The 144,179-nt window shown below is 40.2% G+C and overlaps 2 protein-coding genes across 2 annotated transcripts; one reads left to right on the plus strand and one right to left on the minus strand.

The window, feature by feature from the left end:
* Positions 1 to 1,668: 1,668 nt before the first annotated feature.
* On the plus strand, positions 1,669 to 49,967 carry tipin (timeless interacting protein). Its single transcript, XM_045689662.1, has 8 exons — positions 1,669 to 1,883; positions 7,055 to 7,196; positions 7,478 to 7,571; positions 9,383 to 9,458; positions 9,619 to 9,741; positions 10,891 to 10,954; positions 48,547 to 48,870; positions 49,138 to 49,967. The coding sequence occupies exons 2-8, from the start codon at positions 7,076 to 7,078 to the stop codon at positions 49,722 to 49,724; spliced, it is 1,389 nt and encodes a 462-aa protein (XP_045545618.1). The 5' UTR covers positions 1,669 to 1,883; positions 7,055 to 7,075; the 3' UTR covers positions 49,725 to 49,967.
* Positions 49,968 to 51,028: 1,061 nt separating this feature from the next.
* LOC106599191 (DIS3-like exonuclease 1) lies at positions 51,029 to 110,909 on the minus strand. Its single transcript, XM_045688868.1, has 7 exons — positions 110,728 to 110,909; positions 110,209 to 110,363; positions 107,642 to 107,820; positions 107,234 to 107,379; positions 52,241 to 52,412; positions 51,602 to 51,972; positions 51,029 to 51,525 (listed from the first exon to the last, which is right to left on the minus strand). Exons 1-6 carry the CDS (start codon positions 110,907 to 110,909, stop codon positions 51,607 to 51,609), a joined length of 1,200 nt encoding a protein of 399 aa, XP_045544824.1. The 3' UTR covers positions 51,029 to 51,525; positions 51,602 to 51,606.
* Positions 110,910 to 144,179: the final 33,270 nt, after the last annotated feature.

Consider the following 144,179-nt stretch of genomic DNA (forward strand, 5'->3'; position numbering starts at 1 on the left):
GCTGATGTCACAAAGTGCTGTACAAAAACCCAGCCTAAAACCCCAAACAGCAAGCAATGCAGATGTAGAAGCACGGTGGCTAGGAAAAACTCCCTAGAAAGGCCAAAACCTAGGAAGAAACCTAGAGAGGAACCAGGCTATGAGGGGTGGCCAGTCCTCTTCTGGCTGTGCTGGGTGGAGATTATAACAGCACATGGCCTAGATGTTCAAATGTTCATAAATGACCAGCATTGTCAAATAATAATAATCATAGTAGTTGTCGAGGGTGCAACAAGTCAGTAACACAAGAGTAAGTTGGCTTTTTCATAGCCGATCTTTGAGAGTATCTCTACCGCTCCTGCTGTCTCTAGAGAGTTGAAAACAGCAGGTCTGGGACAGGTAGCACGTCCGGTGAATAGGTCAGGGTTCCAGCAGGTCTGGTACAACAGGTCTGGGACAGGTAGCACGTCCGGTGAACAGGTCAGGGTTCCATAGCTGCAGGCAGAACAGTTGGAACTGGAGCAGCAGCACGGCCAGGTGAACTGGGGACAGCAAGGAGTCATCAAGCCAGGTAGTCCTGAGGCATGGTCCTAGGGCTCAGGTCCTCCGAGAGAGAGAAAGAAAGAAAGAGTGAGAATTAGAGAGAGCATATTTAAATTCACACAGGACACCGGAAAAGACAAGAGAAATACTCCAGATGTGACAGACTGACCCTAGCCCCCCGACACATAAACTACTGCAGCATAAATACTGGAGGCTGAGACAGGAGGGGTCAGGAGAAACTGTGGCCCCATCCAATGAAACCCCCGGACAGGGCCAAACAGGTAGTGCTGTGCTGTGCGTTACAGGGAAGACATCCTCCTCCCTCATGTGGTACCCTTCCTGCAGGCTCATCCTGACATGACCCTCCAGCATGACAATGCCACCAGACATACTGCTCGTTCTGTGTGTGATTTCCTGCAAAACAGTAATGTCAGTGTTCTGCCATGGCCAGCGAAAAGCCCAGATCTCAATCCCATTGAGCACGTCTGGGACCTGTTGGATCGGAGGGTGAGGTCTAGGGCCATTCCCCCCAGAAATGTCTGGGAACTTGCAGGTGCCTTGGTGGGGTAACATCTCACAGCAAGAACTGGCAAATCTGGTGCAGTCCATGAGGAGGAGATGCACTGCAGTACTTAATGCAGCTGGTGGCCACACCAGATACTGACTGTTACTTTTGAATACAACGGAGAGACGTGGTAACCTTTGACCATGTATTATTTGATCTGACTTTATTAAACAACACCATTCGTCAGAGTAGCCTGCAATTCTCTGTAGAGCAGAGTATGTGTGTAATGTAGATAATTCTGTGGCAGAAGCTCAGATTTGTTGCTATTGGGAAGAGGGTTCCAGAGAATTCGGGGAAATGTAGCCTCTCCGTAATTAGTATTCTAAGTAACATACTTCAATATAATAGCATAGTACAACGCTACTCCAAGACAAAAAAAACCACATCATCATTTCTTATGAGATTTCAGGTTGATTGTGCGAATGGTTGCATTTCTCTCAGGTGGCAGGCCACTAGGTAAAATCTGTGCTTTGATTGAAACAAAACAGTTAGAATAGGCCAACAGTTTGTTAAAAGCAGTTACTTTTTGTAGCTATGTCTAATAAGGTGGAAATATATATATTTTTGCCATTACATAGTCACTTACATGACATTCCAGACATATAGAAGAGGGCAGTGTAACCAAACCCCCTTTTCTATTCCCAACGCCAACAGATAGTTTGACGACACATGATTGGCTCTTGGTACGAGGAACCAAACAGTTGATTGGTGCATTTGCAAAAAACCGGCAGAAGACAAAAGTGGACGAACAAAAATAATACAGTAGCCACTGGAATAGCAACTGTTCATTTGCCAGGTAAAGTACCCCAGACATAGTTCTCCTCCACATACTAACAACGACACTGTCTTATGATGTATTTCCCACATCACATTGATGGGATGTCGCTTAATTTGTTGAATCTATCAGTTTCCCGCAACAAACAACAACTAGCTAGCTAACATAGCGCGGTAACGAGCTACTACGCTAACTACAGTACTCATGACAGCTGGAAAAGTTAGTTAGCCGCTAGCCAATCAATCCAGAAGCCTGGCTTTTTATTCGGGTTACGACGTTGTTTATCTGTGTTGTAAACGTTGACTGTGTGTAGCTAATATTGCACCTAGCTAGCTATGTTAGCTAACTTGGCTATGTTAAGCCATAGAATGTGAGCCAACCAGTCGGTAAGTTATTAGCTAACGTTAGCTAGTAAAACTCAGAATGACACTGGCTGTAAATCAGGTGCATAAGCCAGTGTTACAAATGTCTCTTAGTCCTGGATGACTCCAATACATTACACATAACTCATTGGACAAAGGCGTTTTCTACAGGGGGGTTTTAAGATCCCAACGCTCAGTCTACATTAACACGCGTCGCTGTTTTGTAAGAATAAGTACCTTTCATATCAGCGAGAAATATTTGTCAAATTTAAATGGATACGTGCCCTGTTCTGGTTAGTGTTCCCACCCGGCCATTTCTCCATGTTACAGCGCTTGTTTCTGGAAGACGAGGCAACAACCTGTGCTAACTAGCCATATACCATGCTCCAACACCTGTGTACCTCAGGAAGTGTAGTTTAGTCAGATAGAGGCATACATAGCTGTTAAACTGCTACAGTAGGTTTTTAAAACTGTTGCAGGAACCTCTCTTTATACTTCCATTGGTCCATTTTTAAGCTATTACTCCGGTAGGCAGTGGCTGGCGGTAATACACCATAACGTTGGATACCGATAAATCCCACAGAAGAAGGAAGCGGTGTCTAACGATGTGTACTATCTAGCTATAGATAGTACACACCGTTAGACAGTGTCCTTCGTCCCTGCCTGTCGGCCACTGTTTTCCTGCAGTTCTGTTAGACGGCTTTGGCAGGCGGCAGCGAAGGACACAGTGTGCAAGCTTAGCCAGCTTGTCCTAAGGAGGTCTCCTGTCCACAGGAGGCGGGAGCGAAGGACACAGTGTGCTAGCTTAGCCAGCTTGTCCTAAGGAGGTCTCCTGTCCACAGGAGGCGGGAGCGAAGGACACAGTGTGCTAGCGTAGCCAGCTTGTCCTAAGGAGGACTCTTGTACACAGGTACAAGCTAGTAGACAGTGTCGCCCCCGCCTGCCCTGTACTGGAGTAGCTAGCGGTACGTCGACACCTGGAGACAGAGTCCTTCGCCCCAGTCTGTCGGGGCAGGTTTTCTCCGATACACAACAGGCGAGATGCGGGGTCTTGACCCTGTTTAACACGTTTCCAAAGCCATGTCGCAAGTGACGATTATTCACTTTTCTAAACTTTAAAATACAACGTCGGAACTGTAGGGGGGGAGGCAGAATGGCCGACGACTGTAGGGGGGGAGGCAGAATGGCCGACGACTGTAGGGGGGAGGCAGAATGGCCGACGACTGTAGGGGGGAGGCAGAATGGCCGACGACTGTAGGGGGGGAGGCAGAATGGCCGACGACTGTAGGGGGGAGGCAGAATGGCCGACGACTGTAGGGGGGGAGGCAGAATGGCCGACGACTGTAGGGGGGAGGCAGAATGGCCGACGACTGTAGGGGGGGAGGCAGAATGGCCGACGACTGTAGGGGGGAGGCAGAATGGCCGACGACTGTAGGGGGGAGGCAGAATGGCCGACGACTGTAGGGGGGAGGCAGAATGGCCGACGACTGTAGGGGGGAGGCAGCATGGCCGACGACTGTAGGCGGGGGGGCAGAATGGCCGACGACTGTAGGGGGGGGCAGAATGGCCGACGACTGTAGGGGGGGGCAGAATGGCCGACGACTGTAGGGGGGGGGCAGAATGGCCGACGACTGTAGGGGGGGGGCAGAATGGCCCGACGACTGTAGGGGGGGGCAGAATGGCCCGACGACTGTAGGGGGGGGCAGAATGGCCCGACGATTGTAGGGGGGGGGCAGAATGGCCCGACGACTGTAGGGGGGGGCAGAATGGCCGACGACTGTAGGGGGGGGCAGAATGGCCGACGACTGTGGGGGGGGCAGAATGACAGACGACTGTAGGCGGGGGGCAGAATGGCAGACGACTGTAGGCGGGGGGGCAGAATGGCCGACGACTGTAAGGGGGGGGGCAGAATGGCCGACGACTGTAAGGGGGGGGCAGAATGGCCGACGACTGTAAGGGGGGGGCAGAATGGCCGACGACTGTAGGGGGGGGCAGAATGGCAGACGACTGTAGGGGGGGGCAGAATGGCAGACGACTGTAGGGGGGGCAGAATGGCAGACGACTGTAGGGGGGGGCAGAATGGCCGACGACTGTGGGGGGGGCAGAATGGCCGACGACTGTGGGGGGGTGGCAGAATGGCAGACGACTGTGGCGGGGGGGCAGAATGGCCGACGACTGTGGGGGGGGGCAGAATGGCCGACGACTGGGGGGGGGGGGGGGCAGAATGGCCGACGACTGTAGGGGGGAGGCAGAATGGCAGACGACTGTAGGCGGGGAGGCAGAATGGCCGACGACTGTAGGCGGGGAGGCAGAATGGCCGACGACTGTAGGCGGGGGAGGCAGAATGGCCGACGACTGTAGGCGGGGAGGCAGAATGGCCGACGACTGTAAGGGGGGGGCAGAATGGCAGACCGACTGTAGGGGGGGCAGAATGGCAGACGACTGTAGGGGGGGGCAGAATGGCAGACCGACTGTAGGGGGGGGCAGAATGGCAGACGACTGTAGGGGGGGGCAGAATGGCCGACGACTGTGGGGGGGGCAGAATGGCCGACCGACTGTAGGGGGGGGGGCAGAATGGCCGACGACTGTAGGGGGGGCAGAATGGCCGACCGACTGTAGGGGGGGCAGAATGGCCCGACGACTGTAGGCGGGGAGGCAGAATGGCCGACGACTGTAAGGGGGGGGCAGAATGGCCGACGACTGTAGGGGGGGCAGAATGGCAGACGACTGTGGGGGGGGCAGAATGGCAGACGACTGTAGGGGGGGGCAATATGGCAGACGACTGTAGGGGGGGCAGAATGGCCGACGACTGTGGGGGGGGCAGAATGGCCGACGACTGTAGGGGGGGGGCAGAATGGCAGACGACTGTGGGGGGGGGCAGAATGGCAGACGACTGTAGGCGGGGGGGCAGAATGGCCGACGACTGTAAGGGGGGGGCAGAATGGCCGACGACTGTAGGGGGGGGCAGAATGGCCGACGACTGTAGGGGGGGGCAGAATGGCAGACGACTGTAGGGGGGGGCAGAATGGCAGACGACTGTAGGGGGGGGCAGAATGGCCGACCGACTGTGGGGGGGGCAGAATGGCCGACGACTGTGGGGGGGTGGCAGAATGGCAGACGACTGTAGGCGGGGGGGGCAGAATGGCCGACGACTGTGGGGGGGGGCAGAATGGCCGACGACTGTGGGGGGGGCAGAATGGCAGACGACTGTAGGCGGGGGGGGCAGAATGGCAGACGACTGTAGGCGGGGGGGGCAGAATGGCCGACGACTGTAAGGGGGGGGCAGAATGGCCGACGACTGTAAGGGGGGGGCAGAATGGCCGACGACTGTAAGGGGGGGGCAGAATGGCCGACGACTGTAGGGGGGGCAGAATGGCCGACGACTGTAGGGGGGGGCAGAATGGCAGACGACTGTAGGGGGGGGCAGAATGGCAGACGACTGTAGGGGGGGGCAGAATGGCAGACGACTGTAGGGGGGGCAGAATGGCAGACCGACTGTAGGGGGGGGGCAGAATGGCAGACGACTGTAGGGGGGGGCAGAATGGCCGACGACTGTAGGGGGGGGGCAGAATGGCCGACGACTGTAGGGGGGGGCAGAATGGCCCGACGACTGTAGGGGGGGGGGCAGAATGGCCGACGACTGTAGGCGGGGAGGCAGAATGGCCGACGACTGTAAGGGGGGGGCAGAATGGCCGACGACTGTAGGGGGGGCAGAATGGCAGACGACTGTAGGGGGGGCAGTATGGCAGACGACTGTAGGGGGGGGCAGAATGGCCGACGACTGTGGGGGGGGGCAGAATGGCCGACGACTGTAGGGGGGGGCAGAATGGCAGACGACTGTGGGGGGGGCAGAATGGCAGACGACTGTGGGCGGGGGGCAGAATGGCCGACGACTGTAGGGGGGGGACAGAATGGCCGACGACTGTGGGGGGGGAATGGCAGACGACTGTGGGCGGGGGGCAGAATGGCAGACGACTGTAGGGGGGGGCAGAATGGCAGACGACTGTAGGGGGGGGCAGAATGGCCGACGACTGTGGGGGGGGGCAGAATGGCCGACGACTGTGGGGGGGCAGAATGGCCGACGACTGTAGGGGGGGGCAGAATGGCCGACGACTGTAGGGGGGGGCAGAATGGCCGACGACTGTAGGCGGGGAGGCAGAATGGCCGACGACTGTAAGGGGGGGGCAGAATGGCCGACGACTGTAGGGGGGGGCAGAATGGCAGACGACTGTAGGGGGGGGGCAGTATGGCAGACGACTGTAGGGGGGGGCAGAATGGCCGACGACTGTAGGGGGGGGCAGTATGGCAGACGACTGTAGGGGGGGGCAGAATGGCAGACGACTGTGGGGGGGGCAGAATGGCAGACGACTGTGGGCGGGGGGGGCAGAATGGCCGACGACTGTAGGGGGGGGACAGAATGGCCGACGACTGTGGGGGGGGGGGGGAATGGCAGACGACTGTGGGCGGGGGGGCAGAATGGCCGACGACTGTAGGGGGGGGGGGGGCAGAATGGCCGACGACTGTAGGCGGGGAGGCAGAATGGCCGACGACTGTAGGCGGGGAGGCAGAATGGCCGACGACTGTAGGCGGGGAGGCAGAATGGCCGACGACTGTAGGCGGGGAGGCCGAGAGCTAGGTGAAGTTATGGTAGCTGTATATATATATAGCTTACTTACTTTCCCGTCTTCTTATTTCTTGTGTGTTTTTGTATGTAGTGCTATATATTGATTACTGCATTGTTGGGAAAGGAGTTGGCAAGAAAGGCATTTCACTGTACTCGTGAACATGACAATAAAAGGTGAAATGTAATCCCCCTCTTCTTCCTTGCAGGAGCCCAATGATAAATGAACCATGCTAGATCCAATGGAGAATGGCTTGTTTGACATTCCTGACTATGACAACATAGATGAGGAGACCTTTCCTCCTCTCCCCCCTCCCTTCTCACCAGGAGAGGGAGGAGATCCTTTTACAGGTGAGGACAATGACAACTATAGCTCACCAGTACCTAGCCTGGTTCCAGATATGGTTGTGCTATTTTGCCGACTGCCATGGTTACTGTCATGCTTATTATGAGCACAAACAGATCAGGGACCAGACTACACACACAATACCCAACACAAACCTGTGGGCCTACAGGTAGACTGATATGACATTATTATTATATACACCGCTGGGAGACTTCCTGCTTACTGACATCACGGACAATATAATGGGTAGATATACTTTCTATTGATGGCTGTTGATGTTGTTCAGGGGAGGAGGGCGGAGAGATCTCCAAGTTGGCCGAAGTCCCTGCTGCCAAGAGGAGAGGCGTGAAGAGACCACAGCCTAAACTGGACTCTCAGAGGTACTGTGTATTAGCCTGGAGACGGGCATAAATGAGCGTTTGGATCAGGAACTTCTACAAGCCAGAATGTTGTATAAAATGATATTGTTGCGTACTTTACCGGTTGTCCGTGTGGCTGGTCCTTTTGATGGTAGAAATGTGAGACAATATATTTCACAGGAAAGTATAATTACATCAATTTTTCAAAGCGCTGGTAGTGTGTTCAGATTTCTATAACGTAAAGCATGTAGCAGAACCATGTAAACAGGTGCACCAGCTGGGCTAGTGTGCATGCAGCAGAACCATGTAAACAGGCTGGGCTAGTGTGCATGCAGAAGAACCATGTAAACAGGTGCACCAGCTGGGCTAGTGTGCATGCAGCAGAACCATGTAAACAGGCTGGGCTAGTGTGCATGCAGAAGAACCATGTAAACAGGCTGGGCTAGTGTGCATGCAGCAGAACCATGTAAACAGGCTGGGCTAGTGTGCATGCAGCAGAACCATGTAAACAGGCCGGGCTAGTGTGCATGCAGCAGAACCATGTAAACAGGCTGGGCTAGTGTGCATGCAGCAGAACCATGTAAACAGACTGGGCTAGTGTGCATGCAGCAGAACCATGTAAACAGACTGGGCTAGTGTGCATGCAGCAGAACCATGTAAACAGGCTGGGCTAGTGTGCATGCAGCAGAACCATGTAAACAGGCTGGGCTAGTGTGCATGCAGCAGAACCATGTAAACAGGCTGGGCTAGTGTGCATGCAGCAGAACCATGTAAACAGGCTGGGCTAGTGTGCATGCAGCAGAACCATGTAAACAGACTTGGTTAGTGTGCATGCAGCAGAACCATGTAAACAGGCTGGGCTAGTGTGCATGTGTCTCCTGCATCAGGTGATAGAAATATAAACGCACAACCAGCGATTTGAACAGTTGTGTAATTCTACTTTCCTGTGGATATATTGAGTACGGTTACATGCACACAATAATGTGATTTTATTATGGATAGTCAAATATAATGGTTTGATTTAAAAACGTTTACATGCTTTGTAAGAAGAAGGATTTCCCTAATAATAATAATAACTCTGTTTCCATGGAGACATCTGAAAAGGCTACCTGATGTCTCTCTGATAAATGCAGATCATCACCAGTCTAAATTAACATTCTACCACAGCAAACATGTTATAAAGTTTGTATGTGAGAACTATTTCTAAAACCCATATATTCAGTTGTTCTGAACTCACTTCACTAAAGAGGGAGGCTCTCGGCTGGTGCCCAGCACAGGTGCAGATCAAATACACCACTGGAACGCCGATTAAGGTGTTTACACGTCCTAATAATTTGAAAGATTGCTCAGAAAAGCTGTTGTTTTTATCGGCGTATGCTTACTTTGACCGTACGCTGATTTAAGATAAGCAGAGTAAGGTTTTTACATGCCATACTCGACCTTCTGACATAATCAGTTTAATATGGAATTGTTAGTGTGCATGTAAATATACTCACTGTCTCCACATTCCTACCTGCAAAAGGACCAACCACACAGACAACTGGTAAAGTAAGTTCAAATATAATTTTATTCAACATTATAGCTTTTACAGGTCATGAGAGAGAACTTTCCTAATCCAAACGCTCATTTATACCCGACCATGAAAATCAATGTCTGGTTTTGTTGGGTTTTGGCATATTGTCCCTGTTCTGTAACAATCAAAGGACTTTAAAAAACAATGCTTTTGATGATCAAGTCATTGTTGATTCTCTTTGTCTTTGCAGCAACATTGCAGAGCTGTTTGATGTTTGAAGTTCAATAGCTGGTGTTTTTGTTAACATGTTTTACTCCAGGCTGACATCAGAAAGAGGACTTCCGGCTCTTCGCACCCTGTTTGACAACGTTCATTTCAAAGGCAAAGGACATGAGGTAAAGGCTAACAGCAGATTCAAGTATTGTGTCTGTTGGGCAGATGGTCTGTTTTGTCTGTTTTTTTACTCAAAGTGAAAGGCATCGATGATTGCCGAAAGGTTAGCCAGTTGACTCCCACAGCAGCTAAAGGGTGTGTTGTATGTGTGTTTTCCACCAGGCTGAGGACTTGCGGGTGCTGATGCAGAGGATGGAGAACTGGGCTCACAGGCTGTACCCCAAACTACAGTTTGAAGACTTCATAGACAAACTGGAGACGCTAGGCGGCAAGAAAGAAGTCCAGGTCAGACTGACACACCCTTGTTGTTATAACCAACATCCAGGTCAGACTGACAGGCTCTTGTTGTTATAACCAACATCCAGGTCAGACTGACAGGCTCTTGTTGTTATAACCAACATCCAGGTCAGACTGACAGGCTCTTGTTGTTATAACCAACATCCAGGTCAGACTGACAGGCTCTTGTTGTTATAACCAACATCCAGGTCAGACTGACAGGCTCTTGTTGTTATAACCAACATCCAGGTCACACTGACACACCCTTGTTGTTATAACCAACATCCAGGTCAGACTGACAGGCTCTTGTTGTTATAACCAACATCCAGGTCAGACTGACAGGCTCTTGTTGTTATAACCAACATCCAGGTCAGACTGACAGGCTCTTGTTGTTATAACCAACATCCAGGTCAGACTGACAGGCTCTTGTTGTTATAACCAACATCCAGGTCAGACTGACAGGCTCTTGTTGTTATAACCAACATCCAGGTCACACTGACACACCCTTGTTGTTATAACCAACATCCAGGTCAGACTGACAGGCTCTTGTTGTTATAACCAACATCCAGGTCAGACTGACAGGCTCTTGTTGTTATAACCAACATCCAGGTCAGACTGACAGGCTCTTGTTGTTATAACCAACATCCAGGTCAGACTGACAGGCTCTTGTTGTTATAACCAACATCCAGGTCAGACTGACAGGCTCTTGTTGTTATAACCAACATCCAGGTCACACTGACACACCCTTGTTGTTATAACCAACATCCAGGTCAGACTGACAGGCTCTTGTTGTTATAACCAACATCCAGGTCAGACTGACAGGCTCTTGTTGTTATAACCAACATCCAGGTCAGACTGACAGGCTCTTGTTGTTATAACCAACATCCAGGTCAGACTGACAGGCTCTTGTTGTTATAACCAACATCCAGGTCAGACTGACAGGCTCTTGTTGTTATAACCAACATCCAGGTCAGACTGACAGGCTCTTGTTGTTATAACCAACATCCAGGTCAGACTGACAGGCTCTTGTTGTTATAACCAACATCCAGGTCAGACTGACAGGCTCTTGTTGTTATAACCAACATCCAGGTCAGACTGACAGGCTCTTGTTGTTATAACCAGTAGTAAGGATGATGATGTGAATGTTTTATTTCTCAGACCTGTCTCAAGAGAATACGGTTGGACATGCCGTTAATACATGAAGACTTCATAGGAGACGGCGGTGAGAGGACAACGTCACTAACTACATTTAGTGTTAGACAGGATTCAGTATGTATCAAGTGACTCAGAGTGGGAGTGCTGATTTTAGGATCAGTTTTGCCTTGTACACAACAATGAATAAGATTATACGTACAGGGAGGACCTGATCCTAGATCAGAACTCCTACTCTGAGACACTTAACACATACATGCCCAGATCAATAGTAGTAGTAGTGTCTAGAGGTAGATATGACACAGTCCCAGATCAATAGTAGTAGTAGTGTCTAGAGGTAGATATGACACAGTCCCAGATCAATAGTAGTGTCTGGAGGTAGATATGACACAGTCCCAGATCAATAGTAGTGTCTGGAGGTAGATATGACACAGTCCCAGATCAATAGTAGTGTCTAGAGGTAGATATGACACAGTCCCAGATCAATAGTAGTGTCTGGAGGTAGATATGACACAGTCCCAGATCAATAGTAGTGTCTGGAGGTAGATATGACACAGTCCCAGATCAATAGTAGTAGTAGTGTCTAGAGGTAGATATGACACAGTCCCAGATCAATAGTAGTGTCTAGAGGTAGATATGACACAGTCCCAGATCAATAGTAGTGTCTAGAGGTAGATATGACACAGTCCCAGATCAATAGTAGTGTCTGGAGGTAGATATGACACAGTCCCAGATCAATAGTAGTGTCTAGAGGTAGATATGACACAGTCCCAGATCAATAGTAGTAGTAGTGTCTGGAGGTAGATATGACACAGTCCCAGATCAATAGTAGTGTCTAGAGGTAGATATGACACAGTCCCAGATCAATAGTAGTGTCTAGAGGTAGATATGACACAGTCCCAGATCAATAGTAGTGTCTGGAGGTAGATATGACACAGTCCCAGATCAATAGTAGTGTCTAGAGGTAGATATGACACAGTCCCAGATCAATAGTAGTAGTAGTGTCTGGAGGTAGATATGACACAGTCCCAGATCAATAGTAGTAGTGTCTAGAGGTAGATATGACACAGTCCCAGATCAATAGTAGTAGTGTCTAGAGGTAGATATGACACAGTCCCAGATCAATAGTAGTAGTAGTGTCTAGAGGTAGATATGACACAGTCCCAGATCAATAGTAGTAGTAGTGTCTGGAGGTAGATATGACACAGTCCCAGATCAATAGTAGTGTCTGGAGGTAGATATGACACAGTCCCAGATCAATAGTAGTAGTGTCTAGAGGTAGATATGACACAGTCCCAGATCAATAGTAGTAGTGTCTAGAGGTAGATATGACACAGTCCCAGATCAATAGTAGTAGTAGTGTCTAGAGGTAGATATGACACAGTCCCAGATCAATAGTAGTAGTAGTGTCTAGAGGTAGATATGACACAGTCCCAGATCAATAGTAGTGTCTGGAGGTAGATATGACACAGTCCCAGATCAATAGTAGTGTCTGGAGGTAGATATGACACAGTCCCAGATCAATAGTAGTGTCTAGAGGTAGATATGACACAGTCCCAGATCAATAGTAGTGTCTGGAGGTAGATATGACACAGTCCCAGATCAATAGTAGTGTCTGGAGGTAGATATGACACAGTCCCAGATCAATAGTAGTAGTAGTGTCTAGAGGTAGATATGACACAGTCCCAGATCAATAGTAGTGTCTAGAGGTAGATATGACACAGTCCCAGATCAATAGTAGTGTCTAGAGGTAGATATGACACAGTCCCAGATCAATAGTAGTGTCTGGAGGTAGATATGACACAGTCCCAGATCAATAGTAGTGTCTAGAGGTAGATATGACACAGTCCCAGATCAATAGTAGTAGTAGTGTCTGGAGGTAGATATGACACAGTCCCAGATCAATAGTAGTAGTGTCTAGAGGTAGATATGACACAGTCCCAGATCAATAGTAGTAGTGTCTAGAGGTAGATATGACACAGTCCCAGATCAATAGTAGTAGTAGTGTCTAGAGGTAGATATGACACAGTCCCAGATCAATAGTAGTAGTAGTGTCTGGAGGTAGATATGACACAGTCCCAGATCAATAGTAGTGTCTGGAGGTAGATATGACACAGTCCCAGATCAATAGTAGTAGTGTCTAGAGGTAGATATGACACAGTCCCAGATCAATAGTAGTAGTGTCTAGAGGTAGATATGACACAGTCCCAGATCAATAGTAGTAGTAGTGTCTAGAGGTAGATATGACACAGTCCCAGATCAATAGTAGTAGTAGTGTCTAGAGGTAGATATGACACAGTCCCAGATCAATAGTAGTGTCTGGAGGTAGATATGACACAGTCCCAGATCAATAGTAGTGTCTGGAGGTAGATATGACACAGTCCCAGATCAATAGTAGTGTCTAGAGGTAGATATGACACAGTCCCAGATCAATAGTAGTGTCTGGAGGTAGATATGACACAGTCCCAGATCAATAGTAGTGTCTGGAGGTAGATATGACACAGTCCCAGATCAATAGTAGTAGTAGTGTCTAGAGGTAGATATGACACAGTCCCAGATCAATAGTAGTGTCTAGAGGTAGATATGACACAGTCCCAGATCAATAGTAGTGTCTAGAGGTAGATATGACACAGTCCCAGATCAATAGTAGTGTCTAGAGGTAGATATGACACAGTCCCAGATCAATAGTAGTAATGTCTAGAGGTAGATATGACACAGTCCCAGATCAATAGTAGTAGTGTCTAGAGGTAGATATGACACAGTCCCAGATCAATAGTAGTGTCTAGAGGTAGATATGACACAGTCCCAGATCAATAGTAGTGTCTAGAGGTAGATATGACACAGTCCCAGATCAATAGTAGTGTCTAGAGGTAGATATGACACAGTCCCAGATCAATAGTAGTAGTGTCTAGAGGTAGATATGACACAGTCCCAGATCAATAGTAGTCGTGTCTAGAGGTAGATATGACACAGTCCCAGATCAATAGTAGTAGTAGTGTCTGGAGGTAGATATGACACAGTCCCAGATCAATAGTAGTAGTAGTGTCTAGAGGTAGATATGACACAGTCCCAGATCAATAGTAGTAGTAGTGTCTGGAGGTAGATATGACACAGTCCCAGATCAATAGTAGTGTCTGGAGGTAGATATGACAAAGTCCCAGATCAATATGTGTTGGTGTCTAGAGATAAATATGACACAGTCCCAGATCAATAGTAGTGTCTAGAGGTAGATATGACACAGTCCCAGATCAATAGTAGTGTCTAGAGGTAGATATGACACAGTCCCAGATCAATAGTAGTAGTGTCTAGAGGTAGATATGACACAGTCCCAGATCAATAGTAGTAGTAGTGTCTAGAGGTAGATATGACACAGTCCCAGATCAATAGTAGTGTCTAGAGGTAGATATGACACAGTCCCAGATCAATAGTAGTAGTAGTGTCTAGAGGTAGATATGACACAGTCCCAGATCAATAGTAGTGTCTGGAGGTAGATATGACACAGTCCCAGATCAATAGTAGTGTCTGGAGGTAGATATGACACAGTCCCAGATCAATAGTAGTAGTAGTGTCTAGAGGTAGATATGACACAGTCCCAGATCAATAGTAGTGTCTAGAGGTAGATATGACACAGTCCCAGATCAATAGTAGTAGTAGTGTCTGGAGGTAGATATGACACAGTCCCAGATCAATAGTAGTGTCTGGAGGTAGATATGACACAGTCCCAGATCAATAGTAGTGTCTAGAGGTAGATATGACACAGTCCCAGATCAATAGTAGTAATGTCTAGAGGTAGATATGACACAGTCCCAGATCAATAGTAGTGTCTAGAGGTAGATATGACACAGTCCCAGATCAATAGTAGTGTCTAGAGGTAGATATGACACAGTCCCAGATCAATAGTAGTGTCTGGAGGTAGATATGACACAGTCCCAGATCAATAGTAGTAGTAGTGTCTAGAGGTAGATATGACACAGTCCCAGATCAATAGTAGTGTCTGGAGGTAGATATGACACAGTCCCAGATCAATAGTAGTGTCTGGAGGTAGATATGACACAGTCCCAGATCAATAGTAGTAGTAGTGTCTAGAGGTAGATATGACACAGTCCCAGATCAATAGTAGTGTCTAGAGGTAGATATGACACAGTCCCAGATCAATAGTAGTAGTAGTGTCTGGAGGTAGATATGACACAGTCCCAGATCAATAGTAGTGTCTGGAGGTAGATATGACACAGTCCCAGATCAATAGTAGTGTCTAGAGGTAGATATGACACAGTCCCAGATCAATAGTAGTAATGTCTAGAGGTAGATATGACACAGTCCCAGATCAATAGTAGTAGTGTCTAGAGGTAGATATGACACAGTCCCAGATCAATAGTAGTGTCTAGAGGTAGATATGACACAGTCCCAGATCAATAGTAGTGTCTAGAGGTAGATATGACACAGTCCCAGATTAATAGTAGTGTCTGGAGGTAGATATGACACAGTCCCAGATTAATAGTAGTGTCTGGAGGTAGATATGACACAGTCCCAGATCAATAGTAGTGTCTAGAGGTAGATATGACACAGTCCCAGATCAATAGTAGTAGTAGTGTCTGGAGGTAGATATGACACAGTCCCAGATCAATAGTAGTAGTGTCTAGAGGTAGATATGACACAGTCCCAGATCAATAGTAGTAGTAGTGTCTAGAGGTAGATATGACACAGTCCCAGATCAATAGTAGTGTCTAGAGGTAGATATGACACAGTCCCAGATCAATAGTAGTCGTGTCTAGAGGTAGATATGACACAGTCCCAGATCAATAGTAGTAGTAGTGTCTGGAGGTAGATATGACACAGTCCCAGATCAATAGTAGTAGTAGTGTCTAGAGGTAGATATGACACAGTCCCAGATCAATAGTAGTGTCTAGAGGTAGATATGACACAGTCCCAGATCAATAGTAGTAGTAGTGTCTGGAGGTAGATATGACACAGTCCCAGATCAATAGTAGTGTCTGGAGGTAGATATGACACAGTCCCAGATCAATAGTAGTGTCTAGAGGTAGATATGACACAGTCCCAGATCAATAGTAGTAATGTCTAGAGGTAGATATGACACAGTCCCAGATCAATAGTAGTAGTGTCTAGAGGTAGATATGACACAGTCCCAGATCAATAGTAGTGTCTAGAGGTAGATATGACACAGTCCCAGATCAATAGTAGTGTCTAGAGGTAGATATGACACAGTCCCAGATTAATAGTAGTGTCTGGAGGTAGATATGACACAGTCCCAGATTAATAGTAGTGTCTGGAGGTAGATATGACACAGTCCCAGATCAATAGTAGTGTCTAGAGGTAGATATGACACAGTCCCAGATCAATAGTAGTAGTAGTGTCTGGAGGTAGATATGACACAGTCCCAGATCAATAGTAGTAGTGTCTAGAGGTAGATATGACACAGTCCCAGATCAATAGTAGTAGTAGTGTCTAGAGGTAGATATGACACAGTCCCAGATCAATAGTAGTGTCTAGAGGTAGATATGACACAGTCCCAGATCAATAGTAGTCGTGTCTAGAGGTAGATATGACACAGTCCCAGATCAATAGTAGTAGTAGTGTCTGGAGGTAGATATGACACAGTCCCAGATCAATAGTAGTGTCTGGAGGTAGATATGACACAGTCCCAGATCAATAGTAGTGTCTAGAGGTAGATATGACACAGTCCCAGATCAATAGTAGTGTCTGGAGGTAGATATGACACAGTCCCAGATCAATAGTAGTGTCTAGAGGTAGATATGACACAGTCCCAGATCAATAGTAGTAATGTCTAGAGGTAGATATGACACAGTCCCAGATCAATAGTAGTAGTGTCTAGAGGTAGATATGACACAGTCCCAGATCAATAGTAGTCGTGTCTAGAGGTAGATATGACACAGTCCCAGATCAATAGTAGTAGTAGTGTCTGGAGGTAGATATGACACAGTCCCAGATCAATAGTAGTGTCTGGAGGTAGATATGACACAGTCCCAGATCAATAGTAGTAGTAGTGTCTAGAGGTAGATATGACACAGTCCCAGATCAATAGTAGTGTCTAGAGGTAGATATGACACAGTCCCAGATCAATAGTAGTGTCTAGAGGTAGATATGACACAGTCCCAGATCAATAGTAGTGTCTGGAGGTAGATATGACACAGTCCCAGATCAATAGTAGTGTCTAGAGGTAGATATGACACAGTCCCAGATCAATAGTAGTAATGTCTAGAGGTAGATATGACACAGTCCCAGATCAATAGTAGTAGTGTCTAGAGGTAGATATGACACAGTCCCAGATCAATAGTAGTGTCTAGAGGTAGATATGACACAGTCCCAGATCAATAGTAGTGTCTAGAGGTAGATATGACACAGTCCCAGATCAATAGTAGTGTCTAGAGGTAGATATGACACAGTCCCAGATCAATAGTAGTGTCTAGAGGTAGATATGACACAGTCCCAGATCAATAGTAGTGTCTGGAGGTAGATATGACACAGTCCCAGATCAATAGTAGTAGTAGTGTCTAGAGGTAGATATGACACAGTCCCAGATCAATAGTAGTGTCTAGAGGTAGATATGACACAGTCCCAGATCAATAGTAGTAGTGTCTAGAGGTAGATATGACACAGTCCCAGATCAATAGTAGTCGTGTCTAGAGGTAGATATGACACAGTCCCAGATCAATAGTAGTAGTAGTGTCTGGAGGTAGATATGACACAGTCCCAGATCAATAGTAGTGTCTGGAGGTAGATATGACACAGTCCCAGATCAATAGTAGTAGTAGTGTCTAGAGGTAGATATGACACAGTCCCAGATCAATAGTAGTGTCTAGAGGTAGATATGACACAGTCCCAGATCAATAGTAGTGTCTAGAGGTAGATATGACACAGTCCCAGATCAATAGTAGTGTCTGGAGGTAGATATGACACAGTCCCAGATCAATAGTAGTGTCTAGAGGTAGATATGACACAGTCCCAGATCAATAGTAGTAATGTCTAGAGGTAGATATGACACAGTCCCAGATCAATAGTAGTAGTGTCTAGAGGTAGATATGACACAGTCCCAGATCAATAGTAGTGTCTAGAGGTAGATATGACACAGTCCCAGATCAATAGTAGTGTCTAGAGGTAGATATGACACAGTCCCAGATCAATAGTAGTGTCTGGAGGTAGATATGACACAGTCCCAGATCAATAGTAGTAGTAGTGTCTAGAGGTAGATATGACACAGTCCCAGATCAATAGTAGTGTCTAGAGGTAGATATGACACAGTCCCAGATCAATAGTAGTAGTAGTGTCTGGAGGTAGATATGACACAGTCCCAGATCAATAGTAGTGTCTGGAGGTAGATATGACACAGTCCCAGATCAATAGTAGTGTCTAGAGGTAGATATGACACAGTCCCAGATCAATAGTAGTAATGTCTAGAGGTAGATATGACACAGTCCCAGATCAATAGTAGTGTCTAGAGGTAGATATGACACAGTCCCAGATCAATAGTAGTGTCTAGAGGTAGATATGACACAGTCCCAGATCAATAGTAGTGTCTGGAGGTAGATATGACACAGTCCCAGATCAATAGTAGTAGTAGTGTCTAGAGGTAGATATGACACAGTCCCAGATCAATAGTAGTGTCTGGAGGTAGATATGACACAGTCCCAGATCAATAGTAGTGTCTGGAGGTAGATATGACACAGTCCCAGATCAATAGTAGTAGTAGTGTCTAGAGGTAGATATGACACAGTCCCAGATCAATAGTAGTGTCTAGAGGTAGATATGACACAGTCCCAGATCAATAGTAGTAGTAGTGTCTGGAGGTAGATATGACACAGTCCCAGATCAATAGTAGTGTCTGGAGGTAGATATGACACAGTCCCAGATCAATAGTAGTGTCTAGAGGTAGATATGACACAGTCCCAGATCAATAGTAGTAATGTCTAGAGGTAGATATGACACAGTCCCAGATCAATAGTAGTAGTGTCTAGAGGTAGATATGACACAGTCCCAGATCAATAGTAGTGTCTAGAGGTAGATATGACACAGTCCCAGATCAATAGTAGTGTCTAGAGGTAGATATGACACAGTCCCAGATTAATAGTAGTGTCTGGAGGTAGATATGACACAGTCCCAGATTAATAGTAGTGTCTGGAGGTAGATATGACACAGTCCCAGATCAATAGTAGTGTCTAGAGGTAGATATGACACAGTCCCAGATCAATAGTAGTAGTAGTGTCTGGAGGTAGATATGACACAGTCCCAGATCAATAGTAGTAGTGTCTAGAGGTAGATATGACACAGTCCCAGATCAATAGTAGTAGTAGTGTCTAGAGGTAGATATGACACAGTCCCAGATCAATAGTAGTGTCTAGAGGTAGATATGACACAGTCCCAGATCAATAGTAGTCGTGTCTAGAGGTAGATATGACACAGTCCCAGATCAATAGTAGTAGTAGTGTCTGGAGGTAGATATGACACAGTCCCAGATCAATAGTAGTAGTAGTGTCTAGAGGTAGATATGACACAGTCCCAGATCAATAGTAGTGTCTAGAGGTAGATATGACACAGTCCCAGATCAATAGTAGTAGTAGTGTCTGGAGGTAGATATGACACAGTCCCAGATCAATAGTAGTGTCTGGAGGTAGATATGACACAGTCCCAGATCAATAGTAGTGTCTAGAGGTAGATATGACACAGTCCCAGATCAATAGTAGTAATGTCTAGAGGTAGATATGACACAGTCCCAGATCAATAGTAGTAGTGTCTAGAGGTAGATATGACACAGTCCCAGATCAATAGTAGTGTCTAGAGGTAGATATGACACAGTCCCAGATCAATAGTAGTGTCTAGAGGTAGATATGACACAGTCCCAGATTAATAGTAGTGTCTGGAGGTAGATATGACACAGTCCCAGATTAATAGTAGTGTCTGGAGGTAGATATGACACAGTCCCAGATCAATAGTAGTGTCTAGAGGTAGATATGACACAGTCCCAGATCAATAGTAGTAGTAGTGTCTGGAGGTAGATATGACACAGTCCCAGATCAATAGTAGTAGTGTCTAGAGGTAGATATGACACAGTCCCAGATCAATAGTAGTAGTAGTGTCTAGAGGTAGATATGACACAGTCCCAGATCAATAGTAGTGTCTAGAGGTAGATATGACACAGTCCCAGATCAATAGTAGTCGTGTCTAGAGGTAGATATGACACAGTCCCAGATCAATAGTAGTAGTAGTGTCTGGAGGTAGATATGACACAGTCCCAGATCAATAGTAGTGTCTGGAGGTAGATATGACACAGTCCCAGATCAATAGTAGTGTCTAGAGGTAGATATGACACAGTCCCAGATCAATAGTAGTGTCTGGAGGTAGATATGACACAGTCCCAGATCAATAGTAGTGTCTAGAGGTAGATATGACACAGTCCCAGATCAATAGTAGTAATGTCTAGAGGTAGATATGACACAGTCCCAGATCAATAGTAGTAGTGTCTAGAGGTAGATATGACACAGTCCCAGATCAATAGTAGTCGTGTCTAGAGGTAGATATGACACAGTCCCAGATCAATAGTAGTAGTAGTGTCTGGAGGTAGATATGACACAGTCCCAGATCAATAGTAGTGTCTGGAGGTAGATATGACACAGTCCCAGATCAATAGTAGTAGTAGTGTCTAGAGGTAGATATGACACAGTCCCAGATCAATAGTAGTGTCTAGAGGTAGATATGACACAGTCCCAGATCAATAGTAGTGTCTAGAGGTAGATATGACACAGTCCCAGATCAATAGTAGTGTCTGGAGGTAGATATGACACAGTCCCAGATCAATAGTAGTGTCTAGAGGTAGATATGACACAGTCCCAGATCAATAGTAGTAATGTCTAGAGGTAGATATGACACAGTCCCAGATCAATAGTAGTAGTGTCTAGAGGTAGATATGACACAGTCCCAGATCAATAGTAGTGTCTAGAGGTAGATATGACACAGTCCCAGATCAATAGTAGTGTCTAGAGGTAGATATGACACAGTCCCAGATCAATAGTAGTGTCTAGAGGTAGATATGACACAGTCCCAGATCAATAGTAGTGTCTAGAGGTAGATATGACACAGTCCCAGATCAATAGTAGTGTCTGGAGGTAGATATGACACAGTCCCAGATCAATAGTAGTAGTGTCTAGAGGTAGATATGACACAGTCCCAGATCAATAGTAGTGTCTAGAGGTAGATATGACACAGTCCCAGATCAATAGTAGTAGTGTCTAGAGGTAGATATGACACAGTCCCAGATCAATAGTAGTCGTGTCTAGAGGTAGATATGACACAGTCCCAGATCAATAGTAGTAGTAGTGTCTGGAGGTAGATATGACACAGTCCCAGATCAATAGTAGTGTCTGGAGGTAGATATGACACAGTCCCAGATCAATAGTAGTAGTAGTGTCTAGAGGTAGATATGACACAGTCCCAGATCAATAGTAGTGTCTGGAGGTAGATATGACACAGTCCCAGATCAATAGTAGTGTCTAGAGGTAGATATGACACAGTCCCAGATCAATAGTAGTGTCTGGAGGTAGATATGACACAGTCCCAGATCAATAGTAGTGTCTGGAGGTAGATATGACACAGTCCCAGATCAATAGTAGTGTCTGGAGGTAGATATGACACAGTCCCAGATCAATAGTAGTAGTAGTGTCTAGAGGTAGATATGACACAGTCCCAGATCAATAGTAGTGTCTAGAGGTAGATATGACACAGTCCCAGATCAATAGTAGTGTCTAGAGGTAGATATGACACAGTCCCAGATCAATAGTAGTGTCTGGAGGTAGATATGACACAGTCCCAGATCAATAGTAGTGTCTAGAGGTAGATATGACACAGTCCCAGATCAATAGTAGTAGTAGTGTCTGGAGGTAGATATGACACAGTCCCAGATCAATAGTAGTAGTGTCTAGAGGTAGATATGACACAGTCCCAGATCAATAGTAGTAGTGTCTAGAGGTAGATATGACACAGTCCCAGATCAATAGTAGTAGTAGTGTCTAGAGGTAGATATGACACAGTCCCAGATCAATAGTAGTAGTAGTGTCTGGAGGTAGATATGACACAGTCCCAGATCAATAGTAGTAGTAGTGTCTAGAGGTAGATATGACACAGTCCCAGATCAATAGTAGTGTCTGGAGGTAGATATGACACAGTCCCAGATCAATAGTAGTAGTGTCTAGAGGTAGATATGACACAGTCCCAGATCAATAGTAGTAGTAGTGTCTGGAGGTAGATATGACACAGTCCCAGATCAATAGTAGTAGTGTCTAGAGGTAGATATGACACAGTCCCAGATCAATAGTAGTAGTGTCTAGAGGTAGATATGACACAGTCCCAGATCAATAGTAGTAGTAGTGTCTAGAGGTAGATATGACACAGTCCCAGATCAATAGTAGTAGTAGTGTCTGGAGGTAGATATGACACAGTCCCAGATCAATAGTAGTAGTAGTGTCTAGAGGTAGATATGACACAGTCCCAGATCAATAGTAGTGTCTGGAGGTAGATATGACACAGTCCCAGATCAATAGTAGTAGTGTCTAGAGGTAGATATGACACAGTCCCAGATCAATAGTAGTAGTGTCTAGAGGTAGATATGACACAGTCCCAGATCAATAGTAGTAGTAGTGTCTAGAGGTAGATATGACACAGTCCCAGATCAATAGTAGTAGTAGTGTCTAGAGGTAGATATGACACAGTCCCAGATCAATAGTAGTGTCTGGAGGTAGATATGACACAGTCCCAGATCAATAGTAGTGTCTGGAGGTAGATATGACACAGTCCCAGATCAATAGTAGTGTCTAGAGGTAGATATGACACAGTCCCAGATCAATAGTAGTGTCTGGAGGTAGATATGACACAGTCCCAGATCAATAGTAGTGTCTGGAGGTAGATATGACACAGTCCCAGATCAATAGTAGTAGTAGTGTCTAGAGGTAGATATGACACAGTCCCAGATCAATAGTAGTGTCTAGAGGTAGATATGACACAGTCCCAGATCAATAGTAGTGTCTAGAGGTAGATATGACACAGTCCCAGATCAATAGTAGTGTCTAGAGGTAGATATGACACAGTCCCAGATCAATAGTAGTAATGTCTAGAGGTAGATATGACACAGTCCCAGATCAATAGTAGTAGTGTCTAGAGGTAGATATGACACAGTCCCAGATCAATAGTAGTGTCTAGAGGTAGATATGACACAGTCCCAGATCAATAGTAGTGTCTAGAGGTAGATATGACACAGTCCCAGATCAATAGTAGTGTCTAGAGGTAGATATGACACAGTCCCAGATCAATAGTAGTAGTGTCTAGAGGTAGATATGACACAGTCCCAGATCAATAGTAGTCGTGTCTAGAGGTAGATATGACACAGTCCCAGATCAATAGTAGTAGTAGTGTCTGGAGGTAGATATGACACAGTCCCAGATCAATAGTAGTAGTAGTGTCTAGAGGTAGATATGACACAGTCCCAGATCAATAGTAGTAGTAGTGTCTGGAGGTAGATATGACACAGTCCCAGATCAATAGTAGTGTCTGGAGGTAGATATGACAAAGTCCCAGATCAATATGTGTTGGTGTCTAGAGATAAATATGACACAGTCCCAGATCAATAGTAGTGTCTAGAGGTAGATATGACACAGTCCCAGATCAATAGTAGTGTCTAGAGGTAGATATGACACAGTCCCAGATCAATAGTAGTAGTGTCTAGAGGTAGATATGACACAGTCCCAGATCAATAGTAGTAGTAGTGTCTAGAGGTAGATATGACACAGTCCCAGATCAATAGTAGTGTCTAGAGGTAGATATGACACAGTCCCAGATCAATAGTAGTAGTAGTGTCTAGAGGTAGATATGACACAGTCCCAGATCAATAGTAGTGTCTGGAGGTAGATATGACACAGTCCCAGATCAATAGTAGTGTCTGGAGGTAGATATGACACAGTCCCAGATCAATAGTAGTAGTAGTGTCTAGAGGTAGATATGACACAGTCCCAGATCAATAGTAGTGTCTAGAGGTAGATATGACACAGTCCCAGATCAATAGTAGTAGTAGTGTCTGGAGGTAGATATGACACAGTCCCAGATCAATAGTAGTGTCTGGAGGTAGATATGACACAGTCCCAGATCAATAGTAGTGTCTAGAGGTAGATATGACACAGTCCCAGATCAATAGTAGTAATGTCTAGAGGTAGATATGACACAGTCCCAGATCAATAGTAGTGTCTAGAGGTAGATATGACACAGTCCCAGATCAATAGTAGTGTCTAGAGGTAGATATGACACAGTCCCAGATCAATAGTAGTGTCTGGAGGTAGATATGACACAGTCCCAGATCAATAGTAGTAGTAGTGTCTAGAGGTAGATATGACACAGTCCCAGATCAATAGTAGTGTCTGGAGGTAGATATGACACAGTCCCAGATCAATAGTAGTGTCTGGAGGTAGATATGACACAGTCCCAGATCAATAGTAGTAGTAGTGTCTAGAGGTAGATATGACACAGTCCCAGATCAATAGTAGTGTCTAGAGGTAGATATGACACAGTCCCAGATCAATAGTAGTAGTAGTGTCTGGAGGTAGATATGACACAGTCCCAGATCAATAGTAGTGTCTGGAGGTAGATATGACACAGTCCCAGATCAATAGTAGTGTCTAGAGGTAGATATGACACAGTCCCAGATCAATAGTAGTAATGTCTAGAGGTAGATATGACACAGTCCCAGATCAATAGTAGTAGTAGTGTCTGGAGGTAGATATGACACAGTCCCAGATCAATAGTAGTGTCTGGAGGTAGATATGACACAGTCCCAGATCAATAGTAGTGTCTGGAGGTAGATATGACACAGTCCCAGATTAATAGTAGTGTCTGGAGGTAGATATGACACAGTCCCAGATTAATAGTAGTGTCTGGAGGTAGATATGACACAGTCCCAGATCAATAGTAGTGTCTAGAGGTAGATATGACACAGTCCCAGATCAATAGTAGTAGTAGTGTCTGGAGGTAGATATGACACAGTCCCAGATCAATAGTAGTAGTGTCTAGAGGTAGATATGACACAGTCCCAGATCAATAGTAGTAGTAGTGTCTAGAGGTAGATATGACACAGTCCCAGATCAATAGTAGTGTCTAGAGGTAGATATGACACAGTCCCAGATCAATAGTAGTCGTGTCTAGAGGTAGATATGACACAGTCCCAGATCAATAGTAGTAGTAGTGTCTGGAGGTAGATATGACACAGTCCCAGATCAATAGTAGTGTCTGGAGGTAGATATGACACAGTCCCAGATCAATAGTAGTGTCTAGAGGTAGATATGACACAGTCCCAGATCAATAGTAGTGTCTGGAGGTAGATATGACACAGTCCCAGATCAATAGTAGTGTCTAGAGGTAGATATGACACAGTCCCAGATCAATAGTAGTAATGTCTAGAGGTAGATATGACACAGTCCCAGATCAATAGTAGTAGTGTCTAGAGGTAGATATGACACAGTCCCAGATCAATAGTAGTCGTGTCTAGAGGTAGATATGACACAGTCCCAGATCAATAGTAGTAGTAGTGTCTGGAGGTAGATATGACACAGTCCCAGATCAATAGTAGTGTCTGGAGGTAGATATGACACAGTCCCAGATCAATAGTAGTAGTAGTGTCTAGAGGTAGATATGACACAGTCCCAGATCAATAGTAGTGTCTAGAGGTAGATATGACACAGTCCCAGATCAATAGTAGTGTCTAGAGGTAGATATGACACAGTCCCAGATCAATAGTAGTGTCTGGAGGTAGATATGACACAGTCCCAGATCAATAGTAGTGTCTAGAGGTAGATATGACACAGTCCCAGATCAATAGTAGTAATGTCTAGAGGTAGATATGACACAGTCCCAGATCAATAGTAGTAGTGTCTAGAGGTAGATATGACACAGTCCCAGATCAATAGTAGTGTCTAGAGGTAGATATGACACAGTCCCAGATCAATAGTAGTGTCTAGAGGTAGATATGACACAGTCCCAGATCAATAGTAGTGTCTAGAGGTAGATATGACACAGTCCCAGATCAATAGTAGTGTCTAGAGGTAGATATGACACAGTCCCAGATCAATAGTAGTGTCTGGAGGTAGATATGACACAGTCCCAGATCAATAGTAGTAGTAGTGTCTAGAGGTAGATATGACACAGTCCCAGATCAATAGTAGTGTCTAGAGGTAGATATGACACAGTCCCAGATCAATAGTAGTAGTGTCTAGAGGTAGATATGACACAGTCCCAGATCAATAGTAGTCGTGTCTAGAGGTAGATATGACACAGTCCCAGATCAATAGTAGTAGTAGTGTCTGGAGGTAGATATGACACAGTCCCAGATCAATAGTAGTGTCTGGAGGTAGATATGACACAGTCCCAGATCAATAGTAGTAGTAGTGTCTAGAGGTAGATATGACACAGTCCCAGATCAATAGTAGTGTCTAGAGGTAGATATGACACAGTCCCAGATCAATAGTAGTGTCTAGAGGTAGATATGACACAGTCCCAGATCAATAGTAGTGTCTGGAGGTAGATATGACACAGTCCCAGATCAATAGTAGTGTCTAGAGGTAGATATGACACAGTCCCAGATCAATAGTAGTAATGTCTAGAGGTAGATATGACACAGTCCCAGATCAATAGTAGTAGTGTCTAGAGGTAGATATGACACAGTCCCAGATCAATAGTAGTGTCTAGAGGTAGATATGACACAGTCCCAGATCAATAGTAGTGTCTAGAGGTAGATATGACACAGTCCCAGATCAATAGTAGTGTCTAGAGGTAGATATGACACAGTCCCAGATCAATAGTAGTGTCTAGAGGTAGATATGACACAGTCCCAGATTAATAGTAGTGTCTGGAGGTAGATATGACACAGTCCCAGATTAATAGTAGTGTCTGGAGGTAGATATGACACAGTCCCAGATCAATAGTAGTGTCTAGAGGTAGATATGACACAGTCCCAGATCAATAGTAGTAGTAGTGTCTAGAGGTAGATATGACACAGTCCCAGATCAATAGTAGTGTCTAGAGGTAGATATGACACAGTCCCAGATCAATAGTAGTAGTGTCTAGAGGTAGATATGACACAGTCCCAGATCAATAGTAGTCGTGTCTAGAGGTAGATATGACACAGTCCCAGATCAATAGTAGTAGTAGTGTCTGGAGGTAGATATGACACAGTCCCAGATCAATAGTAGTGTCTGGAGGTAGATATGACACAGTCCCAGATCAATAGTAGTAGTAGTGTCTAGAGGTAGATATGACACAGTCCCAGATCAATAGTAGTGTCTAGAGGTAGATATGACACAGTCCCAGATCAATAGTAGTGTCTAGAGGTAGATATGACACAGTCCCAGATCAATAGTAGTGTCTGGAGGTAGATATGACACAGTCCCAGATCAATAGTAGTGTCTAGAGGTAGATATGACACAGTCCCAGATCAATAGTAGTAATGTCTAGAGGTAGATATGACACAGTCCCAGATCAATAGTAGTAGTGTCTAGAGGTAGATATGACACAGTCCCAGATCAATAGTAGTGTCTAGAGGTAGATATGACACAGTCCCAGATCAATAGTAGTGTCTAGAGGTAGATATGACACAGTCCCAGATCAATAGTAGTGTCTAGAGGTAGATATGACACAGTCCCAGATCAATAGTAGTGTCTAGAGGTAGATATGACACAGTCCCAGATCAATAGTAGTGTCTAGAGGTAGATATGACACAGTCCCAGATCAATAGTAGTAGTGTCTAGAGGTAGATATGACACAGTCCCAGATCAATAGTAGTCGTGTCTAGAGGTAGATATGACACAGTCCCAGATCAATAGTAGTAGTAGTGTCTAGAGGTAGATATGACACAGTCCCAGATCAATAGTAGTGTCTAGAGGTAGATATGACACAGTCCCAGATCAATAGTAGTGTCTAGAGGTAGATATGACACAGTCCCAGATCAATAGTAGTAGTAGTGTCTAGAGATAGATATGACACAGTCCCAGATCAATAGTAGTAGTAGTGTCTGGAGGTAGATATGACACAGTCCCAGATCAATAGTAGTGTCTGGAGGTAGATATGACAAAGTCCCAGATCAATATGTGTTGGTGTCTAGAGATAAATATGACACAGTCCCAGATAAATAGTAGTGTCTAGAGGTAGATATGACACAGTCCCAGATCAATAGTAGTGTCTAGAGGTAGATATGACACAGTCCCAGATCAATAGTAGTAGTGTCTAGAGGTAGATATGACACAGTCCCAGATCAATAGTAGTAGTGTCTAGAGGTAGATATGACACAGTCCCAGATCAATAGTAGTAGTAGTGTCTAGAGGTAGATATGACACAGTCCCAGATCAATAGTAGTAGTAGTGTCTAGAGGTAGATATGACACAGTCCCAGATCAATAGTAGTGTCTAGAGGTAGATATGACACAGTCCCAGATCAATAGTAGTAGTAGTGTCTAGAGGTAGATATGACACAGTCCCAGATCAATAGTAGTGTCTGGAGGTAGATATGACACAGTCCCAGATCAATAGTAGTGTCTGGAGGTAGATATGACACAGTCCCAGATCAATAGTAGTAGTAGTGTCTAGAGGTAGATATGACACAGTCCCAGATCAATAGTAGTGTCTAGAGGTAGATATGACACAGTCCCAGATCAATAGTAGTAGTAGTGTCTGGAGGTAGATATGACACAGTCCCAGATCAATAGTAGTGTCTGGAGGTAGATATGACACAGTCCCAGATCAATAGTAGTGTCTAGAGGTAGATATGACACAGTCCCAGATCAATAGTAGTAATGTCTAGAGGTAGATATGACACAGTCCCAGATCAATAGTAGTGTCTAGAGGTAGATATGACACAGTCCCAGATCAATAGTAGTGTCTGGAGGTAGATATGACACAGTCCCAGATCAATAGTAGTGTCTAGAGGTAGATATGACACAGTCCCAGATCAATAGTAGTAATGTCTAGAGGTAGATATGACACAGTCCCAGATCAATAGTAGTAGTGTCTAGAGGTAGATATGACACAGTCCCAGATCAATAGTAGTGTCTAGAGGTAGATATGACACAGTCCCAGATCAATAGTAGTGTCTAGAGGTAGATATGACACAGTCCCAGATCAATAGTAGTGTCTAGAGGTAGATATGACACAGTCCCAGATCAATAGTAGTGTCTAGAGGTAGATATGACACAGTCCCAGATTAATAGTAGTGTCTGGAGGTAGATATGACACAGTCCCAGATTAATAGTAGTGTCTGGAGGTAGATATGACACAGTCCCAGATCAATAGTAGTGTCTAGAGGTAGATATGACACAGTCCCAGATCAATAGTAGTAGTAGTGTCTGGAGGTAGATATGACACAGTCCCAGATCAATAGTAGTAGTGTCTAGAGGTAGATATGACACAGTCCCAGATCAATAGTAGTAGTAGTGTCTAGAGGTAGATATGACACAGTCCCAGATCAATAGTAGTGTCTAGAGGTAGATATGACACAGTCCCAGATCAATAGTAGTAGTGTCTAGAGGTAGATATGACACAGTCCCAGATCAATAGTAGTCGTGTCTAGAGGTAGATATGACACAGTCCCAGATCAATAGTAGTAGTAGTGTCTGGAGGTAGATATGACACAGTCCCAGATCAATAGTAGTGTCTGGAGGTAGATATGACACAGTCCCAGATCAATAGTAGTAGTAGTGTCTAGAGGTAGATATGACACAGTCCCAGATCAATAGTAGTGTCTAGAGGTAGATATGACACAGTCCCAGATCAATAGTAGTGTCTAGAGGTAGATATGACACAGTCCCAGATCAATAGTAGTGTCTAGAGGTAGATATGACACAGTCCCAGATCAATAGTAGTGTCTAGAGGTAGATATGACACAGTCCCAGATCAATAGTAGTAGTGTCTAGAGGTAGATATGACACAGTCCCAGATTAATAGTAGTGTCTGGAGGTAGATATGACACAGTCCCAGATTAATAGTAGTGTCTGGAGGTAGATATGACACAGTCCCAGATCAATAGTAGTGTCTAGAGGTAGATATGACACAGTCCCAGATCAATAGTAGTAGTAGTGTCTGGAGGTAGATATGACACAGTCCCAGATCAATAGTAGTAGTGTCTAGAGGTAGATATGACACAGTCCCAGATCAATAGTAGTAGTAGTGTCTAGAGGTAGATATGACACAGTCCCAGATCAATAGTAGTGTCTAGAGGTAGATATGACACAGTCCCAGATCAATAGTAGTAGTGTCTAGAGGTAGATATGACACAGTCCCAGATCAATAGTAGTCGTGTCTAGAGGTAGATATGACACAGTCCCAGATCAATAGTAGTAGTAGTGTCTGGAGGTAGATATGACACAGTCCCAGATCAATAGTAGTGTCTGGAGGTAGATATGACACAGTCCCAGATCAATAGTAGTAGTAGTGTCTAGAGGTAGATATGACACAGTCCCAGATCAATAGTAGTGTCTAGAGGTAGATATGACACAGTCCCAGATCAATAGTAGTAGTAGTGTCTAGAGGTAGATATGACACAGTCCCAGATCAATAGTAGTGTCTGGAGGTAGATATGACACAGTCCCAGATCAATAGTAGTGTCTAGAGGTAGATATGACACAGTCCCAGATCAATAGTAGTGTCTGGAGGTAGATATGACACAGTCCCAGATCAATAGTAGTGTCTGGAGGTAGATATGACACAGTCCCAGATCAATAGTAGTGTCTGGAGGTAGATATGACACAGTCCCAGATCAATAGTAGTAGTAGTGTCTAGAGGTAGATATGACACAGTCCCAGATCAATAGTAGTGTCTAGAGGTAGATATGACACAGTCCCAGATCAATAGTAGTGTCTAGAGGTAGATATGACACAGTCCCAGATCAATAGTAGTGTCTGGAGGTAGATATGACACAGTCCCAGATCAATAGTAGTGTCTAGAGGTAGATATGACACAGTCCCAGATCAATAGTAGTAGTAGTGTCTGGAGGTAGATATGACACAGTCCCAGATCAATAGTAGTAGTGTCTAGAGGTAGATATGACACAGTCCCAGATCAATAGTAGTAGTGTCTAGAGGTAGATATGACACAGTCCCAGATCAATAGTAGTAGTAGTGTCTAGAGGTAGATATGACACAGTCCCAGATCAATAGTAGTAGTAGTGTCTGGAGGTAGATATGACACAGTCCCAGATCAATAGTAGTAGTAGTGTCTAGAGGTAGATATGACACAGTCCCAGATCAATAGTAGTGTCTGGAGGTAGATATGACACAGTCCCAGATCAATAGTAGTAGTGTCTAGAGGTAGATATGACACAGTCCCAGATCAATAGTAGTAGTAGTGTCTGGAGGTAGATATGACACAGTCCCAGATCAATAGTAGTAGTGTCTAGAGGTAGATATGACACAGTCCCAGATCAATAGTAGTAGTGTCTAGAGGTAGATATGACACAGTCCCAGATCAATAGTAGTAGTAGTGTCTAGAGGTAGATATGACACAGTCCCAGATCAATAGTAGTAGTAGTGTCTGGAGGTAGATATGACACAGTCCCAGATCAATAGTAGTAGTAGTGTCTAGAGGTAGATATGACACAGTCCCAGATCAATAGTAGTGTCTGGAGGTAGATATGACACAGTCCCAGATCAATAGTAGTAGTGTCTAGAGGTAGATATGACACAGTCCCAGATCAATAGTAGTAGTGTCTAGAGGTAGATATGACACAGTCCCAGATCAATAGTAGTAGTAGTGTCTAGAGGTAGATATGACACAGTCCCAGATCAATAGTAGTAGTAGTGTCTAGAGGTAGATATGACACAGTCCCAGATCAATAGTAGTGTCTGGAGGTAGATATGACACAGTCCCAGATCAATAGTAGTGTCTGGAGGTAGATATGACACAGTCCCAGATCAATAGTAGTGTCTAGAGGTAGATATGACACAGTCCCAGATCAATAGTAGTGTCTGGAGGTAGATATGACACAGTCCCAGATCAATAGTAGTGTCTGGAGGTAGATATGACACAGTCCCAGATCAATAGTAGTAGTAGTGTCTAGAGGTAGATATGACACAGTCCCAGATCAATAGTAGTGTCTAGAGGTAGATATGACACAGTCCCAGATCAATAGTAGTGTCTAGAGGTAGATATGACACAGTCCCAGATCAATAGTAGTGTCTAGAGGTAGATATGACACAGTCCCAGATCAATAGTAGTAATGTCTAGAGGTAGATATGACACAGTCCCAGATCAATAGTAGTAGTGTCTAGAGGTAGATATGACACAGTCCCAGATCAATAGTAGTGTCTAGAGGTAGATATGACACAGTCCCAGATCAATAGTAGTGTCTAGAGGTAGATATGACACAGTCCCAGATCAATAGTAGTGTCTAGAGGTAGATATGACACAGTCCCAGATCAATAGTAGTAGTGTCTAGAGGTAGATATGACACAGTCCCAGATCAATAGTAGTCGTGTCTAGAGGTAGATATGACACAGTCCCAGATCAATAGTAGTAGTAGTGTCTGGAGGTAGATATGACACAGTCCCAGATCAATAGTAGTAGTAGTGTCTAGAGGTAGATATGACACAGTCCCAGATCAATAGTAGTAGTAGTGTCTGGAGGTAGATATGACACAGTCCCAGATCAATAGTAGTGTCTGGAGGTAGATATGACAAAGTCCCAGATCAATATGTGTTGGTGTCTAGAGATAAATATGACACAGTCCCAGATCAATAGTAGTGTCTAGAGGTAGATATGACACAGTCCCAGATCAATAGTAGTGTCTAGAGGTAGATATGACACAGTCCCAGATCAATAGTAGTAGTGTCTAGAGGTAGATATGACACAGTCCCAGATCAATAGTAGTAGTAGTGTCTAGAGGTAGATATGACACAGTCCCAGATCAATAGTAGTGTCTAGAGGTAGATATGACACAGTCCCAGATCAATAGTAGTAGTAGTGTCTAGAGGTAGATATGACACAGTCCCAGATCAATAGTAGTGTCTGGAGGTAGATATGACACAGTCCCAGATCAATAGTAGTGTCTGGAGGTAGATATGACACAGTCCCAGATCAATAGTAGTAGTAGTGTCTAGAGGTAGATATGACACAGTCCCAGATCAATAGTAGTGTCTAGAGGTAGATATGACACAGTCCCAGATCAATAGTAGTAGTAGTGTCTGGAGGTAGATATGACACAGTCCCAGATCAATAGTAGTGTCTGGAGGTAGATATGACACAGTCCCAGATCAATAGTAGTGTCTAGAGGTAGATATGACACAGTCCCAGATCAATAGTAGTAATGTCTAGAGGTAGATATGACACAGTCCCAGATCAATAGTAGTGTCTAGAGGTAGATATGACACAGTCCCAGATCAATAGTAGTGTCTAGAGGTAGATATGACACAGTCCCAGATCAATAGTAGTGTCTGGAGGTAGATATGACACAGTCCCAGATCAATAGTAGTAGTAGTGTCTAGAGGTAGATATGACACAGTCCCAGATCAATAGTAGTGTCTGGAGGTAGATATGACACAGTCCCAGATCAATAGTAGTGTCTGGAGGTAGATATGACACAGTCCCAGATCAATAGTAGTAGTAGTGTCTAGAGGTAGATATGACACAGTCCCAGATCAATAGTAGTGTCTAGAGGTAGATATGACACAGTCCCAGATCAATAGTAGTAGTAGTGTCTGGAGGTAGATATGACACAGTCCCAGATCAATAGTAGTGTCTGGAGGTAGATATGACACAGTCCCAGATCAATAGTAGTGTCTAGAGGTAGATATGACACAGTCCCAGATCAATAGTAGTAATGTCTAGAGGTAGATATGACACAGTCCCAGATCAATAGTAGTAGTGTCTAGAGGTAGATATGACACAGTCCCAGATCAATAGTAGTGTCTAGAGGTAGATATGACACAGTCCCAGATCAATAGTAGTGTCTAGAGGTAGATATGACACAGTCCCAGATTAATAGTAGTGTCTGGAGGTAGATATGACACAGTCCCAGATTAATAGTAGTGTCTGGAGGTAGATATGACACAGTCCCAGATCAATAGTAGTGTCTAGAGGTAGATATGACACAGTCCCAGATCAATAGTAGTAGTAGTGTCTGGAGGTAGATATGACACAGTCCCAGATCAATAGTAGTAGTGTCTAGAGGTAGATATGACACAGTCCCAGATCAATAGTAGTAGTAGTGTCTAGAGGTAGATATGACACAGTCCCAGATCAATAGTAGTGTCTAGAGGTAGATATGACACAGTCCCAGATCAATAGTAGTCGTGTCTAGAGGTAGATATGACACAGTCCCAGATCAATAGTAGTAGTAGTGTCTGGAGGTAGATATGACACAGTCCCAGATCAATAGTAGTAGTAGTGTCTAGAGGTAGATATGACACAGTCCCAGATCAATAGTAGTGTCTAGAGGTAGATATGACACAGTCCCAGATCAATAGTAGTAGTAGTGTCTGGAGGTAGATATGACACAGTCCCAGATCAATAGTAGTGTCTGGAGGTAGATATGACACAGTCCCAGATCAATAGTAGTGTCTAGAGGTAGATATGACACAGTCCCAGATCAATAGTAGTAATGTCTAGAGGTAGATATGACACAGTCCCAGATCAATAGTAGTAGTGTCTAGAGGTAGATATGACACAGTCCCAGATCAATAGTAGTGTCTAGAGGTAGATATGACACAGTCCCAGATCAATAGTAGTGTCTAGAGGTAGATATGACACAGTCCCAGATTAATAGTAGTGTCTGGAGGTAGATATGACACAGTCCCAGATTAATAGTAGTGTCTGGAGGTAGATATGACACAGTCCCAGATCAATAGTAGTGTCTAGAGGTAGATATGACACAGTCCCAGATCAATAGTAGTAGTAGTGTCTGGAGGTAGATATGACACAGTCCCAGATCAATAGTAGTAGTGTCTAGAGGTAGATATGACACAGTCCCAGATCAATAGTAGTAGTAGTGTCTAGAGGTAGATATGACACAGTCCCAGATCAATAGTAGTGTCTAGAGGTAGATATGACACAGTCCCAGATCAATAGTAGTCGTGTCTAGAGGTAGATATGACACAGTCCCAGATCAATAGTAGTAGTAGTGTCTGGAGGTAGATATGACACAGTCCCAGATCAATAGTAGTGTCTGGAGGTAGATATGACACAGTCCCAGATCAATAGTAGTGTCTAGAGGTAGATATGACACAGTCCCAGATCAATAGTAGTGTCTGGAGGTAGATATGACACAGTCCCAGATCAATAGTAGTGTCTAGAGGTAGATATGACACAGTCCCAGATCAATAGTAGTAATGTCTAGAGGTAGATATGACACAGTCCCAGATCAATAGTAGTAGTGTCTAGAGGTAGATATGACACAGTCCCAGATCAATAGTAGTCGTGTCTAGAGGTAGATATGACACAGTCCCAGATCAATAGTAGTAGTAGTGTCTGGAGGTAGATATGACACAGTCCCAGATCAATAGTAGTGTCTGGAGGTAGATATGACACAGTCCCAGATCAATAGTAGTAGTAGTGTCTAGAGGTAGATATGACACAGTCCCAGATCAATAGTAGTGTCTAGAGGTAGATATGACACAGTCCCAGATCAATAGTAGTGTCTAGAGGTAGATATGACACAGTCCCAGATCAATAGTAGTGTCTGGAGGTAGATATGACACAGTCCCAGATCAATAGTAGTGTCTAGAGGTAGATATGACACAGTCCCAGATCAATAGTAGTAATGTCTAGAGGTAGATATGACACAGTCCCAGATCAATAGTAGTAGTGTCTAGAGGTAGATATGACACAGTCCCAGATCAATAGTAGTGTCTAGAGGTAGATATGACACAGTCCCAGATCAATAGTAGTGTCTAGAGGTAGATATGACACAGTCCCAGATCAATAGTAGTGTCTAGAGGTAGATATGACACAGTCCCAGATCAATAGTAGTGTCTAGAGGTAGATATGACACAGTCCCAGATCAATAGTAGTGTCTGGAGGTAGATATGACACAGTCCCAGATCAATAGTAGTAGTAGTGTCTAGAGGTAGATATGACACAGTCCCAGATCAATAGTAGTGTCTAGAGGTAGATATGACACAGTCCCAGATCAATAGTAGTAGTGTCTAGAGGTAGATATGACACAGTCCCAGATCAATAGTAGTCGTGTCTAGAGGTAGATATGACACAGTCCCAGATCAATAGTAGTAGTAGTGTCTGGAGGTAGATATGACACAGTCCCAGATCAATAGTAGTGTCTGGAGGTAGATATGACACAGTCCCAGATCAATAGTAGTAGTAGTGTCTAGAGGTAGATATGACACAGTCCCAGATCAATAGTAGTGTCTAGAGGTAGATATGACACAGTCCCAGATCAATAGTAGTGTCTAGAGGTAGATATGACACAGTCCCAGATCAATAGTAGTGTCTGGAGGTAGATATGACACAGTCCCAGATCAATAGTAGTGTCTAGAGGTAGATATGACACAGTCCCAGATCAATAGTAGTAATGTCTAGAGGTAGATATGACACAGTCCCAGATCAATAGTAGTAGTGTCTAGAGGTAGATATGACACAGTCCCAGATCAATAGTAGTGTCTAGAGGTAGATATGACACAGTCCCAGATCAATAGTAGTGTCTAGAGGTAGATATGACACAGTCCCAGATCAATAGTAGTGTCTAGAGGTAGATATGACACAGTCCCAGATCAATAGTAGTGTCTAGAGGTAGATATGACACAGTCCCAGATTAATAGTAGTGTCTGGAGGTAGATATGACACAGTCCCAGATTAATAGTAGTGTCTGGAGGTAGATATGACACAGTCCCAGATCAATAGTAGTGTCTAGAGGTAGATATGACACAGTCCCAGATCAATAGTAGTAGTAGTGTCTAGAGGTAGATATGACACAGTCCCAGATCAATAGTAGTGTCTAGAGGTAGATATGACACAGTCCCAGATCAATAGTAGTAGTGTCTAGAGGTAGATATGACACAGTCCCAGATCAATAGTAGTCGTGTCTAGAGGTAGATATGACACAGTCCCAGATCAATAGTAGTAGTAGTGTCTGGAGGTAGATATGACACAGTCCCAGATCAATAGTAGTGTCTGGAGGTAGATATGACACAGTCCCAGATCAATAGTAGTAGTAGTGTCTAGAGGTAGATATGACACAGTCCCAGATCAATAGTAGTGTCTAGAGGTAGATATGACACAGTCCCAGATCAATAGTAGTGTCTAGAGGTAGATATGACACAGTCCCAGATCAATAGTAGTGTCTGGAGGTAGATATGACACAGTCCCAGATCAATAGTAGTGTCTAGAGGTAGATATGACACAGTCCCAGATCAATAGTAGTAATGTCTAGAGGTAGATATGACACAGTCCCAGATCAATAGTAGTAGTGTCTAGAGGTAGATATGACACAGTCCCAGATCAATAGTAGTGTCTAGAGGTAGATATGACACAGTCCCAGATCAATAGTAGTGTCTAGAGGTAGATATGACACAGTCCCAGATCAATAGTAGTGTCTAGAGGTAGATATGACACAGTCCCAGATCAATAGTAGTGTCTAGAGGTAGATATGACACAGTCCCAGATCAATAGTAGTGTCTAGAGGTAGATATGACACAGTCCCAGATCAATAGTAGTAGTGTCTAGAGGTAGATATGACACAGTCCCAGATCAATAGTAGTCGTGTCTAGAGGTAGATATGACACAGTCCCAGATCAATAGTAGTAGTAGTGTCTAGAGGTAGATATGACACAGTCCCAGATCAATAGTAGTGTCTAGAGGTAGATATGACACAGTCCCAGATCAATAGTAGTGTCTAGAGGTAGATATGACACAGTCCCAGATCAATAGTAGTAGTAGTGTCTAGAGATAGATATGACACAGTCCCAGATCAATAGTAGTAGTAGTGTCTGGAGGTAGATATGACACAGTCCCAGATCAATAGTAGTGTCTGGAGGTAGATATGACAAAGTCCCAGATCAATATGTGTTGGTGTCTAGAGATAAATATGACACAGTCCCAGATAAATAGTAGTGTCTAGAGGTAGATATGACACAGTCCCAGATCAATAGTAGTGTCTAGAGGTAGATATGACACAGTCCCAGATCAATAGTAGTAGTGTCTAGAGGTAGATATGACACAGTCCCAGATCAATAGTAGTAGTGTCTAGAGGTAGATATGACACAGTCCCAGATCAATAGTAGTAGTAGTGTCTAGAGGTAGATATGACACAGTCCCAGATCAATAGTAGTAGTAGTGTCTAGAGGTAGATATGACACAGTCCCAGATCAATAGTAGTGTCTAGAGGTAGATATGACACAGTCCCAGATCAATAGTAGTAGTAGTGTCTAGAGGTAGATATGACACAGTCCCAGATCAATAGTAGTGTCTGGAGGTAGATATGACACAGTCCCAGATCAATAGTAGTGTCTGGAGGTAGATATGACACAGTCCCAGATCAATAGTAGTAGTAGTGTCTAGAGGTAGATATGACACAGTCCCAGATCAATAGTAGTGTCTAGAGGTAGATATGACACAGTCCCAGATCAATAGTAGTAGTAGTGTCTGGAGGTAGATATGACACAGTCCCAGATCAATAGTAGTGTCTGGAGGTAGATATGACACAGTCCCAGATCAATAGTAGTGTCTAGAGGTAGATATGACACAGTCCCAGATCAATAGTAGTAATGTCTAGAGGTAGATATGACACAGTCCCAGATCAATAGTAGTGTCTAGAGGTAGATATGACACAGTCCCAGATCAATAGTAGTGTCTGGAGGTAGATATGACACAGTCCCAGATCAATAGTAGTGTCTAGAGGTAGATATGACACAGTCCCAGATCAATAGTAGTAATGTCTAGAGGTAGATATGACACAGTCCCAGATCAATAGTAGTAGTGTCTAGAGGTAGATATGACACAGTCCCAGATCAATAGTAGTGTCTAGAGGTAGATATGACACAGTCCCAGATCAATAGTAGTGTCTAGAGGTAGATATGACACAGTCCCAGATCAATAGTAGTGTCTAGAGGTAGATATGACACAGTCCCAGATCAATAGTAGTGTCTAGAGGTAGATATGACACAGTCCCAGATTAATAGTAGTGTCTGGAGGTAGATATGACACAGTCCCAGATTAATAGTAGTGTCTGGAGGTAGATATGACACAGTCCCAGATCAATAGTAGTGTCTAGAGGTAGATATGACACAGTCCCAGATCAATAGTAGTAGTAGTGTCTGGAGGTAGATATGACACAGTCCCAGATCAATAGTAGTAGTGTCTAGAGGTAGATATGACACAGTCCCAGATCAATAGTAGTAGTAGTGTCTAGAGGTAGATATGACACAGTCCCAGATCAATAGTAGTGTCTAGAGGTAGATATGACACAGTCCCAGATCAATAGTAGTAGTGTCTAGAGGTAGATATGACACAGTCCCAGATCAATAGTAGTCGTGTCTAGAGGTAGATATGACACAGTCCCAGATCAATAGTAGTAGTAGTGTCTGGAGGTAGATATGACACAGTCCCAGATCAATAGTAGTGTCTGGAGGTAGATATGACACAGTCCCAGATCAATAGTAGTAGTAGTGTCTAGAGGTAGATATGACACAGTCCCAGATCAATAGTAGTGTCTAGAGGTAGATATGACACAGTCCCAGATCAATAGTAGTGTCTAGAGGTAGATATGACACAGTCCCAGATCAATAGTAGTGTCTAGAGGTAGATATGACACAGTCCCAGATCAATAGTAGTGTCTAGAGGTAGATATGACACAGTCCCAGATCAATAGTAGTAGTGTCTAGAGGTAGATATGACACAGTCCCAGATCAATAGTAGTCGTGTCTAGAGGTAGATATGACACAGTCCCAGATCAATAGTAGTAGTAGTGTCTGGAGGTAGATATGACACAGTCCCAGATCAATAGTAGTAGTAGTGTCTAGAGGTAGATATGACACAGTCCCAGATCAATAGTAGTGTCTAGAGGTAGATATGACACAGTCCCAGATCAATAGTAGTGTCTAGAGGTAGATATGACACAGTCCCAGATCAATAGTAGTAGTAGTGTCTAGAGATAGATATGACACAGTCCCAGATCAATAGTAGTAGTAGTGTCTGGAGGTAGATATGACACAGTCCCAGATCAATAGTAGTGTCTGGAGGTAGATATGACAAAGTCCCAGATCAATATGTGTTGGTGTCTAGAGATAAATATGACACAGTCCCAGATAAATAGTAGTGTCTAGAGGTAGATATGACACAGTCCCAGATCAATAGTAGTGTCTAGAGGTAGATATGACACAGTCCCAGATCAATAGTAGTAGTGTCTAGAGGTAGATATGACACAGTCCCAGATCAATAGTAGTAGTGTCTAGAGGTAGATATGACACAGTCCCAGATCAATAGTAGTAGTAGTGTCTAGAGGTAGATATGACACAGTCCCAGATCAATAGTAGTAGTAGTGTCTAGAGGTAGATATGACACAGTCCCAGATCAATAGTAGTGTCTAGAGGTAGATATGACACAGTCCCAGATCAATAGTAGTAGTAGTGTCTAGAGGTAGATATGACACAGTCCCAGATCAATAGTAGTGTCTGGAGGTAGATATGACACAGTCCCAGATCAATAGTAGTGTCTGGAGGTAGATATGACACAGTCCCAGATCAATAGTAGTAGTAGTGTCTAGAGGTAGATATGACACAGTCCCAGATCAATAGTAGTGTCTAGAGGTAGATATGACACAGTCCCAGATCAATAGTAGTAGTAGTGTCTGGAGGTAGATATGACACAGTCCCAGATCAATAGTAGTGTCTGGAGGTAGATATGACACAGTCCCAGATCAATAGTAGTGTCTAGAGGTAGATATGACACAGTCCCAGATCAATAGTAGTAATGTCTAGAGGTAGATATGACACAGTCCCAGATCAATAGTCGTAGTGTCTAGAGGTAGATATGACACAGTCCCAGATCAATAGTAGTGTCTAGAGGTAGATATGACACAGTCCCAGATCAATAGTAGTGTCTAGAGGTAGATATGACACAGTCACAGATCAATAGTAGTGTCTAGAGGTAGATATGACACAGTCCCAGATCAATAGTAGTAGTGTCTAGAGGTAGATATGACACAGTCCCAGATCAATAGTAGTCGTGTCTAGAGGTAGATATGACACAGTCCCAGATCAATAGTAGTAGTAGTGTCTGGAGGTAGATATGACACAGTCCCAGATCAATAGTAGTAGTAGTGTCTAGAGGTAGATATGACACAGTCCCAGATCAATAGTAGTAGTAGTGTCTGGAGGTAGATATGACACAGTCCCAGATCAATAGTAGTGTCTGGAGGTAGATATGACAAAGTCCCAGATCAATATGTGTTGGTGTCTAGAGATAAATATGACACAGTCCCAGATCAATAGTAGTGTCTAGAGGTAGATATGACACAGTCCCAGATCAATAGTAGTGTCTAGAGGTAGATATGACACAGTCCCAGATCAATAGTAGTAGTGTCTAGAGGTAGATATGACACAGTCCCAGATCAATAGTAGTAGTGTCTAGAGGTAGATATGACACAGTCCCAGATCAATAGTAGTAGTAGTGTCTAGAGGTAGATATGACACAGTCCCAGATCAATAGTAGTAGTAGTGTCTAGAGGTAGATATGACACAGTCCCAGATCAATAGTAGTGTCTGGAGGTAGATATGACACAGTCCCAGATCAATAGTAGTGTCTGGAGGTAGATATGACACAGTCCCAGATCAATAGTAGTAGTGTCTAGAGGTAGATATGACACAGTCCCAGATCAATAGTAGTCGTGTCTAGAGGTAGATATGACACAGTCCCAGATCAATAGTAGTAGTAGTGTCTGGAGGTAGATATGACACAGTCCCAGATCAATAGTAGTAGTAGTGTCTAGAGGTAGATATGACACAGTCCCAGATCAATAGTAGTGTCTAGAGGTAGATATGACACAGTCCCAGATCAATAGTAGTGTCTAGAGGTAGATATGACACAGTCCCAGATCAATAGTAGTAGTAGTGTCTAGAGATAGATATGACACAGTCCCAGATCAATAGTAGTAGTAGTGTCTGGAGGTAGATATGACACAGTCCCAGATCAATAGTAGTAGTAGTGTCTAGAGGTAGATATGACACAGTCCCAGATCAATAGTAGTGTCTAGAGGTAGATATGACACAGTCCCAGATCAATAGTAGTGTCTAGAGGTAGATATGACACAGTCCCAGATCAATAGTAGTGTCTAGAGGTAGATATGACACAGTCCCAGATCAATAGTAGTAGTGTCTAGAGGTAGATATGACACAGTCCCAGATCAATAGTAGTCGTGTCTAGAGGTAGATATGACACAGTCCCAGATCAATAGTAGTAGTAGTGTCTGGAGGTAGATATGACACAGTCCCAGATCAATAGTAGTAGTAGTGTCTAGAGGTAGATATGACACAGTCCCAGATCAATAGTAGTGTCTAGAGGTAGATATGACACAGTCCCAGATCAATAGTAGTGTCTAGAGGTAGATATGACACAGTCCCAGATCAATAGTAGTAGTAGTGTCTGGAGGTAGATATGACACAGTCCCAGATCAATAGTAGTGTCTAGAGGTAGATATGACACAGTCCCAGATCAATAGTAGTAGTAGTGTCTAGAGGTAGATATGACACAGTCCCAGATCAATAGTAGTAGTAGTGTCTAGAGGTAGATATGACACAGTCCCAGATCAATAGTAGTGTCTGGAGGTAGATATGACACAGTCCCAGATCAATAGTAGTGTCTGGAGGTAGATATGACACAGTCCCAGATCAATAGTAGTAGTGTCTAGAGGTAGATATGACACAGTCCCAGATCAATAGTAGTGTCTGGAGGTAGATATGACACAGTCCCAGATCAATAGTAGTGTCTGGAGGTAGATATGACACAGTCCCAGATCAATAGTAGTAGTAGTGTCTAGAGGTAGATATGACACAGTCCCAGATCAATAGTAGTGTCTAGAGGTACATATGACACAGTCCCAGATCAATAGTAGTGTCTAGAGGTAGATATGACACAGTCCCAGATCAATAGTAGTGTCTAGAGGTAGATATGACACAGTCCCAGATCAATAGTAGTGTCTGGAGGTAGATATGACACAGTCCCAGATCAATAGTAGTGTCTAGAGGTAGATATGACACAGTCCCAGATCAATAGTAGTAATGTCTAGAGGTAGATATGACACAGTCCCAGATCAATAGTAGTAGTGTCTAGAGGTAAATATGGCACAGTCCCAGATCAATAGTAGTGTCTAGAGGTAGATATGACACAGTCCCAGATCAATAGTAGTAGTGTCTAGAGGTAGATATGACACAGTCCCAGATCAATAGTAGTAGTAGTGTCTGGAGGTAGATATGACACAGTCCCAGATCAATAGTAGTAGTAGTGTCTAGAGGTAGATATGACACAGTCCCAGATCAATAGTAGTGTCTAGAGGTAGATATGACACAGTCCCAGATCAATAGTAGTGTCTAGAGGTAGATATGACACAGTCCCAGATCAATAGTAGTGTCTAGAGGTAGATATGACACAGTCCCAGATCAATAGTAGTAGTGTCTAGAGGTAGATATGACACAGTCCCAGATCAATAGTAGTCGTGTCTAGAGGTAGATATGACACAGTCCCAGATCAATAGTAGTAGTAGTGTCTGGAGGTAGATATGACACAGTCCCAGATCAATAGTAGTAGTAGTGTCTAGAGGTAGATATGACACAGTCCCAGATCAATAGTAGTGTCTAGAGGTAGATATGACACAGTCCCAGATCAATAGTAGTGTCTAGAGGTAGATATGACACAGTCCCAGATCAATAGTAGTGTCTAGAGGTAGATATGACACAGTCCCAGATCAATAGTAGTAGTAGTGTCTGGAGGTAGATATGACACAGTCCCAGATCAATAGTAGTGTCTAGAGGTAGATATGACACAGTCCCAGATCAATAGTAGTAGTAGTGTCTAGAGGTAGATATGACACAGTCCCAGATCAATAGTAGTAGTAGTGTCTAGAGGTAGATATGACACAGTCCCAGATCAATAGTAGTGTCTGGAGGTAGATATGACACAGTCCCAGATCAATAGTAGTGTCTGGAGGTAGATATGACACAGTCCCAGATCAATAGTAGTAGTGTCTAGAGGTAGATATGACACAGTCCCAGATCAATAGTAGTGTCTGGAGGTAGATATGACACAGTCCCAGATCAATAGTAGTGTCTAGAGGTAGATATGACACAGTCCCAGATCAATAGTAGTAGTGTCTAGAGGTAGATATGACACAGTCCCAGATCAATAGTAGTAGTAGTGTCTAGAGGTAGATATGACACAGTCCCAGATCAATAGTAGTAGTAGTGTCTAGAGGTAGATATGACACAGTCCCAGATCAATAGTAGTGTCTAGAGGTAGATATGACACAGTCCCAGATCAATAGTAGTAGTAGTGTCTAGAGGTAGATATGACACAGTCCCAGATCAATAGTAGTGTCTGGAGGTAGATATGACACAGTCCCAGATCAATAGTAGTGTCTGGAGGTAGATATGACACAGTCCCAGATCAATAGTAGTAGTAGTGTCTAGAGGTAGATATGACACAGTCCCAGATCAATAGTAGTGTCTAGAGGTACATATGACACAGTCCCAGATCAATAGTAGTGTCTAGAGGTAGATATGACACAGTCCCAGATCAATAGTAGTGTCTAGAGGTAGATATGACACAGTCCCAGATCAATAGTAGTGTCTGGAGGTAGATATGACACAGTCCCAGATCAATAGTAGTGTCTAGAGGTAGATATGACACAGTCCCAGATCAATAGTAGTAATGTCTAGAGGTAGATATGACACAGTCCCAGATCAATAGTAGTAGTGTCTAGAGGTAAATATGGCACAGTCCCAGATCAATAGTAGTGTCTAGAGGTAGATATGACACAGTCCCAGATCAATAGTAGTAGTGTCTAGAGGTAGATATGACACAGTCCCAGATCAATAGTAGTCGTGTCTAGAGGTAGATATGACACAGTCCCAGATCAATAGTAGTAGTAGTGTCTGGAGGTAGATATGACACAGTCCCAGATCAATAGTAGTAGTAGTGTCTAGAGGTAGATATGACACAGTCCCAGATCAATAGTAGTGTCTAGAGGTAGATATGACACAGTCCCAGATCAATAGTAGTGTCTAGAGGTAGATATGACACAGTCCCAGATCAATAGTAGTGTCTAGAGGTAGATATGACACAGTCCCAGATCAATAGTAGTAGTGTCTAGAGGTAGATATGACACAGTCCCAGATCAATAGTAGTCGTGTCTAGAGGTAGATATGACACAGTCCCAGATCAATAGTAGTAGTAGTGTCTGGAGGTAGATATGACACAGTCCCAGATCAATAGTAGTAGTAGTGTCTAGAGGTAGATATGACACAGTCCCAGATCAATAGTAGTGTCTAGAGGTAGATATGACACAGTCCCAGATCAATAGTAGTGTCTAGAGGTAGATATGACACAGTCCCAGATCAATAGTAGTAGTAGTGTCTGGAGGTAGATATGACACAGTCCCAGATCAATAGTAGTGTCTAGAGGTAGATATGACACAGTCCCAGATCAATAGTAGTAGTAGTGTCTGGAGGTAGATATGACACAGTCCCAGATCAATAGTAGTGTCTGGAGGTAGATATGACACAGTCCCAGATCAATAGTAGTAGTGTCTAGAGGTAGATATGACACAGTCCCAGATCAATAGTAGTAGTGTCTAGAGGTAGATATGACACAGTCCCAGATCAATAGTAGTAGTAGTGTCTAGAGGTAGATATGACACAGTCCCAGATCAATAGTAGTAGTAGTGTCTAGAGGTAGATATGACACAGTCCCAGATCAATAGTAGTGTCTAGAGGTAGATATGACACAGTCCCAGATCAATAGTAGTAGTAGTGTCTAGAGGTAGATATGACACAGTCCCAGATCAATAGTAGTGTCTGGAGGTAGATATGACACAGTCCCAGATCAATAGTAGTGTCTGGAGGTAGATATGACACAGTCCCAGATCAATAGTAGTGTCTAGAGGTAGATATGACACAGTCCCAGATCAATAGTAGTGTCTAGAGGTAGATATGACACAGTCCCAGATCAATAGTAGTGTCTAGAGGTAGATATGACACAGTCCCAGATCAATAGTAGTGTCTGGAGGTAGATATGACACAGTCCCAGATCAATAGTAGTAGTGTCTAGAGGTAGATATGACACAGTCCCAGATCAATAGTAGTAGTGTCTAGAGGTAGATATGACACAGTCCCAGATCAATAGTAGTAGTAGTGTCTAGAGGTAGATATGACACAGTCCCAGATCAATAGTAGTAGTAGTGTCTAGAGGTAGATATGACACAGTCCCAGATCAATAGTAGTGTCTAGAGGTAGATATGACACAGTCCCAGATCAATAGTAGTAGTAGTGTCTAGAGGTAGATATGACACAGTCCCAGATCAATAGTAGTGTCTGGAGGTAGATATGACACAGTCCCAGATCAATAGTAGTGTCTGGAGGTAGATATGACACAGTCCCAGATCAATAGTAGTGTCTAGAGGTAGATATGACACAGTCCCAGATCAATAGTAGTGTCTAGAGGTAGATATGACACAGTCCCAGATCAATAGTAGTGTCTAGAGGTAGATATGACACAGTCCCAGATCAATAGTAGTGTCTAGAGGTAGATATGACACAGTCCCAGATCAATAGTAGTGTCTAGAGGTAGATATGACACAGTCCCAGATCAATAGTAGTGTCTAGAGGTAGATATGACACAGTCCCAGATCAATAGTAGTAGTGTCTAGAGGTAGATATGACACAGTCCCAGATCAATAGTAGTAGTGTCTAGAGGTAGATATGACACAGTCCCAGATCAATAGTAGTCGTGTCTAGAGGTAGATATGACACAGTCCCAGATCAATAGTAGTAGTAGTGTCTGGAGGTAGATATGACACAGTCCCAGATCAATAGTAGTAGTAGTGTCTAGAGGTAGATATGACACAGTCCCAGATCAATAGTAGTGTCTAGAGGTAGATATGACACAGTCCCAGATCAATAGTAGTGTCTAGAGGTAGATATGACACAGTCCCAGATCAATAGTAGTGTCTAGAGGTAGATATGACACAGTCCCAGATCAATAGTAGTAGTAGTGTCTGGAGGTAGATATGACACAGTCCCAGATCAATAGTAGTGTCTAGAGGTAGATATGACACAGTCCCAGATCAATAGTAGTAGTAGTGTCTGGAGGTAGATATGACACAGTCCCAGATCAATAGTAGTGTCTGGAGGTAGATATGACACAGTCCCAGATCAATAGTAGTAGTGTCTAGAGGTAGATATGACACAGTCCCAGATCAATAGTAGTAGTGTCTAGAGGTAGATATGACACAGTCCCAGATCAATAGTAGTAGTAGTGTCTAGAGGTAGATATGACACAGTCCCAGATCAATAGTAGTAGTAGTGTCTAGAGGTAGATATGACACAGTCCCAGATCAATAGTAGTGTCTAGAGGTAGATATGACACAGTCCCAGATCAATAGTAGTAGTAGTGTCTAGAGGTAGATATGACACAGTCCCAGATCAATAGTAGTGTCTGGAGGTAGATATGACACAGTCCCAGATCAATAGTAGTGTCTGGAGGTAGATATGACACAGTCCCAGATCAATAGTAGTGTCTAGAGGTAGATATGACACAGTCCCAGATCAATAGTAGTGTCTAGAGGTAGATATGACACAGTCCCAGATCAATAGTAGTGTCTAGAGGTAGATATGACACAGTCCCAGATCAATAGTAGTGTCTGGAGGTAGATATGACACAGTCCCAGATCAATAGTAGTAGTGTCTAGAGGTAGATATGACACAGTCCCAGATCAATAGTAGTAGTGTCTAGAGGTAGATATGACACAGTCCCAGATCAATAGTAGTAGTAGTGTCTAGAGGTAGATATGACACAGTCCCAGATCAATAGTAGTAGTAGTGTCTAGAGGTAGATATGACACAGTCCCAGATCAATAGTAGTGTCTAGAGGTAGATATGACACAGTCCCAGATCAATAGTAGTAGTAGTGTCTAGAGGTAGATATGACACAGTCCCAGATCAATAGTAGTGTCTGGAGGTAGATATGACACAGTCCCAGATCAATAGTAGTGTCTGGAGGTAGATATGACACAGTCCCAGATCAATAGTAGTGTCTAGAGGTAGATATGACACAGTCCCAGATCAATAGTAGTGTCTAGAGGTAGATATGACACAGTCCCAGATCAATAGTAGTGTCTAGAGGTAGATATGACACAGTCCCAGATCAATAGTAGTGTCTAGAGGTAGATATGACACAGTCCCAGATCAATAGTAGTAGTGTCTAGAGGTAGATATGACACAGTCCCAGATCAATAGTAGTGTCTAGAGGTAGATATGACACAGTCCCAGATCAATAGTAGTGTCTAGAGGTAGATATGATGTAGTAGTAGATTTGTATTGGTTTCTAGCAGTCATAAACTGATTTTACAAAATGAGATTTGGCATTCAGTATTCTAATTGACCAATCTCCATTGATCCAGGTGAGGACGACGCCGCGGCGTCGACAGACGGACGTGTCGTCAACCATGACGACCCAGACCCGTTTGGAGATGGGGGTTTCGCTGAAGACCCCCCAGGACTGGTCCTCTCTACCCCAGCTGCTGCTCCCTCCCTGTTCCCTTCCTCCCAGGCTGGCCCGGTCCACTCCACCCCAGCCGCTGCTCCCTCCCTGTTCCCTTCCTCCCAGGCTGGCCCGGTCCACTCCACCCCAGCCCCCTCCCTGACAGAGGAACAGCAGAGACGTATAGAACTCAACAAACGGCTTGCCTTAGAGAGGAGACTGGCCCGCATGCAGCAACACACAGGTCAGACACTACGTCACACTCAGTGCAAAACATCTAAACTACCTGACATTGAGCTTGTTGATGAGGATCGGCCTGATCAAGGCACAATCACTAATCTATTTGGGATGCAAGATGGTTTTGTAGATCAGTGATGCACTGAGCCTGGCTTGTTCAGGCTGACCCTCTCAATCACACTGATTGACTTCATGTGCTGCATTGTTGACAATCCAATACATACATTTCCATTTTCCCCTTGATGGAGGACAATAAAGTTTCTCCCTCCCTCAGATGGCTCCCAGGAGGTTACCTCCAGCCAGTCAGCAGACGGACCCTCTACCTCCCAGCCCCAGGAGATGGCCTCCAGCCAGTCAGCAGACGGACCCTCTACCTCCCAGCCCCAGGAGATGGCCTCCAGCCAGTCAGCAGACGGACCCTCTACCTCCCAGCCCCAGGAGATGGCCTCCAGCCAGTCAGCAGACGGACCCTCTACCTCCCAGCCCCAGGAGATGGCCTCCAGCCAGTCAGCAGACGGACCCTCTACCTCCCAGCCCCAGGAGATGGCCTCCAGCCAGTCAGCAGACGGACCCTCTACCTCCCAGCCCCAGGAGATGGCCTCCAGCCAGTCAGCAGACGGACCCTCGACCAGGTCCTCCTCACACCCCTTCCCCAGCCAGCAGCAGCAGCAGCAGGATGGGGAGGATGAAGACCCGGACCAGGGAGACCCAGAGGACAAGGGCCAGAGCAGACCAGACCACCCCAGGGACAGAGCTCTAAACACAGCTTCCCCTGCTGAGGCTGACTCCCTGGTGTGTGAGGGAGCAGTAGCCAGCCCTGTTCCTGAGATGAGCAATGGCAGTGACGACAGCAGCGACTGAGTCACACACAAACACACGGAGGACAGAACCGCTGCCCCCCCCCCCAACATCCATGGCTCCAGCTGTAAGCATACACACTCACCCAGCACTAAGGGACGCTGTCCTCTAGGACTGACAACTCATCTGAGGATGTTTTCTCTCTGTTCAAGTACATTTTCAATGAAGTTTAAACAAATCTAAAACATGGTCATGTGTTGTCAACCATTTTTACTCTTTAATAAATGTTGCCATACGGGCCAAACATCCTGTTGTAGAGCTCATGTCCTGTTTCCTTTCCTTGTTGCTCTTCTGAGCAAAACGCCTCTTCACAACTCACCTGAAAATGCATCACAAGCCGTAGAAAACACATGACGAGCCGTAGAAAACACACGCCGAGCCGTAGAAAACACACGCCGAGCCGTAGAAAACACACGCCGAGCCGTAGAAAACACACGACGAGCCGTAGAAAACACACGACGAGCCGTAGAAAACACACGACGAGCCGTAGAAAACACACGACGAGCCGTAGAAAAAACACGACGAGCCGTAGAAAACACACGACGAGCCGTGTGTGCGTAGAAAACACACGACGAGCCGTGTGTGCGTAGAAAACACACGACGAGCCGTGTGTGCGTAGAAAACACGACGAGCCGTAGAAAAATAAAATAAGTTGCTTTCTACTTGTTTTTTTATAATAGATATCAATCTGACAGACTGATTGGCAGACGGGACAATGTCCTCTCTTCACCAGTCTTGTTGTGTATTATAACCTGTCTGTTGTTCAGATCACTGTCTTGTATTCATGCTTTTATTAAAACCTCTTGTCATCAATTCTTGCCTTTTTCCTGTCCTAAATAAATACAATGTGAACGTATTTACCTGACGCCTTGTGGACATTTGACTCAACAGCATGATACATTTGATCTTCACCCAGATAAATAAACATTTCACTGTTCAACTGTCAGGTTTGGTAATGCACTTTAATTCATTTAAAACATTATACAATGGAAAAGCTTTTCACAAGATACCAACTGCCAAAAATATTCCAAAAATATATTTAGGTTAAAATACAAGACCAGGCTGTACAATGGCATTGTCCCAGTGTCAGGCGTCAGTATAGAGTTCAGTGAAAAAACTATTCTAGATCTCCCTAATGTGTTCAATCAAATACAGAACATCACAAATGTTTGGTCAAAACTGTAGCTGCTTGTTCCTGGTGTTGTTTCTATGGTAACTGTCCTGTTGAGACCAGAGCTGCTGTTTGTTCCTGGTGTTGTTTCCATGGTAACTGTCCTGTTTAGTTTAGACCAGAGCTGCTGTTTATTCCAGATGTTTCTATGGTAACTGTCCTGTTTAGTTTAGACCAGAGCTGCTGCTTGTTTCAGATGTTTCTATGGTAACTGTCCTGTTGAGAGCTGTTCCTGAATCAGTAGGTATTCATGTATATAGTATTACATGCATCCGTCTCATCTCACAACTTCAATCATCTGTTCATTTTCCAAATAAGACTAAAGATGTGCCTAAGTAGAGTTCAGTAACCAAGGTGATAACACCCAGGATGTACAGTAAGATAGTAAGTCCAGAGGGTCTGTCTGCATGCTGGTGAAATCCATGAAAAGCACCACAATCTGATCCTGAGTCAGTGTTAAAGTTTGATGCTGATGTTGACCGGTTACTCTGCCTCCTGCACCTCCTCACTCTTCAACCGCACCCCTCCTCCACAATAATCTGACCCAGAATCAGTGTTAAAGTTTTATGTAGTTCTATGCTGATGTACTGCAGACCAAAGCAGCTGTTCCCAGACCTGTTCCTCCACCACCACCTCATCCATGTTGGTGTATCGCAGGGCTGAGCAGCTGTTCCCAGACCTGTTGTTCCTCCTGTTCCTCCACCACCACCTCATCTATGCTGACGTAGCACAAGCCTGAGCGGCTGCTCCCAGACCACCTCCTGCTCCACAGGCAGCCAGGTCCAGCAAGGCCAGCTCCCTGACCTCCTCCAGGAGAGAGTAGAGGTTGGGACATTTACTCTGTCTGAACTCTCTCTCCTCCTTGGACAGTTTGGGGGCCCGGCCCCTCTTCTCCTCCGCCTGCTGCGAGGCCTCCTCTGCCTGCCGAACCACCTCCTGGACCAGCTGGGACCGGCCCCTAGCCCCCTGGGGCTGGGGGGTCTGGGCCTGAGTCTCGGGGGCCTGGTGGGGCCTGTTGCTGACCACTTCCAGACGGATTGTGTCTGAGTGACAACGTGATGGTTGTACTGAGATACGCACCTGAGGGGAAGAGGGGGGATAGTACTAGCATTAGTATATCTGTAAAGTACTGAAGCCTGAGGAGCACCTGGTTAGACCAATCAGAGGTGTTAAGAGTAGGGCCGAACAAAATCCTGCAGGAAGATCGCTCTCCAGGAGGAACGTGGGCCCCCTCAGGGCCTGTATTCACAAAGCGTCTCAGGGTAGTCCCCCCCCCCTCTTCAAAACTGATCCTATAACAGCACTCCTAGTCTTAAGACACTTTGTAAAGTAATTGAGTACAACTCACGGTGATGTGTTGGAACAGGTTGAAGGTGGAGGTGCCAGCAGCAGTAGTGGTAGTGATGTGGTCCAGGTATCTCTGTAGAGAACCAGTCTGCCAGTCACATCCTCCATCCTGTCTCTCACTCACCACCTGGCCCTCTCTGTTCTTCAGGTACACTGCCCCCTTTAGGCCATACCTGGGAACACATACAGTTGTCAGTGTGTTACAGTACTCTTCTTAATCAACCTATTTATGGATATTGTTTGAGAAATATCTCAACATAAATCACTGTACAGAGTATAGTGATTTCTACTGTATGTTTTTGCTCAGTTCAATGGTAGCCTAGTCTCAGATCTATTTGTGCTGTCTTGTCAACTCCTATGATTTACTGGTTGTCAATGACCATATGAGTTGGTAAGACAGCACCAGCAGATCTGGGACCAGTTCTACTGTTATGACCTTACTGTGGTATGAAGACCAGTTCTACTGTTATAACCTTACTGTGGTATGAAGACCAGTTCTACTGTTATGACCTTACTGTGGTATGAAGACCAGCTCTACTGTTATGACCTTACTGTGGTATGAAGACCAGCTCTACTGTTATGACCTTACTGTGGTATGAAGACCAGCTCTACTGTTATGACCTTACTGTTATGACCTTACTGTGATATGAAGACCAGTTCTACTGTTATGACCTTACTGTGGTATGAAGACCAGCTCTACTGTTATGACCTTACTGTGATATGAAGACCAGCTCTACTGTTATGACTTTACTATTATAACCTTACTGTGGTATGAAGACCAGTTCTACTGTTATGACCTTACTGTGGTATGAAGACCAGCTCTACTGTTATGACCTTACTGTGGTATGAAGACCAGCTCTACTGTTATGACCTTACTGTGGTATGAAGACCAGCTCTACTGTTATGACCTTACTGTGGTATGAAGACCAGCTCTACTGTTATGACCTTACTGTTAACTTACTGTGGTATGAAGACCAGCTCTACTGTTATGACCTTACTGTAACCTAGTGGTATGAAGACCAGCTCTACTGTTATGACCTTACTGTGGTATGAAGACCAGCTCTACTGTTATGACCTTACTGTGGTATGAAGACCAGCTCTACTGTTATGACCTTACTGTGGTATGAAGACCAGCTCTACTGTTATGACCTTACTGTGGTATGAAGACCAGCTCTACTGTTATAACCTTACTGTGGTATGAAGACCAGCTCTACTGTTATGACCTTACTGTGGTATGAAGACCAGCTCTACTGTTATGACCTTACTGTGGTATGAAGACCAGCTCTACTGTTATGACCTTACTGTTATAAACTTACTGTGGTATGAAGACCAGCTCTACTGTTATGACCTTACTGTGGTATGAAGACCAGTTCTACTGTTATGACCTTACTGTGGTATGAAGACCAGCTCTACTGTTATGACCTTACTGTGGTACAAAGACCAGTTCTACTGTTATGACCTTACTGTTATACCTTACTGTGGTATGAAGACCAGCTCTACTGTTATGACCTTACTGTGGTATGAAGACCAGCTCTACTGTTATGACCTTACTGTGGTATGAAGACCAGCTCTACTGTTATAACCTTACTGTGGTATGAAGACCAGCTCTACTGTTATAACCTTACTGTGGTATGAAGACCAGCTCTACTGTTATGACCTTACTGTGGTATGAAGACCAGCTCTACTGTTATGACCTTACTGTGGTATGAAGACCAGCTCTACTGTTATGACCTTACTGTGGTATGAAGACCAGCTCTACTGTTATGACCTTACTGTGGTATGAAGACCAGCTCTACTGTTATGACCTTACTGTGGTATGAAGACCAGCTCTACTGTTATGACCTTACTGTGGTATGAAGACCAGCTCTACTGTTATGACCTTACTGTGGTATGAAGACCAGCTCTACTGTTATGACCTTACTGTGGTATTATGACCTTTTTACTGTTATGACCTTACTGTGGTATGAAGACCAGCTCTACTGTTATGACCTTACTGTGGTATGAGGACCAGCTCTACTGTTATGACCTTACTGTTATGACCTTACTGTGATATGAAGACCAGTTCTACTGTTATGACCTTACTGTGGTATGAAGACCAGCTCTACTGTTATGACCTTACTGTGGTATGAAGACCAGTTCTACTGTTATAACCTTACTGTGGTATGAAGACCAGTTCTACTGTTATAACCTTACTGTGGTCTGAAGACCAGTTCTACTGTTATGACCTTACTGTGGTATGAAGACCAGCTCTACTGTTATGACCTTACTGTGGTATGAAGACCAGCTCTACTGTTATGACCTTACTGTGGTATGAAGACCAGCTCTACTGTTATGACCTTACTGTGGTATGAAGACCAGTTCTACTGTTATGACCTTACTGTGGTATGAAGACCAGCTCTACTGTTATGACCTTACTGTGGTATGAAGACCAGCTCTACTGTTATGACCTTACTGTGGTATGAAGACCAGCTCTACTGTTATGACCTTACTGTGGTATGAAGACCAGTTCTACTGTTATGACCTTACTGTGGTATGAAGACCAGCTCTACTGTTATGACCTTACTGTTATGACCTTACTGTGATATGAAGACCAGCTCTACTGTTATGACCTTACTGTGGTATGAAGACCAGTTCTACTGTTATGACCTTACTGTGGTATGAAGACCAGTTCTACTGTTATAACCTTACTGTTATGACCTTACTGTGGTATGAAGACCAGTTCTACTGTTATAACCTTACTGTGGTATGAAGACCAGCTCTACTGTTATGACCTTACTGTGGTATGAAGACCAGCTCTACTGTTATGAACTTACTGTGGTATGAAGACCAGCTCTACTGTTATGACCTTACTGTGGTATGAAGACTAGCTCTACTGTTATGACCTTACTGTTATAAACTTACTGTGGTATGAAGACCAGCTCTACTGTTATGACCTTACTGTGGTATGAAGACCAGTTCTACTGTTATGACCTTACTGTGGTATGAAGACCAGCTCTACTGTTATGACCTTACTGTGGTATGAAGACCAGCTCTACTGTTATGACCTTACTGTGGTATGAAGACCAGCTCTACTGTTATGACCTTACTGTTATGACCTTACTGTGGTATGAAGACCAGTTCTACTGTTATGACCTTACTGTGGTATGAAGACCAGCTCTACTGTTATGACCTTACTGTGGTATGAAGACCAGTTCTACTGTTATAACCTTACTGTGGTATGAAGACCAGTTCTACTGTTATAACCTTACTGTGGTATGAAGACCAGCTCTACTGTTATGACCTTACTGTGGTATGAAGACCAGCTCTACTGTTATGACCTTACTGTGGTATGAAGACCAGCTCTACTGTTATGACCTTACTGTGGTATGAAGACCAGCTCTACTGTTATGACCTTACTGTGGTATGAAGACCAGCTCTACTGTTATGACCTTACTGTTATGGTATGAAGACCAGCTCTACTGTTATGACCTTACTGTTATAACCTTACTGTGGTATGAAGACCAGCTCTACTGTTATGACCTTACTGTTATAACCTTACTGTGGTATGAAGACCAGCTCTACTGTTATGACCTTACTGTGGTATGAAGACCAGCTCTACTGTTATGACCTTACTGTGGTATGAAGACCAGCTCTACTGTTATGACCTTACTGTGGTATGAAGACCAGCTCTACTGTTATGACCTTACTGTGGTATGAAGACCAGCTCTACTGTTATGACCTTACTGTGGTATGAAGACCAGCTCTACTGTTATGACCTTACTGTGGTATGAAGACTAGCTCTACTGTTATGACCTTACTGTTATAAACTTACTGTGGTATGAAGACCAGCTCTACTGTTATGACCTTACTGTGGTATGAAGACCAGTTCTACTGTTATGACCTTACTGTGGTATGAAGACCAGCTCTACTGTTATGACCTTACTGTGGTATGAAGACCAGCTCTACTGTTATGACCTTACTGTTATGACCTTACTGTGATATGAAGACCAGCTCTACTGTTATGACCTTACTGTGGTATGAAGACCAGCTCTACTGTTATGACCTTACTGTGGTATGAAGACCAGCTCTACTGTTATGACCTTACTGTGGTATGAAGACCAGCTCTACTGTTATAACCTTACTGTGGTATGAAGACCAGCTCTACTGTTATGACCTTACTGTGGTATGAAGACCAGCTCTACTGTTATGACCTTACTGTGGTATGAAGACCAGTTCTACTGTTATGACCTTACTGTGGTATGAAGACCAGCTCTACTGTTATGACCTTACTGTGGTATGAAGACCAGCTCTACTGTTATGACCTTACTGTGGTATGAAGACCAGCTCTACTGTTATGACCTTACTGTGGTATGAAGACCAGCTCTACTGTTATGACCTTACTGTGGTATGAAGACCAGTTCTACTGTTATAACCTTACTGTTATGACCTTACTGTGGTATGAAGACCAGCTCTACTGTTATGACCTTACTGTGGTATGAAGACCAGCTCTACTGTTATGACCTTACTGTGGTATGAAGACCAGCTCTACTGTTATGACCTTACTGTGGTATGAAGACCAGCTCTACTGTTATGACCTTACTGTGGTATGAAGACCAGCTCTACTGTTATGACCTTACTGTGGTATGAAGACCAGCTCTACTGTTATGACCTTACTGTTATGACCTTACTGTGATATGAAGACCAGTTCTACTGTTATGACCTTACTGTGGTATGAAGACCAGCTCTACTGTTATGACCTTACTGTGGTATGAAGACCAGCTCTACTGTTATGACCTTACTGTGGTATGAAGACCAGCTCTACTGTTATGACCTTACTGTGGTATGAAGACTAGCTCTACTGTTATGACCTTACTGTTATAAACTTACTGTGGTATGAAGACCAGCTCTACTGTTATGACCTTACTGTGGTATGAAGACCAGCTCTACTGTTATGACCTTACTGTGGTATGAAGACCAGCTCTACTGTTATGACCTTACTGTGGTATGAAGACCAGCTCTACTGTTATGACCTTACTGTTATGACCTTACTGTGATATGAAGACCAGCTCTACTGTTATGACCTTACTGTGGTATGAAGACCAGCTCTACTGTTATGACCTTACTGTGGTATGAAGACCAGTTCTACTGTTATGACCTTACTGTGGTATGAAGACCAGCTCTACTGTTATAACCTTACTGTGGTATGAAGACCAGCTCTACTGTTATGACCTTACTGTTATAACCTTACTGTGGTATGAAGACCAGCTCTACTGTTATGACCTTACTGTGGTATGAAGACCAGCTCTACTGTTATGACCTTACTGTGGTATGAAGACCAGCTCTACTGTTATGACCTTACTGTGGTATGAAGACCAGCTCTACTGTTATGACCTTACTGTGGTATGAAGACCAGCTCTACTGTTATGACCTTACTGTGGTATGAAGACCAGCTCTACTGTTATGACCTTACTGTGGTATGAAGACCAGCTCTACTGTTATGACCTTACTGTGGTATGAAGACCAGTTCTACTGTTATAACCTTACTGTTATGACCTTACTGTGGTATGAAGACCAGTTCTACTGTTATGACCTTACTGTGGTATGAAGACCAGCTCTACTGTTATGACCTTACTGTGGTATGAAGACCAGCTCTACTGTTATGACCTTACTGTGGTATTATGACCTTACTGTTATGACCTTACTGTGGTATGAAGACCAGCTCTACTGTTATGACCTTACTGTGGTATGAAGACCAGCTCTACTGTTATGACCTTACTGTTATGACCTTACTGTGATATGAAGACCAGTTCTACTGTTATGACCTTACTGTGGTATGAAGACCAGCTCTACTGTTATGACCTTACTGTGGTATGAAGACCAGCTCTACTGTTATAACCTTACTGTGGTATGAAGACCAGTTCTACTGTTATGACCTTACTGTGGTATGAAGACCAGCTCTACTGTTATGACCTTACTGTGGTATGAAGACCAGCTCTACTGTTATGACCTTACTGTGGTATGAAGACCAGCTCTACTGTTATGACCTTACTGTGGTATGAAGACCAGTTCTACTGTTATGACCTTACTGTGGTATGAAGACCAGTTCTACTGTTATGACCTTACTGTGGTATGAAGACCAGCTCTACTGTTATGACCTTACTGTGGTATGAAGACCAGCTCTACTGTTATGACCTTACTGTGGTATGAAGACCAGCTCTACTGTTATGACCTTACTGTGGTATGAAGACCAGCTCTACTGTTATGACCTTACTGTTATGACCTTACTGTGATATGAAGACCAGCTCTACTGTTATGACCTTACTGTGGTATGAAGACCAGCTCTACTGTTATGACCTTACTGTGGTATGAAGACCAGCTCTACTGTTATAACCTTACTGTTATGACCTTACTGTGGTATGAAGACCAGTTCTACTGTTATGACCTTACTGTGGTATGAAGACCAGTTCTACTGTTATAACCTTACTGTGGTATGAAGACCAGCTCTACTGTTATGACCTTACTGTGGTATGAAGACCAGCTCTACTGTTATGACCTTACTGTGGTATGAAGACCAGCTCTACTGTTATGACCTTACTGTGGTATGAAGACTAGCTCTACTGTTATGACCTTACTGTATAAACTTACTGTGGTATGAAGACCAGCTCTACTGTTATGACCTTACTGTGGTATGAAGACCAGTTCTACTGTTATGACCTTACTGTGGTATGAAGACCAGCTCTACTGTTATGACCTTACTGTGGTATGAAGACCAGCTCTACTGTTATGACCTTACTGTGGTATGAAGACCAGCTCTACTGTTATGACCTTACTGTTATGACCTTACTGTGATATGAAGACCAGTTCTACTGTTATGACCTTACTGTGGTATGAAGACCAGCTCTACTGTTATGACCTTACTGTGGTATGAAGACCAGTTCTACTGTTATAACCTTACTGTGGTATGAAGACCAGTTCTACTGTTATGACCTTACTGTGGTATGAAGACCAGCTCTACTGTTATGACCTTACTGTGGTATGAAGACCAGCTCTACTGTTATGACCTTACTGTGGTATGAAGACCAGCTCTACTGTTATGACCTTACTGTGGTATGAAGACCAGCTCTACTGTTATGACCTTACTGTGGTATGAAGACCAGCTCTACTGTTATGACCTTACTGTTATAACCTTACTGTGGTATGAAGACCAGCTCTACTGTTATGACCTTACTGTGGTATGAAGACCAGCTCTACTGTTATGACCTTACTGTGGTATGAAGACCAGCTCTACTGTTATAACCTTACTGTGGTATGAAGACCAGCTCTACTGTTATGACCTTACTGTGGTATGAAGACCAGCTCTACTGTTATGACCTTACTGTGGTATGAAGACCAGCTCTACTGTTATGACCTTACTGTGGTATGAAGACCAGCTCTACTGTTATGACCTTACTGTTATAACTTACTGTGGTATGAAGACCAGCTCTACTGTTATGACCTTACTGTGGTATGAAGACCAGTTCTACTGTTATGACATTACTGTGGTATGAAGACCAGCTCTACTGTTATGACCTTACTGTGGTATGAAGACCAGCTCTACTGTTATGACCTTACTGTATGGTATGAAGACCAGCTCTACTGTTATGACCTTACTGTGGTATGAAGACCAGCTCTACTGTTATGACCTTACTGTGGTATGAAGACCAGCTCTACTGTTATGACCTTACTGTGGTATGAAGACCAGTTCTACTGTTATAACCTTACTGTGGTATGAAGACCAGCTCTACTGTTATGACCTTACTGTTATAACCTTACTGTGGTATGAAGACCAGCTCTACTGTTATGACCTTACTGTGGTATGAAGACCAGCTCTACTGTTATGACCTTACTGTGGTATGAAGACCAGCTCTACTGTTATGACCTTACTGTGGTATGAAGACCAGCTCTACTGTTATGACCTTACTGTGGTATGAAGACCAGCTCTACTGTTATGACCTTACTGTGGTATGAAGACCAGCTCTACTGTTATGACCTTACTGTTATGACCTTACTGTGATATGAAGACCAGCTCTACTGTTATGACCTTACTGTGGTATGAAGACCAGCTCTACTGTTATGACCTTACTGTGGTATGAAGACCAGTTCTACTGTTATAACCTTACTGTGGTATGAAGACCAGTTCTACTGTTATGACCTTACTGTGGTATGAAGACCAGCTCTACTGTTATGACCTTACTGTGGTATGAAGACCAGCTCTACTGTTATGACCTTACTGTGGTATGAAGACCAGCTCTACTGTTATGACCTTACTGTGGTATGAAGACCAGCTCTACTGTTATGACCTTACTGTTATAACCTTACTGTGGTATGAAGACCAGCTCTACTGTTATGACCTTACTGTTATAACCTTACTGTGGTATGAAGACCAGCTCTACTGTTATGACCTTACTGTGGTATGAAGACCAGCTCTACTGTTATGACCTTACTGTGGTATGAAGACCAGTTCTACTGTTATAACCTTACTGTGGTATGAAGACCAGCTCTACTGTTATGACCTTACTGTGGTATGAAGACCAGCTCTACTGTTATGACCTTACTGTGGTATGAAGACCAGCTCTACTGTTATGACCTTACTGTGGTATGAAGACCAGCTCTACTGTTATGACCTTACTGTTATAAACTTACTGTGGTATGAAGACCAGCTCTACTGTTATGACCTTACTGTGGTATGAAGACCAGCTCTACTGTTATGACCTTACTGTGGTATGAAGACCAGCTCTACTGTTATGACCTTACTGTGGTATGAAGACCAGCTCTACTGTTATGACCTTACTGTTATGACCTTACTGTGATATGAAGACCAGATCTACTGTTATGACCTTACTGTGGTATGAAGACCAGCTCTACTGTTATGACCTTACTGTGGTATGAAGACCAGCTCTACTGTTATGACCTTACTGCGGTATGAAGACCAGTTCTACTGTTATAACCTTACTGTGGTATGAAGACCAGCTCTACTGTTATGACCTTACTGTTATAACCTTACTGTGGTATGAAGACCAGCTCTACTGTTATGACCTTACTGTGGTATGAAGACCAGCTCTACTGTTATGACCTTACTGTGGTATGAAGACCAGCTCTACTGTTATGACCTTACTGTGGTATGAAGACCAGCTCTACTGTTATGACCTTACTGTGGTATGAAGACCAGCTCTACTGTTATGACCTTACTGTGGTATGAAGACCAGTTCTACTGTTATGACCTTACTGTGGTATGAAGACCAGCTCTACTGTTATGACCTTACTGTGGTATGAAGACCAGCTCTACTGTTATGACCTTACTGTGGTATGAAGACCAGCTCTACTGTTATGACCTTACTGTGGTATGAAGACCAGCTCTACTGTTATGACCTTACTGTGGTATGAAGACCAGCTCTACTGTTATGACCTTACTGTGGTATGAAGACCAGCTCTACTGTTATGACCTTACTGTGGTATGAAGACCAGCTCTACTGTTATGACCTTACTGTGGTATGAAGACCAGCTCTACTGTTATGACCTTACTGTGGTATGAAGACCAGCTCTACTGTTATGACCTTACTGTGGTATGAAGACCAGCTCTACTGTTATGACCTTACTGTGGTATGAAGACCAGCTCTACTGTTATGACCTTACTGTGGTATGAAGACCAGCTCTACTGTTATGACCTTACTGTGGTATGAATACCAGCTCTACTGTTATGACCTTACTGTGGTATGAAGACCAGCTCTACTGTTATGACCTTACTGTGGTATGAAGACCAGCTCTACTGTTATGACCTTACTGTGGTATGAAGACCAGCTCTACTGTTATGACCTTACTGTGGTATGAAGACCAGCTCTACTGTTATGACCTTACTGTTATGACCTTACTGTGGTATGAAGACCAGCTCTACTGTTATGACCTTACTGTGGTATGAAGACCAGCTCTACTGTTATGACCTTACTGTGGTATGAAGACCAGCTCTACTGTTATAACCTTACTGTGGTATGAAGACCAGCTCTACTGTTATGACCTTACTGTTATAACCTTACTGTGGTATGAAGACCAGCTCTACTGTTATGACCTTACTGTGGTATGAAGACCAGCTCTACTGTTATGACCTTACTGTGGTATGAAGACCAGCTCTACTGTTATGACCTTACTGTGGTATGAAGACCAGCTCTACTGTTATGACCTTACTGTGGTATGAAGACCAGCTCTACTGTTATGACCTTACTGTGGTATGAAGACCAGCTCTACTGTTATGACCTTACTGTTATGACCTTACTGTGATATGAAGACCAGTTCTACTGTTATGACCTTACTGTGGTATGAAGACCAGCTCTACTGTTATGACCTTACTTTGGTATGAAGACCAGTTCTACTGTTATAACCTTACTGTGGTATGAAGACCAGCTCTACTGTTATGACCTTACTGTGGTATGAAGACCAGCTCTACTGTTATGACCTTACTGTGGTATGAAGACCAGCTCTACTGTTATGACCTTACTGTGGTATGAAGACCAGCTCTACTGTTATGACCTTACTGTGGTATGAAGACCAGCTCTACTGTTATGACCTTACTGTTATAACCTTACTGTGGTATGAAGACCAGCTCTACTGTTATGACCTTACTGTTATAACCTTACTGTGGTATGAAGACCAGCTCTACTGTTATGACCTTACTGTGGTATGAAGACCAGCTCTACTGTTATGACCTTACTGTGGTATGAAGACCAGCTCTACTGTTATAACCTTACTGTGGTATGAAGACCAGCTCTACTGTTATGACCTTACTGTGGTATGAAGACCAGCTCTACTGTTATGACCTTACTGTGGTATGAAGACCAGCTCTACTGTTATGACCTTACTGTGGTATGAAGACTAGCTCTACTGTTATGACCTTACTGTTATAAACTTACTGTGGTATGAAGACCAGCTCTACTGTTATGACCTTACTGTGGTATGAAGACCAGTTCTACTGTTATGACCTTACTGTGGTATGAAGACCAGCTCTACTGTTATGACCTTACTGTGGTATGAAGACCAGCTCTACTGTTATGACCTTACTGTTATGACCTTACTGTGATATGAATACCAGTTCTACTGTTATGACCTTACTGTGGTATGAAGACCAGCTCTACTGTTATGACCTTACTGTGGTATGAAGACCAGCTCTACTGTTATGACCTTACTGCGGTATGAAGACCAGTTCTACTGTTATAACCTTACTGTGGTATGAAGACCAGCTCTACTGTTATGACCTTACTGTTATAACCTTACTGTGGTATGAAGACCAGCTCTACTGTTATGACCTTACTGTGGTATGAAGACCAGTTCTACTGTTATGACCTTACTGTGGTATGAAGACCAGCTCTACTGTTATGACCTTACTGTGGTATGAAGACCAGCTCTACTGTTATGACCTTACTGTGGTATGAAGACCAGCTCTACTGTTATGACCTTACTGTGGTATGAAGACCAGCTCTACTGTTATGACCTTACTGTGGTATGAAGACCAGCTCTACTGTTATGACCTTACTGTGGTATGAAGACCAGCTCTACTGTTATGACCTTACTGTGGTATGAAGACCAGCTCTACTGTTATGACCTTACTGTGGTATGAAGACCGGCTCTACTGTTATGACCTTACTGTGGTATGAAGACCAGCTCTACTGTTATGACCTTACTGTGGTATGAAGACCAGCTCTACTGTTATGACCTTACTGTGGTATGAAGACCAGCTCTACTGTTATGACCTTACTGTGGTATGAAGACCAGCTCTACTGTTATGACCTTACTGTGGTATGAAGACCAGTTCTACTGTTATGACCTTACTGTGGTATGAAGACCAGCTCTACTGTTATGACCTTACTGTGGTATGAAGACCAGCTCTACTGTTATGACCTTACTGTGGTATGAAGACCAGCTCTACTGTTATGACCTTACTGTGGTATGAAGACCAGCTCTACTGTTATGACCTTACTGTGGTATGAAGACCAGCTCTACTGTTATGACCTTACTGTGGTATGAAGACCAGCTCTACTGTTATGACCTTACTGTGGTATGAAGACCAGCTCTACTGTTATGACCTTACTGTGGTATGAAGACCAGCTCTACTGTTATGACCTTACTGTTATGACCTTACTGTGATATGAAGACCAGCTCTACTGTTATGACCTTACTGTGGTATGAAGACCAGCTCTACTGTTATGACCTTACTGTGGTATGAAGACCAGTTCTACTGTTATAACCTTACTGTGGTATGAAGACCAGCTCTACTGTTATGACCTTACTGTGGTATGAAGACCAGCTCTACTGTTATGACCTTACTGTGGTATGAAGACCAGCTCTACTGTTATGACCTTACTGTGGTATGAAGACCAGCTCTACTGTTATGACCTTACTGTTATGGTATGAAGACCAGCTCTACTGTTATGACCTTACTGTTATAACCTTACTGTGGTATGAAGACCAGCTCTACTGTTATGACCTTACTGTGGTATGAAGACCAGCTCTACTGTTATGACCTTACTGTGGTATGAAGACCAGCTCTACTGTTATGACCTTACTGTGGTATGAAGACCAGTTCTACTGTTATGACCTTACTGTGGTATGAAGACCAGCTCTACTGTTATGACCTTACTGTGGTATGAAGACCAGCTCTACTGTTATGACCTTACTGTGGTATGAAGACCAGCTCTAATGTTATGACCTTACTGTTATAACCTTACTGTGGTATGAAGACCAGCTCTACTGTTATGACCTTACTGTGGTATGAAGACCAGTTCTACTGTTATGACCTTACTGTGGTATGAAGACCAGTTCTACTATTATGACCTTACTGTGGTATGAAGACCAGTTCTACTGTTGTGACCTTACTGTGTTATGAAGACCAGCTCTACTGTTATGACCTTACTGTGGTATGAAGACCAGCTCTACTGTTATGACCTTACTGTGGTATGAAGACCAGTTCTACTGTTATGACCTTACTGTGGTATGAAGACCAGCTCTACTGTTATGACCTTACTGTTATGACCTTACTGTTATGACCTTACTGTGATATGAAGACCAGCTCTACTGTTATGACCTTACTGTGGTATGAAGACCAGTTCTACTGTTATGACCTTACTGTGGTATGAAGACCAGTTCTACTGTTATAACCTTACTGTTATGACCTTACTGTGGTATGAAGACCAGCTCTACCTTTATGACCTTACTGTGGTATGAAGACCAGCTCTACTGTTATAACCTTACTGTGGTATGAAGACCAGCTCTACTGTTATGACCTTACTGTGGTATGAAGACCAGCTCTACTGTTATGACCTTACTGTGGTATGAAGACCAGCTCTACTGTTATGACCTTACTGTGGTATGAAGACCAGCTCTACTGTTATGACCTTACTGTTATAAACTTACTGTGGTATGAAGACCAGCTCTACTGTTATGACCTTACTGTGGTATGAAGACCAGTTCTACTGTTATGACCTTACTGTGGTATGAAGACCAGCTCTACTGTTATGACCTTACTGTGGTATGAAGACCAGCTCTACTGTTATGACCTTACTGTGGTATGAAGACCAGCTCTACTGTTATGACCTTACTGTTATAACCTTACTGTGGTATGAAGACCAGCTCTACTGTTATGACCTTACTGTGGTATGAAGACCAGCTCTACTGTTATGACCTTACTGTGGTATGAAGACCAGCTCTACTGTTATGACCTTACTGTGGTATGAAGACCAGCTCTACTGTTATGACCTTACTGTGTTATGAAGACCAGCTCTACTGTTATGACCTTACTGTGGTATGAAGACCAGCTCTACTGTTATGACCTTACTGTGGTATGAAGACCAGCTCTACTGTTATGACCTTACTGTGGTATGAAGACCAGCTCTACTGTTATGACCTTACTGTTATGACCTTACTGTGATATGAAGACCAGCTCTACTGTTATGACCTTACTGTGGTATGAAGACCAGTTCTACTGTTATGACCTTACTGTGGTATGAAGACCAGCTCTACTGTTATAACCTTACTGTTATGACCTTACTGTGGTATGAAGACCAGTTCTACTGTTATGACCTTACTGTGGTATGAAGACCAGTTCTACTGTTATAACCTTACTGTGGTATGAAGACCAGCTCTACTGTTATGACCTTACTGTGGTATGAAGACCAGCTCTACTGTTATGACCTTACTGTGGTATGAAGACCAGCTCTACTGTTATGACCTTACTGTGGTATGAAGACCAGCTCTACTGTTATGACCTTACTGTTATAAACTTACTGTGGTATGAAGACCAGCTCTACTGTTATGACCTTACTGTGGTATGAAGACCAGCTCTACTGTTATGACCTTACTGTGGTATGAAGACCAGCTCTACTGTTATGACCTTACTGTGGTATGAAGACCAGTTCTACTGTTATGACCTTACTGTGGTATGAAGACCAGCTCTACTGTTATGACCTTACTGTTATGACCTTACTGTGATATGAAGACCAGCTCTACTGTTATGACCTTACTGTGGTATGAAGACCAGCTCTACTGTTATGACCTTACTGTGGTATGAAGACCAGTTCTACTGTTATAACCTTACTGTGGTATGAAGACCAGCTCTACTGTTATGACCTTACTGTGGTATGAAGACCAGCTCTACTGTTATGACCTTACTGTGGTATGAAGACCATCTCTACTGTTATGACCTTACTGTATAAACCTTACTGTGGTATGAAGACCAGCTCTACTGTTATGACCTTACTGTGGTATGAAGACCAGCTCTACTGTTATGACCTTACTGTTATGACCTTACTGTGATATGAAGACCAGCTCTACTGTTATGACCTTACTGTGGTATGAAGACCAGCTCTACTGTTATGACCTTACTGTGGTATGAAGACCAGCTCTACTGTTATGACCTTACTGCGGTATGAAGACCAGTTCTACTGTTATAACCTTACTGTGGTATGAAGACCAGCTCTACTGTTATGACCTTACTGTTATAACCTTACTGTGGTATGAAGACCAGCTCTACTGTTATGACCTTACTGTGGTATGAAGACCAGCTCTACTGTTATGACCTTACTGTGGTATGAAGACCAGCTCTACTGTTATGACCTTACTGTGGTATGAAGACCAGTTCTACTGTTATGACCTTACTGTGGTATGAAGACCAGCTCTACTGTTATGACCTTACTGTGGTATGAAGACCAGCTCTACTGTTATGACCTTACTGTGGTATGAAGACCAGCTCTACTGTTATGACCTTACTGTGGTATGAAGACCAGCTCTACTGTTATGACCTTACTGTGGTATGAAGACCAGCTCTACTGTTATGACCTTACTGTGGTATGAAGACCAGTTCTACTGTTATGACCTTACTGTGGTATGAAGACCAGCTCTACTGTTATGACCTTACTGTGGTATGAAGACCAGCTCTACTGTTATGACCTTACTGTGGTATGAAGACCAGTTCTACTGTTATGACCTTACTGTGGTATGAAGACCAGCTCTACTGTTATGACCTTACTGTGGTATGAAGACCAGCTCTACTGTTATGACCTTACTGTGGTATGAAGACCAGCTCTACTGTTATGACCTTACTGTGGTATGAAGACCAGCTCTACTGTTATGACCTTACTGTGGTATGAAGACCAGCTCTACTGTTATGACCTTACTGTTATAACCTTACTGTGGTATGAAGACCAGCTCTACTGTTATGACCTTACTGTGGTATGAAGACCAGCTCTACTGTTATGACCTTACTGTGGTATGAAGACCAGCTCTACTGTTATGACCTTACTGTGGTATGAAGACCAGCTCTACTGTTATGACCTTACTGTGGTATGAAGACCAGCTCTACTGTTATGACCTTACTGTGGTATGAAGACCAGCTCTACTGTTATGACCTTACTGTGGTATGAAGACCAGCTCTACTGTTATGACCTTACTGTGGTATGAAGACCAGCTCTACTGTTATGACCTTACTGTGGTATGAAGACCAGCTCTACTGTTATGACCTTACTGTGGTATGAAGACCAGCTCTACTGTTATGACCTTACTGTGGTATGAAGACCAGCTCTACTGTTATGACCTTACTGTGGTATGAAGACCAGCTCTACTGTTATGACCTTACTGTGGTATGAAGACCAGCTCTACTGTTATGACCTTACTGTTATGACCTTACTGTGGTATGAAGACCAGTTCTACTGTTATGACCTTACTGTGGTATGAAGACCAGCTCTACTGTTATGACCTTACTGTGGTATGAAGACCAGCTCTACTGTTATAACCTTACTGTGGTATGAAGACCAGCTCTACTGTTATGACCTTACTGTGGTATGAAGACCAGCTCTACTGTTATGACCTTACTGTGGTATGAAGACCAGCTCTACTGTTATGACCTTACTGTGGTATGAAGACCAGCTCTACTGTTATGACCTTACTGTTATAACCTTACTGTGGTATGAAGACCAGCTCTACTGTTATGACCTTACTGTTATAACCTTACTGTGGTATGAAGACCAGCTCTACTGTTATGACCTTACTGTGGTATGAAGACCAGCTCTACTGTTATGACCTTACTGTGGTATGAAGACCAGCTCTACTGTTATGACCTTACTGTGGTATGAAGACCAGCTCTACTGTTATGACCTTACTGTGGTATGAAGACCAGCTCTACTGTTATAACCTTACTGTGGTATGAAGACCAGCTCTACTGTTATGACCTTACTGTGGTATGAAGACCAGCTCTAATGTTATGACCTTACTGTTATAACCTTACTGTGGTATGAAGACCAGCTCTACTGTTATGACCTTACTGTGGTATGAAGACCAGTTCTACTGTTATGACCTTACTGTGGTATGAAGACCAGCTCTACTGTTATGACCTTACTGTGGTATGAAGACCAGTTCTACTGTTGTGACCTTACTGTGTTATGAAGACCAGCTCTACTGTTATGACCTTACTGTGGTATGAAGACCAGCTCTACTGTTATGACCTTACTGTGGTATGAAGACCAGTTCTACTGTTATGACCTTACTGTGGTATGAAGACCAGCTCTACTGTTATGACCTTACTGTTATGACCTTACTGTGATATGAAGACCAGCTCTACTGTTATGACCTTACTGTGGTATGAAGACCAGTTCTACTGTTATGACCTTACTGTGGTATGAAGACCAGTTCTACTGTTATAACCTTACTGTTATGACCTTACTGTGGTATGAAGACCAGTTCTACCTTCATGACCTTACTGTGGTATGAAGACCAGTTCTACTGTTATAACCTTACTGTGGTATGAAGACCAGCTCTACTGTTATGACCTTACTGTGGTATGAAGACCAGCTCTACTGTTATGACCTTACTGTGGTATGAAGACCAGCTCTACTGTTATGACCTTACTGTGGTATGAAGACTAGCTCTACTGTTATGACCTTACTGTTATAAACTTACTGTGGTATGAAGACCAGCTCTACTGTTATGACCTTACTGTGGTATGAAGACCAGCTCTACTGTTATGACCTTACTGTGGTATGAAGACCAGCTCTACTGTTATGACCTTACTGTGGTATGAAGACCAGCTCTACTGTTATGACCTTACTGTGGTATGAAGACCAGCTCTACTGTTATGACCTTACTGTTATAACCTTACTGTGGTATGAAGACCAGCTCTACTGTTATGACCTTACTGTGGTATGAAGACCAGCTCTACTGTTATGACCTTACTGTGGTATGAAGACCAGCTCTACTGTTATGACCTTACTGTGGTATGAAGACCAGCTCTACTGTTATGACCTTACTGTGTTATGAAGACCAGCTCTACTGTTATGACCTTACTGTGGTATGAAGACCAGCTCTACTGTTATGACCTTACTGTGGTATGAAGACCAGCTCTACTGTTATGACCTTACTGTGGTATGAAGACCAGCTCTACTGTTATGACCTTACTGTTATGACCTTACTGTGATATGAAGACCAGCTCTACTGTTATGACCTTACTGTGGTATGAAGACCAGTTCTACTGTTATGACCTTACTGTGGTATGAAGACCAGCTCTACTGTTATAACCTTACTGTTATGACCTTACTGTGGTATGAAGACCAGTTCTACCTTTATGACCTTACTGTGGTATGAAGACCAGTTCTACTGTTATAACCTTACTGTGGTATGAAGACCAGCTCTACTGTTATGACCTTACTGTGGTATGAAGACCAGCTCTACTGTTATGACCTTACTGTGGTATGAAGACCAGCTCTACTGTTATGACCTTACTGTGGTATGAAGACCAGCTCTACTGTTATGACCTTACTGTTATAAACTTACTGTGGTATGAAGACCAGCTCTACTGTTATGACCTTACTGTGGTATGAAGACCAGTTCTACTGTTATGACCTTACTGTGGTATGAAGACCAGCTCTACTGTTATGACCTTACTGTGGTATGAAGACCAGCTCTACTGTTATGACCTTACTGTGGTATGAAGACCAGCTCTACTGTTATGACCTTACTGTTATGACCTTACTGTGATATGAAGACCAGCTCTACTGTTATGACCTTACTGTGGTATGAAGACCAGCTCTACTGTTATGACCTTACTGTGGTATGAAGACCAGCTCTACTGTTATGACCTTACTGTGGTATGAAGACCAGCTCTACTGTTATGACCTTACTGTGGTATGAAGACCAGCTCTACTGTTATGACCTTACTGTGGTATGAAGACTATCTCTACTGTTATGACCTTACTGTTATAAACTTACTGTGGTATGAAGACCAGCTCTACTGTTATGACCTTACTGTGGTATGAAGACCAGCTCTACTGTTATGACCTTACTGTTATGACCTTACTGTGATATGAAGACCAGTTCTACTGTTATGACCTTACTGTGGTATGAAGACCAGCTCTACTGTTATGACCTTACTGTGGTATGAAGACCAGCTCTACTGTTATGACCTTACTGCGTTATGAAGACCAGTTCTACTGTTATAACCTTACTGTGGTATGAAGACCAGCTCTACTGTTATGACCTTACTGTTATAACCTTACTGTGGTATGAAGACCAGCTCTACTGTTATGACCTTACTGTGGTATGAAGACCAGCTCTACTGTTATGACCTTACTGTGGTATGAAGACCAGTTCTACTGTTATGACCTTACTGTGGTATGAAGACCAGCTCTACTGTTATGACCTTACTGTGGTATGAAGACCAGCTCTACTGTTATGACCTTACTGTGGTACGAAGACCAGCTCTACTGTTATGACCTTACTGTGGTATGAAGACCAGCTCTACTGTTATGACCTTACTGTGGTATGAAGACCGGCTCTACTGTTATGACCTTACTGTGGTATGAAGACCAGCTCTACTGTTATGACCTTACTGTGGTATGAAGACCAGCTCTACTGTTATGACCTTACTGTGGTATGAAGACCAGCTCTACTGTTATGACCTTACTGTGGTATGAAGACCAGCTCTACTGTTATGACCTTACTGTGGTATGAAGACCAGCTCTACTGTTATGACCTTACTGTGGTATGAAGACCAGCTCTACTGTTATGACCTTACTGTGGTATGAAGACCAGCTCTACTGTTATGACCTTACTGTGGTATGAAGACCAGCTCTACTGTTATGACCTTACTGTGGTATGAAGACCAGCTCTACTGTTATGACCTTACTGTGGTATGAAGACCAGCTCTACTGTTATGACCTTACTGTTATAACCTTACTGTGGTATGAAGACCAGCTCTACTGTTATGACCTTACTGTGGTATGAAGACCAGCTCTACTGTTATGACCTTACTGTGGTATGAAGACCAGCTCTACTGTTATGACCTTACTGTGGTATGAAGACCAGCTCTACTGTTATGACCTTACTGTGGTATGAAGACCAGCTCTACTGTTATGACCTTACTGTGGTATGAAGACCAGCTCTACTGTTATGACCTTACTGTGGTATGAAGACCAGCTCTACTGTTATGACCTTACTGTGGTATGAAGACCAGCTCTACTGTTATGACCTTACTGTGGTATGAAGACCAGCTCTACTGTTATGACCTTACTGTTATAACCTTACTGTGGTATGAAGACCAGCTCTACTGTTATGACCTTACTGTGGTATGAAGACCAGCTCTACTGTTATGACCTTACTGTGGTATGAAGACCAGCTCTACTATTATGACCTTACTGTGGTATGAAGACCAGCTCTACTGTTATGACCTTACTGTGTTATGAAGACCAGCTCTACTGTTATGACCTTACTGTGGTATGAAGACCAGCTCTACTGTTATGACCTTACTGTGGTATGAAGACCAGCTCTACTGTTATGACCTTACTGTGGTATGAAGACCAGCTCTACTGTTATGACCTTACTGTTATGACCTTACTGTGATATGAAGACCAGCTCTACTGTTATGACCTTACTGTGGTATGAAGACCAGCTCTACTGTTATGACCTTACTGTGGTATGAAGACCAGCTCTACTGTTATAACCTTACTGTTATGACCTTACTGTGGTATGAAGACCAGTTCTACTGTTATGACCTTACTGTGGTATGAAGACCAGTTCTACTGTTATAACCTTACTGTGGTATGAAGACCAGCTCTACTGTTATGACCTTACTGTGGTATGAAGACCAGCTCTACTGTTATGACCTTACTGTGGTATGAAGACCAGCTCTACTGTTATGACCTTACTGTGGTATGAAGACTAGCTCTACTGTTATGACCTTACTGTTATAAACTTACTGTGGTATGAAGACCAGCTCTACTGTTATGACCTTACTGTGGTATGAAGACCAGTTCTACTGTTATGACCTTACTGTGGTATGAAGACCAGCTCTACTGTTATGACCTTACTGTGGTATGAAGACCAGCTCTACTGTTATGACCTTACTGTGGTATGAAGACCAGCTCTACTGTTATGACCTTACTGTTATGACCTTACTGTGATATGAAGACCAGCTCTACTGTTATGACCTTACTGTGGTATGAAGACCAGCTCTACTGTTATGACCTTACTGTGGTATGAAGACCAGCTCTACTGTTTATAACCTTACTGTGGTATGAAGACCAGTTCTACTGTTATAACCTTTCTGTGGTATGAAGAGCAGCTCTACTGTTATGACCTTACTGTGGTATGAAGACCAGCTCTACTGTTATGACCTTACTGTTATAACCTTACTGTGGTATGAAGACCAGCTCTACTGTTATGACCTTACTGTGGTATGAAGACCAGCTCTACTGTTATGACCTTACTGTGGTATGAAGACCAGTTCTACTGTTATAACCTTACTGTGGTATGAAGACCAGCTCTACTGTTATGACCTTACTGTGGTATGAAGACCAGCTCTACTGTTATGACCTTACTGTGGTATGAAGACCAGCTCTACTGTTATGACCTTACTGTGGTATGAAGACCAGCTCTACTGTTATGACCTTACTGTTATAAACTTATGTGGTATGAAGACCAGCTCTACTGTTATGACCTTACTGTGGTATGAAGACCAGCTCTACTGTTATGACCTTACTGTTATGACCTTACTGTGATATGAATACCAGCTCTACTGTTATGACCTTACTGTGGTATGAAGACCAGCTCTACTGTTATGACCTTACTGTGGTATGAAGACCAGCTCTACTGTTATGACCTTACTGCGGTATGAAGACCAGTTCTACTGTTATAACCTTACTGTGGTATGAAGACCAGCTCTACTGTTATGACCTTACTGTTATAACCTTACTGTGGTATGAAGACCAGCTCTACTGTTATGACCTTACTGTGGTATGAAGACCAGCTCTACTGTTATGACCTTACTGTGGTATGAAGACCAGCTCTACTGTTATTACCTTACTGTGGTATGAAGACCAGCTCTACTGTTATGACCTTACTGTGGTATGAAGACCAGCTCTACTGTTATGACCTTACTGTGGTATGAAGACCAGCTCTACTGTTATGACCTTACTGTTATGACCTTACTGTGATATGAAGACCAGCTCTACTGTTATGACCTTACTGTGGTATGAAGACCAGTTCTACTGTTATAACCTTACTGTTATGACCTTACTGTGGTATGAAGACCAGTTCTACTGTTATAACCTTACTGTTATGACCTTACTGTGGTATGAAGACCAGTTCTACTGTTATGACCTTACTGTGGTATGAAGACCAGTTCTACTGTTATAACCTTACTGTGGTATGAAGACCAGCTCTACTGTTATAACCTTACTGTGGTATGAAGACCAGCTCTACTGTTATGACCTTACTGTGGTATGAAGACCAGCTCTACTGTTATGACCTTACTGTGGTATGAAGACCAGCTCTACTGTTATGACCTTACTGTGGTATGAAGACCAGCTCTACTGTTATGACCTTACTGTTATAAACTTACTGTGGTATGAAGACCAGCTCTACTGTTATGACCTTACTGTGGTATGAAGACCAGCTCTACTGTTATGACCTTACTGTTATACCTTACTGTGATATGAATACCAGTTCTACTGTTATGACCTTACTGTGGTATGAAGACCAGCTCTACTGTTATGACCTTACTGTGGTATGAAGACCAGCTCTACTGTTATGACCTTACTGTGGTATGAAGACCAGCTCTACTGTTATAACCTTACTGTGGTATGAAGACCAGCTCTACTGTTATGACCTTACTGTATAACCTTACTGTGGTATGAAGACCAGCTCTACTGTTATGACCTTACTGTTATAACCTTACTGTGGTATGAAGACCAGCTCTACTGTTATGACCTTACTGTGGTATGAAGACCAGCTCTACTGTTATGACCTTACTGTGGTATGAAGACCAGCTCTACTGTTATTACCTTACTGTGGTATGAAGACCAGCTCTACTGTTATGACCTTACTGTGGTATGAAGACCAGCTCTACTGTTATGACCTTACTGTGGTATGAAGACCAGCTCTACTGTTATGACCTTACTGTGGTATGAAGACCAGCTCTACTGTTATAACCTTACTGTTATGACCTTACTGTGGTATGAAGACCAGCTCTACTGTTATAACCTTACTGTTATGACCTTACTGTGGTATGAAGACCAGCTCTACTGTTATGACCTTACTGTGGTATGAAGACCAGCTCTACTGTTATAACCTTACTGTGGTATGAAGACCAGTTCTACTGTTATAACCTTACTGTGGTATGAAGACCAGCTCTACTGTTATGACCTTACTGTGGTATGAAGACCAGCTCTACTGTTATGACCTTACTGTGGTATGAAGACCAGCTCTACTGTTATGACCTTACTGTGGTATGAAGACTAGCTCTACTGTTATGACCTTACTGTTATAAACTTACTGTGGTATGAAGACCAGCTCTACTGTTATGACCTTACTGTGGTATGAAGACCAGCTCTACTGTTATGACCTTACTGTTATGACCTTACTGTGGTATGAAGACCAGCTCTACTGTTATGACCTTACTGTGGTATGAAGACCAGCTCTACTGTTATGACCTTACTGTGGTATGAAGACCAGCTCTACTGTTATGACCTTACTGTGGTATGAAGACCAGTTCTACTGTTATAACCTTACTGTGGTATGAAGACCAGCTCTACTGTTATGACCTTACTGTTTAACCTTACTTGGTATGAAGACCAGCTCTACTGTTATGACCTTACTGTGGTATGAAGACCAGCTCTACTGTTATGACCTTACTGTGGTATGAAGACCAGCTCTACTGTTATGACCTTACTGTGGTATGAAGACCAGCTCTACTGTTATGACCTTACTGTGGTATGAAGACCAGCTCTACTGTTATGACCTTACTGTGGTATGAAGACCAGCTCTACTGTTATGACCTTACTGTGGTATGAAGACCAGCTCTACTGTTATGACCTTACTGTGGTATGAAGACCAGCTCTACTGTTATGACCTTACTGTGGTATGAAGACCAGCTCTACTGTTATGACCTTACTGTGGTATGAAGACCAGCTCTACTGTTATGACCTTACTGTGGTATGAAGACCAGCTCTACTGTTATGACCTTACTGTGGTATGAAGACCAGCTCTACTGTTATGACCTTACTGTGGTATGAAGACCAGCTCTACTGTTATGACCTTACTGTGGTATGAAGACCAGTTCTACTGTTATGACCTTACTGTGGTATGAAGACCAGCTCTACTGTTATGACCTTACTGTGGTATGAAGACCAGCTCTACTGTTATGACCTTACTGTGGTATGAAGACCAGCTCTACTGTTATGACCTTACTGTGGTATGAAGACCAGTTCTACTGTTATGACCTTACTGTGGTATGAAGACCAGCTCTACTGTTATGACCTTACTGTGGTATGAAGACCAGTTCTACTGTTATGACCTTACTGTGGTATGAAGACCAGCTCTACTGTTATGACCTTACTGTGGTATGAAGACCAGCTCTACTGTTATGACCTTACTGTGGTATGAAGACCAGCTCTACTGTTATGACCTTACTGTGGTATGAAGACCAGCTCTACTGTTATGACCTTACTGTTATAACCTTACTGTGGTATGAAGACCAGCTCTACTGTTATGACCTTACTGTGGTATGAAGACCAGCTCTACTGTTATGACCTTACTGTGGTATGAAGACCAGCTCTACTGTTATGACCTTACTGTGGTATGAAGACCAGCTCTACTGTTATAACCTTACTGTGGTATGAAGACCAGCTCTACTGTTATGACCTTACTGTGGTATGAAGACCAGCTCTACTGTTATGACCTTACTGTGGTATGAAGACCAGCTCTACTGTTATGACCTTACTGTGGTATGAAGACTAGCTCTACTGTTATGACCTTACTGTTATAAACTTACTGTCGTATGAAGACCAGCTCTACTGTTATGACCTTACTGTGGTATGAAGACCAGCTCTACTGTTATGACCTTACTGTGGTATGAAGACCAGCTCTACTGTTATGACCTTACTGTGGTATGAAGACCAGCTCTACTGTTATGACCTTACTGTTATGACCTTACTGTGATATGAAGACCAGCTCTACTGTTATGACCTTACTGTGGTATGAAGACCAGCTCTACTGTTATGACCTTACTGTGGTATGAAGACCAGCTCTACTGTTATAACCTTACTGTGGTATGAAGACCAGCTCTACTGTTATAACCTTACTGTGGTATGAAGACCAGCTCTACTGTTATGACCTTACTGTGGTATGAAGACCAGCTCTACTGTTATGACCTTACTGTGGTATGAAGACCAGCTCTACTGTTATGACCTTACTGTGGTATGAAGACCAGCTCTACTGTTATGACCTTACTGTGGTATGAAGACCAGCTCTACTGTTATGACCTTACTGTTATAACCTTACTGTGGTATGAAGACCAGCTCTACTGTTATGACCTTACTGTTATAACCTTACTGTGGTATGAAGACCAGCTCTACTGTTATGACCTTACTGTGGTATGAAGACCAGCTCTACTGTTATGACCTTACTGTGGTATGAAGACCAGCTCTACTGTTATAACCTTACTGTGGTATGAAGACCAGCTCTACTGTTATGACCTTACTGTGGTATGAAGACCAGCTCTACTGTTATGACCTTACTGTGGTATGAAGACCAGCTCTACTGTTATGACCTTACTGTGGTATGAAGACCAGCTCTACTGTTATGACCTTACTGTTATAAACTTACTGTGGTATGAAGACCAGCTCTACTGTTATGACCTTACTGTGGTATGAAGACCAGCTCTACTGTTATGACCTTACTGTGGTATGAAGACCAGTTCTACTGTTATGACCTTACTGTGGTATGAAGACCAGCTCTACTGTTATAACCTTACTGTGGTATGAAGACCAGCTCTACTGTTATGACCTTACTGTGGTATGAAGACCAGCTCTACTGTTATGACCTTACTGTTATAACCTTACTGTGGTATGAAGACCAGCTCTACTGTTATGACCTTACTGTTATGACCTTACTGTGGTATGAAGACCAGTTCTACTGTTATGACCTTACTGTGGTATGAAGACCAGTTCTACTATTATGACCTTACTGTGGTATGAAGACCAGTTCTACTGTTATGACCTTACTGTGGTATGAAGACCAGCTCTACTGTTATGACCTTACTGTGGTATGAAGACCAGCTCTACTGTTATGACCTTACTGTGGTATGAAGACCAGCTCTACTGTTATGACCTTACTGTGGTATGAAGACCAGCTCTACTGTTATGACCTTACTGTGGTATGAAGACCAGCTCTACTGTTATGACCTTACTGTGGTATGAAGACCAGCTCTACTGTTATGACCTTACTGTGGTATGAAGACCAGCTCTACTGTTATGACCTTACTGTGGTATGAAGACCAGCTCTACTGTTATGACCTTACTGTGGTATGAAGACCAGCTCTACTGTTATGACCTTACTGTGGTATGAAGACCAGCTCTACTGTTATGACCTTACTGTGGTATGAAGACCAGCTCTACTGTTATGACCTTACTGTGGTATGAAGACCAGTTCTACTGTTATGACCTTACTGTGGTATGAAGACCAGCTCTACTGTTATAACCTTACTGTGGTATGAAGACCAGTTCTACTGTTATGACCTTACTGTGGTATGAAGACCAGCTCTACTGTTATGACCTTACTGTGGTATGAAGACCAGCTCTACTGTTATGACCTTACTGTTATAACCTTACTGTGGTATGAAGACCAGCTCTACTGTTATGACCTTACTGTGGTATGAAGACCAGCTCTACTGTTATGACCTTACTGTGGTATGAAGACCAGCTCTACTGTTATGACCTTACTGTGGTATGAAGACCAGCTCTACTGTTATGACCTTACTGTGGTATGAAGACCAGCTCTACTGTTATGACCTTACTGTTATAACCTTACTGTGGTATGAAGACCAGCTCTACTGTTATGACCTTACTGTGGTATGAAGACCAGCTCTACTGTTATGACCTTACTGTGGTATGAAGACCAGCTCTACTGTTATGACCTTACTGTGGTATGAAGACCAGCTCTACTGTTATAACCTTACTGTGGTATGAAGACCAGCTCTACTGTTATGACCTTACTGTGGTATGAAGACCAGCTCTACTGTTATGACCTTACTGTTATGACCTTACTGTGGTATGAAGACCAGCTCTACTGTTATGACCTTACTGTTATGACCTTACTGTGGTATGAAGACCAGCTCTACTGTTATGACCTTACTGTGGTATGAAGACCAGCTCTACTGTTATAACCTTACTGTGGTATGAAGACCAGCTCTACTGTTATGACCTTACTGTGGTATGAAGACCAGCTCTACTGTTATGACCTTACTGTGGTATGAAGACCAGCTCTACTGTTATGACCTTACTGTGGTATGAAGACCAGCTCTACTGTTATGACCTTACTGTGGTATGAAGACCAGCTCTACTGTTATGACCTTACTGTGGTATGAAGACCAGCTCTACTGTTATGACCTTACTGTGGTATGAAGACCAGCTCTACTGTTATGACCTTACTGTGGTATGAAGACCAGCTCTACTGTTATGACCTTACTGTGGTATGAAGACCAGCTCTACTGTTATGACCTTACTGTGGTATGAAGACCAGCTCTACTGTTATGACCTTACTGTGGTATGAAGACCAGCTCTACTGTTATAACCTTACTGTGGTATGAAGACCAGCTCTACTGTTATGACCTTACTGTGGTATGAAGACCAGCTCTACTGTTATGACCTTACTGTGGTATGAAGACCAGCTCTACTGTTATGACCTTACTGTTATGACCTTACTGTGGTATGAAGACCAGCTCTACTGTTATGACCTTACTGTGGTATGAAGACCAGCTCTACTGTTATGACCTTACTGTGGTATGAAGACCAGCTCTACTGTTATGACCTTACTGTGGTATGAAGACCAGCTCTACTGTTATGACCTTACTGTGGTATGAAGACCAGCTCTACTGTTATGACCTTACTGTTATAACTTACTGTGGTATGAAGACCAGCTCTACTGTTATGACCTTACTGTGGTATGAAGACCAGCTCTACTGTTATGACCTTACTGTGGTATGAAGACCAGCTCTACTGTTATGACCTTACTGTGGTATGAAGACCAGCTCTACTGTTATAACCTTACTGTGGTATGAAGACCAGCTCTACTGTTATGACCTTACTGTGGTATGAAGACCAGCTCTACTGTTATGACCTTACTGTTATAACCTTACTGTGGTATGAAGACCAGCTCTACTGTTATGACCTTACTGTTATACCTTACTGTGGTATGAAGACCAGCTCTACTGTTATGACCTTACTGTGGTATGAAGACCAGTTCTACTGTTATGACCTTACTGTGGTATGAAGACCAGCTCTACTGTTATGACCTTACTGTGGTATGAAGACCAGCTCTACTGTTATGACCTTACTGTGGTATGAAGACCAGCTCTACTGTTATGACCTTACTGTGGTATGAAGACCAGCTCTACTGTTATGACCTTACTGTTTAACTTACTGTGGTATGAAGACCAGCTCTACTGTTATGACCTTACTGTGGTATGAAGACCAGCTCTACTGTTATGACCTTACTGTGGTATGAAGACCAGCTCTACTGTTATGACCTTACTGTGGTATGAAGACCAGCTCTACTGTTATTACCTTACTGTTATGACCTTACTGTGGTATGAAGACCAGCTCTACTGTTATGACCTTACTGTGGTATGAAGACCAGCTCTACTGTTATGACCTTACTGTGGTATGAAGACCAGTTCTACTGTTATAACCTTACTGTGGTATGAAGACCAGCTCTACTGTTATAACCTTACTGTGGTATGAAGACCAGCTCTACTGTTATGACCTTACTGTGGTATGAAGACCAGCTCTACTGTTATGACCTTACTGTGGTATGAAGACCAGCTCTACTGTTATGACCTTACTGTGGTATGAAGACCAGCTCTACTGTTATGACCTTACTGTGGTATGAAGACCAGCTCTACTGTTATGACCTTACTGTTATAACCTTACTGTGGTATGAAGACCAGCTCTACTGTTATGACCTTACTGTTATAACCTTACTGTGGTATGAAGACCAGCTCTACTGTTATGACCTTACTGTGGTATGAAGACCAGCTCTACTGTTATGACCTTACTGTGGTATGAAGACCAGTTCTACTGTTATAACCTTACTGTGGTATGAAGACCAGCTCTACTGTTATGACCTTACTGTGGTATGAAGACCAGCTCTACTGTTATGACCTTACTGTGGTATGAAGACCAGCTCTACTGTTATGACCTTACTGTGGTATGAAGACTAGCTCTACTGTTATGACCTTACTGTTATAAACTTACTGTGGTATGAAGACCAGCTCTACTGTTATGACCTTACTGTGGTATGAAGACCAGCTCTACTGTTATGACCTTACTGTGGTATGAAGACCAGCTCTACTGTTATGACCTTACTGTTATAACCTTACTGTGGTATGAAGACCAGCTCTACTGTTATGACCTTACTGTTATGACCTTACTGTGGTATGAAGACCAGCTCTACTGTTATGACCTTACTGTGGTATGAAGACCAGCTCTACTGTTATGACCTTACTGTGGTATGAAGACCAGTTCTACTGTTATAACCTTACTGTGGTATGAAGACCAGCTCTACTGTTATGACCTTACTGTGGTATGAAGACCAGCTCTACTGTTATGACCTTACTGTTATAACCTTACTGTGGTATGAAGACCAGCTCTACTGTTATGACCTTACTGTGGTATGAAGACCAGTTCTACTGTTATAACCTTAATGTTATGACCTTACTGTGGTATGAAGACCAGTTCTACTGTTATAACCTTACTGTTATGACCTTACTGTGGTATGAAGACCAGTTCTACTGTTATGACCTTACTGTATAACCTTACTGTGGTATGAAGACCAGCTCTACTGTTATGACCTTACTGTGGTATGAAGACCAGCTCTACTGTTATGACCTTACTGTGGTATGAAGACCAGCTCTACTGTTATGACCTTACTGTGGTATGAAGACCAGCTCTACTGTTATGACCTTACTTTAACTGTGGTATGAAGACCAGCTCTACTGTTATGACCTTACTGTGGTATGAAGACCAGCTCTACTGTTATGACCTTACTGTGGTATGAAGACCAGCTCTACTGTTATGACCTTACTGTGGTATGAAGACCAGCTCTACTGTTATGACCTTACTGTGGTATGAAGACCAGTTCTACTGTTATGACCTTACTGTGGTATGAAGACCAGCTCTACTGTTATGACCTTACTGTGGTATGAAGACCAGCTCTACTGTTATGACCTTACTGTTATAACCTTACTGTGGTATGAAGACCAGCTCTACTGTTATGACCTTACTGTGGTATGAAGACCAGCTCTACTGTTATGACCTTACTGTTATGACCTTACTGTGGTATGAAGACCAGCTCTACTGTTATGACCTTACTGTGGTATGAAGACCAGTTCTACTGTTATGACCTTACTGTGGTATGAAGACCAGCTCTACTGTTATGACCTTACTGTGGTATGAAGACCAGCTCTACTGTTATGACCTTACTGTGGTATGAAGACCAGCTCTACTGTTATGACCTTACTGTGGTATGAAGACCAGCTCTACTGTTATGACCTTACTGTGGTATGAAGACCAGCTCTACTGTTATGACCTTACTGTTATAACCTTACTGTGGTATGAAGACCAGCTCTACTGTTATGACCTTACTGTTATAACCTTACTGTGGTATGAAGACCAGCTCTACTGTTATGACCTTACTGTGGTATGAAGACCAGCTCTACTGTTATGACCTTACTGTGGTATGAAGACCAGCTCTACTGTTATGACCTTACTGTGGTATGAAGACCAGCTCTACTGTTATGACCTTACTGTGGTATGAAGACTAGCTCTACTGTTATGACCTTACTGTTATAACCTTACTGTGGTATGAAGACCAGCTCTACTGTTATGACCTTACTGTGGTATGAAGACCAGCTCTACTGTTATGACCTTACTGTGGTATGAAGACCAGCTCTACTGTTATGACCTTACTGTGGTATGAAGACCAGCTCTACTGTTATGACCTTACTGTTATGACCTTACTGTGATATGAATACCAGTTCTACTGTTATGACCTTACTGTGGTATGAAGACCAGCTCTACTGTTATGACCTTACTGCGGTATGAAGACCAGTTCTACTGTTATAACCTTACTGTGGTATGAAGACCAGCTCTACTGTTATGACCTTACTGTTATAACCTTACTGTGGTATGAAGACCAGCTCTACTGTTATGACCTTACTGTGGTATGAAGACCAGCTCTACTGTTATGACCTTACTGTGGTATGAAGACCAGCTCTACTGTTATGACCTTACTGTGGTATGAAGACCAGCTCTACTGTTATGACCTTACTGTGGTATGAAGACCAGCTCTACTGTTATGACCTTACTGTGGTATGAAGACCAGTTCTACTGTTATGACCTTACTGTGGTATGAAGACCAGCTCTACTGTTATGACCTTACTGTGGTATGAAGACCAGCTCTACTGTTATGACCTTACTGTGGTATGAAGACCAGCTCTACTGTTATGACCTTACTGTGGTATGAAGACCAGCTCTACTGTTATGACCTTACTGTGGTATGAAGACCAGCTCTACTGTTATGACCTTACTGTGGTATGAAGACCAGCTCTACTGTTATGACCTTACTGTTATAACCTTACTGTGGTATGAAGACCAGCTCTACTGTTATGACCTTACTGTGGTATGAAGACCAGTTCTACTGTTATGACCTTACTGTGGTATGAAGACCAGCTCTACTGTTATGACCTTACTGTGGTATGAAGACCAGCTCTACTGTTATGACCTTACTGTGGTATGAAGACCAGCTCTACTGTTATGACCTTACTGTGGTATGAAGACCAGCTCTACTGTTATGACCTTACTGTGGTATGAAGACCAGCTCTACTGTTATGACCTTACTGTTATAACCTTACTGTGGTATGAAGACCAGCTCTACTGTTATGACCTTACTGTTATACCTTACTGTGGTATGAAGACCAGTTCTACTGTTATGACCTTACTGTGGTATGAAGACCAGCTCTACTGTTATGACCTTACTGTGGTATGAAGACCAGCTCTACTGTTATGACCTTACTGTGGTATGAAGACCAGCTCTACTGTTATGACCTTACTGTGGTATGAAGACCAGCTCTACTGTTATGACCTTACTGTGGTATGAAGACCAGCTCTACTGTTATGACCTTACTGTGGTATGAAGACCAGCTCTACTGTTATGACCTTACTGTGGTATGAAGACCAGCTCTACTGTTATGACCTTACTGTTATGACCTTACTGTGGTATGAAGACCAGCTCTACTGTTATGACCTTACTGTGGTATGAAGACCAGCTCTACTGTTATGACCTTACTGTGGTATGAAGACCAGCTCTACTGTTATGACCTTACTGTGGTATGAAGACCAGCTCTACTGTTATGACCTTACTGTGGTATGAAGACCAGCTCTACTGTTATGACCTTACTGTGGTATGAAGACCAGCTCTACTGTTATGACCTTACTGTTATAACCTTACTGTGGTATGAAGACCAGCTCTACTGTTATGACCTTACTGTTATAACTTTGTGGTATGAAGACCAGCTCTACTGTTATGACCTTACTGTGGTATGAAGACCAGCTCTACTGTTATGACCTTACTGTGGTATGAAGACCAGTTCTACTGTTATGACCTTACTGTGGTATGAAGACCAGCTCTACTGTTATGACCTTACTGTGGTATGAAGACCAGCTCTACTGTTATGACCTTACTGTGGTATGAAGACCAGCTCTACTGTTATGACCTTACTGTGGTATGAAGACCAGCTCTACTGTTATGACCTTACTGTTATGACCTTACTGTGGTATGAAGACCAGCTCTACTGTTATGACCTTACTGTGGTATGAAGACCAGTTCTACTGTTATAACCTTACTGTTATGACCTTACTGTGGTATGAAGACCAGTTCTACTGTTATAACCTTACTGTTATGACCTTACTGTGGTATGAAGACCAGCTCTACTGTTATGACCTTACTGTGGTATGAAGACCAGCTCTACTGTTATAACCTTACTGTGGTATGAAGACCAGCTCTACTGTTATGACCTTACTGTGGTATGAAGACCAGCTCTACTGTTATGACCTTACTGTGGTATGAAGACCAGCTCTACTGTTATGACCTTACTGTGGTATGAAGACTAGCTCTACTGTTATGACCTTACTGTTATAAACTTACTGTGGTATGAAGACCAGCTCTACTGTTATGACCTTACTGTGGTATGAAGACCAGCTCTACTGTTATGACCTTACTGTGGTATGAAGACCAGCTCTACTGTTATGACCTTACTGTGGTATGAAGACCAGCTCTACTGTTATGACCTTACTGTGGTATGAAGACCAGCTCTACTGTTATGACCTTACTGTTATGACCTTACTGTGATATGAAGACCAGCTCTACTGTTATGACCTTACTGTGGTATGAAGACCAGCTCTACTGTTATGACCTTACTGTGGTATGAAGACCAGCTCTACTGTTATAACCTTACTGTGGTATGAAGACCAGCTCTACTGTTATAACCTTACTGTGGTATGAAGACCAGCTCTACTGTTATGACCTTACTGTGGTATGAAGACCAGCTCTACTGTTATGACCTTACTGTGGTATGAAGACCAGCTCTACTGTTATGACCTTACTGTGGTATGAAGACCAGCTCTACTGTTATGACCTTACTGTGGTATGAAGACCAGCTCTACTGTTATGACCTTACTGTTATAACCTTACTGTGGTATGAAGACCAGCTCTACTGTTATGACCTTACTGTTATAACCTTACTGTGGTATGAAGACCAGCTCTACTGTTATGACCTTACTGTGGTATGAAGACCAGCTCTACTGTTATGACCTTACTGTGGTATGAAGACCAGCTCTACTGTTATGACCTTACTGTGGTATGAAGACCAGCTCTACTGTTATGACCTTACTGTGGTATGAAGACCAGCTCTACTGTTATGACCTTACTGTATACTTTTGGTATGAAGACCAGCTCTACTGTTATGACCTTACTGTGGTATGAAGACCAGCTCTACTGTTATGACCTTACTGTGGTATGAAGACCAGCTCTACTGTTATGACCTTACTGTGGTATGAAGACCAGCTCTACTGTTATGACCTTACTGTTATGACCTTACTGTGATATGAAGACCAGCTCTACTGTTATGACCTTACTGTGGTATGAAGACCAGCTCTACTGTTATGACCTTACTGTGGTATGAAGACCAGCTCTACTGTTATGACCTTACTGTGGTATGAAGACCAGCTCTACTGTTATGACCTTACTGTGGTATGAAGACTAGCTCTACTGTTATGACCTTACTGTTATAACCTTACTGTGGTATGAAGACCAGCTCTACTGTTATGACCTTACTGTGGTATGAAGACCAGCTCTACTGTTATGACCTTACTGTGGTATGAAGACCAGCTCTACTGTTATGACCTTACTGTGGTATGAAGACCAGCTCTACTGTTATGACCTTACTGTGGTATGAAGACCAGCTCTACTGTTATGACCTTACTGTGGTATGAAGACCAGCTCTACTGTTATAACCTTACTGTGGTATGAAGACCAGCTCTACTGTTATGACCTTACTGTGGTATGAAGACCAGCTCTACTGTTATGACCTTACTGTGGTATGAAGACCAGCTCTACTGTTATGACCTTACTGTGGTATGAAGACCAGCTCTACTGTTATGACCTTACTGTGGTATGAAGACCAGCTCTACTGTTATGACCTTACTGTGGTATGAAGACCAGCTCTACTGTTATGACCTTACTGTGGTATGAAGACCAGCTCTACTGTTATGACCTTACTGTGGTATGAAGACCAGCTCTACTGTTATGACCTTACTGTGGTATGAAGACCAGCTCTACTGTTATGACCTTACTGTGGTATGAAGACCAGCTCTACTGTTATGACCTTACTGTGGTATGAAGACCAGCTCTACTGTTATGACCTTACTGTGGTATGAAGACCAGCTCTACTGTTATGACCTTACTGTGGTATGAAGACCAGCTCTACTGTTATGACCTTACTGTGGTATGAAGACCAGCTCTACTGTTATGACCTTACTGTGGTATGAAGACCAGCTCTACTGTTATGACCTTACTGTGGTATGAAGACCAGCTCTACTGTTATGACCTTACTGTGGTATGAAGACCAGCTCTACTGTTATGACCTTACTGTGGTATGAAGACCAGCTCTACTGTTATAACCTTACTGTGGTATGAAGACCAGCTCTACTGTTATGACCTTACTGTGGTATGAAGACCAGCTCTACTGTTATGACCTTACTGTTATAACCTTACTGTGGTATGAAGACCAGCTCTACTGTTATGACCTTACTGTTATAACCTTACTGTGATATGAAGACCAGCTCTACTGTTATGACCTTACTGTGGTATGAAGACCAGCTCTACTGTTATGACCTTACTGTGGTATGAAGACCAGCTCTACTGTTATGACCTTACTGTGGTATGAAGACCAGCTCTACTGTTATGACCTTACTGTGGTATGAAGACCAGCTCTACTGTTATGACCTTACTGTGGTATTATGACCTTACTGTTATGACCTTACTGTGGTATGAAGACCAGCTCTACTGTTATGACCTTACTGTTATACCTTACTGTGGTATGAAGACCAGCTCTACTGTTATGACCTTACTGTGGTATGAAGACCAGTTCTACTGTTATGACCTTACTGTGGTATGAAGACCAGCTCTACTGTTATGACCTTACTGTGGTATGAAGACCAGCTCTACTGTTATGACCTTACTGTGGTATGAAGACCAGCTCTACTGTTATGACCTTACTGTGGTATGAAGACCAGCTCTACTGTTATGACCTTACTGTGGTATGAAGACCAGCTCTACTGTTATGACCTTACTGTGGTATGAAGACCAGCTCTACTGTTATGACCTTACTGTTATGACCTTACTGTGGTATGAAGACCAGCTCTACTGTTATGACCTTACTGTGGTATGAAGACCAGCTCTACTGTTATGACCTTACTGTGGTATGAAGACCAGCTCTACTGTTATGACCTTACTGTGGTATGAAGACCAGCTCTACTGTTATGACCTTACTGTGGTATGAAGACCAGCTCTACTGTTATGACCTTACTGTGGTATGAAGACCAGCTCTACTGTTATGACCTTACTGTTATAACCTTACTGTGGTATGAAGACCAGCTCTACTGTTATGACCTTACTGTGGTATGAAGACCAGCTCTACTGTTATGACCTTACTGTGGTATGAAGACCAGTTCTACTGTTATGACCTTACTGTGGTATGAAGACCAGCTCTACTGTTATGACCTTACTGTGGTATGAAGACCAGCTCTACTGTTATGACCTTACTGTGGTATGAAGACCAGCTCTACTGTTATGACCTTACTGTGGTATGAAGACCAGCTCTACTGTTATGACCTTACTGTGGTATGAAGACCAGCTCTACTGTTATGACCTTACTGTTATGACCTTACTGTGATATGAAGACCAGCTCTACTGTTATGACCTTACTGTGGTATGAAGACCAGCTCTACTGTTATAACCTTACTGTTATGACCTTACTGTGGTATGAAGACCAGCTCTACTGTTATAACCTTACTGTTATGACCTTACTGTGGTATGAAGACCAGCTCTACTGTTATGACCTTACTGTGGTATGAAGACCAGCTCTACTGTTATGACCTTACTGTGGTATGAAGACCAGCTCTACTGTTATGACCTTACTGTGGTATGAAGACCAGCTCTACTGTTATGACCTTACTGTGGTATGAAGACCAGCTCTACTGTTATGACCTTACTGTGGTATGAAGACCAGCTCTACTGTTATGACCTTACTGTTATAAACTTACTGTGGTATGAAGACCAGCTCTACTGTTATGACCTTACTGTGGTATGAAGACCAGCTCTACTGTTATGACCTTACTGTGGTATGAAGACCAGCTCTACTGTTATGACCTTACTGTGGTATGAAGACCAGCTCTACTGTTATGACCTTACTGTGGTATGAAGACCAGCTCTACTGTTATGACCTTACTGTTATGACCTTACTGTGATATGAAGACCAGTTCTACTGTTATGACCTTACTGTGGTATGAAGACCAGCTCTACTGTTATGACCTTACTGTGGTATGAAGACCAGTTCTACTGTTATAACCTTACTGTGGTATGAAGACCAGCTCTACTGTTATAACCTTACTGTGGTATGAAGACCAGCTCTACTGTTATGACCTTACTGTGGTATGAAGACCAGCTCTACTGTTATGACCTTACTGTGGTATGAAGACCAGCTCTACTGTTATGACCTTACTGTGGTATGAAGACCAGCTCTACTGTTATGACCTTACTGTGGTATGAAGACCAGCTCTACTGTTATGACCTTACTGTTATAACCTTACTGTGGTATGAAGACCAGCTCTACTGTTATGACCTTACTGTTATAACCTTACTGTGGTATGAAGACCAGCTCTACTGTTATGACCTTACTGTGGTATGAAGACCAGCTCTACTGTTATGACCTTACTGTGGTATGAAGACCAGCTCTACTGTTATAACCTTACTGTGGTATGAAGACCAGCTCTACTGTTATGACCTTACTGTGGTATGAAGACCAGCTCTACTGTTATGACCTTACTGTCTTAGGTATGAAGACCAGCTCTACTGTTATGACCTTACTGTGGTATGAAGACCAGCTCTACTGTTATGACCTTACTGTGGTATGAAGACCAGCTCTACTGTTATGACCTTACTGTGGTATGAAGACCAGCTCTACTGTTATGACCTTACTGTTATGACCTTACTGTGGTATGAATACCAGTTCTACTGTTATGACCTTACTGTGGTATGAAGACCAGCTCTACTGTTATGACCTTACTGTGGTATGAAGACCAGCTCTACTGTTATAACCTTACTGTGGTATGAAGACCAGCTCTACTGTTATGACCTTACTGTTATAACCTTACTGTGGTATGAAGACCAGCTCTACTGTTATGACCTTACTGTGGTATGAAGACCAGCTCTACTGTTATGACCTTACTGTGGTATGAAGACCAGCTCTACTGTTATGACCTTACTGTGGTATGAAGACCAGTTCTACTGTTATGACCTTACTGTGGTATGAAGACCAGCTCTACTGTTATGACCTTACTGTGGTATGAAGACCAGCTCTACTGTTATGACCTTACTGTGGTATGAAGACCAGCTCTACTGTTATGACCTTACTGTGGTATGAAGACCAGCTCTACTGTTATGACCTTACTGTGGTATGAAGACCAGCTCTACTGTTATGACCTTACTGTGGTATGAAGACCAGCTCTACTGTTATGACCTTACTGTGGTATGAAGACCAGCTCTACTGTTATGACCTTACTGTGGTATGAAGACCAGCTCTACTGTTATGACCTTACTGTGGTATGAAGACCAGCTCTACTGTTATGACCTTACTGTGGTATGAAGACCAGCTCTACTGTTATGACCTTACTGTGGTATGAAGACCAGCTCTACTGTTATGACCTTACTGTGGTATGAAGACCAGCTCTACTGTTATGACCTTACTTTGTGGTATGAAGACCAGCTCTACTGTTATGACCTTACTGTTATACCTTACTGTGGTATGAAGACCAGCTCTACTGTTATGACCTTACTGTGGTATGAAGACCAGTTCTACTGTTATGACCTTACTGTGGTATGAAGACCAGCTCTACTGTTATGACCTTACTGTGGTATGAAGACCAGCTCTACTGTTATGACCTTACTGTGGTATGAAGACCAGCTCTACTGTTATGACCTTACTGTGGTATGAAGACCAGCTCTACTGTTATGACCTTAGCTTACTGTGGTATGAAGACCAGCTCTACTGTTATGACCTTACTGTTTAACCTTACTGTGATATGAAGACCAGCTCTACTGTTATGACCTTACTGTGGTATGAAGACCAGCTCTACTGTTATGACCTTACTGTGGTATGAAGACCAGCTCTACTGTTATGACCTTACTGTGGTATGAAGACCAGCTCTACTGTTATGACCTTACTGTGGTATGAAGACCAGCTCTACTGTTATGACCTTACTGTGGTATGAAGACCAGCTCTACTGTTATGACCTTACTGTGGTATGAAGACCAGCTCTACTGTTATGACCTTACTGTGGTATGAAGACCAGCTCTACTGTTATGACCTTACTGTTATGACCTTACTGTGGTATGAAGACCAGCTCTACTGTTATGACCTTACTGTGGTATGAAGACCAGCTCTACTGTTATGACCTTACTGTGGTATGAAGACCAGTTCTCTACTGTTATGACCTTACTGTGGTATGAAGACCAGCTCTACTGTTATGACCTTACTGTGGTATGAAGACCAGCTCTACTGTTATGACCTTACTGTGGTATGAAGACCAGCTCTACTGTTATGACCTTACTGTGGTATGAAGACCAGCTCTACTGTTATGACCTTACTGTTATAAACTTACTGTGGTATGAAGACCAGCTCTACTGTTATGACCTTACTGTGGTATGAAGACCAGCTCTACTGTTATGACCTTACTGTGGTATGAAGACCAGCTCTACTGTTATGACCTTACTGTGGTATGAAGACCAGCTCTACTGTTATGACCTTACTGTGGTATGAAGACCAGCTCTACTGTTATGACCTTACTGTTATGACCTTACTGTGATATGAAGACCAGCTCTACTGTTATGACCTTACTGTGGTATGAAGACCAGCTCTACTGTTATGACCTTACTGTGGTATGAAGACCAGCTCTACTGTTATGACCTTACTGTGGTATGAAGACCAGCTCTACTGTTATGACCTTACTGTTTAACTTACTGTGGTATGAAGACCAGCTCTACTGTTATGACCTTACTGTTATGACCTTACTGTGGTATGAAGACCAGCTCTACTGTTATGACCTTACTGTGGTATGAAGACCAGCTCTACTGTTATGACCTTACTGTGGTATGAAGACCAGCTCTACTGTTATGACCTTACTGTGGTATGAAGACCAGCTCTACTGTTATGACCTTACTGTGGTATGAAGACCAGCTCTACTGTTATGACCTTACTGTGGTATGAAGACCAGCTCTACTGTTATGACCTTACTGTGGTATGAAGACCAGCTCTACTGTTATGACCTTACTGTGGTATGAAGACCAGCTCTACTGTTATGACCTTACTGTGGTATGAAGACCAGCTCTACTGTTATGACCTTACTGTGGTATGAAGACCAGCTCTACTGTTATGACCTTACTGTGGTATGAAGACCAGCTCTACTGTTATGACCTTACTGTGGTATGAAGACCAGTCTCTACTGTTATGACCTTACTGTGGTATGAAGACCAGTTCTACTGTTATGACCTTACTGTGGTATGAAGACCAGCTCTACTGTTATGACCTTACTGTGGTATGAAGACCAGCTCTACTGTTATGACCTTACTGTGGTATGAAGACCAGCTCTACTGTTATGACCTTACTGTGGTATGAAGACCAGCTCTACTGTTATGACCTTACTGTTATAACCTTACTGTGGTATGAAGACCAGCTCTACTGTTATGACCTTACTGTGGTATGAAGACCAGCTCTACTGTTATGACCTTACTGTGGTATGAAGACCAGCTCTACTGTTATGACCTTACTGTGGTATGAAGACCAGCTCTACTGTTATGACCTTACTGTGGTATGAAGACCAGCTCTACTGTTATGACCTTACTGTGGTATGAAGACCAGCTCTACTGTTATGACCTTACTGTGGTATGAAGACCAGCTCTACTGTTATGACCTTACTGTGGTATGAAGACCAGCTCTACTGTTATGACCTTACTGTGGTATGAAGACCAGCTCTACTGTTATGACCTTACTGTGGTATGAAGACCAGCTCTACTGTTATGACCTTACTGTGGTATGAAGACCAGCTCTACTGTTATGACCTTACTGTGGTATGAAGACCAGCTCTACTGTTATGACCTTACTGTGGTATGAAGACCAGCTCTACTGTTATAACCTTACTGTTATGACCTTACTGTGGTATGAAGACCAGCTCTACTGTTATGACCTTACTGTGGTATGAAGACCAGCTCTACTGTTATGACCTTACTGTGGTATGAAGACCAGCTCTACTGTTATGACCTTACTGTGGTATGAAGACCAGCTCTACTGTTATGACCTTACTGTGGTATGAAGACCAGCTCTACTGTTATGACCTTACTGTGGTATGAAGACCAGCTCTACTGTTATGACCTTACTGTTATAAACCTTACTGTGGTATGAAGACCAGCTCTACTGTTATGACCTTACTGTGGTATGAAGACCAGCTCTACTGTTATGACCTTACTGTGGTATGAAGACCAGCTCTACTGTTATGACCTTACTGTGGTATGAAGACCAGCTCTACTGTTATGACCTTACTGTGGTATGAAGACCAGCTCTACTGTTATGACCTTACTGTTATGACCTTACTGTGGTATGAAGACCAGCTCTACTGTTATGACCTTACTGTGGTATGAAGACCAGCTCTACTGTTATGACCTTACTGTGGTATGAAGACCAGCTCTACTGTTATGACCTTACTGTGGTATGAAGACCAGCTCTACTGTTATGACCTTACTGTGGTATGAAGACCAGCTCTACTGTTATGACCTTACTGTGGTATGAAGACCAGCTCTACTGTTATGACCTTACTGTGGTATGAAGACCAGCTCTACTGTTATGACCTTACTGTGGTATGAAGACCAGCTCTACTGTTATGACCTTACTGTGGTATGAAGACCAGCTCTACTGTTATGACCTTACTACTCTGTGGTATGAAGACCAGCTCTACTGTTATGACCTTACTGTGGTATGAAGACCAGCTCTACTGTTATGACCTTACTGTGGTATGAAGACCAGCTCTACTGTTATGACCTTACTGTGGTATGAAGACCAGCTCTACTGTTATGACCTTACTGTGGTATGAAGACCAGCTCTACTGTTATGACCTTACTGTGGTATGAAGACCAGCTCTACTGTTATGACCTTACTGTGGTATGAAGACCAGCTCTACTGTTATGACCTTACTGTGGTATGAAGACCAGCTCTACTGTTATGACCTTACTGTGGTATGAAGACCAGCTCTACTGTTATGACCTTACTGTGGTATGAAGACCAGCTCTACTGTTATGACCTTACTGTGGTATGAAGACCAGCTCTACTGTTATGACCTTACTGTGGTATGAAGACCAGCTCTACTGTTATGACCTTACTGTGGTATGAAGACCAGCTCTACTGTTATGACCTTACTGTTATAACCTTACTGTGGTATGAAGACCAGCTCTACTGTTATGACCTTACTGTATAACCTTAGGTATGAAGACCAGCTCTACTGTTATGACCTTACTGTGGTATGAAGACCAGCTCTACTGTTATGACCTTACTGTGGTATGAAGACCAGCTCTACTGTTATGACCTTACTGTGGTATGAAGACCAGCTCTACTGTTATGACCTTACTGTGGTATGAAGACCAGCTCTACTGTTATGACCTTACTGTGGTATGAAGACCAGCTCTACTGTTATGACCTTACTGTTATGACCTTACTGTGGTATGAAGACCAGCTCTACTGTTATGACCTTACTGTGGTATGAAGACCAGCTCTACTGTTATGACCTTACTGTGGTATGAAGACCAGCTCTACTGTTATGACCTTACTGTGGTATGAAGACCAGCTCTACTGTTATGACCTTACTGTGGTATGAAGACCAGCTCTACTGTTATGACCTTACTGTGGTATGAAGACCAGCTCTACTGTTATGACCTTACTGTGGTATGAAGACCAGCTCTACTGTTATGACCTTACTGTGGTATGAAGACCAGCTCTACTGTTATGACCTTACTGTGGTATGAAGACCAGCTCTACTGTTATGACCTTACTGTGGTATGAAGACCAGCTCTACTGTTATGACCTTACTGTGGTATGAAGACCAGCTCTACTGTTATGACCTTACTGTGGTATGAAGACCAGCTCTACTGTTATGACCTTACTGTGGTATGAAGACCAGCTCTACTGTTATGACCTTACTGTGGTATGAAGACCAGCTCTACTGTTATGACCTTACTGTGGTATGAAGACCAGCTCTACTGTTATGACCTTACTGTGGTATGAAGACCAGCTCTACTGTTATGACCTTACTGTGGTATGAAGACCAGCTCTACTGTTATGACCTTACTGTGGTATGAAGACCAGCTCTACTGTTATGACCTTACTGTGGTATGAAGACCAGCTCTACTGTTATGACCTTACTGTTATAACCTTACTGTGGTATGAAGACCAGCTCTACTGTTATGACCTTACTGTGGTATGAAGACCAGCTCTACTGTTATGACCTTACTGTGGTATGAAGACCAGCTCTACTGTTATGACCTTACTGTGGTATGAAGACCAGCTCTACTGTTATAACCTTACTGTGGTATGAAGACCAGTTCTACTGTTATGACCTTACTGTGGTATGAAGACCAGCTCTACTGTTATGACCTTACTGTGGTATGAAGACCAGCTCTACTGTGAAGACCAGTTCTACTGTTATAACCTTACTGTGGTATGAAGACCAGTTCTACTGTTATGACCTTACTGTGGTATGAAGACCAGCTCTACTGTTATGACCTTACTGTGGTATGAAGACCAGCTCTACTGTTATGACCTTACTGTGGTATGAAGACCAGCTCTACTGTTATGACCTTACTGTGGTATGAAGACCAGCTCTACTGTTATGACCTTACTGTGGTATGAAGACCAGCTCTACTGTTATGACCTTACTGTGGTATGAAGACCAGCTCTACTGTTATGACCTTACTGTGGTATGAAGACCAGCTCTACTGTTATGACCTTACTGTGGTATGAAGACCAGCTCTACTGTTATGACCTTACTGTGGTATGAAGACCAGCTCTACTGTTATGACCTTACTGTGGTATGAAGACCAGCTCTACTGTTATGACCTTACTGTGGTATGAAGACCAGCTCTACTGTTATGACCTTACTGTGGTATGAAGACCAGCTCTACTGTTATGACCTTACTGTTATAACCTTACTGTGGTATGAAGACCAGCTCTACTGTTATGACCTTACTGTGGTATGAAGACCAGCTCTACTGTTATGACCTTACTGTGGTATGAAGACCAGCTCTACTGTTATGACCTTACTGTGGTATGAAGACCAGCTCTACTGTTATGACCTTACTGTGGTATGAAGACCAGCTCTACTGTTATGACCTTACTGTGGTATGAAGACCAGCTCTACTGTTATGACCTTACTGTGGTATGAAGACCAGCTCTACTGTTATGACCTTACTGTGGTATGAAGACCAGCTCTACTGTTATGACCTTACTGTGGTATGAAGACCAGCTCTACTGTTATGACCTTACTGTGGTATGAAGACCAGCTCTACTGTTATGACCTTACTGTGGTATGAAGACCAGCTCTACTGTTATGACCTTACTGTGGTATGAAGACCAGCTCTACTGTTATGACCTTACTGTGGTATGAAGACCAGCTCTACTGTTATGACCTTACTGTGGTATGAAGACCAGCTCTACTGTTATGACCTTACTGTGGTATGAAGACCAGCTCTACTGTTATGACCTTACTGTTACTTACTGTGGTATGAAGACCAGCTCTACTGTTATGACCTTACTGTGGTATGAAGACCAGCTCTACTGTTATGACCTTACTGTGGTATGAAGACCAGCTCTACTGTTATGACCTTACTGTGGTATGAAGACCAGCTCTACTGTTATGACCTTACTGTGGTATGAAGACCAGCTCTACTGTTATGACCTTACTGTGGTATGAAGACCAGCTCTACTGTTATGACCTTACTGTGGTATGAAGACCAGCTCTACTGTTATGACCTTACTGTGGTATGAAGACCAGCTCTACTGTTATGACCTTACTGTGGTATGAAGACCAGCTCTACTGTTATGACCTTACTGTTATAACCTTACTGTGGTATGAAGACCAGCTCTACTGTTATGACCTTACTGTGGTATGAAGACCAGCTCTACTGTTATGACCTTACTGTGGTATGAAGACCAGCTCTACTGTTATGACCTTACTGTGGTATGAAGACCAGCTCTACTGTTATGACCTTACTGTGGTATGAAGACCAGCTCTACTGTTATGACCTTACTGTGGTATGAAGACCAGCTCTACTGTTATGACCTTACTGTGGTATGAAGACCAGCTCTACTGTTATGACCTTACTGTGGTATGAAGACCAGTTCTACTGTTATGACCTTACTGTGGTATGAAGACCAGCTCTACTGTTATGACCTTACTGTGGTATGAAGACCAGCTCTACTGTTATGACCTTACTGTGGTATGAAGACCAGCTCTACTGTTATGACCTTACTGTGGTATGAAGACCAGCTCTACTGTTATGACCTTACTGTGGTATGAAGACCAGCTCTACTGTTATGACCTTACTGTGGTATGAAGACCAGCTCTACTGTTATGACCTTACTGTGGTATGAAGACCAGCTCTACTGTTATGACCTTACTGTGGTATGAAGACCAGCTCTACTGTTATGACCTTACTGTGGTATGAAGACCAGCTCTACTGTTATGACCTTACTGTGGTATGAAGACCAGCTCTACTGTTATGACCTTACTGTGGTATGAAGACCAGCTCTACTGTTATGACCTTACTGTGGTATGAAGACCAGCTCTACTGTTATGACCTTACTGTGGTATGAAGACCAGCTCTACTGTTATGACCTTACTGTGGTATGAAGACCAGCTCTACTGTTATGACCTTACTGTTATGACCTTACTGTGGTATGAAGACCAGCTCTACTGTTATGACCTTACTGTGGTATGAAGACCAGCTCTACTGTTATGACCTTACTGTGGTATGAAGACCAGCTCTACTGTTATGACCTTACTGTTATAACCTTACTGTGGTATGAAGACCAGCTCTACTGTTATGACCTTACTGTGGTATGAAGACCAGCTCTACTGTTATGACCTTACTGTGGTATGAAGACCAGCTCTACTGTTATGACCTTACTGTGGTATGAAGACCAGCTCTACTGTTATGACCTTACTGTGGTATGAAGACCAGCTCTACTGTTATGACCTTACTGTGGTATGAAGACCAGCTCTACTGTTATGACCTTACTGTGGTATGAAGACCAGCTCTACTGTTATGACCTTACTGTGGTATGAAGACCAGCTCTACTGTTATGACCTTACTGTGGTATGAAGACCAGCTCTACTGTTATGACCTTACTGTTATGACCTTACTGTGGTATGAAGACCAGCTCTACTGTTATGACCTTACTGTGGTATGAAGACCAGTTCTACTGTTATGACCTTACTGTGGTATGAAGACCAGCTCTACTGTTATGACCTTACTGTGGTATGAAGACCAGCTCTACTGTTATGACCTTACTGTGGTATGAAGACCAGCTCTACTGTTATGACCTTACTGTTTTGGTATGAAGACCAGCTCTACTGTTATGACCTTACTGTGGTATGAAGACCAGCTCTACTGTTATGACCTTACTGTGGTATGAAGACCAGCTCTACTGTTATGACCTTACTGTGGTATGAAGACCAGCTCTACTGTTATGACCTTACTGTGGTATGAAGACCAGCTCTACTGTTATGACCTTACTGTGGTATGAAGACCAGCTCTACTGTTATGACCTTACTGTGGTATGAAGACCAGCTCTACTGTTATGACCTTACTGTGGTATGAAGACCAGCTCTACTGTTATGACCTTACTGTGGTATGAAGACCAGCTCTACTGTTATGACCTTACTGTTATAACCTTACTGTGGTATGAAGACCAGCTCTACTGTTATAACCTTACTGTTATGACCTTACTGTGGTATGAAGACCAGCTCTACTGTTATGACCTTACTGTGGTATGAAGACCAGCTCTACTGTTATGACCTTACTGTGGTATGAAGACCAGCTCTACTGTTATGACCTTACTGTGGTATGAAGACCAGCTCTACTGTTATGACCTTACTGTGGTATGAAGACCAGCTCTACTGTTATGACCTTACTGTGGTATGAAGACCAGCTCTACTGTTATGACCTTACTGTGGTATGAAGACCAGCTCTACTGTTATGACCTTACTGTTAAGGTATGAAGACCAGCTCTACTGTTATGACCTTACTGTGGTATGAAGACCAGCTCTACTGTTATGACCTTACTGTGGTATGAAGACCAGCTCTACTGTTATGACCTTACTGTGGTATGAAGACCAGCTCTACTGTTATGACCTTACTGTGGTATGAAGACCAGCTCTACTGTTATGACCTTACTGTTATAACCTTACTGTGGTATGAAGACCAGCTCTACTGTTATGACCTTACTGTGGTATGAAGACCAGCTCTACTGTTATGACCTTACTGTGGTATGAAGACCAGCTCTACTGTTATGACCTTACTGTGGTATGAAGACCAGCTCTACTGTTATGACCTTACTGTGGTATGAAGACCAGCTCTACTGTTATGACCTTACTGTGGTATGAAGACCAGCTCTACTGTTATGACCTTACTGTGGTATGAAGACCAGCTCTACTGTTATGACCTTACTGTTATAACCTTACTGTGGTATGAAGACCAGCTCTACTGTTATGACCTTACTGTGGTATGAAGACCAGCTCTACTGTTATGACCTTACTGTGGTATGAAGACCAGCTCTACTGTTATGACCTTACTGTGGTATGAACCACTCTACTGTTATGACCTTACTGTGGTATGAAGACCAGCTCTACTGTTATGACCTTACTGTTATGACCTTACTGTGGTATGAAGACCAGCTCTACTGTTATGACCTTACTGTGGTATGAAGACCAGCTCTACTGTTATGACCTTACTGTTCTTGTGGTATGAAGACCAGCTCTACTGTTATGACCTTACTGTGGTATGAAGACCAGCTCTACTGTTATGACCTTACTGTGGTATGAAGACCAGCTCTACTGTTATGACCTTACTGTGGTATGAAGACCAGCTCTACTGTTATGACCTTACTGTGGTATGAAGACCAGCTCTACTGTTATGACCTTACTGTGGTATGAAGACCAGCTCTACTGTTATGACCTTACTGTGGTATGAAGACCAGCTCTACTGTTATGACCTTACTGTGGTATGAAGACCAGCTCTACTGTTATGACCTTACTGTGGTATGAAGACCAGCTCTACTGTTATGACCTTACTGTGGTATGAAGACCAGCTCTACTGTTATGACCTTACTGTGGTATGAAGACCAGTTCTACTGTTATAACCTTACTGTTATGACCTTACTGTGGTATGAATACCAGTTCTACTGTTATAACCTTACTGTTATGACCTTACTGTGGTATGAAGACCAGTTCTACTGTTATGACCTTACTGTGGTATGAAGACCAGCTCTACTGTTATGACCTTACTGTGGTATGAAGACCAGCTCTACTGTTATGACCTTACTGTGGTATGAAGACCAGCTCTACTGTTATGACCTTACTGTGGTATGAAGACCAGCTCTACTGTTATGACCTTACTGTGGTATGAAGACCAGCTCTACTGTTATGACCTTACTGTGATATGAAGACCAGCTCTACTGTTATGACCTTACTGTGGTATGAAGACCAGCTCTACTGTTATGACCTTACTGTGGTATGAAGACCAGCTCTACTGTTATGACCTTACTGTGGTATGAAGACCAGCTCTACTGTTATGACCTTACTGTGGTATGAAGACCAGCTCTACTGTTATGACCTTACTGTTATGACCTTACTGTGATATGAAGACCAGTTCTACTGTTATGACCTTACTGTGGTATGAAGACCAGCTCTACTGTTATGACCTTACTGTGGTATGAAGACCAGCTCTACTGTTATGACCTTACTGTGTTATGAAGACCAGCTCTACTGTTATGACCTTACTGTGGTATGAAGACCAGCTCTACTGTTATGACCTTACTGTTTGTGGTATGAAGACCAGCTCTACTGTTATGACCTTACTGTGGTATGAAGACCAGCTCTACTGTTATGACCTTACTGTGGTATGAAGACCAGCTCTACTGTTATGACCTTACTGTGGTATGAAGACCAGCTCTACTGTTATGACCTTACTGTGGTATGAAGACCAGCTCTACTGTTATGACCTTACTGTGGTATGAAGACCAGCTCTACTGTTATGACCTTACTGTGGTATGAAGACCAGTTCTACTGTTATGACCTTACTGTGGTATGAAGACCAGCTCTACTGTTATAACCTTACTGTGGTATGAAGACCAGCTCTACTGTTATGACCTTACTGTTATAACCTTACTGTGGTATGAAGACCAGCTCTACTGTTATGACCTTACTGTTATAACCTTACTGTGATATGAAGACCAGCTCTACTGTTATGACCTTAATGTGGTATGAAGACCAGCTCTACTGTTATGACCTTACTGTGGTATGAAGACCAGCTCTACTGTTATGACCTTACTGTGGTATGAAGACCAGCTCTACTGTTATGACCTTACTGTGGTATGAAGACCAGCTCTACTGTTATGACCTTACTGTGGTATGAAGACCAGCTCTACTGTTATGACCTTACTGTGGTATGAAGACCAGCTCTACTGTTATGACCTTACTGTTTACTGTGGTATGAAGACCAGCTCTACTGTTATGACCTTACTGTGGTATGAAGACCAGCTCTACTGTTATGACCTTACTGTGGTATGAAGACCAGCTCTACTGTTATGACCTTACTGTGGTATGAAGACCAGCTCTACTGTTATGACCTTACTGTGGTATGAAGACCAGCTCTACTGTTATGACCTTACTGTGGTATGAAGACCAGCTCTACTGTTATGACCTTACTGTGGTATGAAGACCAGCTCTACTGTTATGACCTTACTGTGGTATGAAGACCAGCTCTACTGTTATGACCTTACTGTGGTATGAAGACCAGCTCTACTGTTATGACCTTACTGTGGTATGAAGACCAGCTCTACTGTTATGACCTTACTGTGGTATGAAGACCAGCTCTACTGTTATGACCTTACTGTGGTATGAAGACCAGCTCTACTGTTATGACCTTACTGTGGTATGAAGACCAGCTCTACTGTTATGACCTTACTGTGGTATGAAGACCAGCTCTACTGTTATGACCTTACTGTGGTATGAAGACCAGCTCTACTGTTATGACCTTACTGTGGTATGAAGACCAGCTCTACTGTTATGACCTTACTGTGGTATGAAGACCAGCTCTACTGTTATGACCTTACTGTTATGACCTTACTGTGGTATGAAGACCAGCTCTACTGTTATGACCTTACTGTGGTATGAAGACCAGCTCTACTGTTATGACCTTACTGTGGTATGAAGACCAGCTCTACTGTTATGACCTTACTGTGGTATGAAGACCAGCTCTACTGTTATGACCTTACTGTGGTATGAAGACCAGCTCTACTGTTATGACCTTACTGTTATACCTTACTGTGGTATGAAGACCAGCTCTACTGTTATGACCTTACTGTGGTATGAAGACCAGCTCTACTGTTATGACCTTACTGTGGTATGAAGACCAGCTCTACTGTTATGACCTTACTGTGGTATGAAGACCAGCTCTACTGTTATGACCTTACTGTGGTATGAAGACCAGCTCTACTGTTATGACCTTACTGTTATGACCTTACTGTGGTATGAAGACCAGCTCTACTGTTATGACCTTACTGTGGTATGAAGACCAGCTCTACTGTTATGACCTTACTGTGGTATGAAGACCAGCTCTACTGTTATAACCTTACTGTGGTATGAAGACCAGCTCTACTGTTATGACCTTACTGTGGTATGAAGACCAGCTCTACTGTTATGACCTTACTGTGGTATGAAGACCAGCTCTACTGTTATGACCTTACTGTGGTATGAAGACCAGCTCTACTGTTATGACCTTACTGTGGTATGAAGACCAGCTCTACTGTTATGACCTTACTGTGGTATGAAGACCAGCTCTACTGTTATGACCTTACTGTGGTATGAAGACCAGCTCTACTGTTATGACCTTACTGTGGTATGAAGACCAGCTCTACTGTTATGACCTTACTGTGGTATGAAGACCAGCTCTACTGTTATGACCTTACTGTGGTATGAAGACCAGCTCTACTGTTATGACCTTACTGTGGTATGAAGACCAGCTCTACTGTTATGACCTTACTGTGGTATGAAGACCAGTTCTACTGTTATGACCTTACTGTGGTATGAAGACCAGCTCTACTGTTATGACCTTACTGTTACCTTACTGTGGTATGAAGACCAGCTCTACTGTTATGACCTTACTGTGGTATGAAGACCAGCTCTACTGTTATGACCTTACTGTGGTATGAAGACCAGCTCTACTGTTATGACCTTACTGTGGTATGAAGACCAGCTCTACTGTTATGACCTTACTGTGGTATGAAGACCAGCTCTACTGTTATGACCTTACTGTGGTATGAAGACCAGCTCTACTGTTATAACCTTACTGTTATGACCTTACTGTGGTATGAAGACCAGTTCTACTGTTATGACCTTACTGTTATGACCTTACTGTGGTATGAAGACCAGCTCTACTGTTATGACCTTACTGTGGTATGAAGACCAGCTCTACTGTTATGACCTTACTGTGGTATGAAGACCAGCTCTACTGTTATGACCTTACTGTGGTATGAAGACCAGCTCTACTGTTATGACCTTACTGTTTAGACCAGTTCTACTGTTATGACCTTACTGTGGTATGAAGACCAGTTCTACTGTTATGACCTTACTGTGGTATGAAGACCAGCTCTACTGTTATGACCTTACTGTGATATGAAGACCAGCTCTACTGTTATGACCTTACTGTGGTATGAAGACCAGTTCTACTGTTATAACCTTACTGTTATGACCTTACTGTGGTATGAAGACCAGTTCTACTGTTATAACCTTACTGTTATGACCTTACTGTGGTATGAAGACCAGTTCTACTGTTATGACCTTACTGTGGTATGAAGACCAGCTCTACTGTTATGACCTTACTGTGGTATGAAGACAAGCTCTACTGTTATGACCTTACTGTTGTATGAAGACCAGCTCTACTGTTATGACCTTACTGTGGTATGAAGACTAGCTCTACTGTTATGACCTTACTGTTATCTGTGATATGAAGACCAGTTCTACTGTTATGACCTTACTGTGGTATGAAGACCAGCTCTACTGTTATGACCTTACTGTGGTATGAAGACCAGTTCTACTGTTATGACCTTACTGTGGTATGAAGACCAGCTCTACTGTTATGACCTTACTGTGGTATGAAGACCAGCTCTACTGTTATGACCTTACTTTTATGACCTTACTGTGATATGAAGACCAGTTCTACTGTTATGACCTTACTGTGGTATGAAGACCAGCTCTACTGTTATGACCTTACTGTGGTATGAAGACCAGCTCTACTGTTATGACCTTACTGTGGTATGAAGACCAGTTCTACTGTTATGACCTTAATGTGGTATGAAGACCAGCTCTACTGTTATGACCTTACTGTGGTATGAAGACCAGCTCTACTGTTATGACCTTACTGTGGTATGAAGACCAGCTCTACTGTTATGACCTTACTGTGGTACGAAGACCAGTTCTACTGTTATGACCTTACTGTGGTATGAAGACCAGCTCTACTGTTATGACCTTACTGTGGTATGAAGACCAGCTCTACTGTTATGACCTTACTGTGGTATGAAGACCAGCTCTACTGTTATGACCTTACTGTGGTATGAAGACCGGCTCTACTGTTATGAACTTACTGTGGTATGAAGACCAGCTCTACTGTTATGACCTTACTGTTATAACCTTACTGTGGTATGAAGACCAGCTCTACTGTTATGACCTTACTGTTATAACCTTACTGTGGTATGAAGACCAGCTCTACTGTTATGACCTTAATTTGGTATGAAGACCAGTTCTACTGTTATGACCTTACTGTGGTATGAAGACCAGCTCTACTGTTATGACCTTACTGTGGTATGAAGACCAGCTCTACTGTTATGACCTTACTGTGGTATGAAGACCAGTTCTACTGTTATGACCTTACTGTGGTATGAAGACCAGCTCTACTGTTATGACCTTACTGTTATGACCTTACTGTGGTATGAAGACCAGCTCTACTGTTATGACCTTACTGTGGTATGAAGACCAGCTCTACTGTTATAACCTTACTGTGGTATGAAGACCAGCTCTACTGTTATGACCTTACTGTTATGACCTTACTGTGGTATGAAGACCAGCTCTACTGTTATGACCTTACTGTTATGACCTTGCTGTGGTATGAAGACCAGCTCTACTGTTATGACCTTACTGTGGTATGAAGACCAGCTCTACTGTTATGACCTTACTGTTATGACCTTACTGTGGTATGAAGACCAGTTCTACTGTTATGACCTTACTGTGGTATGAAGACCAGTTCTACTGTTATGACCTTACTGTGGTATGAAGACCAGTTCTACTGTTATGACCTTACTGTGGTATGAAGACCAGCTCTACTGTTATGACCTTACTGTGGTATGAAGACCAGCTCTACTGTTATGACCTTACTGTGGTATGAAGACCAGCTCTACTGTTATGACCTTACTGTGGTATGAAGACCAGCTCTACTGTTATGACCTTACTGTGGTATGAAGACCAGTTCTACTGTTATAACCTTACTGTTATGACCTTACTGTGGTATGAAGACCAGTTCTACTGTTATAACCTTACTGTTATGACCTTACTGTGGTATGAAGACCAGTTCTACTGTTATGACCTTACTGTGGTATGAAGACCAGCTCTACTGTTATGACCTTACTGTGGTATGAAGACCAGCTCTACTGTTATGACCTTACTGTGGTATGAAGACCAGCTCTACTGTTATGACCCTACTGTGGTATGAAGACTAGCTCTACTGTTATGACCTTACTGTTATAAACTTACTGTGGTATGAAGACCAGCTCTACTGTTATGACCTTACTGTGGTATGAAGACCAGTTCTACTGTTATGACCTTAATGTGGTATGAAGACCAGCTCTACTGTTATGACCTTACTGTGGTATGAAGACCAGCTCTACTGTTATGACCTTACTGTGGTATGAAGACCAGCTCTACTGTTATGACCTTACTGTTATGACCTTACTGTGATATGAAGACCAGTTCTACTGTTATGACCTTACTGTGGTATGAAGACCAGCTCTACTGTTATGACCTTACTGTGGTATGAAGAGCAGTTCTACTGTTATGACCTTACTGTGGTATGAAGACCAGCTCTACTGTTATGACCTTACTGTGGTATGAAGACCAGCTCTACTGTTATGACCTTACTGTGGTATGAAGACCAGCTCTACTGTTATGACCTTACTGTGGTATGAAGACCAGCTCTACTGTTATGACCTTACTGTGGTATGAAGACCAGTTCTACTGTTATAACCTTACTTTTATGACCTTACTGTGGTATGAAGACCAGTTCTACTGTTATAACCTTACTCTTATGACCTTACTGTGGTATGAAGACCAGCTCTACTGTTATGACCTTACTGTTATGACCTTACTGTGGTATGAAGACCAGTTCTACTGTTATGACCTTACTGTTGTATGAAGACCAGCTCTACTGTTATGACCTTACTGTGGTATGAAGACCAGCTCTACTGTTATGACCTTACTGTGTTATGAAGACCAGCTCTCCTGTTATGACCTTACTGTGGTATGAAGACTAGCTCTACTGTTATGACCTTACTGTTATGACCTTACTGTGGTATGAAGACCAGCTCTCCTGTGATGACCTTACTTCGGTATGAAGACCAGCTCTACTGTTATGACCTTACTGTGGTATGAAGACCAGCTCTACTGTTATGACCTTACTGTGGTATGAAGACCAGTTCTACTGTTATGACCTTACTGTGGTATGAAGACCAGCTCTCCTGTTATGACCTTACTGTGGTATGAAGACCAGCATGCCGTTGGCTCTGATGGTGTAGATGACTGCGTCGGCCACACAGCGCTCGTCTGTCTCTGGGTCTTTGTCTCTGAAGTAGAGACACTGGAATAGCTCGGTGGACACCTTCTGGGCATGCTGTGCTGCCTCGGGGGTCAGAGGGTAGAGGTTAGAGTTCAGGGGTCAATGTCAGAAGATAACCCCCTGTGAGGATGGTTTTCTACAGTAAAAGACTCCACACACTGTCCTCTATGCTCCCATGGTATTTATTGAAACAACTTTGACTCTTAGGCCTTCATCACCCCCAAGTCTTCCATTTAGAGATGAATGATATCTTCTCTTATCTCATTGGATCTTACTTTGTTTTTTTAATGCTATTGTGGATGTTTAGTATTGCTACGATACTGACCCTGTTCTTGTTGTTGATTTGCTGAGCCACCTCCTCCAGCTCTTTGTTACTGGCTAAGGCCTTGGCTGGCCCCGCCCCCTTCTCCATGGCGTTGGCTGCGGTGAGCAGGCGGTGGACGATCATGTCGGCATAGCGACGGATGGGAGAGGTGAAGTGGGTGTATCGGTCCAGAGCCAGACCTGAAGGAAGGGACACAGAGGTAAACAAATCATCTCTGTCCAGATATAACCTGATGCCCTGAGAGTAGATCTGTCCAGATATAACCTGATGCCCTGAGAGTAGATCTGTCCAGATATAACCTGATGCCTCTTCCCCCTGGGCCCTGGGAGTAGATCTGTCCAGATATAACCTGGGCCCCTTCCCCCTGGGCCCTGAGAGTAGATCTGTCCAGATATAACCTGATGCCTCTTCCCCCTGGGCCATGGGAGTAGATCTGTCCAGATATAACCTGGGCCCCTTCCCCTGGGCCCTGAGAGTAGATCTGTCCAGATATAACCTGGGCCCCTTCCCCCTGGGTTCTGAGAGTAGATCTGTCCAGATATAACCTGGGCCCTGAGAGTAGATCTGTCCAGATATAACCTGGGCCCTGAGAGTAGATCTGTCCAGATATAACCTGAGCCCCTTCCCCCTGGGCCCTGAGAGTAGATCTGTCCAGATATAACCTGAGCCCCTTCCCCCTGGGCCCTGGGAGTAGATCTGTCCAGATATAACCTGGGCCCTGAGAGTAGATCTGTCCAGATATAACCTTAGCCCCTTCCCCCTGGGCCCTGGGAGTAGATCTGTCCAGATATAACCTGAGCCCCTTCCCCTGGGCCCTGAGAGTAGATCTGTCCAGATATAACCTGGGCCCCTTCCCCCTAGGTTCTGAGAGTAGATCTGTCCAGATATAACCTGGGCCCTGAGAGTAGATCTGTCCAGATATAACCTGGGCCCTGAGAGTAGATCTGTCCAGATATAACCTGAGCCCCTTCCCCCTGGGCCCTGAGAGTAGATCTGTCCAGATATAACCTGAGCCCCTTCCCCTGGGCCCTGGGAGTAGATCTGTCCAGATATAACCTGGGCCCTGAGAGTAGATCTGTCCAGATATAACCTTAGCCCCTTCCCCCTGGGCCCTGGGAGTAGATCTGTCCAGATATAACCTGGGCCCTGAGAGTAGATCTGTCCAGATATAACCTGAGCCCCTTCCCCCTGAGAGTAGATCTGTCCAGATATAACCTGAGCCCCTTCCCCCTGGGCCCTGGAAGTAGATCTGTCCAGATATAACCTGGGCCCTGAGAGTAGATCTGTCCAGATATAACCTGAGCCCCTGGGCCCTGGGAGTAGATATGTCCAGATATAACCTGAGCCCCTTCCCCCTGGGCCCTGAGAGTAGATCTGAAAGAACTGGAGAGGTATTTACAATATGGTGAAAACCACCTAGCCAACAGACAAGGTAGAGACACTGCCATATTGCTAGTGATAGCACTGGTCCTGAGGACATTAGTTACCATAGTGATAGCACTGGTCCTGAAGACATTAGTTACCATAGTGATGGTACTGGTACTGAGGACATTAGTTACCATAGTGATAGCACTGGTCCTGAGGACATTAGTTACCAAAGTGATAGTACTGGTACTGAGGACATTAGTTACCATAGTGATAGCACTGGTCCTGAAGACATTAGTTACCATAGTGATAGTACTGGTCCTGAGGACATTAGTTACCATAGTGATAGCACTGGTCCTGAGGACATTAGTTACCATAGTGATAGCACTGGTCCTGAGGACATTAGTTACCATAGTGATAGCACTGGTCCTGAGGACATTAGTTACCATAGTGATAGTACTGGTCCTGAGGACATTAGTTACCATAGTGATAGTACTGGTCCTGAGGACATTAGTTACCATAGTGATAGCACTGGTCCTGAGGACATTAGTTACCATAGTGATAGTACTGGTCCTGAGGACATTAGTTACCATAGTGATAGCACTGGTCCTGAGGACATTAGTTACCATAGTGATAGTACTGGTCCTGAGGACATTAGTTACCATAGTGATAGCACTGGTCCTGAAGACATTAGTTACCATAGTGATGGTACTGGTACTGAGGACATTAGTTACCATAGTGATAGCACTGGTCCTGAGGACATTAGTTACCAAAGTGATAGTACTGGTACTGAGGACATTAGTTACCATAGTGATAGCACTGGTCCTGAAGACATTAGTTACCATAGTGATAGTACTGGTCCTGAGGACATTAGTTACCATAGTGATAGCACTGGTCCTGAGGACATTAGTTACCATAGTGATAGCACTGGTCCTGAGGACATTAGTTACCATAGTGATAGCACTGGTCCTGAGGACATTAGTTACCATAGTGATAGTACTGGTCCTGAGGACATTAGTTACCATAGTGATAGTACTGGTCCTGAGGACATTAGTTACCATAGTGATAGCACTGGTCCTGAGGACATTAGTTACCATAGTGATAGTACTGGTCCTGAGGACATTAGTTACCATAGTGATAGCACTGGTCCTGAGGACATTAGTTACCATAGTGATAGTACTGGTCCTGAGGACATTAGTTACCATAGTGATAGTACTGTTCGACAGGGCAGGCTCCGGTAGAGAAGTAGAGGGCATTCGACATGGCCATGGTAGCCATCACCCTCAGCAGCCGGTTCACCAACAGGTCCTGGGGGTCCACGGCCCGGTCAAGGGAGTCAGCCAGGGCCTTGTTTGACCTGGGACAGGGAATCAAGGTTACAGGCTGAACTTTACTGCTATTTATCATTTGATCTAGCCTGTATGTTTGAATTAGTTGTTCTTTTGGTTGACTGGTGTGCAGACATGGGATCAAACGCATTTGTCAAATACCTGGAGTTTGCACTTTTGGGACTATTCCTTTCATTCCATTGCACAAGACAAAACTACATAAAGTGCAAGTCAATAATTTGACATGTTTAATATGATACGTCTGGACTGTTCCATGTCTCTGTTCAAAGTAGATAATGATTCCACAGTTAATAGAACGTGTTATTAACACAGCTTATAACCTATGCATAGTTAAATGGCAGGTTAGTTAGTGACACCATAGTAACAGTATACCTGGTGTCTATAGTGAAGCCGCGTGCCCGGGCACAGTCCTGTAGCTGGTTGAAGAACTCCTGGCGTGGGGGCGGGAGGTGGCGCAGCAAGGCCTGCTGGGGGAAACTCTCCTGGATCTTCTGGGCCACCCAGTGGTTAGCATAGATCATGCACTCTGCCACCTGGAAACACACCATCTCCATCTTGTTAGCTAGGATGTGCATTGGCTAGCTCCTTGATAGAAATGACCAGCAGGATTCGTTGGCTAACATGCTATGGTTTCTACTTCTTCAAATAGTCAATTACAGCAGTCAAACGTTACAGCAGTCAAACATTACAACAACAAACAATACAACAGTCAAACATTACAACATTACAACAGTCAAACATTACAACAGTCAAACATTACAACAACAAACAATACAACAGTCAAACATTACAACAGTCAAACATTACAACAGTCAAACATTACAACAACAAACATTACAACAACAAACAATACAACAGTCAAACATTACAACAGTCAAACATTACAACAGTCAAACATTACAACAGTCAAATATTACAACAACAAACATTACAACAGTCAAACATTACAACAACAAACCATACAACAGTCAAACATTACAAAAACAAACATTACAACAGTCAAACATTACAACAACAAACATTACAACAGTCAAACATTACAACAACAAACATTACAACAACAAACATTACAACAGTCAAACATTACAACAACAAACATTACAACAGTCAAACATTACAACAACAAACATTACAACAGTCAAACATTACAACAGTCAAACATTACAACAACAAACATTACAACAGTCAAACATTACAACAACAAACATTACAACAACAAACATTACAACAGTCAAATATTACAACAACAAACAATACAACAGTCAAACATTACAACAACAAACATTACAACAGTCAAACATTACAACAGTCAAACATTACAACAGTCAAACAATACAACAGTCAAACATTACAACAACAAACATTACAACAACAACCATTACAACAACAAACATTACAACAGTCAAACATTACAACAGTCAAACAATAAAACAACAAACATTACAATAACAAACATTACAACAACAAACATTACAACAGTCAAACATTACAACAACAAACATTACAACAACAAACATTACAACAACAAACATTACAACAGTCAAACATTACAACAACAAACATTACAACAGTCAAACATTACAACAGTCAAACATTACAACAACAAACATTACAACAGTCAAACATTACAACAGTCAAACATTACAACAGTCAAACATTACAACAGTCAAACATTACAACAACAAACATTACAACAACAAACATTACAACAGTCAAACATTACAACAACAAACAATACAACAGTCAAACAGTACAACAGTCAAACAATACAACAGTCAAATATTACAACAGTCAAACATTACAACAGTCAAACATTACAACAGTCAAACAATACAACAGTCAAACATTACAACAAAAAAACATTACAACAGTCAAACATAACAACAACAAACATTACAACAGTCAAACATTACAACAACAAACAATACAACAGTCAAACATTACAACAACAAACATTACAACAGTCAAACATTACAACAACAAACATTACAACAGTCAAACATTACAACAACAAACATTACAACAACAAACATTACAACAGTCAAACATTACAACAACAAACATTACAACAACAAACATTACAACAACAAACATTACAACAGTCAAACATTACAACAGTCAAACATTACAACAGTCAAACATTACAACAGTCAAACATTACAACAGTCAAACAATACAACAACAAACATTACAACAACAAACATTACAACAACAAACATTACAACAGTCAAACATTACAACAACAAACATTACAACAGTCAAACATTACAACAGTCAAACATTACAACAGTCAAACATTACAACAGTCAAACATTACAACAACAAACAATACAACAGTCAAACATTACAACAACAAACATTACAACAGTCAAACGATACAACAGTCAAACATTACAACAACAAACAGTACAACAGTCAAACAGTACAACAGTCAAACAGTCAAACATTACAACAGTCAAACATAACAACAACAAACATAACAACAGTCAAACATTACAACAACAAACAATACAACAGTCAAACATTACAACAACAAACATTACAACAGTCAAACATTACAACAACAAACATTACAACAGTCAAACATAACAACAACAAACATTACAACAGTCAAACATTACAACAACAAACAATACAACAGTCAAACATTACAACAACAAACATTACAACAGTCAAACATTACAACAACAAACATTACAACAGTCAAACATTACAACAACAAACATTACAACAACAAACATTACAACAGTCAAACATTACAACAACAAACATTACAACAACAAACATTACAACAACAAACATTACAACAGTCAAACATTACAACAACAAACATTACAACAGTCAAACATTACAACAGTCAAACATTACAACAGTCAAACATTACAACAACAAACATTACAACAACAAACATTACAACAGTCAAACATTACAACAGTCAAACATTACAACAGTCAAACAATACAACAGTCAAACATTACAACAACAAACATTACAACAGTCAAACAGTACAACAGTCAAACAATACAACAGTCAAACATTACAACAACAAACATTACAACAGTCAAACATTACAACAGTCAAACAATACAACAACAAACATTACAACAGTCAAACATTACAACAGTCAAACAATACAACAACAAACATTACAGCAACAAACATTACAACAGTCAGACATTACAACAGTCAAACATTACAGCAGTCAAACATTACAACAGTCAAACATTACAACAACAAACAATACAACAGTCAAACATTACAACAGTCAAACATTACAACAGTCAAATATTACAACAACAAACAATACAACAGTCAAACATTACAACAGTCAAACAATACAACAGTCAAACAATACAACAGTCAAACATTACAACAACAAACATTACAACAGTCAAACATTACAACAGTCAAACATTACAACAATCAAACAATACAATAGTCAAACATTACAACAACAAACATTACAACAGTCAAACATTACAACAACAAACATTACAACAACAAACATTACAACAGTCAAACATTACAACAGTCAAACATTACAACAACAAACATTACAACAACAAACATTACAACAACAAACATTACAACAGTCAAACATTACAACAGTCAAACATTACAACAGTCAAACATTACAACAGTCAAACATTACAACAGTCAAACATTACAACAACAAACATTACAACAACAAACATTACAACAACAAACATTACAACAGTCAAACATTACAACAACAAACATTACAACAGTCAAACAGTACAACAGTCAAACAGTCAAACATTACAACAGTCAAACATTACAACAGTCAAACATTACAACAGTCAAACAATACAACAGTCAAACATTACAACAACACACATTACAACAGTCAAACATAACAACAACAAACATTACAACAGTCAAACATTACAACAACAAACAATACAACAGTCAAACATTACAACAACAAACATTACAACAGTCAAACATTACAACAACAAACATTACAACAGTCAAACATTACAACAACAAACATTACAACAACAAACATTACAACAGTCAAACATTACAACAACAAACATTACAACAACAAACATTACAACAACAAACATTACAACAACAAACATTACAACAGTCAAACATTACAACAACAAACATTACAACAGTCAAACATTACAACAGTCAAACATTACAACAGTCAAACATTACAACAACAAACATTACAACAACAAACATTACAACAACAAACATTACAACAGTCAAACATTACAACAGTCAAACATTACAAAAACAAACATTACAACAGTCAAACAGTACAACAGTCAAACAATACAACAGTCAAACATTACAACAACAAACATTACAACAGTCAAACATTACAACAGTCAAACGATACAACAACAAACATTACAACAGTCAAACATTACAACAGTCAAACAATACAACAACAAACATTACAGCAACAAACATTACAACAGTCAGACATTACAACAGTCAAACATTACAGCAGTCAAACATTACAACAGTCAAACATTACAACAACAAACAATACAACAGTCAAACATTACAACAGTCAAACATTACAACAGTCAAACATTACAACAACAAACAATACAACAGTCAAACATTACAACAGTCAAACAATACAACAGTCAAACAATACAACAGTCAAACATTACAACAACAAACATTACAACAGTCAAACATTACAACAGTCAAACAATACAACAGTCAAACATTACAACAAACATTACAACAGTCAAACATTACAACAACAAACATTACAACAACAAACATTACAACAGTCAAACATTACAACAACAAACAATACAACAGTCAAACATTACAACAGTCAAACAATACAACAGTCAAACATTACAGCAACAAATATTACAACAACAAACATTACAACAACAAACAATACAACAGTCAAACATTACAATAACAAACATTTACAACAGTCAAACATTGCAACAGTCAAACATTACAACAGTCAAACAATACAACAGTCAAACATTACAACAGTCAAACATTACAACAACAAACATTACAACAACAAACATTACAACAGTCAAACATTACAACAACAAACATTACAACAGTCAAACATTACAACAGTCAAACATTACAACAACAAACATTACAACAGTCAAACATTACAACAGTCAAACATTACAACAACAAACAACAGTCAAACATTACAACAACAAACAATACAACAGTCAAACATTACAACAGTCAAACAATACAACAGTCAAACATTACAGCAACAAATATTACAACAACAAACATTACAACAACAAAAATACAACAGTCAAACATTACAATAACAAACATTTACAACAGTCAAACATTGCAACAGTCAAACATTACAACAGTCAAACAATACAACAGTCAAACATTACAACAGTCAAACATTACAACAACAAACATTACAACAACAAACATTACAACAGTCAAACATTACAACAACAAACATTACAACAGTCAAACATTACAACAGTCAAACATTACAACAACAAACATTACAACAGTCAAACATTACAACAGTCAAACATTACAACAACAAACAACAGTCAAACATTACAACAACAAACAATACAACAGTCAAACATTACAACAGTCAAACATTACAACAGTCAAACATTACAACAACAAACAATACAACAGTCAAACATTACAACAACAAACATTACAACAACAAACATTACAACAGTCAAACAATACAACAGTCAAACATTACAACAACAAACATTACAACAGTCAAACATAACAACAACAAACATTACAACAGTCAAACAATACAACAGTCAAACATTACAACAGTCAAACATTACAGCAGTCAAACATTACAACAACAAACATTACAACAGTCAAATATTACAACAACAAACAATACAACACTCAAACATTACAACAACAAACATTACAACAACAAACATTACAACAACAAACATTACAATAACAAACATTACAACAACAAACATTACAACAGTCAAACATTACAACAGTCAAACATTACAACAGTCAAACATTACAACAGTCAAACATTACAACAACAAACATTACAACAGTCAAACATTACAACAACAAACAATACAACAGTCAAACATTACAACAGTCAAACAATACAACAGTCAAACATTACAACAGTCAAACATTACAACAACAAACATTACAACAGTCAAACATTACAACAGTCAAACAATACAACAGTCAAACATTACAACAACAAACATTACAACAGTCAAACATTACAACAGTCAAACAATACAACAACAAACATTACAACAGTCAAACATTACAACAGTCAAACAATACATCAACAAACATTACAGCAACAAACATTACAACAGTCAGACATTACAACAGTCAAACATTACAGCAGTCAAACATTACAACAGTCAAACATTACAACAACAAACAATACAACAGTCAAACATTACAACAGTCAAACATTACAACAGTCAAACATTACAACAACAAACAATACAACAGTCAAACATTACAACAGTCAAACATTACAACAGTCAAACATTAAAACAGTCAAACATTACAACAGTCAAACAATACAACAGTCAAACATTACAACAGTCAAACAATACAACAGTCAAACATTACAACAGTCAAACATTACAACAACAAACATTACAACAGTCAAACATTACAACAGTCAAACATTACAACAGTCAAACATTACAACAACAAACATTACAACAACAAACATTACAACAACAAACATTACAACAGTCAAACATTACAACAACAAACATTACAACAGTCAAACATTACAACAGTCAAACATTACAACGTCAAACATTACAACAGTCAAACATTACAACAGTCAAACATTACAACAACAAACATTACAACAGTCAAACATTACAACAACAAACATTACAACAGTCAAATATTACAACAGTCAAATATTACAACAGTCAAACATTAAAACAACAAGCAATACAACAGTCAAACATTACAACAGTCAAACATTACAGCAACAAACATTATAGCAACAAACATTACAACAGTCAAACATTACAACAACAAACATTACAACAGTCAAACATTACAACAGTCAAACAATACAACAACAAACATTACAACAGTCAAACAATACAACAGTCAAACATTACAACAACAAACATTACAACAGTCAAACATTACAACAACAAACAATACAACAGTCAAACATTACAACAGTCAAACATTACAACAGTCAAACATTACAACAGTCAAACAATACAACAGTCAAACATTACAACAGTCAAACATTACAACAGTCAAACAATACAACAGTCAAACATTACAACAACAAACATTACAACAGTCAAACATTACAACAACAAACAATACAACAGTCAAACATTACAACAGTCAAACAATACAACAGTCAAACATTACAGCAACAAATATTACAACAACAAACATTACAACAACAAACAATACAACAGTCAAACATTACAATAACAAACATTACAACAACAAACATTACAACAGTCAAACATTACAACAGTCAAACATTACAACAGTCAAACAATACAACAGTCAAACATTACAACAGTCAAACATTACAACAACAAACATTACAACAACAAACATTACAACAGTCAAACATTAAAACAGTCAAACATTACAACAGTCAAACAATACAACAGTCAAACATTACAACAACAAACATTACAACAGTCAAACAATACAACAGTCAAACTTTACAACAACAAACATTACAACAGTCAAACATTACAACAACAAACATTACAACAGTCAAACAATACAACAGTCAAACATTACAACAGTCAAACATTACAGCAGTCAAACATTACAACAACAAACATTACAACAGTCAAATATTACAACAACAAACAATACAACACTCAAACATTACAACAACAAACATTACAACAACAAACATTACAATAACAAACATTACAACAACAAACATTACAACAGTCAAACATTACAACAGTCAAACATTACAACAGTCAAACATTACAACAGTCAAACATTACAACAACAAACATTACAACAGTCAAACATTACAACAACAAACAATACAACAGTCAAACATTACAACAGTCAAACAATACAACAGTCAAACAATACAACAGTCAAACATTACAACAACAAACATTACAACAGTCAAACATTACAACAGTCAAACAATACAACAGTCAAACATTACAACAAACATTACAACAGTCAAACATTACAACAGTCAAACATTACAACAGTCAAACATTACAACAACAAACATTACAACAACAAACATTACAACAGTCAAACATTACAACAGTCAAACATTACAACAGTCAAACATTACAACAGTCAAACATTACAACAACAAACATTACAACAGTCAAACAGTACAACAGTCAAACAATACAACAGTCAAACATTACAACAACAAACATTACAACAGTCAAACATTACAACAGTCAAACAATACAACAACAAACATTACAACAGTCAAACATTACAACAGTCAAACAATACAACAACAAACATTACAGCAACAAACATTACAACAGTCAGACATTACAACAGTCAAACATTACAGCAGTCAAACATTACAACAGTCAAACATTACAACAACAAACAATACAACAGTCAAACATTACAACAGTCAAACATTACAACAGTCAAACATTACAACAACAAACAATACAACAGTCAAACATTACAACAGTCAAACATTACAACAGTCAAACATTACAACAGTCAAACATTACAACAGTCAAACAATACAACAGTCAAACATTACAACAGTCAAACATTACAACAGTCAAACAATACAACAATCAAACATTACAACAGTCAAACATTACAACAACAAACATTACAACAGTCAAACATTACAACAGTCAAACATTACAACAGTCAAACATTACAACAACAAACATTACAACAGTCAAACATTACAACAACAAACATTACAACAGTCAAACATTACAACAACAAACATTACAACAGTCAAACATTACAACAGTCAAACATTACAACGTCAAACATTACAACAGTCAAACATTACAACAGTCAAACATTACAACAACAAACATTACAACAGTCAAATATTACAACAGTCAAATATTACAACAGTCAAACATTAAAACAACAAGCATTACAACAGTCAAACATTACAACAGTCAAACATTACAGCAACAAACATTACAGCAACAAACATTACAACAGTCAAACATTACAACAGTCAAACATTACAACAACAAACATTACAACAGTCAAACATTACAACAACAAACAATACAACAGTCAAACATTACAACAGTCAAACAATACAACAGTCAAACAATACAACAGTCAAACATTACAACAACAAACATTACAACAGTCAAACATTACAACAGTCAAACAATACAACAGTCAAACATTACAACAAACATTACAACAGTCAAACATTACAACAGTCAAACATTACAACAGTCAAACATTACAACAACAAACATTACAACAACAAACATTACAACAGTCAAACATTACAACAGTCAAACATTACAACAGTCAAACATTACAACAGTCAAACATTACAACAACAAACATTACAACAGTCAAACATTACAACAGTCAAACAATACAACAGTCAAACATTACAACAACAAACATTACAACAGTCAAACATTACAACAGTCAAACGATACAACAACAAACATTACAACAGTCAAACATTACAACAGTCAAACAATACAACAACAAACATTACAGCAACAAACATTACAACAGTCAGACATTACAACAGTCAAACATTACAGCAGTCAAACATTACAACAGTCAAACATTACAACAACAAACAATACAACAGTCAAACATTACAACAGTCAAACATTACAACAGTCAAACATTACAACAACAAACAATACAACAGTCAAACATTACAACAGTCAAACATTACAACAGTCAAACATTACAACAGTCAAACAATACAACAGTGAAACATTACAACAGTCAAACATTACAACAGTCAAACAATACAACAGTCAAACATTACAACAACAAACATTACAACAGTCAAACAATACAACAGTCAAACATTACAACAACAAACATTACAACAGTCAAACAGTACAACAGTCAAACAATACAACAGTCAAACATTACAACAACAAACATTACAACAGTCAAACATTACAACAGTCAAACAATACAACAACAAACATTACAACAGTCAAACATTACAACAGTCAAACAATACAACAACAAACATTACAGCAACAAACATTACAACAGTCAGACATTACAACAGTCAAACATTACAACAGTCAAACATTACAACAGTCAAACATTACAACAACAAACAATACAACAGTCAAACATTACAACAGTCAAACATTACAACAGTCAAATATTACAACAACAAACAATACAACAGTCAAACATTACAACAGTCAAACATTACAACAGTCAAACAATACAACAGTCAAACATTACAACAACAAACATTACAACAGTCAAACATTACAACAGTCAAACATTACAACAGTCAAAAAATACAATAGTCAAACATTACAACAACAAACATTACAACAGTCAAACATTACAACAACAAACATTACAACAACAAACATTACAACAACAAACATTACAACAGTCAAACATTACAACAGTCAAACATTACAACAGTCAAACAATACAACAGTCAAACATTACAACAACAAACATTACAACAGTCAAACAGTACAACAGTCAAACAATACAACAGTCAAACATTACAACAACAAACATTACAACAGTCAAACATTACAACAGTCAAACAATACAACAACAAACATTACAACAGTCAAACATTACAACAGTCAAACATTACAACAGTCAAACAATACAACAGTCAAACATTACAACAACAAACATTACAACAGTCAAACATTACAACAGTCAAACATTACAACAGTCAAACAATACAATAGTCAAACATTACAACAACAAACATTACAACAGTCAAACATTACAACAACAAACATTACAACAACAAACATTACAACAACAAACATTACAACAGTCAAACATTACAACAGTCAAACATTACAACAGTCAAACAATACAACAGTCAAACATTACAACAACAAACATTACAACAGTCAAACAGTACAACAGTCAAACAATACAACAGTCAAACATTACAACAACAAACATTACAACAGTCAAACATTACAACAGTCAAACAATACAACAACAAACATTACAACAGTCAAACATTACAACAGTCAAACAATACAACAACAAACATTACAGCAACAAACATTACAACAGTCAGACATTACAACAGTCAAACATTACAGCAGTCAAACATTACAACAGTCAAACATTACAACAACAAACAATACAACAGTCAAACATTACAACAGTCAAACATTACAACAGTCAAACATTTCAACAACAAACAATACAACAGTCAAACATTACAACAGTCAAACATTACAACAGTCAAACATTACAACAGTCAAACATTACAACAGTCAAACAATACAACAGTCAAACATTACAACAGTCAAACATTACAACAGTCAAACAATACAACAACAAACATTACAACAGTCAAACATTACAACAACAAACATTACAACAGTCAAACATTACAACAATCAAACATTACAACAGTCAAACATTACAACAACAAACATTACAACAACAAACATTACAACAACAAACATTACAACAGTCAAACATTACAACAACAAACATTACAACAGTCAAACATTACAACAGTCAAACATTACAACGTCAAACATTACAACAGTCAAACATTACAACAGTCAAACATTACAACAACAAACATTACAACAGTCAAATATTACAACAGTCAAATATTACAACAGTCAAACATTAAAACAACAAGCATTACAACAGTCAAACATTACAACAGTCAAACATTACAGCAACAAACATTACAGCAACAAACATTACAACAGTCAAACATTACAACAGTCAAACATTACAACAACAAACATTACAACAGTCAAACATTACAACAGTCAAACAATACAACAACAAACATTACAACAGTCAAACAATACAACAGTCAAACATTACAACAACAAACATTACAACAGTCAAACATTACAACAGTCAAACAATACAACAGTCAAACAATACAACAGTCAAACATTACAACAACAAACATTACAACAGTCAAACATTACAACAGTCAAACAATACAACAGTCAAACATTACAACAAACATTACAACAGTCAAACATTACAACAGTCAAACATTACAACAGTCAAACATTACAACAACAAACATTACAACAACAAACATTACAACAGTCAAACATTACAACAGTCAAACATTACAACAGTCAAACAATACAACAGTCAAACATTACAACAACAAACATTACAACAGTCAAACATTACAACAGTCAAACAATACAACAGTCAAACATTACAACAACAAACATTACAACAGTCAAACATTACAACAGTCAAACATTACAACAGTCAAACAATACAACAACAAACATTACAGCAACAAACATTACAACAGTCAGACATTACAACAGTCAAACATTACAACAATCAAACATTACAACAGTCAAACATTACAACAACAAACAATACAACAGTCAAACATTACAACAGTCAAACATTACAACAGTCAAACATTACAACAACAAACAATACAACAGTCAAACATTACAACAGTCAAACATTACAACAGTCAAACATTACAACAGTCAAACAATACAACAGTGAAACATTACAACAGTCAAACATTACAACAGTCAAACAATACAACAGTCAAACATTACAACAACAAACATTACAACAGTCAAACAATACAACAGTCAAACATTACAACAACAAACATTACAACAGTCAAACAGTACAACAGTCAAACAATACAACAGTCAAACATTACAACAACAAACAATACAACAGTCAAACATTACAACAGTCAAACATTACAACAGTCAAACATTACAACAACAAACAATACAACAGTCAAACATTACAACAGTCAAACATTACAACAGTCAAACATTACAACAACAAACATTACAACAGTCAAACATTACAACAGTCAAACAATACAACAACAAACATTACAACAGTCAAACATTACAACAGTCAAACAATACAACAACAAACATTACAGCAACAAACATTACAACAGTCAGACATTACAACAGTCAAACATTACAGCAGTCAAACATTACAACAGTCAAACATTACAACAACAAACAATACAACAGTCAAACATTACAACAGTCAAACATTACAACAGTCAAACATTACAACAACAAACAATACAACAGTCAAACATTACAACAGTCAAACAATACAACAGTCAAACAATACAACAGTCAAACATTACAACAACAATCATTACAACAGTCAAACATTACAACAGTCAAACATTACAACAGTCAAACAATACAATAGTCAAACATTACAACAACAAACATTACAACAGTCAAACATTACAACAACAAACATTACAACAACAAACATTACAACAGTCAAACATTACAACAGTCAAACATTACAACAACAAACATTACAACAACAAACATTACAACAACAAACATTACAACAGTCAAACATTACAACAGTCAAACATTACAACAGTCAAACATTACAACAGTCAAACATTACAACAGTCAAACATTACAACAACAAACATTACAACAACAAACATTACAACAACAAACATTACAACAGTCAAACATTACAACAACAAACATTACAACAGTCAAACAGTACAACAGTCAAACAGTCAAACATTACAACAGTCAAACATTACAACAGTCAAACATTACAACAGTCAAACAATACAACAGTCAAACATTACAACAACAAACATTACAACAGTCAAACATAACAACAACAAACATTACAACAGTCAAACATTACAACAACAAACAATACAACAGTCAAACATTACAACAACAAACATTACAACAGTCAAACATTACAACAACAAACATTACAACAGTCAAACATTACAACAACAAACATTACAACAACAAACATTACAACAGTCAAACATTACAACAACAAACATTACAACAACAAACATTACAACAACAAACATTACAACAGTCAAACATTACAACAACAAACATTACAACAGTCAAACATTACAACAGTCAAACATTACAACAGTCAAACATTACAACAACAAACATTACAACAACAAACATTACAACAACAAACATTACAACAGTCAAACATTACAACAGTCAAACATTACAACAGTCAAACAATACAACAGTCAAACATTACAAAAACAAACATTACAACAGTCAAACAGTACAACAGTCAAACAATACAACAGTCAAACATTACAACAACAAACATTACAACAGTCAAACATTACAACAGTCAAACAATACAACAACAAACATTACAACAGTCAAACATTACAACAGTCAAACAATACAACAACAAACATTACAGCAACAAACATTACAACAGTCAAACATTACAACAGTCAAACATTACAACAGTCAAACATTACAACAGTCAAACATTACAACAACAAACAATACAACAGTCAAACATTACAACAGTCAAACATTACAACAGTCAAACATTACAACAACAAACAATACAACAGTCAAACATTACAACAGTCAAACAATACAACAGTCAAACAATACAACAGTCAAACATTACAACAACAAACATTACAACAGTCAAACATTACAACAGTCAAACAATACAACAGTCAAACATTACAACAAACATTACAACAGTCAAACATTACAACAACAAACATTACAACAACAAACATTACAACAGTCAAACATTACAACAACAAACAATACAACAGTCAAACATTACAACAGTCAAACAATACAACAGTCAAACATTACAGCAACAAATATTACAACAACAAACATTACAACAACAAAAAATACAACAGTCAAACATTACAATAACAAACATTTACAACAGTCAAACATTGCAACAGTCAAACATTACAACAGTCAAACAATACAACAGTCAAACATTACAACAGTCAAACATTACAACAACAAACATTACAACAACAAACATTACAACAGTCAAACATTACAACAACAAACATTACAACAGTCAAACATTACAACAGTCAAACATTACAACAACAAACATTACAACAGTCAAACATTACAACAGTCAAACATTACAACAACAAACAACAGTCAAACATTACAACAACAAACAATACAACAGTCAAACATTACAACAGTCAAACAATACAACAGTCAAACATTACAACAACAAAAATTACAACAACAAACATTACAACAACAAAAAATACAACAGTCAAACATTACAATAACAAACATTTACAACAGTCAAACATTGCAACAGTCAAACATTACAACAGTCAAACAATACAACAGTCAAACATTACAACAGTCAAACATTACAACAACAAACATTACAACAACAAACATTACAACAGTCAAACATTACAACAACAAACATTACAACAGTCAAACATTACAACAGTCAAACATTACAACAACAAACATTACAACAGTCAAACATTACAACAGTCAAACATTACAACAACAAACAACAGTCAAACATTACAACAACAAACAATACAACAGTCAAACATTACAACAGTCAAATATTACAACAGTCAAACATTACAACAACAAACAATACAACAGTCAAACATTACAACAACAAACATTACAACAACAAACATTACAACAGTCAAACATAACAACAACAAACATTACAACAGTCAAACAATACAACAGTCAAACATTACAACAGTCAAACATTACAGCAGTCAAACATTACAACAACAAACATTACAACAGTCAAATATTACAACAACAAACAATACAACACTCAAACATTACAACAACAAACATTACAACAACAAACATTACAACAACAAACATTACAATAACAAACATTACAACAACAAACATTACAACAGTCAAACATTACAACAGTCAAACATTACAACAGTCAAACAATACAACAGTCAAACATTACAACAACAAACATTACAACAGTCAAACATTACAACAGTCAAACAATACAACAGTCAAACATTACAACAAACATTACAACAGTCAAACATTACAACAACAAACATTACAACAACAAACATTACAACAGTCAAACATTACAACAGTCAAACATTACAACAACAAACAATACAACAGTCAAACATTACAACAGTCAAACATTACAACAGTCAAACATTACAACAACAAACAATACAACAGTCAAACATTACAACAGTCAAACAATACAACAGTCAAACAATACAACAGTCAAACATTACAACAACAAACATTACAACAGTCAAACATTACAACAGTCAAACAATACAACAGTCAAACATTACAACAAACATTACAACAGTCAAACATTACAACAACAAACATTACAACAACAAACATTACAACAGTCAAACATTACAACAACAAACAATACAACAGTCAAACATTACAACAGTCAAACATTACAACAGTCAAACATTACAACAACAAATATTACAACAACAAACATTACAACAACAAAAATACAACAGTCAAACATTACAATAACAAACATTTACAACAGTCAAACATTGCAACAGTCAAACATTACAACAGTCAAACAATACAACAGTCAAACATTACAACAGTCAAACATTACAACAACAAACATTACAACAACAAACATTACAACAGTCAAACATTACAACAACAAACATTACAACAGTCAAACATTACAACAGTCAAACATTACAACAACAAACATTACAACAGTCAAACATTACAACAGTCAAACATTACAACAACAAACAACAGTCAAACATTACAACAACAAACAATACAACCGTCAAACATTACAACAGTCAAACAATACAACAGTCAAACATTACAGCAACAAATATTACAACAACAAACATTACAACAACAAAAAATACAACAGTCAAACATTACAATAACAAACATTTACAACAGTCAAACATTGCAACAGTCAAACATTACAACAGTCAAACAATACAACAGTCAAACATTACAACAGTCAAACATTACAACAACAAACATTACAACAACAAACATTACAACAGTCAAACATTACAACAACAAACATTACAACAGTAAAACATTACAACAGTCAAACATTACAACAACAAACATTACAACAGTCAAACATTACAACAGTCAAACATTACAACAACAAACAACAGTCAAACATTACAACAGTCAAACATTACAACAACAAACAACAGTCAAACATTACAACAACAAACAATACAACAGTCAAACATTACAACAGTCAAATATTACAACAGTCAAACATTACAACAACAAACAATACAACAGTCAAACATTACAACAACAAACATTACAACAACAAACATTACAACAGTCAAACATAACAACAACAAACATTACAACAGTCAAACAATACAACAGTCAAACATTACAACAGTCAAACATTACAGCAGTCAAACATTACAACAACAAACATTACAACAGTCAAATATTACAACAACAAACAATACAACACTCAAACATTACAACAACAAACATTACAACAACAAACATTACAACAACAAACATTACAATAACAAACATTACAACAACAAACATTACAACAGTCAAACATTACAACAGTCAAACATTACAACAGTCAAACAATACAACAGTCAAACATTACAACAACAAACATTACAACAGTCAAACATTACAACAGTCAAACAATACAACAGTCAAACATTACAACAAACATTACAACAGTCAAACATTACAACAACAAACATTACAACAACAAACATTACAACAGTCAAACATTACAACAGTCAAACATTACAACAACAAACAATACAACAGTCAAACATTACAACAGTCAAACATTACAACAGTCAAACATTACAACAACAAACATTACAACAGTCAAACATTACAACAGTCAAACATTACAACAGTCAAACATTACAACAGTCAAACATTACAACAACAAACATTACAACAGTCAAACATTACAACAGTCAAACAATACAACAGTCAAACATTACAACAAACATTACAACAGTCAAACATTACAACAACAAACATTACAACAACAAACATTACAACAGTCAAACATTACAACAACAAACAATACAACAGTCAAACATTACAACAGTCAAACAATACAACAGTCAAACATTACAGCAACAAATATTACAACAACAAACATTACAACAACAAAAAATACAACAGTCAAACATTACAATAACAAACATTTACAACAGTCAAACATTGCAACAGTCAAACATTACAACAGTCAAACAATACAACAGTCAAACATTACAACAGTCAAACATTACAACAACAAACATTACAACAACAAACATTACAACAGTCAAACATTACAACAACAAACATTACAACAGTCAAACATTACAACAGTCAAACATTACAACAACAAACATTACAACAGTCAAACATTACAACAGTCAAACATTACAACAACAAACAACAGTCAAACATTACAACAACAAACAATACAACAGTCAAACATTACAACAGTCAAACAATACAACAGTCAAACATTACAGCAACAAATATTACAACAACAAACATTACAACAACAAAAAATACAACAGTCAAACATTACAATAACAAACATTTACAACAGTCAAACATTGCAACAGTCAAACATTACAACAGTCAAACAATACAACAGTCAAACATTACAACAGTCAAACATTACAACAACAAACATTACAACAACAAACATTACAACAGTCAAACATTACAACAACAAACATTACAACAGTAAAACATTACAACAGTCAAACATTACAACAACAAACATTACAACAGTCAAACATTACAACAGTCAAACATTACAACAACAAACATACACAGTCAAACATTACAACAACAAACAATACAACAGTCAAACATTACAACAGTCAAACATTACAACAGTCAAACATTACAACAACAAACAATACAACAGTCAAACATTACAACAACAAACATTACAACAACAAACATTACAACAGTCAAACATTACAACAACAAACATTACAACAGTCAAACATTACAACAGTCAAACAATACAACAGTCAAACATTACAGCAGTCAAACATTACAACAACAAACATTACAACAGTCAAATATTACAACAACAAACAATACAACACTCAAACATTACAACAACAAACATTACAACAACAAACATTACAACAACAAACATTACAATAACAAACATTACAACAACAAACATTACAACAGTCAAACATTACAACAGTCAAACATTACAACAGTCAAACAATACAACAGTCAAACATTACAACAACAAACATTACAACAGTCAAACATTACAACAACAAACAATACAACAGTCAAACATTACAACAGTCAAACAATACAACAGTCAAACAATACAACAGTCAAACATTACAACAACAAACATTACAACAGTCAAACATTACAACAGTCAAACAATACAACAGTCAAACATTACAACAACAAACATTACAACAGTCAAACATTACAACAGTCAAACAATACAACAACAAACATTACAACAGTCAAACATTACAACAGTCAAACAATACAACAACAAACATTACAGCAACAAACATTACAACAGTCAGACATTACAACAGTCAAACATTACAGCAGTCAAACATTACAACAGTCAAACAATACAACAGTCAAACATTACAACAGTCAAACATTACAACAACAAACATTACAACAACAAACATTACAACAGTCAAACATTACAACAACAAACATTACAACAGTCAAACATTACAACAGTCAAACATTACAACAACAAACATTACAACAGTCAAACATTACAACAGTCAAACATTACAACAACAAACAACAGTCAAACATTACAACAACAAACAATACAACAGTCAAACATTACAACAGTCAAACAATACAACAGTCAAACATTACAGCAACAAATATTACAACAACAAACATTACAACAACAAAAAATACAACAGTCAAACATTACAATAACAAACATTTACAACAGTCAAACATTGCAACAGTCAAACATTACAACAGTCAAACAATACAACAGTCAAACATTACAACAGTCAAACATTACAACAACAAACATTACAACAACAAACATTACAACAGTCAAACATTACAACAACAAACATTACAACAGTCAAACATTACAACAGTCAAACATTACAACAACAAACATTACAACAGTCAAACATTACAACAGTCAAACATTACAACAACAAACAACAGTCAAACATTACAACAACAAACAATACAACAGTCAAACATTACAACAGTCAAATATTACAACAGTCAAACATTACAACAACAAACAATACAACAGTCAAACATTACAACAACAAACATTACAACAACAAACATTACAACAGTCAAACAATACAACAGTCAAACATTACAACAACAAACATTACAACAGTCAAACATTACAACAACAAACATTACAACAGTCAAACAATACAACAGTCAAACATTACAACAGTCAAACATTACAGCAGTCAAACATTACAACAACAAACATTACAACAGTCAAATATTACAACAACAAACAATACAACACTCAAACATTACAACAACAAACATTACAACAACAAACATTACAACAACAAACATTACAATAACAAACATTACAACAACAAACATTACAACAGTCAAACATTACAACAGTCAAACATTACAACAGTCAAACAATACAACAGTCAAACATTACAACAACAAACATTACAACAGTCAAACATTACAACAACAAACAATACAACAGTCAAACATTACAACAGTCAAACAATACAACAGTCAAACAATACAACAGTCAAACATTACAACAACAAACATTACAACAGTCAAACATTACAACAGTCAAACAATACAACAGTCAAACATTACAACAACAAACATTACAACAGTCAAACATTACAACAGTCAAACAATACAACAACAAACATTACAACAGTCAAACATTACAACAGTCAAACAATACAACAACAAACATTACAGCAACAAACATTACAACAGTCAGACATTACAACAGTCAAACATTACAGCAGTCAAACATTACAACAGTCAAACATTACAACAACAAACAATACAACAGTCAAACATTACAACAGTCAAACATTACAACAGTCAAACATTACAACAATAAACAATACAACAGTCAAACATTACAACAGTCAAACATTACAACAGTCAAACATTAAAACAGTCAAACATTACAACAGTCAAACAATACAACAGTCAAACATTACAACAGTCAAACAATACAACAGTCAAACATTACAACAGTCAAACATTACAACAACAAACATTACAACAGTCAAACATTACAACAGTCAAACATTACAACAGTCAAACATTACAACAACAAACATTACAACAACAAACATTACAACAACAAACATTACAACAGTCAAACATTACAACAACAAACATTACAACAGTCAAACATTACAACAGTCAAACATTACAACGTCAAACATTACAACAGTCAAACATTACAACAGTCAAACATTACAACAACAAACATTACAACAGTCAAACATTACAACAACAAACATTACAACAGTCAAATATTACAACAGTCAAATATTACAACAGTCAAACATTAAAACAACAAGCATTACAACAGTCAAACATTACAACAGTCAAACATTACAGCAACAAACATTACAGCAACAAACATTACAACAGTCAAACATTACAACAACAAACATTACAACAGTCAAACATTACAACAGTCAAACAATACAACAACAAACATTACAACAGTCAAACAATACAACAGTCAAACATTACAACAACAAACATTACAACAGTCAAACATTACAACAACAAACAATACAACAGTCAAACATTACAACAGTCAAACATTACAACAGTCAAACATTACAACAGTCAAACAATACAACAGTCAAACATTACAACAGTCAAACATTACAACAGTCAAACAATACAACAGTCAAACATTACAACAACAAACATTACAACAGTCAAACATTACAACAACAAACAATACAACAGTCAAACATTACAACAGTCAAACAATACAACAGTCAAACATTACAGCAACAAATATTACAACAACAAACATTACAACAACAAACAATACAACAGTCAAACATTACAATAACAAACATTACAACAACAAACATTACAACAGTCAAACATTACAACAGTCAAACATTACAACAGTCAAACAATACAACAGTCAAACATTACAAGAGTCAAACATTACAACAACAAACATTACAACAACAAACATTACAACAGTCAAACATTAAAACAGTCAAACATTACAACAGTCAAACAATACAACAGTCAAACATTACAACAACAAACATTACAACAGTCAAACAATACAACAGTCAAACTTTACAACAACAAACATTACAACAGTCAAACATTACAACAACAAACATTACAACAGTCAAACAATACAACAGTCAAACATTACAACAGTCAAACATTACAGCAGTCAAACATTACAACAACAAACATTACAACAGTCAAACAATACAACAGTCAAACATTACAACAGTCAAACCTTACAACAACAAACATTACAACAGTCAAACATTACAACAGTCAAACATTACAACAGTCAAACATTACAACAATAAACAATACAACAGTCAAACATTACAACAGTCAAACATTACAACAGTCAAACATTAAAACAGTCAAACATTACAACAGTCAAACAATACAACAGTCAAACATTACAACAGTCAAACAATACAACAGTCAAACATTACAACAGTCAAACCTTACAACAACAAACATTACAACAGTCAAACATTACAACAGTCAAACATTACAACAGTCAAACATTACAACAACAAACATTACAACAACAAACATTACAACAACAAACATTACAACAGTCAAACATTACAACAACAAACATTACAACAGTCAAACATTACAACAGTCAAACATTACAACGTCAAACATTACAACAGTCAAACATTACAACAGTCAAACATTACAACAACAAACATTACAACAGTCAAACATTACAACAACAAACATTACAACAGTCAAATATTACAACAGTCAAATATTACAACAGTCAAACATTAAAACAACAAGCATTACAACAGTCAAACATTACAACAGTCAAACATTACAGCAACAAACATTACAGCAACAAACATTACAACAGTCAAACATTACAACAACAAACATTACAACAGTCAAACATTACAACAGTCAAACAATACAACAACAAACATTACAACAGTCAAACAATACAACAGTCAAACATTACAACAACAAACATTACAACAGTCAAACATTACAACAACAAACAATACAACAGTCAAACATTACAACAGTCAAACATTACAACAGTCAAACATTACAACAGTCAAACATTACAACAGTCAAACAATACAACAGTCAAACAATACAACAGTCAAACATTACAACAACAAACATTACAACAGTCAAACATTACAACAACAAACAATACAACAGTCAAACATTACAACAGTCAAACATATACAACAGTCAAACATTACAGCAACAAATATTACAACAACAAACATTACAACAACAAACAATACAACAGTCAAACATTACAATAACAAACATTACAACAACAAACATTACAACAGTCAAACATTACAACAGTCAAACATTACAACAGTCAAACAATACAACAGTCAAACATTACAAGAGTCAAACATTACAACAACAAACATTACAACAACAAACATTACAACAGTCAAACATTAAAACAGTCAAACATTACAACAGTCAAACAATACAACAGTCAAACATTACAACAACAAACATTACAACAGTCAAACAATACAACAGTCAAACTTTACAACAACAAACATTACAACAGTCAAACATTACAACAACAAACATTACAACAGTCAAACAATACAACAGTCAAACATTACAACAGTCAAACATTACAGCAGTCAAACATTACAACAACAAACATTACAACAGTCAAATATTACAACAACAAACAATACAACACTCAAACATTACAACAACAAACATTACAACAACAAACATTACAACAACAAACATTACAACAACAAACATTACAACAGTCAAACATTACAACAGTCAAACATTACAACAGTCAAACAATACAACAGTCAAACATTACAACAACAAACATTACAACAGTCAAACATTACAACAACAAACAATACAACAGTCAAACATTACAACAGTCAAACAATACAACAGTCAAACAATACAACAGTCAAACATTACAACAACAAACATTACAACAGTCAAACATTACAACAGTCAAACAATACAACAGTCAAACATTACAACAAACATTACAACAGTCAAACATTACAACAGTCAAACATTACAACAGTCAAACATTACAACAACAAACATTACAACAACAAACATTACAACAGTCAAACATTACAACAGTCAAACATTACAACAGTCAAACAATACAACAGTCAAACATTACAACAACAAACATTACAACAGTCAAACAGTACAACAGTCAAACAATACAACAGTCAAACATTACAACAACAAACATTACAACAGTCAAACATTACAACAGTCAAACAATACAACAACAAACATTACAACAGTCAAACATTACAACAGTCAAACAATACAACAACAAACATTACAGCAACAAACATTACAACAGTCAGACATTACAACAGTCAAACATTACAGCAGTCAAACATTACAACAGTCAAACATTACAACAACAAACAATACAACAGTCAAACATTACAACAGTCAAACATTACAACAGTCAAACATTACAACAACAAACAATACAACAGTCAAACATTACAACAGTCAAACATTACAACAGTCAAACATTACAACAGTCAAACATTACAACAGTCAAACATTACAACAGTCAAACATTACAACAGTCAAACATTACAACAGTCAAACAATACAACAGTCAAACATTACAACAGTCAAACATTACAACAACAAACATTACAACAGTCAAACATTACAACAGTCAAACATTACAACAGTCAAACATTACAACAACAAACATTACAACAACAAACATTACAACAACAAACATTACAACAGTCAAACATTACAACAACAAACATTACAACAGTCAAACATTACAACAGTCAAACATTACAACGTCAAACATTACAACAGTCAAACATTACAACAGTCAAACATTACAACAACAAACATTACAACAGTCAAATATTACAACAGTCAAATATTACAACAGTCAAACATTAAAACAACAAACATTACAACAGTCAAACATTACAACAGTCAAACATTACAACAACAAACATTACAGCAACAAACATTACAACAGTCAAACATTACAACAGTCAAACATTACAACAACAAACATTACAACAGTCAAACATTACAACAACAAACAATACAACAGTCAAACATTACAACAGTCAAACAATACAACAGTCAAACATTACAACAACAAACATTACAACAACAAACATTACAACAACAAACAATACAACAGTCAAACATTACAATAACAAACATTACAACAGTCAAACATTACAACAGTCAAACATTACAACAGTCAAACATTACAACAGTCAAACATTACAACAGTCAAACATTACAACAACAAACATTACAACAACAAACATTACAACAGTCAAACATTACAACAACAAACATTACAACAGTCAAACATTACAACAGTCAAACATTACAACAACAAACATTACAACAGTCAAACATTACAACAGTCAAACATTACAACAACAAACAACAGTCAAACATTACAACAACAAACAATACAACAGTCAAACATTACAACAGTCAAACAATACAACAGTCAAACATTACAACAACAAACATTACAACAACAAACATTACAACAACAAAAACATTACAACAGTCAAACATTACAATAACAAACATTTACAACAGTCAAACATTACAACAGTCAAACATTACAACAGTCAAACATTACAACAGTCAAACATTACAACAGTCAAACATTACAACAACAAACATTACAACAACAAACATTACAACAGTCAAACATTACAACAACAAACATTACAACAGTCAAACATTACAACAGTCAAACATTACAACAACAAACATTACAACAGTCAAACATTACAACAGTCAAACATTACAACAACAAACAACAGTCAAACATTACAACAACAAACAATACAACAGTCAAACATTACAACAGTCAAACATTACAACAGTCAAACATTACAACAACAAACAATACAACAGTCAAACATTACAACAACAAACATTACAACAACAAACATTACAACAGTCAAACATAACAACAACAAACATTACAACAGTCAAACAATACAACAGTCAAACATTACAACAGTCAAACATTACAACAGTCAAACATTACAACAACAAACATTACAACAGTCAAACATTACAACAACAAACATTACAACACTCAAACATTACAACAATCAAACATTACAACAACAAACATTACAACAACAAACATTACAATAACAAACATTACAACAACAAACATTACAACAGTCAAACATTACAACAGTCAAACATTACAACAGTCAAACATTACAACAGTCAAACATTACAACAACAAACATTACAACAGTCAAACATTACAACAACAAACATTACAACAGTCAAACATTACAACAGTCAAACATTACAACAGTCAAACATTACAACAGTCAAACATTACAACAACAAACATTACAACAGTCAAACATTACAACAGTCAAACATTACAACAGTCAAACATTACAACAACAAACATTACAACAGTCAAACATTACAACAGTCAAACATTACAACAACAAACATTACAACAGTCAAACATTACAACAGTCAAACAATACAACAACAAACATTACAACAACAAACATTACAACAGTCAAACATTACAACAGTCAAACATTACAACAGTCAAACATTACAACAGTCAAACATTACAACAGTCAAACATTACAACAGTCAAACATTACAACAACAAACATTACAACAACAAACATTACAACAGTCAAACATTACAACAACAAACATTACAACAGTCAAACATTACAACAGTCAAACATTACAACAACAAAAAATACAACAGTCAAACATTACAACAGTCAAACATTACAACAACAAACATTACAACAGTCAAACATTACAACAACAAACAATACAACAGTCAAACATTACAACAGTCAAACAATACAACAGTCAAACATTACAGCAACAAATATTACAACAACAAACATTACAACAACAAACAATACAACAGTCAAACATTACAATAACAAACATTCCCTACAACAGTCAAACATTACAACAGTCAAACATTACAACAGTCAAACAATACAACAGTCAAACATTACAAGAGTCAAACATTACAACAACAAACATTACAACAACAAACATTACAACAGTCAAACATTACAACAACAAACATTACAACAGTCAAACATTACAACAGTCAAACATTACAACAACAAACATTACAACAGTCAAACATTACAACAGTCAAACATTACAACAACAAACAACAGTCAAACATTACAACAACAAACAATACAACAGTCAAACATTACAACAGTCAAACATTACAACAGTCAAACATTACAACAACAAACAATACAACAGTCAAACATTACAACAACAAACATTACAACAACAAACATTACAACAGTCAAACAATACAACAGTCAAACATTACAACAACAAACATTACAACAGTCAAACATTACAACAACAAACATTACAACAGTCAAACAATACAACAGTCAAACATTACAACAGTCAAACATTACAGCAGTCAAACATTACAACAACAAACATTACAACAGTCAAATATTACAACAACAAACAATACAACAGTCAAACATTACAACAACAAACATTACAACAACAAACATTACAACAACAAACATTACAATAACAAACATTACAACAACAAACATTACAACAGTCAAACATTACAACAGTCAAACATTACAACAGTCAAACAATACAACAGTCAAACATTACAACAACAAACATTACAACAGTCAAACATTACAACAACAAACAATACAACAGTCAAACATTACAACAGTCAAACAATACAACAGTCAAACAATACAACAGTCAAACATTACAACAACAAACATTACAACAGTCAAACATTACAACAGTCAAACAATACAACAGTCAAACATTACAACAACAAACATTACAACAGTCAAACATTACAACAGTCAAACAATACAACAACAAACATTACAACAGTCAAACATTACAACAATCAAACAATACAACAACAAACATTACACCAACAAACATTACAACAGTCATACATTACAACAGTCAAACATTACAACAGTCAAACATTACAACAGTCAAACATTACAACAACAAACAATACAACAGTCAAACATTACAACAGTCAAACATTACAACAGTCAAACATTACAACAATAAACAATACAACAGTCAAACATTACAACAATCAAACATTACAACAGTCAAACATTAAACAGTCAAACATTACAACAGTCAAACAATACAACAATCAAACATTACAACAATCAAACATTACAACAGTCAAACATTACAACAGTCAAACATTACAACAACAAACATTACAACAGTCAAACATTACAACAACAAACATTACAACAGTCAAACATTACAACAATCAAACATTACAACAACAAACATTACAACAACAAACATTACAATAATCAAACATTACAACAACAAACATTACAACAGTCAAACATTACAACAGTCAAACATTACAACAGTCAAACATTACAACAGTCAAACATTACAACAACAAACATTACAACAGTCAAACATTACAACAACAAACATTACAACAGTCAAACATTACAACAGTCAAACATTACAACAGTCAAACATTACAACAGTCAAACATTACAACAACAAACATTACAACAGTCAAACATTACAACAGTCAAACAATACAACAGTCAAACATTACAACAACAAACATTACAACAGTCAAACATTACAACAGTCAAACATTACAACAACAAACATTACAACAGTCAAACATTACAACAGTCAAACAATACAACAACAAACATTACAACAACAAACATTACAACAGTCAGACATTACAACAGTCAAACATTACAACAGTCAAACATTACAACAGTCAAACATTACAACAACAAACAATACAACAGTCAAACATTACAACAGTCAAACATTACAACAGTCAAACATTACAACAATAAACAATACAACAGTCAAACATTACAACAGTCAAACATTACAACAGTCAAACATTAAAACAGTCAAACATTACAACAGTCAAACAATACAACAGTCAAACATTACAACAGTCAAACAATACAACAGTCAAACATTACAACAGTCAAACCTTACAACAACAAACATTACAACAGTCAAACATTACAACAGTCAAACATTACAACAGTCAAACATTACAACAACAAACATTACAACAACAAACATTACAACAACAAACATTACAACAGTCAAACATTACAACAACAAACATTACAACAGTCAAACATTACAACAGTCAAACATTACAACGTCAAACATTACAACAGTCAAACATTACAACAGTCAAACAATACAACAGTCAAACATTACAACAGTCAAACAATACAACAGTCAAACATTACAGCAGTCAAACATTACAACAACAAACATTACAACAGTCAAATATTACAACAACAAACAATACAACAGTCAAACATTACAACAACAAACATTACAACAACAAACATTACAACAACAAACATTACAATAACAAACATTACAACAACAAACATTACAACAGTCAAACATTACAACAGTCAAACATTACAACAGTCAAACAATACAACAGTCAAACATTACAACAACAAACATTACAACAGTCAAACATTACAACAACAAACAATACAACAGTCAAACATTACAACAGTCAAACATTACAACAACAAACATTACAACAGTCAAACATTACAACAACAAACATTACAACAGTCAAACATTACAACAGTCAAACAATACAACAGTCAAACATTACAACAACAAACATTACAACAGTCAAACATTACAACAGTCAAACAATACAACAACAAACATTACAACAGTCAAACATTACAACAGTCAAACAATACAACAACAAACATTACAGCAACAAACATTACAACAGTCAGACATTACAACAGTCAAACATTACAGCAGTCAAACATTACAACAGTCAAACATTACAACAACAAACAATACAACAGTCAAACATTACAACAGTCAAACATTACAACAGTCAAACATTACAACAATAAACAATACAACAGTCAAACATTACAACAGTCAAACATTACAACAGTCAAACATTAAAACAGTCAAACATTACAACAGTCAAACAATACAACAGTCAAACATTACAACAGTCAAACAATACAACAGTCAAACATTACAACAGTCAAACATTACAACAACAAACATTACAACAGTCAAACATTACAACAGTCAAACATTACAACAATCAAACATTACAACAACAAACATTACAACAACAAACATTACAACAGTCAAACATTACAACAACAAACATTACAACAGTCAAACATTACAACAGTCAAACATTACAACGTCAAACATTACAACAGTCAAACATTACAACAGTCAAACATTACAACAACAAACATTACAACAGTCAAACATTACAACAACAAACATTACAACAGTCAAATATTACAACAGTCAAATATTACAACAGTCAAACATTAAAACAACAAGCATTACAACAGTCAAACATTACAACAGTCAAACATTACAGCAACAAACATTACAGCAACAAACATTACAACAGTCAAACATTACAACAACAAACATTACAACAGTCAAACATTACAACAGTCAAACAATACAACAACAAACATTACAACAGTCAAACAATACAACAGTCAAACATTACAACAACAAACATTACAACAGTCAAACATTACAACAACAAACAATACAACAGTCAAACATTACAATAGTCAAACATTACAACAGTCAAACATTACAACAGTCAAACAATACAACAGTCAAACATTACAACAGTCAAACATTACAACAGTCAAACAATACAACAGTCAAACATTACAACAACAAACATTACAACAGTCAAACATTACAACAACAAACAATACAACAGTCAAACATTACAACAGTCAAACATATACAACAGTCAAACATTACAGCAACAAATATTACAACAACAAACATTACAACAACAAACAATACAACAGTCAAACATTACAATAACAAACATTACAACAACAAACATTACAACAGTCAAACATTACAACAGTCAAACATTACAACAGTCAAACAATACAACAGTCAAACATTACAAGAGTCAAACATTACAACAACAAACATTACAACAACAAACATTACAACAGTCAAACATTACAACAGTCAAACATTACAACAGTCAAACATTACAACAGTCAAACATTACAACAACAAACATTACAACAGTCAAACATTACAACAGTCAAACATTACAACAACAAACATTACAACAGTCAAACATTACAACAACAAACATTACAACAGTCAAACAATACAACAGTCAAACATTACAACAGTCAAACATTACAACAGTCAAACATTACAACAACAAACATTACAACAATCAAACAATACAACAGTCAAACATTACAACAGTCAAACATTACAACAACAAACATTACAACAGTCAAACATTACAACAGTCAAACATTACAACAGTCAAACATTACAACAACAAACATTACAACAGTCAAACATTACAACAGTCAAACATTACAACAACAAACAACAGTCAAACATTACAACAACAAACAATACAACAGTCAAACATTACAACAGTCAAACAATACAACAGTCAAACATTACAGCAACAAATATTACAACAACAAACATTACAACAACAAAAAATACAACAGTCAAACATTACAATAACAAACATTTACAACAGTCAAACATTGCAACAGTCAAACATTACAACAGTCAAACAATACAACAGTCAAACATTACAACAGTCAAACATTACAACAACAAACATTACAACAACAAACATTACAACAGTCAAACATTACAACAACAAACATTACAACAGTCAAACATTACAACAGTCAAACATTACAACAACAAACATTACAACAGTCAAACATTACAACAGTCAAACATTACAACAACAAACAACAGTCAAACATTACAACAACAAACAATACAACAGTCAAACATTACAACAGTCAAATATTACAACAGTCAAACATTACAACAACAAACAATACAACAGTCAAACATTACAACAACAAACATTACAACAACAAACATTACAACAGTCAAACAATACAACAGTCAAACATTACAACAACAAACATTACAACAGTCAAACATTACAACAACAAACATTACAACAGTCAAACAATACAACAGTCAAACATTACAACAGTCAAACATTACAGCAGTCAAACATTACAACAACAAACATTACAACAGTCAAACATTACAACAACAAACAATACAACACTCAAACATTACAACAACAAACATTACAACAACAAACATTACAACAACAAACATTACAATAACAAACATTACAACAACAAACATTACAACAGTCAAACATTACAACAGTCAAACATTACAACAGTCAAACAATACAACAGTCAAACATTACAACAACAAACATTACAACAGTCAAACATTACAACAACAAACAATACAACAGTCAAACATTACAACAGTCAAATATTACAACAGTCAAATATTACAACAGTCAAACATTAAAACAACAAACATTACAACAGTCAAACATTACAACAGTCAAACAATACAACAGTCAAACATTACAACAACAAACATTACAACAGTCAAACATTACAACAGTCAAACAATACAACAACAAACATTACAACAGTCAAACATTACAACAGTCAAACAATACAACAACAAACATTACAACAACAAACATTACAACAGTCAGACATTACAACAGTCAAACATTACAACAATCAAACATTACAACAGTCAAACATTACAACAACAAACAATACAACAGTCAAACATTACAACAGTCAAACATTACAACAGTCAAACATTACAACAATCAAACAATACAACAGTCAAACATTACAACAATCAAACATTACAACAGTCAAACATTACAACAATCAAACATTACAACAGTCAAACATTACAACAGTCAAACATTACAACAATCAAACATTACAACAGTCAAACATTACAACAGTCAAACATTACAACAACAAACATTACAACAGTCAAACATTACAACAACAAACAATACAACAGTCAAACATTACAATAACAAACATTACAACAACAAACATTACAACAATCAAACATTACAATAACAAACATTACAACAACAAACATTACAACAGTCAAACATTACAACAGTCAAACATTACAACAACAAACATTACAACAGTCAAACATTACAACAACAAACATTACAACAGTCAAACATTACAACAACAAACAATTACAACAGTCAAACATTACAACAGTCAAACATTACAACAATCAAACATTACAACAGTCAAACATTACAACAACAAACATTACAACAGTCAAACATTACAACAGTCAAACAATACAACAGTCAAACATTACAACAACAAACATTACAACAGTCAAACATTACAACAGTCAAACAATACAACAACAAACATTACAACAGTCAAACATTACAACAGTCAAACAATACATCAACAAACATTACAGCAACAAACATTACAACAGTCAAACATTACAACAGTCAAACATTACAACAGTCAAACATTACAACAGTCAAACATTACAACAACAAACAATACAACAGTCAAACATTACAACAGTCAAACATTACAACAGTCAAACATTACAACAACAAACAATACAACAGTCAAACATTACAACAGTCAA

Source organism: Salmo salar, chromosome ssa11 (genome assembly GCF_905237065.1).
Source record: "Salmo salar chromosome ssa11, Ssal_v3.1, whole genome shotgun sequence".
Taxonomy (NCBI): domain Eukaryota; kingdom Metazoa; phylum Chordata; class Actinopteri; order Salmoniformes; family Salmonidae; genus Salmo; species Salmo salar.

Excerpts from the sequence above, each read along its gene's own strand:
- tipin (XM_045689662.1), top strand. The coding sequence starts at position 7,076 with ATGCTAGATCCAATGGAGAATGGCTTGTTTGACATTCCTGACTATGAC. Across the intron at positions 7,197-7,477 it reads GGGAGGAGATCCTTTTACAG|GGGAGGAGGGCGGAGAGATC; the intron begins GTGAGGACAATG and ends GATGTTGTTCAG. Across the intron at positions 9,459-9,618 it reads TCAAAGGCAAAGGACATGAG|GCTGAGGACTTGCGGGTGCT; the intron begins GTAAAGGCTAAC and ends GTTTTCCACCAG.
- LOC106599191 (XM_045688868.1), bottom strand. The coding sequence starts at position 110,909 with ATGGAGATGGTGTGTTTCCAGGTGGCAGAGTGCATGATCTATGCTAAC. Across the intron at positions 107,821-110,208 it reads CGAACAGTACTATCACTATG|GTCTGGCTCTGGACCGATAC; the intron begins GTAACTAATGTC and ends CCCTTCCTTCAG. Across the intron at positions 52,413-107,233 it reads ATGCTGGTCTTCATACCACA|GTATGGCCTAAAGGGGGCAG; the intron begins GTAAGGTCATAA and ends ATGTGTTCCCAG.